The following is a 144,179-nucleotide window of genomic DNA, read 5'->3' on the forward strand; positions in this document are numbered from 1 at the left end:
TGATCGAGCCACACGGCTCAGTAATTTTCTTTTAGCTCATCTTCCGAATATGCCGCTGGTTGGAACCCTAACCTTTCTTTCAGATTCCACGCGCTATGCGGCCGCTACGAATAATTTAATAAATTTCAGTTAAGATTTTCTCAAGGTTGCAAGATAACATCCCAGGCAGAAAGGCCTGGTCACAGAATTCTAGTTCTAGTATAAGATTTCATCTGCAAAAGATAACGCTTCTTATTTTATATTGGTATTCGAAACGAAACCACGACCTGGAGTTATGGGTTTTATTACTTCACATTGAACTGACCTACGAAATATTATCTGGTGCTATAACCACGCCAGTTTTCTTTCTCCTGATAATTTTTCTGAAATTTCTCCTGAAATTGATGAAATGTATGATGAGATAAAATAAATTATTCAGGTAGTGAAGGGAGACGAAAATTTAATAGTCATGGGTGACTGGAATTCGTGCGTAGGAAAAGGGAGAGAAGGAAACATAGTAGGTGAATATGGATTGGGGGAAAGAAATGAAAGAGGAAGCCGTCTGTTAGAATTTTGCACAGAGCATAACTTAATCATAGCTAACACTTGGTTCCAGAATCATGAAAGAAGGTTGTATACATGGAAGAATCCTGGAGATACTAGAAGGTACCAGATTGATTATATAATGATAAGACAGAGATTTAGGAATCAGGTTTTAAATTGCAAGACATTTCCAGGGGCAGATGTGGACTCTGACCACAATCTATTGCTTATGAACTGTAGATTAAAACCGAAGAAACCGCAAAAAGGTGGGAATTTAAGGAGATGGGACCTGGATAAACTGACTAAACCAGAGGTTGTACAGAGTTTCAGTGAGAGCATAAGGGAACAATTGACAGGAATGGGGGAAAGAAATACAGTAGAAGAACAATAGGTAGCTTTGAGGAATGAAATAGTGAAGGCAGCAGAGGATCAAGTAGGTAAAAAGACGAGGGATAGTAGAAATCCTTGGGTAACAGAAGAGATACTGAATTTAATTGATGAAAGGAGAAAATACAAAAATACAGTAAGTGAAGCAGGCAAAAAGGAATACAAACGACTCAAAAATGAGATCGACAGGAAGTGCAAAATGGCTAAGCAGGGATGGCTAGAAGACAAATGTAAGGATGTAGAGGCTTATCTCACTAGGGGTAAGATAGATACTGCCTACAGGAAAATTAAAGAGACCTTTGGAGAAAAGAGAACCTCTTGCATGAATATAAAGAGCTCAGATGGAAACCCAGTTCTAAGCAAAGAAGGAAAAGCAGAAAGGTGGAAGGAGTATATAGAGGGTCTATACAGGGGCGATGTTCTTGAGGACAATATTATGGAAATGGAAGAGGATGTAGATGAAGATGAAATGGGAGATATGATACTCCGTGAAGAGTTTGACAGAGCACTGAAAGACCTGAGTCGAAACAAGGCCCCGGGAGTAGGCAACATTCCATTAGAACTACTGACAGCTTTGGGAGGGCCAGTTCTGACAAAACTCTACCATCTGGTGAGCAAGATGTATGAGACAGGCGAAATTCCCTCAGACTTCAAGAAGAATATAATAATTCCGATCCCAAAGAAAGCAGGTGTTGACAGATGTGAAAATTACCGAACTATCAGTTTAATAAGTCACAACTGCAAAATACTAACGCGAATTCTTTACAGACGAATGGAAAAACTGGTAGAAGCCGACCGTGGGGAAGATCAGTTTGGATTCCATAGAAATGTTGGAACACGTGAGGCAATACTGACCTTACGACTTATCTTAGAAGAAAGATTAAGGAAAGGCAAACCTACGTTTCTAGTATTTGTAGACTTAGAGAAAGCTTTTGACAAGGTTAACTGGAATACTCTCTTTCAAATTCTGAAGGTGGCAGGGGTAAAATACAGGGAGCGAAAAGCTATTTACAATTTGTACAGAAACCAGATGGCAGTTATAAGAGTCAAGGGACACGAAAGTGAAGCAGTGGTTGGGAAGGGAGTGAAACAGGGTTGTAGCCTCTCCCCGATGCTATTCAATCTGTATATTGAGCAAGCAGTAAAGGAAACAAAAGAAAAATTCGGAGTTGGAATTAAAATCCATGGAGAAGAAATAAAAACTTTGAGGTTCGCCGATGACATTGTAATTCTGTCAGAGACAGCAAAGGACTTGGAAGAGCAGTTGAATGGAATGGACAGTGTCTTGAAAGGAGGGTATAAGATGAACATCAAAAAAAGCAAAACGAGGATAATGGAATGTAGTCGAATTAAGTCGGGTGATGCTGAGGGAATTAGATTAGGAAATGAGGCACTTAAAGTAGTAAAGGAGTTTTGCTATTTGGGGAGCAAAATAACTGATGATGGTCGAAGTAGAGAGGATATCAAATGTAGACTGGCAATGGCAAGGAAAGCGTTTCTGAAGAAGAGAAATTTGTTAACATCGAGTATAGATTTAAGTGTCAGGAAGTCGTTTCTGAAAATATTTGTACGGAGTGTAGCCATGTATGGAAGTGAAACATGGACGATAAATAGTTTAGACAAGAAGAGAATAGAAGCTTTCAAAATGTGGTGCTACAGAAGAATGCTGAAGATTAGATGGGTAGATCACGTAACTAATGAGGAGGTATTGAATAGAATTGGGGAGAAGAGGAGTTTGTGGCACAACTTGACTATAAGAAGGGATCGGTAGGACATGTTCTGAGGCACCAAGGGATCACCAATTTAGTACTGGAGCGCAGCGTGGAGGGTAAAAATCGTAGAGGGAGACCAATAAATGAATACACTAAGCAGATTCAGAAGGATGTAGGTTGCAGTAGGTAATGGGAGATGAAGAAGCTTGCACAGGATAGAGTAGCATGGAGAGCCGCATCAAACCAGTCTCAGGACTGAAGACTACAACAGCAACAGCTATAACCACATGAGTTATAACTATATTTTTGATATATGTTGAGGAATATCTGTTATGAGTCAAGAGAGAGACAATTAATTATTTATAATCCCGTAACCACCCTGACTACTGAGCTAGTTTGTTGATTGTTGATCCGTGTCGGGTTAATTTAAATTACGTTACACTGTTCACAGCATTGTTAGAGTTTATTCTCTTTTGTTTTGACGTCACTTTGTTAAAAGCTATCAAAGTAATTACATTACAACTGATGTAAGTAAGGTGGTGATATCGGAGGCCCAATTGCTATCGCTGCACGTGACTCATCACATGTCGGATGGCACATTATCCCCAGCTAGCCGTTACAAGGCCAGTCCAGATGATAAGGAGAGAGTTATAAAAGTTTCACACGAAAAAACCATTGTTTGGTTTCATGTGAAAAAAAACAACTCTTCGCTTACAGTTTAAAGCATAAACTTTATACGGGGTGGTCTGAAATGCTTGTAGAGATGTTGCAGGATAGAATCTGATGAGAAATAGTTGCTTAGAAAGAAATTCCATACGTCGCACCATTGGCGAGTTAATTAGCTTCGAAGTTGGCCAGCAGACTGTTGCGCGCGAAAATTCCAGAGGGGCCGACAAATAAAATTAGTGTCAATTATTCTCATAGCGTAGATTATAGCGCACGAGACTGCTCCGCCTTTGGCTCGGATTCAGTCCTTACTGCCGTTTTATATCCAATTTTTGTAACGCTGTCTTGCTCGATTCTAGGAAACAAATCATTTGGCGACACCGTCTCTGGCGGGCCTCTTCAATTTGCTCGCGTAACGACCTAACTTCAGTGTCAATTAATTCGTAGACGGGGCAAAGCATCGAATGTTTATCTTAATTGTTTCTCAGCACGTGTAAAACAGGAGAAATTGATGGAACCGCTGAATGAAATATGTGATGCAGTCAAGTTCTACGTACCAGATGGCGAGTTGTTTAACGTACTTTATGAAACCCATTCTTCTGCTGGCCATAGTGGGCGAGATGGGATGGTGAAGGAGTTGTCTACTAGATTGGTGAACACAAATATACACTGATCAGCCAGAACGTTATGACTACCAACCTACTATCGATATAAGCCCGTCCAGACGATAGCAGCGTTACGTGGCGAGAAATGACAGCTAGTCAGGCACATGTACGGTGCATGTCGTACCTGTGCGCGTGCTGTCCGTGTGTAGAATGGGGAACGCTCGCAATCTATCTGAGTTTGACCGAGGGCAGATTGTAATGGCCTGGAGGCTCGGCACGTGAGCTTCGGAAACTGCACAATTTGTCGGGTATTCGATGAGTGCTGTGGGAGTGTCTTCAACAGGTGGTAAAACCAAGGTGAAACCAAGTCTAGACGTCGTCGGACTGGGCGGTCACCGCTAATTACGGATGTCGAACGTCGTAGGTTGAGCGGACTGATGAAACAGGACAAGTGGAGAAACTAACATCAGTGTACAAGTGTATTTGAACACACGGTGAACCGAACACTCCTAAAGACTGGACTCCACAGCCGACGACCCATGCATGTGCCAATGTTAACACCACGACATCGGTAACTACGACTGAAATGGACGCGTGGTCATGGGTACTGGACATCGCTGCAGTGGCAGATCGTTGCCTGTTCTGATGAATCTCGGCACCTTCTTCATCATGCCTATGGGAGGGTGCAAATCCGTCGTCTTCCAGAGGAACGGCTCCTTTACACCTGTACTGCAGGACGAGGGCAAGCTGGTGGCAGCTCCATTGTTCTCTGCGGAACGTTCACATGGAGATCCATGGGTCCAGTGGAGCTCGTGTAAGGCACCATAACGGCCAAGGAGTATCGTACACTGTTTGCAGACTACATACACCACTTCATGATGATCGTGTTTCCCGAGGGCAGTGGCATTTTTCAACAAGATGACGCGCCATGTCACTTGGCGAGAAGTGTGATGGAGTGTTTAGAGGAACAGAGTGGCGAGTTCCAATTGATGTGCTTGCCCAGATCTGACCCGATCGAGCAAATCTGGACTGTTATTGAACGTGGCGACAGAGCTGATAGCCTCCCCCCCCCCCCCCGGAATTTACGGGAATTAGCTGACTTATGTGCACATGTGGTGCCAACTGCCTCCAGCGACCTACCAAGGCCTCATTGCTTGCATGAAACAAAGCATCGCAACTGTTATCCGTACTAAAGGTGGACATACCCACTATTAGGTAGGTGGTCATAATGTTCTGGGTGATCAGTGTAATTCGTGACACAACTACATGAATCCTACCAGCAGAAGCGGTGTAGAAAAGGCTTAGTAATAAAACCACTGATTTCCTCTGAATTTGCTTATCGATGACGAGTTGACCTAAATGATTTCCAAACTCATCCCGATGGTGAATGTAAATTATTTCACGATACCTGACTAAGTTTGTTGTACTTAAAGCCCTTAAAATAAAGACATCTGAGGAAGTAGAATGCCACTTGATTCATATCTTTACACTTCTCGGACCTCCGTCAATCCACCAACCAGACGACGGAGGAGAGTCTGCCAACAAACTTCTTTCTAACTTAGAGATTAGTGGTCCCAACTGAAAATCGTACATGGGAAACCTTGTCATAGCCAGTACAGAAAGCGCTGAAAAAGAAAACCAGGACGTGGGGACTATGTTGACAACATGGTAGGAGACCGAACAAAATAATCATCTAAGCATGGTTTCATTAAATACATAACTTTTTAGTTTGAACACGTTATTTCATTGTAATTTTACACATTATCCGTGCCCATCTCTCATTTTATAAAATACCATGGCATTTTATACATTTCCAAGGAAAAGTTTTAAATTAAATGCCTGAACAAAAAGTTACAGGCATTCTATATACCGTGGGGATATATCGATACGCGCTACTAGCGCCGATGACGGTCAAGCAATGCAGCAACTCAGTAACACCAGTAATTTAGATCAACGCTGTGAGATGGAAATACGTTAAACAGGGTGTAAAATACCAAGTGGTGGGACGGCGAGCCATGCATGGCTCAGTGCTTAGGCAGGAACCTAAGCGCACAAGATAGCAATTTTTAGAAGTGAAGCGGGTAGCGAGTCACTGAGGTGACAAAAGTCATGGGATACCTCTTAATATCGTGTAGGACCTCCTTTTGCCCGGTGTAATGCAGCAACTCAACGTGGCATAGACTCATCAAGCCGTCGGAAATCCCCTGCAGAGCCGTGCTGCTCCATAGCCATCCATAATTGCCAAAATGTTGCCGGTGTAGGATTTTGTGCACGAACTGACCTTTCGATTACGTCCCATAAATATTCGGTGGGTGGCCACGTCATGCGCTCGAACTGTCCAGAATGTTCTTCAAATCAATCGTGAACAATTGTAGGCTGGTGACATGGCTGATTGTCATCCACAAAAATTCCATCGTTATTTGGGAATATGAAGTCCATGAATGGCTGCAAGTGATCTACAAGTTGCTGAACACAAATGATCTACAAGCTGCTGCAGTTGCACCAGAGGACCAAGTACGTTCCATGTAAACAGATCCCAGACCATCATGGAGCCACCAACAGCTTGTACAGTGCCTTGTTGACAACTTATGTCCATGACTTCGTGGGTTCTGGGCTACATTCGAACCCTTCCATCAAATCTTACCAACTGAAATCGGAACTCATCTGACCAGGCCACAGTTCTCCAGTCGTCAAGGATCCAACCGATGGTCACGAGCACAGGAGAGGCGCTGCAGGCAGTGTCGTGCTGTTAGCAAAGGCACTCGCGTCGGTCATCTGCTGCCATATTCCATTATTGCCAGAAATCGCTGGACTGTTCTAAGGGATACATTTACCTGCTTCCACATTTACTACTGCGGTTGCTTCACACAATGTTGTTTGTCTCTTACCACTGACAACTCCACACAAATGCCGTTGTTCTTGGTCGTTAAGTGAAGACCGTCTATGGTGAGAGGTAATAATCTGAAATGTGGTATTCTTGGGATACTCTTGACACTGTGGATCTCGGAATCCTGACTTCCCTAACGATTTTCGAAATGGAATGACTCATGCGTCTAGCTGCAACTACTATTCCGTGTTCAAAATCTGTTAATTTCTGTCGTGCGGCATAATCACATCGAAAACCTTTCCTCAAGAATCACCTGAGTACAAAGATAGCTCCGCTAACGCACTGCCCTTTTACACCTTGTGTACGCGATACTACCGCCATCTGCATATGTGCGTACCACTATCCCATGAATTTTGCCACCCCAGCATAGTTTCATTCTGTTTACGAGTGTGTCATTAATTTCCGAGCGTGTGATTAGGAAGAAACCTAAGAGCAACGCTTAAATTCCTGTAAGTGCAAGGGTAGCGATAACATTTACAGTCTTGCTGATCAAAGAGATTTGTCGTTTATTAGTGAATATGCTCCGCTTTCCGATCCTGGGGATGGGCAAGAACCTGAGAGCATACCTTAAATTACTGCGAGTTAATTGAAAGCAATGGCATTTTATCCTTGCTAGTGACGAATTTCCAAATAAATCGCTATCTCCGAACGTCTGGTAAGGCAGGAACTGAAGATTACAGTTTGTATTCTTATTGTCATGGATATTTGGCTCTTTATTTTTTTTCTTTATTGCATTTCGATTCCCCCCCCCCCCCCCCCCCCAGAGGGTGGGGAGCGGGATGGCAGCAGCGTAATAGGCCGCTCTACAGCATACAGAAAAGTGAAAAACATAATGAGAATATAAACAAACAATAAAAACAGGTGGCACAACGGTGACATTGTAAAAAACTGTAAAATGGCAGAAGATTGTGGAATTTAAAATATAAAAACACGGCGTTGACGCTGCGGATGAAGACACACAGTAAGTAGACAGGCACAATTAAAAAAACACGGCTACAGTCTGGTTTCTGTTCTCACGAGATAAAGAACACAACTAACGACAGTGTGTTGGCTGACAGGAGATACGCAACACTGAACATTCACTTTAAACAGCACTATAGAGGCGACACAGCGGCAGATGGGGGCGGGGGGAGGACACGGACTGATGAGGGGGAAAAAGGGGGGAGCTGATGGAGGGAGAGGACATAGAAAAAAGGGGGTAGGGCAGACGCAGAACGATTGGGGGAGGCAGTGGAGGGGAAAGCAAAAGGACTTGGGGAGAGAAGGGAGTCAGAGAGAGGGTAGGTAGGGAAGAAAACAGGATGGAAGGGGTGGAGAGGGAGGCCCGGGGAGAGGCCAGAGGGAGGGAGAGGGAGGTGAGGATCATGGTTGACAGGAGGGATAAATGGAGGGAGAGAGGGCATCATCCGGGAGCGGGAGGTGATGGAGGCCACTTTGGGAAAGGAGCTGAAGGGTGTAGAGGTGGTGGCTAGGGGAACACAACATCGAAGGCGCAGCAGACGTCAGGAGTCGGAGAGGAGAGGAGCAACCAGAGGATGAGGGGGATCAAGTCGGCAGGAGGTGTAGAGGACTTGATATGTTCGAGGAAAAGGAGCAGATGGGGGAAAGGAATCAGAGCATAGAGGATCCGTGTGGGGGACGGGAGGCGTATACACAAGGCGAGGCGGAATGCATGGCGCTCGAGAATCTGGAGGCACTTATAGAATCTGGGGGGGGGGCGGATATCCAGGTGGGGCTGGCATAACAGAAGATGGGACAGATTAAGAATTTGTAGGTGTGGAGGAAGGCAGAGGGGTTCAACCCCCTTGTCCGACCAGAGAGGCGTTTAAGGAGACAGAGGCGGCTGTGGGCTTTGGATTGGTTACAGTGGAGATGAGGGATCCAGGTGAGGTGACGGCCGATGGTGAGTCCAAGGTAGGTGAGGGTGGGGGAGAGGTGAACAGGACGAGCGCAGATGGTATGGGAAGACTCTTTATTTCCGAATATATCGCTATTTCCGTGAGTGTAGCTTTGCACGTAGCTAAGAGCACAGATAAAATTGCTGTGAGTAAAACGGGCAACAGTGATATTCCTAGTCTTCCTAATTACAAATATTTGGCTGTTTTTTCGGATTGTGTCGCTATTTCTGCGAGTGTGGTTAGGAAGAAACTTAGAGCCCAGTTCACATTGGCGCTGGCATCTGCCACGGACGTGGCGCTCTTTCGAGCCACCTCCATGTTAACAAATGGAACAATTCACACAGAGATGGGGTGGCTGGAACACGTCGTTTGTCGCCACGCGTGCCTCACAGAAAGGACGCATAGCGGAGAAGTCCGAGTGGCGCGCTGCTGTTTTCATTAATTTGAAATCAGCCGATGCGCGTAAAAACTTGTTTTATGTAGATGAATCAAAGCTCTGTATATAGCTTCTCAGTAAAACTTTGACTTTTCGTGTAAAAAATTAAAAACCGTTGTTTCGGGATATGCGCGCGTTCTCTGCTGTGCAACCTTTCTCATTCGATTTTGAGGAAACTATTCGAGTAAAAAATTATTTTTGAACATGGTATAATCTGACATCATCATTTGATAGGGAACTGGTTTTATTTTCGTTATTGCCCATAGTTATTGTGATACCTCCCATATAAATAAATAAGTGCCCGCATCTCGTGGTCGTGCGGTAGCGTTCTCGCTTCCCACGCCCGGGTTCCCGGGTTCGATTCCCGGCGGGGTCAGGGATTTTCTCTGCCTCGTGATGGCTGGGTGTTGTGTGTTGTCCTTAGGTTAGTTAGGTTTAAGTAGTTCTAAGTTCTAGGGGACTGATGACCATAGATGTTAAATCCCATAGTGCTCAGAGCCATTTGAACCATATAAATAAAATACCGGAAATATTTTGAAAAGTGTGCAGTGAAGAATGTAGTCACTAGCCAGTTTACGTCTGGTGACTTTTAGGACACAGGTTGCCGCTCACCATGTATGACTAACATACAGAAATTATTTTTAACTGGGAAGGAAAGCGATACCTCTTTCCAGTCCAAGTATTTAAGTGATATATTTTGAAGAGATATTTTGATTTTTAAACTAGAGGTAGACAGTCTCAGATACAGCAACAGAATTAGGTGTACACTATATACGTAACGTTTTCTTGTATACACTAACAGCGTCATTCATGAAGCATCCAATAACCGTTTTCGCTCGCATATTGACGAACAAGCGGTGTGTGTTCCAGAGAGCAGTGAACGTAAATTGGGATTTTTCTGTTGATATAACTAAAGTATTCTGTGTTCTGGATGTTTTATGCTCATCTATTTGCTTACCTATTTTATGTTTACATACACTCCTGGAAATTGAAATAAGAACACCGTGAATTCATTGTCCCAGGAAGGGGAAACTTTATTGACACATTCCTGGGGTCAGATACATCACATGATCACACTGACAGAACCACAGGCACATAGACACAGGCAACAGAGCATGCACAATGTCGGCACTAGTACAGTGTATATCCACCTTTCGCAGCAATGCAGGCTGCTATTCTCCCATGGAGACGATCGTAGAGATGCTGGATGTAGTCCCGTGGAACGGCTTGCCATGCCATTTCCACCTGGCGCCTCAGTTGGACCAGCGTTCGTGCTGGACGTGCAGACCGCGTGAGACGGCGCTTCATCCAGTCCCAAACATGCTCAATGGGGGACAGATCCGGAGATCTTGCTGGCCAGGGTAGTTCACTTACACCTTCTAGAGCACGTTGGGTGGCACGGGATACATGCGGACGTGCACTGTCCTGTTGGAACAGCAAGTTCCCTTGCCGGTCTAGGAATGGTAGAACGATGGGTTCGATGACGGTTTGGATGTACCGTGCACTATTCAGTGTCCCCTCGACGATCACCAGTGGTGTACGGCCAGTGTAGGAGATCGCTCCCCACACCATGATGCCGGGTGTTAGCCCTGTGTGCCTCGGTCGTATGCAGTCCTGATTGTGGCACTCACCTGCACGGCGCCAAACACGCATACGACCATCATTGGCACCAAGGCAGAAGCGACTCTCATCGCTGAAGACGACACGTCTCCATTCGTCCCTCCATTCACGCCTGTCGCGACACCACTGGAGGCGGGCTGCACGATGTTGGGGCGTGAGCGGAAGACGGCCTAACGGTGTGCGGGACCGTAGCCCAGCTTCATGGAGACGGTTGCGAATGGTCCTCGCCGATACCCCAGGAGCAACAGTGTCCCTAATTTGCTGGGAAGTGGCGGTGCGGTCCCCTACGGCACTGCGTAAGATCCTACGGTCTTGGCGTGCATCCGTGCGTCGCTGCCGTCCGGTCCCAGGTCGACGGGCACGTGTACCTTCCGCCGACCACTGGCGACAACATCGATGTACTGTGGAGACCTCACGCCCCACGTGTTGAGCAATTCGGCGGTACGTCTACACGGCCTCCCGCATGTCCACTATACGCCCTCGCTCAAAGTCCGTCAACTGCACTAACGGTTCACGTCCACGCTGTCGCGGCATGCTACCAGTGTTAGAGACTGCGATGGAGCTCCGTATGCCACGGCAAACTGGCTGACACTGACGGCGGCGGTGCACAAATGCTGCGCAGCTAGCGCCATTCGACGGCCAACACCGCGGTTCCTGGTGTGTCCGCTGTGCCGTGCGTGTGATCATTGCTTGTACAGCCCTCTCGCAGTGTCCGGAGCAAGTATGGTGGGTCTGACACACCGGTGTCAATGTGTTCTTTTTTCCATTTCCAGGAGTGTATTTGGGCTTTCTTGATGTAATCAGTGCATATGAGAAAAAACGCCATTTTGCATATTTTTGTGGTAGTTATTACACAATTACTTATGATCTCTTCGAAAAAACAGCACTTCTATCTTTTTTATTTTCCTGGACGAACAACGTTGAACCTGTTGTGTTACAAGGCTGTGCAACTGAAACACACTGATTTTTCTGTGTTAATTATTGCATAAACGGAAACCTTATTTTGAGAATGTACAACAACAGAGGTCACAACACAAAATGTTTACTGCAACACAGATCTGCACAAAGAGCAGCAAAGGATACGGAAAAATTTAACACTATTTGTGTTGCAATTACACTAAACATGTACAATCAACATTACACTTTATGTCCTCAATCAACGCATTTTACCAGAAAGACGTGCAAATGTACTATTCACTTGGTACTTGCTCATGCAGATCCTATTTTTCAGCTGGAATATACTGTCATATGTCAAGTACAGCTTTCTTCTTGGAATTTTTAACAGGTGGAATTTTATCACACTAGATAGGGAAAACTAAAGTTATCTAGCGGCAGATTTCTTTTCCCAGCACGTCTCGGCTTCTTCGCAGTGCTTTAACAAATTCACGGTAGCTAGATGTTAAGAATTTTCATTCCCCTTAGTGTAGGAGGGCTGTCAGATGAAATGTGTAGCCAAACATACTCAGTTATTTTGAATGAGCCTCTGTGCAACCCGTATCTACTGCACTAAGATGCTTCAGATCCTATGGTTCCATCTTGCACAGAAGGAATTCGTTGTCATAGGTGTTAGGAATGACAGGAATCCAGTTTTCTGAATGAAAGTATATTTTGTCCTCTCTATAAGAACAAATATCCATAACATGTAGGAAACTATGCCTGCATCGAGGAACGCCTGGTCTGCAGCTGTGAAATATTTACGGATGATCAGATTTTGGAAAAGTGTTATAATATTTTGAGCATCTCACTCAAAATCAGCAATGTTCAGGCATACGTCCAAGTGAAATCATACGAAAAATAGGAATTGTGACCAAAACAATCCAGTATCGTTGCTTTTCTCTAAATGGTATCCTTCACTTTGTCTAACTCAATAAACAAACACTTTTGAGACATTCTCTAAAAATGCTCGAAACGTTCAGGACACATGTTCAGTTCTTTAATTACGTCGAATGTGCCATATTTCTTCTCTTTTTTCCACTATAACGGCTGCACCCAATACGTTCTTCGCTGCTCAACATTTACGAGTTACAAACGATCCAGCAGATCAATATCTTCGTCCGACGAATATAACATTTTGTGATCCGTTCGTAGCATGACAGCCCCACGCCTCTCTGACAGCACCATTCCAGTGTAAACTGTTCACATCCGCCGACCGGGGTGGCCGAGCGGTTCTACGCGCTACAGCCTGGAACCGTGTGACCGCTACGGTCGCAGGTTCGAATCCTACCTCGGGCATGGATGTGTGTGATGTCCTTAGGTTAGTTAGGTTTAAGTAGTTCTAAGTTATAGGGCATTGATGACTTCAGAAGTTAAGTCCCATAGTGCTCAGAGACACTTGAACCATTTTTGTTCACATCCCGTCCACGCCACGTTGCTGCCAGGCGTCCGCGCCACGCCATTTCTGCGTGAATTAGGCCTAAGAGTACAGCTAGGCATCGTTATCTAACCATTTATTTACGAACTGTCTCGATTTCCGAGGAACAGTTAGACAGGAACCTAAAAATACTACTTAAATTACTGCAGCAAATGACATTTATGGGGGGTGAATCCGGAGGAGTGGTGGTGTTGGTGATTTTGGACAAAAAGCTTCAAATTAACATATGCCCTTTTCTTAACCGTATCCGACATACAGCTGTTTGAAAATCACAGTAATCAGTCGAATGTCCTTCATCAGCACCAACACAACCAAAGCGACATGAGGCTGCATAGCGTGGTCTTTACTGACCATTTCAATGAGCACTTCACTTGCACATGGCAGGGCAAATGAAACTGAGGTCAGATCTGCAACAGAGCAGCTGTCTACAAATGGTTCAAACGGCTCCAAGCACTATGGGAATTAACATCTGAGGTCAGCACTCCCCTCGACTTAGAACTACTTAAACCTAACTAACCTAAGGACATCACACACATCCATGCCCGAGTCAGGATTCGAACCTGCGAGCGTACCAGCCGCGTGGTTCCGGACAGCTGTCTACAAGAGCTGCAAAATGCATTGCAACTGACAGGGAATTTTTGAATATCTTATGTGGGGAAATGTGCACAATTAAACAAAGTTTCCTTTGATATCGCCTGCGTTTCTCCTGTTCCCCATTGTTTTCGTTAGCTTCCTGGGACTGTTACGAACAGGACATAAGTTCAAGTCCATATGATACTGTATGTTTAGAATCACTAATACTATCACCCCTCAAACCTTGTACATTTCCTCCTGACTCACCCAGTATTCTAGCTGGTCACATTCATTTGTCTGTTAAAATTTCCCAACATGTTCCGATTTCCGAGGGGTGGTTAGGCTGGAACGAAAGAGCATTGCTTAAATGCCTGCAAGTGAAACGAGCAGTAATGACGTTTATAATCTTGCTGTTGCAAATATTTTCCAGTTTCCTTCTCAAAAAGTACTGGTCTCCAAGGGTGTGCTTAGGCAGAACTAAGAGCACAATATAAAGACATATTCTTGCTGGTTACAAAAATTTGTTTCTTCAGGATATCGCGGTTTCTGCAGGGCGTGGTTAAACAGGAATGTAAGCGTACAGTTAAAAATAAAATATGAAAATGAAGCGAGCAGCATTGAATTTTATATTCTTGCTGATCACAAATAATTAGCTGTTTGTTTCCGAATCTTTCGCGATTTCCGAGGGTGTGGTTGAGTAGAAAGAAACCTGTAACACGACAGCCTATTCTAAAGGGAAGAGACACTTTATTCAGTCAGTGACACGCGACCGCTGTGGCACAGGTGGTGGGTTACGCGTATAGCGCGTGTTTTTGTAACTTCACAGGTTCAAATTGTGGTTGTGGCACAGTTCCTCGCGCCGCGCGAGCACTGCAGGAGGGGTGAGGCGGGTAGCGGGAAGGCAGTCCTGTCGTATGCTCACCTCGGCATGGCGCTTATGGGCAGTGGAAGTATTTCCCATCCGGAAAATACGGCCTGATAGTATACTAAATTTTATCATCACTGAGTAGTGTTTGGTTTTTCGCTATTTAAGCGCTCCATCTATTTTCGTTGGTGCATAATAGTTTTCAGTTACATCTGTACAATTCTTTTGTTTTGTTTATTCTTTTGTCATGAACAATGCACAGTTCAATAACTGGTGAGCCATTGGCCATTAGCCACTGGGATTATATCTTCTGCCTCCACAATGTTTTCAGATCGTAAGGTGGGACAGACGATTCGTCGAGTAGGTAGTGAATAAGGAAGTAAGGAATATAATAAAATCACGTGATTTAGAAGCAGGGCACGAAAGTAAAACAAGGTTATCTACTTGCTGCTTGTTATGCTGATGTATCTCTACGATCTGTTGCAAAAAGTCGAAAAGGCGTAATTTCCACTGGTGTGATCCCCTTGTGCTTCTGGTAAAAAGAGATATGAAGTACATGGATGTAATAAGAGACATTACACTATGTACATGTGGACATCACATTTCCACTGCAAGCTAGAAACAATCGAGAAACCCTCACGAATAACTACGTTTTAATTAGCTAGCCGTAATGAGAAAAAGCATTTCAGTGGTTGCATACACATTATCAGCATTAATAAGCTAATTATACAACAGGCTACACAAATGAAAAAAAGGTCGGTATTATTACGAAAGTATGGGTATCCTAAAAGAGTGTGGTGATTAGGTATATTTAATTTGTTGAAATGTATTGCTGACAAAGGCAGATTTACTTTCATCATAATGTTTTTCGAATGACGTGAACTCCCGCTCACAAAGCAAGCTTCCGCATTCCTGTCGCGCGTTATTCTCAGCTGCTGACAATACATTATTCTCAGCTGCTGACCATTGTGTTGCGCAAACAGATAAATTGTTTATTTTTCTCGATAGCAACTATGTTGTTCGTGGATCACTCAATGTCAGTTTGGCAAGCCGTAGGTGAGTAACCATCATCTGGCATGTGCCTATCATTCCGCCTGAAGAGAACGCTCATCATTATTTTAATACTTCTCAGATCAAGAAAAGGTATAAAATCTTTTGGTAAGTTTCCATTCCAGACGTTCAGTGTTAAAAATACAGAGGGTTAAGGGAATTCAACCAAAATTCCAACATAACTGGCAATTTATTTTTGTGTGAATTGTTAAGCTTTTCTCATTCGAAGTTTGTTGACAGGTTTAATTGTACTTCCTTTGCCAAAACACAGTATAAATTGAACAAACTCATCTTGCAGCAGCTATTGCAACAGAATTCTGAAACAGAGTGCCTCATTAAACAAGTAACTGGCAACCAGAAAGCTCAATAGCCTACGAAGAACCTCATAATGTCGGTTTGCAGTAACATATGAGAAGAAATTTCGTGTTTATTTTCATACTAGGAAACGTTTGTTTCACCAGCTGTCGATAACTATTAAAAAAATTAGTCACTCGAGTGAAAAAAATAAAAAAAGGAAGTATAACTACTGAGATATCGCCATAGATAAGAAAGTTCCAAGTGTTTACGAACTGGCAAAATACTCTGCTCCTTGTGTGCTATCAATCGCCAAAATCTTGTTTCGATGTCTCGAGCTGTTTTGGGAGATATGAGAGAATATTTTATTCTCGCGGGGGTGAGATCGGAATGAGCACGATACATAGGATCCATTTTCTCGGGATTCAACATGTTAACTGAATTTCATACGCAGCAACATACGGTGTAATACGCACCAAACGCAAAATCATAGAGACCCCTATTTTTCATTGCAAACGTTTCGAATTTTGCGTAGCGTCTTACTAAAATGTGTGTATCACAATAAGTATACGACTAGCTAGGCGATGGGTCCTTCTCCACGAAGCTGACAAGTAACGCTACAAACAAGGCAAAAATCAAATATTTTTGCTGTATAGTTTCCGGAAAATCGTTTGAGAAAGATTACAGGGTGCGCGCGCTTCGTTTCTGTCAGCGCAGAGCGTCTGCAACAGGCGCGTGCAAAGTGCGCAGGTTCCCACAAGAGCGCGGCAGCGCGGCGTGCGGCAACGGCAGCGGCAAGCGTTTTCCGCTTTGGCGCGGCGGCTCGCGGAATTGGCGTTCCCACCTGGAAGCGGTAGACGCTAGCGGTAGCCAATGACGGACAGCCACTGAGGTACGGGGTGGGACCCACCGAAACGACTGGTGTGTTTGAATAACTATATCTTACACCTACATGAAGGAAAGACGAAGTTGGGTGAAGACATACCAATTTTTCATTTTCTGTACAATGTACTCTTTCACATATTTCATTATTCAAGTTTTCTCATTTCAACATAAACAGATTTCATGACTACCGTTCATGATTGTTCACTATCTCCTAACACATTGAAACAATGTACGATAAAAGAGGTTATTCAGATAGTTAAGCGAGATAAAAATTTAAAATGTGATACGGTAGCAGGTACACGAAAACAGTAAGAACACAAAGGCTAGGTGGAAGGGATGAAAGTGGAAGCCACCTGATAGAATATCCCACAGAGCATAATGTAATCATCGCCATCACCTTGCTTAAGAATCAGGAAAGAATAATATATATTTGGAACAGAGTTTTCGAAGCCAGATTTTAAATTGTAAGGCAGTTCCTGCTGCAGACGCAAACCTGACTGAAGACTGCCAATAGCAAGAAAAGCGTTCTGAAAAAGAAAATTTGTTCACATCGAATACAAATTCTAATGGTTGGATACTATTTTACAAAGGTATTTGTGTGCAGTGCAGCCTTGTATGTAAGTGAAATGTGGATGATGAACAGTTCTGTCAAGAAGACAATGGACGCTTTCAAAACGTGGTGATCAATAAGAATACTGAAGATTAGATACGAGGATCATTGTGACTAAAGAAGAGGTACGGAACTAAATAGAGGAGGAAATTATGGCACAACTTTGACAACATTAGGGGTTAGTTGACAGGACGTATTATGGGGCGTCAAAGAGTGAGGACAAAGGGGTTGGGTGATAGTATTCTGATAATAATCATCTGTTGAAATACTATCTATTAATGTAAGCAGTGAATTTACTCTTCCATGCACTCCTCCACAAAGCATTTAAACCAAAACTGAAATCAGCTGAACACCAAATCTTTCAACCACTATCTGACAACTACTGGATTCACTTTCAACTTTCTATAACTATCACTGGCTAGCCACACACACATACAGATATAATGAGAACAAAAATAAACAAACATTAGTTTTCAGCATATAATTCTGCAGGTTGGCAACATGTACATAAACAAACCAGACAGGAAGGGACATGAGATGAACACACTGTAGTTACGACTTCATATCAGAGTTTTCGGTAAAACGTCTACTGCTAGTGACAGAAGAAAAAAGAGCGAACATGAAAATGTGCTTATGTTCCATAATCCAAGTTTTAGTTCAACCTCCAGCATGTGACCAGGTGAGGGGAAACGTATATGTCCGCCAAAAACTCGATTCACTGTAAGTAATCAGTCATTCACGTAAAAAAAGATGTGAACTGTTTTATTATCTGCAAGTATCACATATCAAAACAAAACTGAATCATTCTAGATTCCACCGAAGATGCCTTAAAGTAAAAGGCTGAACATTGATCGCTCCTGGGTAGGCAGATCTGCTCAGTATTTGTGTTGTCCTGTCACGGTCGCCAAATTTAATATTTTTTTGTGGTATTCAAAAAATTTAAAAACCTCTCTCACACCGGCCTGATTGAGCTTCACTGATCAGGATAGTAAAAACATGCGTATGTTAAGGGAATTTTCATTCACAAAGCAGGTTTATCACATTCACACAGTTCAATACTGTTCTATCCTGATTAAATTGAGCTTAACTTAAATTCCATAAGGCAGTGAAGCAATTTCGAAGTCTCAGTGCGACGAAAATTGTCAGTCGATCTCCTGAAAACATTTGTAATAATTATTAACTTTCGGTGATCACATGTGGAAGACCGGAGATCTGCTGGTTAAGACCGTGTTAGCCTATTTATTTGAAGTAACTGGATATCTTGAGCATACAAAACGGCAGCTTCGTCCAGTGTAAATCAGACGTTCTCCACTGATCCCATGCAACACAGTGTAGTAAGCAGACACTGTCAATAATAATCAGTTAAATAATACGCGAACACACTTACTTTAGTTTAGTTCATGTATTAAATTCCTCCTCATACAGAATCTCATCAAGATGGCGACTAGCTCAACATAACATACATATACATCCTCCTTCTTTCACGGCTAATCGGCAAGCATTGCCTCATTCTTTTCATAAGAGAAAACACATAGCAGAGAAGCTATTCCATGGAGTAAATGGACGCTCCAAGGAATAATAGGGCTTGAAACTACTTTGCATTGATAGTCATCGTATATTAAAGTTTAGGAATCGGTAAGATAAGAAGAGATATTTTGAGATATGTACTGAGTTATATAACTTATGAAATTTCTGAAAATATCGCTGAGAGACCGCTGCAAGAGACATTACAGCGTCTTGAATCAGTAAAGTACAGTGGATACTTTACTTACTTTCCAAAGGAAAGTTACTTTCCAAAGGAAATAATCAATAGCTGTAGATATTTAGTAAATTACATCTTATGACATACCAGCAAATTAGTTTCGGTTTAACTTCTCATTCCACATGCTATAAAATGCTGTTTAAAAAAATTCTTCTATCCCTTCTGAAAAACTGTAGTTACTTTCATATCTCGGTAGATAAACAGATTTAGGATATTTATCATGCGACGAAATACATGACTTTTCACAAGTTATCATTTGCAAAAAACACGTTTCGATTTCTTGAACCGCTTACGAAATTTGCGGTTGATACAACCACATGGTTTACGACGAGCAGGACGAAGTACCGGTCACGTCGCGAGCGACCCGCGCGCGGTCACCGCACAGCCCATCCGCCGACATATCATTCAATATCTCGAGAACGGTGATAGCTATCGATCTGCTCTCAGCTTTAAAAACAAATTCGATATGTTGACTAAATTTCATACGCAATAATGTATTACCTAAAATGAACTGTACGCAAAGTCCACACAATGCGTTTTTACCTCTGCACACTTAAAATTTCGTGTAAAGGTTTACGTAAATGCGATACAGCAAGTAGCCACGACGAATAACGAAAAGAAATTCGGTCCTTTATCGAGAGAAGATATCAGGCTGTAACATGCCCAAGAATCAAATTTTTCTGCCGAATAGTTTCCTTGGAATCGGATGATAAGTATTTCATAGCTGCCGCCGCGTCCGCGCCAGCGGTTCGGCGAAAGTTCGTGTGGCCCGGGGTGCCGTACCTGACGTCACGCTCAGTGCGTTCTGTGATTGGCGGCGCGCACCTGGAGCGCGGCACGCGGCAGCGGAAGCGGTTCGACATGGTCAAACCGCGACGCAGAGCCCGCCGCGCCTTGCCGCTGACGCCGTTTCCATGGCAACCACGCCACTGACGCGCGGTTTTGACGCGCGGCAGCCCTAGTGGGACCGGCCTTAACTCATGCTGTACGCGTCTCAATTTGCGCTTGGCCTAAGACCGGGTCATATTCGTGTTGACAGCTGAAAAGAGCTTGAAAGGAGCACGTGGAGGGCCAATTTCACACTATGCTTCACAGATGGGGTTGCATCTGAACTTCCACCGGCCGCCAAGGTAACCACGTGACCGGGAAAACCCATTCTTGGACAGCACAGTGGCTGCTCATTTCTCATGGCCGGTTTTCGCGTCCAGTGCAAAATTAAAGCTTATCCCAAAATTGATGAATATCGAACCATATGTGTCACTGAAAAGCCAATAAGCTCATTTGAAACGGAAAAGATGGACGATTACGCGTATGCGCCTTCGATATCCGCATTAATTTATGCGTTATTGTAAGTTTAATGTTATGAACAATTCCCGAAATTTAAAAGTAAATATCTCGGTAACGCATTATCCGACTGCAACAAACGCAGTGTCTACGTATACATCTCGTAGAATTGTATCGGGCTGTGATTGTAGATATATTGAAATTATTTAGATATTTAAATGAGAGATCTAAATGTGGATTTAGCACAAGTAAAAAATAGCCTTTCTTACTAAATAAATAGAAAAATATTAAAACGTAGCGGCAGTACTGTAAACTTTAGACACATAGAAAACTATTTAATGTATAATTTAATTTGTTTGTCAATATTTACACTTATAAATCAGAAAACCATAGAAATTGTTGTTTACAAATAAACTATAGTAGTTAAAAGAAAACTGATAACAGCATAATATTTACCGGAAAATTTCCGTGTGATATGACGTACCACAAGTGTATAAAAGGTTAAATTTAAGAATTTAAGCAATTTTCAATTTCAGTAGTTTATCCGACTTCAGTGGTGCTTGACCGAGGCTTCCTGGCTGAACAGCGGCAATTTGGTGGTAAGTCTAGGCTCTGACGCCGTTGGAAGCGATCAGACGACATTAGTCTGTGTTAGGAGAAAGTTTTATATAAGGAGCAGTGAAATAGCCGCTAGTTCGCATTTGCGAATTATTCAGAGTTCCTACTTTCGCACATAGATATTTTTCGGCATCTGATGAACTTGTTACTCTCGGGTTGTGTACAATACAACCCGCACTTACAAGGTTTCAGTGTGTGTTCCTTGTGGAATTTATAGCTTGATATACTGTGGAACTTTAACGGTTTCCTAAAGATAACACTCACAGTCAATCGAGGTTTATTCAACCGCCTCCAAGATCGTCTGAAATTAATTTATTGTGAACTCAGACTTTCGATTTTTCTGTCTTCTTATTGCAAACAAACTCGAAATTGTAAAACTTTAAAAAATACATGAATGCGTGCATGATTTTTGCTTATCAAATCCTGCCTGAATTTAAATTAAATACTTCTGTGGAACATTGACTAATGTGAGATGGCGCCCCATAGACGAAATGTAGCAAACCTGTAAGTCCAACTACATTCACGGGGTCCTATTGAAGTGCTTGTGCTGTGTAATGTGAGGGTAAGAATTTTCGTGCAGTAGCAGGTGGGGGCTCTGAGCTAATATAAAAGTTGTGAACAATTTAGAACTTCCATTTTTCGGCTAGTTGATGCCAGAGATTGTATTTTATTTCGTCATCAACACCAAATGCACAATCCCATACAACCTGTACGGTCGCAAACCTAAGAGCAGTGCTTAAATTCCTGCAAATGAAACCAGCAGCAATGTCATATATATTCTCGGTGGTCAGTTGTTCATTTACGACTATATCACTGTCTTCGAGCGCTGTATCGCTATTTATGGTAAGGGAGGAATTTAAAAGTACGGAATAAAAATTTTTGCTTGTGAAACGAGCAGGCTTGACGTTTCTATTCTCGCTGGTCACAATTTTTTTTAGGGGAGAGACAGATACCGCATGTAAAATAATTAAAGAGAGCGTTGGGGAAAAGAGAAGCAACTGTACGAATACTAAGATCTCAGATGGAAAACCAGTCCTAAGCAAAAAAGGGAAAGCTCTAAGATGGATACAAAGGATCTATACAAGGGTGATGAATTTGAAGGCAATATTATGGAACTGGAAGAGGAAATAGATGAATATGAGATGGGAGATTTGACAATGGGGGAAGAAATTGATAGAACAGTGAAAGACCTGAGTAGAAACAAGGCCCTGAGGGTAGACGACATTCCGCCAGAACTACTGATAGCCTTGGGAGAGCCAGTCATGACAAAACTCTTTTATCAGGAGAGCAAGATGCATGAGACAGGCGAAATATCTTCAAGGTGAAAATAAATAAAATCAAAGCAAGAATAACGGAACGTAGTCGAATTAAGTGAGGTGATGCTGAGGGAAATACATTAGGAAACTAGACATTTGAAAGAGTAGATGAGTTTTGCTATTTGCGCAGCAAAATAACTGATGATGGGTGGAGGAGAGAGGATATAAAATGTAGACTGGCAATGACAAGAAGAGAGTTTCTGAAGAAGAGAAATTTGTTAAAATTAATTATAAATACAAGTGTTAGGAAGCCTTTCCTGAAAGTATTTGTTTGGAGTGTAGCCATGTATAGAAATGGAACATTAATGATATTCAGTTTATACAAAAAGAGAAAAGAAGCTTTTGAAATGTGGTTCTGTAGAAGAATGCTGAAGATTAGATGGATGGAACACATAAGTATAGCCCACGACAGCGTTTATGCCCTCTCGGCCGGGGATACGCAGTAGACTGTTGCACAGTGAGCCGATCAGCGCTCAGTCTGTTTCTGCATTGCGAATTGTATAAACTTCCGTCACATCTGAGCGTTCTAACGTGCGCGAAATGATGATTGACTGATTTCTGCGGTATTCTGTGCGTTGTGTGAGTTTTCTCGTAATGGCTGAAACACCTAGAAGGCGCCAAGTGTTTCACAAACCAGTAAGGGACCTTATTTTTAAAGTGTACTCGTTCTTCTAATGTGAGGCAATTCAAGCGAGCTGATCTGCCACATTGACAAGGTGCAGGAACGTAAAGTAGTTACTGTCTCATTTTTTGTGAGCTGCGCAGCCAAAGAACATCAGCGCTGTCGCCGACTATAATGAGGAAGTAGTGAACAGAACTAGGGAGAAAAGAAATTTGTGGCGCAGTCTAACTAGAAGAAGATATTGGTTGGTATGACACATATTGAGACATAATGGAATTAATCAGTTCAGTCCTGGTGGGTAGGGAGAGAGAGAGGGGGCGGGGGGGGGGGGGGAATTGGTATAGAGAGACCAAGAGATGAATACAATAAGTACGTTCAGAAGGATGTGTGTAGCAGTAGTTATTCGGAGATGAAGAGGTTGCACAGAACAGTGTAGCATGGAGAGGTGCATCAAACCAGTCTTCGGACTGAAGACCAAAACATTTCCGAATAGGTTGTGATTTCCGAGGGTGAGCTTAGACAGGCTTCTAGGGGCATAATTTAAATTGCTGTACATGAAACAGCCAGTAAGGCCGTCTATATTTTTGTTGGTCACAAATATTTGTTTGTTTATCCAGAATACCAACGTGTGATTACTGTAGGAACCTAACAGTACAGCTTAAATTGCTGAGTGCGAAACGAGCTACAATGGCATTTATATTCTTGCTGGTCAGACATATTTGACTGTTTGATTCCGACCATATCGCAATTCCTATGAACGTGGTTAGGCAGGAACCTAAAGGGACAGCTTCAATTGGTGCGTGTTGAGATGGACAGCCATGATGTTCATATTGTTGCCGGTTACAAACATTTGACTGGGTTTTTTTTTTCAGAATATGTCGCGATTTCTGTGGCTGTGGTTAGGAAGAACCCTAAGACTACAGCTTAAGAATTGCTCCGACTGAAACAAGCAGCACAAACACTTATAGTCTCACTGGTCACAAATGTTTGGTTCTTTATTTCCGAATACATCGCAAGTAGCAATCCTGTGTCTTGGAAGAAGCCTAAGAGCACAAATTAATTTGCTACGAGTGAAACGTGCAATTATGACATTAGCAAGGAACCTAAGGCTACAGCTTAAGAATTGCTCCAAAAGAAACAAGCAGCAGAAACATTTATATTCTTAATGGTCACAAATATTTGGCTGTTTATTTCCGAATATGTGTGATTTGTGAAGGTGAGTTTAGGCAGGGACTTAAAGGCTGGTACTGAACGACGCACCTAATGTGTGAAAGTCAGGTGTACATGGACTGTCATCTAGCGGTAGAAAGGGTGAAGCTGCAGTTTTAGCAGACGGTTTTCCGGCATGGAGAAATAGGACCCATTCTATTCTGCCGTGGATCCGCGTACACTGAACCGCCAAAGAAAATGGTATAAACATCCGTATTCAAATACAGAGATATGTAAACAGGCAGAATACGGCGCTGCGGTTGGTAACGCCTATTTAATACAGGTGCCTGGCGCAGTTCTTAGACTGGTTAGATTTGTTACTTCTGCCAATGGCAGGTTAGCAACACTTAAGTGAGTTTGAACGTGGTGTTACAGTTCCCGCATGAGCTATGTCGTACATCTCCGAGGAAGCGATGAAGTGGGACTTTCCCGTACGACCATATCACGAGTGTACCATGAATGTCAGGAATCTGGTAAAACATCAAATCTCCGACAACGGTGCGGCCGTAAAAAGATCCTGCAAGAACGGGACCAACGGTGATTGAAGAGAATCGTTCAACGTGACAGAAGTGCAAACCATCCGCAAACTGCGGCAAATTTCAATGCTGGGCCATCAACAAGTGTCAGCATGCGAGCCATTCAGCGAAACATCATCGATTATGGGCTTTCGGAGCCGAAGGCCCACTTGTGTACACTTGATGACTGCACTTCACAAAGGTTTGCTGCACCTTGCCTGAGTCAGTCAACACCGACTGGAAACATGTTGCCTGGTCGGACGAGTCTCGCTTCAAATTGTATCGAGCGGATGGACGTGTACAGGTATGGAGACAACCACATGAATCCATGGATCCTGCATGTCAGCTGGGGGCTGTTCAAGCTGGTAGAGGCTCTGTATTGGTGTGAGGCGTGTGCAATTGGGGTGGGACCTCTGATACGTCTAGATACGACTCTGACAGGTGGCACGTACGTAAGCATCCTGTCTGATAACCTGCTTCTATTCATGTCCATTGTGCATTCCGACGGACTTGGGTAATTCCAGCAGGACAATGTGACACACCACACGTTCAGAATTGTTGTATAGGGGCATGAACATTATTGAGCATATCTGGATGCCTTGCAACGTGCTGTTCAGAAGAGATCTCCACCCCCTCGTACTCTTAAGAGTGTAATTTTTTTTTATAAATGCAGTAATGAAACAAATCAAAGTTCTCTTTCTGTATTTCTGTTGAGAAAAGCTGTATGTCTAATGATAGCTTCTCATTGTATAAAAGGAAGGAAACAACAGAACTATAAGCTTGCTTATTAAAGCATACAACAAGGAACGGTGTCTATATCATCCTCTATATACGCTGTACGATAATAAGGTACATCTACAAATGTTTAAGTCAAAGTTTATACATTTTACGAAAATGTGCAAGTGATTTTACTTTCGACGTGTGTACATATAACCTTAATTGGCGAAAGTACTGCATGTGTTTGATTTGGTTGCATCTTTTGCATTATAACAGAATGCTTGGAAGGATACTTTTGAGAGAACTGCCATAGGACCAGCCTGCTGCAACCAGTGACGACCGTACAAGCTGTTTTGCGTGTCTGTGGTCGCACTGTTATGAAATAGCTTCCCTCACTGCTACGCCACTTGCACGAATCGCGTCATGTACGATCGACAGCAGCTTATCAAAACAAGGCACATCCATTTTGACAATGTTCCTAGATTTCTGATGATCTTTGGACCTCAACTCCTTCATTAACAGGAAGTATGTGTCTCTGCCTTCACCCCTCCTTACAGCCGGGGTCGAACTAAATTCCTACTCCTGGCATTACACCTTCGTTCTGCACTTCACCTAATTACTATGGCTGACACCATCGCGGCAAATCCTGCGTAGATAACTGCGTCCTCTTTGTTCAAAATTCTGTGAAATGTATGCATGGATTATCATAGGTTGTTTGGTTGTACCAGTTTGACATAAAACGAACACATTGGTCCATAATTCTGTATAATCATAACTTAATTTCACTATAATTGCAGTACGAAGCTACACCTCTCAGAAATGTCAATACTAGTAAATAGCAGCTTCGCAAAAGTATTAACTTTCACGCTCAAAGCGCGGCAACCATTAGGCTCACTTCACTGCGTAGACGGCAAACGACTTTGAATAAACTACAAGGTAAAAAAAATAATGATGATGATTCTCGGGCATTTCATAATTTTATTCGTCAGCTTCATTATGAATCACTTATCATGTCGTTAATCGTCATAGTTATTGTGGTATTTCAAAATTAATTCAACTACTGCAACAAACTCGAATAGCTTGCAATGGAAAGTAGAGGTCGCCATGAATTTGCATTTCGTTTACGTTAGGTAGTACGTTGCTGCGTACCAAATGTAGTTAACATATTTAGCTATTCTTTAAACTTAGGATGAGATCTAGAATTCACCCCATTTTGAAGAAAATGGGTTCTATATAGCACACTCCGATCCGCACGTGCGACCAGATAATAAAGTGAGAATGGAAGATTAATATCATTGTAGCCCATAAATGCTTTGAGATACTGAAACACGATTTTTGCAAATGAAAGCACGCAAAGAGGAGAGCAGGTCGCCGTATGTTTACAGTATGCAACTTCCTTATCTAGCGCGATAAATTAGAAGTAACTACAGTTTTTTTCAGTGGAATAACGTAAGTTTTAAGGGTCATTGACAACTGCTGAAATGAAAATTCTTACAGATTCCTAGAAACCAAAAGAAGTTTCCGTGACATGGTTCTGACATTCACAGTAGGATTCACAGCCATTGTAACAATTGTGGAGTCAATTACGAGTGTTGCGGGGTTTCCTCCAGCCACTCTACCTTCTGTAGATGATTTTCTAAATACTGTAAATGATTTAACAGCACAAGAACTTTCCAAATGTAGTCGGTGGTGTTGAAAGAAACCACATTTATCTAAAATGCCCAGAAAATTCTGGAATAATGATTTATAGTTATAAACATTTTCAGTCAATTATACTACAAGCAGTTGCAGGTCTTCATCGGAAACTCATTATAATCGATGGTGGGTCTATGGGAAGGAAAGCGAAAATTGTAGTTCGTGTATTTCGCATTATGCAGGAAGGAGAGATTCATATTCCGCCAGATTCCCAACTACCAAATCTGTTATATTGCCTTCTGTACTCATTGGAGATTACGTACATCCATTGTTGAGGCATTCAGTCAAATATTACAGTCGATGGGGTTTTAGATCCAGGGAAAAAATATTTCAACAAACACGTTTCCTGCCACGACGATTAACTGAATGTTCTTTTGGAAGAATGGGCGCTAAGTGGAGCGTATTTTAGAAATTAATAGAACCTTCACCAGGATTTGCGGACGATGTTGTGAAGTGTACGTGTTCTCCACAACACTGTCATTGACCTAGAGAGATCCCTGAGTGTCGCTGAGTAACATATAGTAAAAATCAATTAGTTTTCTTTGGAAGTCACTTACCAGACACGACAGAACTCCAAAAAATCTTCAAATGAAGTTGTTGAAACGAGATGGTTTTGAGAACTTTTCTCACATAATAAAATAACGATTTTCTTTTGTTTGTCTGCTATCCTACTTCCACTTCATTATTGCCTCTTATTTTAAGACAATGAAAGAAATAAGAGAATAAGGAAATGTATTCTGTACTTGTTGTTGTTCTTGTTGTGGCCTTCAGTCCTGAGACTGGTTTGATGCAGCTCTCCATGCTACTCTATCCTGTGCAAGATTCTTCATCTCCCAGAACTTACTGCAACCTGCTTCCTTCTGAATCTGCTTAGTGTATTCATCTCTAGGTCTCCCTCTACGATTTTTACCCTCCACGCTGCCCTCCAATGCTAATTTTGTGATCCCCTGATGCCTCAGAACATGTCCTACCAACCGGTCTCTTCTTCTTGTTAAGTTGTGCCTCAAACTCCTCTTCTCCCCAATTCTGTTCAATACCTCCTCATCAGTTATGCGATCTACCCATCTAATCTTCAGCATTCATCTGTAGCACCACATTTCGAAAGCTTCTGTTCTCTTCTTGTTCAAACTATTTATCGTCCATTTTTCACTTCCATACACGGCTACACTCCATACAAATACTTTCAGAAACGACTTCCTGGCATTTAAATCTATACTCGATGTTAACAAATTTCTCTTCTTCAGAAACGCTTTCCTTGCCATTGCCAGTCTACATTTGATGTCCTCTCTACTTCAACCATCATCAGTTATTTTGCTCCCCAAATAGTAAAACTCCTTTACTACTTTAAGTGTCTCATTTCCTAATCTAATTCCGTCAGCATCACCCGACTTACTTCGACTACATTCCATTATCCTCGTTTTGCTTTTGTTGATGTTCATCTTATATCCTCCTTTCAAGACACTGTCCATTCAGTTCAGCTGCTCTTCCAAGTCCTTTCCTGTCTCTGACAGAATTACAATGTCATCGGCGAACCTCAAAGTTTTTATTTCTTCTCCATGGATTTTAATACCTACTCCGAATGTTTCTTTTGTTGCCTTTACTCCTTGCTCAATATACAGATTGAATAACATTGGGGAGAGGCTACAACTCTGTCTCACTCCCTTTCGTGCCCCTCGACTCTTATAACTGCCATCTGGTTTCTGTACAAATTGTAAATAGCATTTCGCTCCCTGTATTTTACCCCTGCCACGTTTAGAATTTGAAAGAGTATATTCCAGTCAACATTGTCAAAAGCTTTCTCTAAGTCTACAAATACTAGAAACGTAGGTTTGCCTTTCCTTAATCTTTCTTCTAAGATAAGTCGTAAGGTCAGTATTGCCCCACGTGTTCCAATATTTCTACGGAATACAAACTGATCTTCCCCGAGGTTGGCTTCTACCAGGTTTTCCATTCGGCTGTAAAGAATTTTGCAGTTGTGACTTATAAACTGACAATTCGGTAATTTTCACATCTGTCAACACCTGCTTTCTTTGGGATTGGAATTATTATATTCTTCTTGAAGTCTGAGGGTATTTCGCCTGTCTCATACATCTTGCTCACCAGATGGTAGAGTTTTGTCAGGACTGGCTCTCCCAAGGCCGTCAGTAGTTCCAGTGGAATGATTCAGTTGCGAGGACAGCTATTTCACCACTTCCACAAAAGGACGCCGAGCAAGAATAGCTGCTATCGAGGCTCCCGCTGATGCCATTCTCTCAACAGTTCAACGAAGTAAACACAAGCGCCAGCTACAGTACTGCCTCTGCTGCCCACGACAGCCAAAAGCTGGCAACGTTGCCTGAATACAGCCGGAATCACTCGAACAATCTGGCGGCCGTGCTCAGAAACAAACACGTTCGATTCGCTCAAAGCTGTTCTGTGCCGCTCTGCTCCGCGCCTTCCAGATTGCACTGAAACGAATCACACTGACAGCGAGCAGCACCGGATTGTTATGGCAGTGCTGCTCTGCTCGTATCGCACTGCTCCAGTATAACCGTAGCCAAAAAATGTATAGTTATTCAAACCAAATTTGGCAGTTCCAGACCTGTACGCATGTTGCGCTGTGGCAGACTTGTATATTATATACGTGCCGTGGAATTATGGTTGAAGAGTCCAGCCGAAAGTGCTCTGACTGAAACGAGCGGCAGAGATATTTATAATCACGCTGGATACTATTATATAAGCGTTTATTAACGAATGTGTAGCGATTTCCGAATTCGGCTTAAATTGCTGTGAATAAATAAGCAGCAATTACAGTCTTATTCTCGCTGGCCAGTAATTTTTGGCTGTTTTTTTTTCAGAATATGTCGAGATTTCCAACATTGTGGTTAGGCAGACACCTAAGACTACAGCTTAACATGTGCTGCATGTGAAACGAGCAGCAGTGGCATTTATATTGTTTTCATTCACAAATATTTGGCAGTATTTCCGAATATGTAGCAATATCCGAGGGTATGGTTAAGCAGTAACCTAAGAGCACAGCTTAAATTGCTACGAACGAAACAAGGGGCAATGACATTTATATCCTTGCTAGTTACAAATATCTGGCTATTCATTTACGAATACATCGCTTTTTCCGAGCATGTGGTAATGTAGGAACTTAAAGAGTACTGCTTAAATTGCTGCGAGCGAAACAAACAGCAATGGCATTTACATTCTTCCTGTTAGCAAATATTTTGCGTTTATTTCCGAATTAAATGTGATTTCTGACGATGGAGTTAGGCACGAACCTAAGACCACAGCATAAATTGCTGTGAGTGAAACAGCCTGCATTGATATTTATAGTCTTGCTGCCCACATATATCGGGTTGTTTATTTCCGAATATGTCGTGATTACCGAGGGTGTGGGTGCGCAGACACCTAAGACTATGGCTTTTAGTGTGCTGCATGTGGAACGAGCAGCTATGACATTTATAGCCTTCCTCGTCACAAGTTTTCGGCCAGTTACTTCCGAATATGTCTCGAATTTAGAGGCTGTGGCTAGGCAGAAACCTAAGATTACAGCTTAAAAAGTGCTATGATTATGTGTGGAATGGGCTGACTGACATTTATATTATTGCTAGTCACAAATGTTTGACTGTTTATTTGCGAATATTGTGCGATTTCAAAGGATATGGTTACCCAGGAACGTAAGAGTACAGCTTTAAATTTGTTGTGAGTGAAACACGCAGCAATGACGTTTATACTCCACCTGGTCACAAATATTTGGCGATCTACGTCTGAATATGTCGCAGTTTACAATGACATGGTTATCCAGGAAGGTAAGAGCACAGTTTAAATTAGTGCGCATGAAACCAAGAGCTGTAATGTTTATACTCTTGCTGGTCACAAATATTTCGCTGTTTATTTGTGAATACATGCATCGATTTCCGATGGTGTGATTAGTCGGGAACCTAAGAGCATAATCTAAACTGTCCAACAAAGCTGTGACAGTAGGGATACCCTCTAGGTGGAAATACCATGGTGAATTATTGGCTGGTCGGATGTGCCATGATACCTGCATCACCCACAAAAGGATACAGTCGTAAATTCCACATAGCTACCTCCATATAACATTATCTAATTTTGTTCCATCTGTACCATTAGAGTTGTAAGGTATTCAGAACTTGAAATCTACTGATGTTTCCTCATTCAGTTTACAAGAAGCGAGCCTCTATCAGGAGATTCTCGAATCTTGTGGTCTGTTTATAGTGGTCTGCAGGTCGACAACATAATTTTTTGATAGAAATGTTTATTAACTTTACAAATAACCAACAAAACTTTGAATAAGGTTGGTTTATTATTGTTCAGTACAAAATCAAAGGCATATGGCACTTGGCTTAGTCTGTGTTGCCAACATATGATGTAATAAAATAGAAAAACCCGAACAACTGGCCTAACTATCTCAATATTCTCCAAAACTCTCAACAAAACTCACACATTCAGCTGATGCTGCTTCTTTTATAATGATAGCTTGTTTCATCATTCCATGACATCAAACAAGCTTCCCATCAGAATAACTGTGATATATCTTATGAATCAATTTAAATTTTATATAATTTTCTATTATGCCAATGGCTGATTATGTGGATAATTCAGTGCACTCAAATAACATTCGGGGTCCCTCACAAACCGCTGGTTTTTTTTATCTTATGCAGGTCTTATTCATAAAATTCAGAGTGTCATTCTAGCCTTCCTAGTTGCAATAAGTGAGTCATGCAACTCTGTTTCGCATCTTACCAGTAACAATATTCTCTTCACATTCTTCTTTAAATCGTGGAATGTAAGTACAAGGACAAATTGTCAAAATGTATTTTTTGAGGAAGAAGATAAGTGAGTACTTACTGTAACAAGTACTTCAATCTCAATTCTGCCTTCATTGTTTTCTGGTAAGAATATCCTGTGATTTATTTAGTGGTTTTGTAGTTTTGGGCTCAAATGTGTATTAATTAATAAAGGCTTCTCAACTTGTGCCCTTTTAATACTTTGCATAAATGGTACTGGTCATTCTGTATGAGATCTGTTCAAAACACTCTGGAACATTTGTACTTTCGCGCCAGTGTTGTGTTGGAGCGAAATGCGGTTAGTAGTAGGGCAACCTGCATTTTACCCCTGCATGGTTGCCAAATTTACAATCCCCACTTAACCTATTGTTCTCCTTTGATTGACAGGTCAATAACTCATTGTTCCGCTACATGGATTATGACACCCTGGGTGTCTGCCAGACAAAGCAATTTGTGGAATATTCTTTATTTAAACAATGTCATTGATATAAGGTGGTGTATGGAATATAGTTCATTTATTTACCTAAAGAATTTAGCGAAAAATCTATTGTAGTGTAGGGAATATTGTTTAAACAATTTCTGGTAGACAAGGTAATGTGTACCATGTTGTTTTTTTTAAACAGTTTATGGGATACAAGGTAATGTTTGGAATATAGTTTATTTATTTATTTAAGGAATTTGTAGGGAAGTTGATTGCAGTTTATGGAATACTGTTTATTTAAAAAAATTTTGGGTGACAAGGCAGTATGTAATATTTAAGCAGTTGCAACGCTTTTTATTCCGATCATGCATGGAAACGCTGAGTAGACTTAGTTTATATTTGCTGCTGGAGTCAGGAATGTTAAGGAACTCACTTTTTTATTTTCCTCACTTTTCGAAGCACTGGTGCCTAAGCATGGACAGGAAAATCAGAACAATTACATATCTGAAAGTTCATGACATATTTCGAAACCCACAGCAGACTGGATGTCTAAAAGATACTTCTAGAGTTCGATGCACTGTCTTGCAGATGAGGACAACGGCTCGAATTTGCGGTGAATTTTCGATGTTCTACAAATGCTGGTCTGTATATATTCTAAAGCCTCAATAGCAGGTGGGGACCTTCATACCACCTGTCCGAACCAGAGGAAGCTAGCCTGCTTTGACTTGTCTCTGAACACTCGAACAAAGAAGTCATCATGTGACTCTCTGCTGTCATGGAACTTTCTGGAGATACCTTGCTCTGCCCCTGTCTGATTCCAACCAGTCTGTAGACACTCCTATGCCTCTCCCCCCCCTCCCCCCCCCCCCCAACACGCACACAGAGGATGCCTTGTGAGTCTCTGATGTCATGCAACTTCTGTGAATAGAGAATTCTGATTGGTTCTTACCGAAAATACCCACCAAATGGCTGCTGCCAGTGCTGGAGCAATGTCCGCCACTTTCTGCAGATGTACAAGTACAAATTAAGAGGCATTTAGTGGGAAACTATTTTGTACAGATCGAGAAACATACTGCAGTCATATGGCACCGACATCAATAGTGGTCTACAGGTTATTAATGGAATGAAGTGCAGTATAGTAGGCACTGTTTTGGGTCTCCAGGTCCCTGCCAAGAAGGTCAAAACCACAACAAGCAGACAGTGGTTTTCATCTCTCCTCGCCGGCCGCAGTGGTTGAACGGTTCTAGGCGATTCAGTCCGGAACCGCGCGATTGCTATGGTCGCAGGTTCGAATCCTACCTCAGGCATGGATGTGTGTGACGTCCTTAGGTTAGTTAGGTTTACGTAGTTCTACATTCTAGGGAACCGATGGCCTCACATGTTAAGTCTCATAGTGCTCAGAGCCATTTGAACCATCTCTACTCAGAATACTGCGCTCCCATTGGCTAATGCTGGAGACAAAGAGAGAGCTAACGCAATTTCGATATCAAAAATATAATGAAATAATCCATTTACATTACCCTATCAAATCAACTGTTTTCAATTTACAGAGTCAAATAGATCGCTTAAAACGCTCACCTCCATCTTACGATGATCCTTCTTCACACTAAAATATATTTTCGCTGTTTAAGTATCACGCGTAAACGTTATGCAAATCAAGTAAAGAAATTTCCTCCATAAATATATCGTGGTGCTTAAATATATGCGAGGTCTTGCATGAACCAACGTTTGAGAGCACAAGCACCCTCCTCCACCACAATGTTTCCACTAAACATATCAGGTCAAAAAATCCAACTGATCCCATAAACTCGCAACTGCGAAGAGCGCTCCCTACGCGTGACTGCCGAGAGCCACGGTCGCACCATCCACAGCCAGCAGTGATACTGCATCGTTTCATGAGCGCCTGTGAGGGGAGACCCGCACATGTATCGGCTGTGTTGGCAGCTGCACTCACATCCCCCAGCATCCACACGCCCACCATACCAAATGCTCAGAGGTCGGAAGGAGACTGTCACCAAGCAGTCAACCGATCAATTTGCATCGGTGGAGTAATCGTTTAGTGCAGACACAATTTTGAATCTTCTAATGCAACACACACGTCTGCTTCTGACACCATTAACCCAGCACACTGGACACTTCACTAGCCCCCGCTGGTGCAGGCAAGAGCAGAAAGGTCGGCGCAATCTTGGTGCCTAACCGGCCGTCACAGGCTGAGCTAATCCGTTACTTCGGTCGCCGACTCATCGTGATCACTCCTGCCATGGCAAACTGTGAGTGAAACAGCAGCAGCCTGGATGTATACAATAGTTCTAACCAATGTCACCCCGATAAAGGGTCCCAGTTTAAAAAAATCCACTTTATCCAATCCGAGACAGTGATGTTGTTGACCATACACCTCTAATTTCTCACGCGAAATGTAGATTTCTCCCTTTTATACCTTTTCGAAGACAGAAGAAATTGGGACACACGCGCGTTTTCACATCACTAAAGTATCGTTACTTGTCAAAATCCTGTACACCAAAATGGCGTAGGTTACAGTTCCTCTAAGTATTCTCTCATCATGTAAAAAATCTGTTCTAATCAGCTTAATATCTGTTACGTCTTGCATCACGGAACTAGAATATTAAACTCATTTTTAGCTCGTGTCGGAGTGCTAAAATCTACCTCTGTCACAGGATGCCTCCTCCCTATCGAACTCCCTTAAAGTAACAAAATGCTTCGCCACATACGAGGGCTCTAAAGGTAACAGCACAGACAAGTTGTTAATATCAGGTTTGTACTACGTATCACTTTATAAATTCGGTAATACATCTGATTTTATTAGGACGGTTGTCTCTCCGTGTGTAGGTGGGAGAATGAAATTTCATTAAAAGAGATGGTCGCAACGAAAAAACGCCTGTTTACCGCTCCCACTCCCGAATCATATCCGTGGTATCCTAGGCACCGCTTGCACCCTTCAAACGGCACATCATTGATATCAAATTGATAGGCTAATTAAATATCTTCATCATGAGAGTCACTATGCATAGCGAGTAATTTATCCTTTTTTATCAGCAGTCGGATTACACTCGCCAGGTAGCTGACCGCAGAAGGATTCTACTGCCTGCAACATACATTTCGCGTAAGGACCTCGCTATTAAACACGATCGCAACGACTATGTTACTGTCATCCTCCATAAAACATGGTCTTGGTTCTACAGACAGAGACATGAGTCGCTGGCGATATCCATGTTAAACGCTATACATGCTTTAAACTCGAAGTATGGTGTTACTTCCGAATGAAGTGGTCTTCCGCGCAAATACTGTAACATGGAATATAGACGACGATTGCTGGTGTGTGTAATAGACCAAAAGTGCGGGTGCACGTCGCCAGCTGTCTAAGCTCGTAACAAAATCACATTTATCACCGAATTTAGAAAGTGATTCTGCTAAGCAACTTGGTATTAAGCCTATATTTGCAACTCCCTCATACCGCTGCTAGACATTTCCCACGCTAACAAACTGTGTATGTAACGCATTCTATCTTGAAGCCATGTAGACAGTGTAACAGAGATTCCGCAGTATATCCACGGCATTATAGGCGAGGGAGGCTGGTGGTTGATTGAGATTGATCACATACAGCAGATGATGAGCTATGTGAGGAATCACTTAAAAATGTAGTGCTAGATTGTATTCATTAGAAATGTACAAAATTCTACGACCAAAACATTGGCTTTTCAGGTCTATAATATTACGCTTTCTGGTAGAAATTCCGTCAGCGATTTGGAATCAGGTCTGTCCACTGAACCAAGTAATTGCGTTGGATCCTATGGACATGTCTTTTAATGGTTACAGACACTGGTGAATCATATTCTGACACTCTCATATCTCGACAGGAGTCACATTTTCCGAACTTATTTTAGACAGTCTGTCCGCATCTTGTAATTGTTTCTTAGTCCCTGCCTCTCCCTCCCTGCATTTTTGTCCATATGATTGTTCTAATTTAAGTCGGAACTGACAGGTAATCCTCTATGACAGGTTAGGAACCATTTACCTAAACATTCTGTAGAATATCAGAATTTCACACAATGCCAGTGACGAATATACTGGCCATCCAATCAGTAAGAGGAATTGAATCTGCAATTGCTGTAGAGCTGGTCACCACCATGAAGTCGAGAAGACATCGTCGCTCACCTGCCATCTGTTGGAACAGCCATCTCTGTTCACCAATCCACAGGATTGCCCTCCTTGTTGGTCCATCCTCAGCACTAATGCCAGAGCGTCACATATAGATGCTCCCAGCCACCAGTCCGCTGGATCTTTGACGTCACAAGGTGCCACCAGGCAGACACTAAGGCTAGGGTACACACTCCCAATGTCTACACTTCCATCCAACTGGATGAAGCTTCTAGCCTAATTTGCTAGTAGTATAGCAGTGCTTGGCCACAGGGCCTGTTTCTAATACTGCACCGCAACTGGTCTAGAATGTGTACCATGCAAGGCTCCTCCACTTCCTAGACATGCTGGACATGGTGGCTGGAAGTGACTACACAACTTTTTAAAAGTAAAGTAAAGACTCTCAGACAGAAAATCTGTGGTTACTGAGCTCCTTCAAATGGCTTCGAGTGCAACTCCATTGGGAGTGGAACTTTTACTATAGGTCTGGCAACCGGAGAAGAGGCACTGGACAGATGCAACGGTGGATTCTGAACACATTCACAACAGCTGATGTGGAAGATTTAGAAAATGTAAACACCATTTTGCACCAAGTATAGACGGACGCAGAAGATAATCTGGGAACCCTAGAGTTGCATCCCACAGAACTATCAAGCCTTGAGAAGGATGTAGTTAATGATACACACCATTTTCATGCTTTGGCCATGGCACTGACGACACACATTTAGGAGGCAGCAGTCACAGTGAATCAGGACTTAGGCATTATCAAGACCTTACTAGATGTAACTGACATGCAGTTGACAGTCGCGAGGCTCCTTTGGACCATTTTGGATAGCATAAACAATGTTCGCATTTAAGGTGCTGGGTTGCAAGAGTAATTCATTCTGCTACTTGTGGGTACCTACCTCGGCACTGTTATCACTGGAACAGTTCCTTGAAGGACGACACACATTTAGGAGGCAGCAGTCACAGTGAATCAGGACTTAGGCATTATAAAGACCTAACTAGATGTAACTGACATGCAGTTGACAGTCGCGAGGCTCCTTTGGACCATTTTGGATAGCATAAACAATGTTCGCATTTAAGGTGTTGGATTGCAAGAGTAATTCATTCTGCTACTTGTGGGTACCTACCTCGGCACTGTTATCACTGGAACAGATCCTTGAAGGGCTGCTATAGAATGTTCAGAATGGGTTACTGGCCCCATTGGAGCTACTATCCATACTGGAGGGTAGTTCTTTACTCTTGATATACCATATGGCTGACGTTAATTTTACCTCAGATAGAACCCAATTGCAAATTCAGATACGAATTTCTCTGACGTGTAAAGAGCATCAGATCAACTGCTAAATAATCACGGTAGCATGTGGACTCTAGTAAGTTCACACGTTTGAGGGTGCAGGGCCTCATACTCATCGCCCCTGACCAAAAATCTAATACATTTCTTTCCACTGCAGAATCACTACTACTCCGAGTCATGCCCTACTATTCTAGGCTCTTGCTACCTTAACCAGTTCCACACAGATAATCCAACATATAAGTATACTTGGGAAGTGCTTGCAAGATGGGCAGACTATTTCCATAGGGTTGTGTCACATACGCTCTTCTCAGAGGAAGAAGCGCTGAAAACCATTCGCACATATTATGTCCAGAGTCACCTAAGTAACATACAACACCTAGAACTACAGATACACGGTTTGATAATCTGTGGTAGCCATTGTAACATATTGAGTCATTCTTTTCGATTGCCAGAAACTATTACAGGAATCTGAATACCACATATTCGCTATCTTACCTTCCTGATCTTCCTTTCAACACCACCTTGGACTCTGTGCTTCTCACTCCCATAAACCAAATGGTGGCAGCCCAGAATAATCGAATTTCGAAGTAACAGCTATTGTGACACATAATTCAATATCACAGGAAGCATCAGTATTGACTCAGTATAGTAGGAACTGCTACATCAGACAGACCTTAGTCATAAATAATAATGGCATGTGACGAGGGCCTCCCATCGGGCAGACCGCTCGCCTGGTGCGAGTCTTGCGATTTGACGCCATCTCGGCGACTTGCGCGTCGATGGGGATGAAAAGGTGATGATTAGGACAACACAACACCCAGTCCCTGAGTGGAGAAAATCTCCGACCCAGCCAGGAATCGAACCCAGGCCCTTAGGATTAACAGTCTGTCGCGCTGACCCCTCAGCTACCGGGGGCGGACACCTTAGTCATGATCTTGATGGCAACTGTCGTTTACTACCACTAGTGTAGAATCAGCCAGATCCTGTGCCAACTGTTCTTCCACCTTTAGGCCTATACTAACAATGTCGACATTCATGAAGAAACAACATAGCAATTGGAAAGTTCTAAATGCGTCCCTGTAGAAATTTAACAGCATGGTCAATGTAACCAGAAAATTGAAGAGTCAGTGAAAAACTTGTTCAGAATCAACTGTATGAAAAGTAGTAAAGTTCCAGGTTCAACTGCAGCATAGAATTTGGGGGGCCAAATTCTCAGAGTTGGAAAGAATGTAGCAGAGGGCATAGTATCGTGACAGTTATCGATGTATCTATATCAACGTTTTGATTATTTAATAATAATTAAATATCTTCTTATAAGAAAAATTAGTTATCAGAGTCGATGTACTTTGAGCATGGACTTCGTCTGAAATACACCAGTTTCTGCAAAAAGTTTTCTAAGAATGTATCAAAATTAAGACCAATAGTGCTCTCATATCAGGTTACACAGGATTAGTTCATGAAAACTATCCCCCACTAGACCTATTACATCAATGTCAATAAGAGGCTGTTCTGATTTCGAATAGATGTTAGTAAAGCTGGAGATAATTTTTAAAAGAGAAATCAAATATGAAAACTCGAATTACACAAAGAAAGCTGATAAAGTAAGCACAAGTAAAAACATTTAAACGGAAAAGTCATATACTGTCTATACACTGGACGGAAGTGTCTGTTTTGTTACATCAGAACCATTATTTATTCCGCAAAATTTTAGGTTACAGTTTACAAAGGAGTTTCCATCTAAAGTTTTCGATTAGGAATAGATCGAATGGTCGCAATCCAGAGAGAGCGGTACCAGCTCATGTAAATATCAACCTACAAATGAAGCAACTTTGATAAATGATCCATATGAAGCGTCTGATATTTCCAGTCAGTAATACATAGATGTAGTGGATGGGTTGGTCAGAAACCAAACCATCCAAATAGTAAATAACATAAAAAGCTCCAAAATGGTAACAGATTGTATATTCCTATCACTTACAAATGAGTCAGAAGTCATAAACATAATTCAAAAAGAAACATTTAGAGTGATTGGATCGCATATCTCTTAAAACAATTAAGCATATTTCTAAATAGATAAGTAAGTCTCTCACATTCCTTATAAATCAAATACTACAGGAACAATATTTCCAAACTGCCTAAAGAAAAGCAAAGTGATCCCCATATGTAAAAGAGGAGACAAAGAGAATCCCATCAACTACAGACCTATTGCAATCACATCTGTACTGTCTAAAATTGTACAAACAGGCATAAAGGATAGAACAGTAAATTGCATTGAGAAACATAACATAATAAATAGTACACAACATGGTATCTTAAAAGATCGACCTTCAAAGACAGCTGTGGCAGATTTCACAACTTATGTAGTCAGGTCATTGGAAAAACAGGAACAAGTTAGTTTATTCCTCGAACTGTCAAAAGCTTTTGATTGTGTGTGCCTCAGAATCCTGTTACACAAACTAACCATCGTGGCATAAGATGCAGGGAAAACAATATTATCAAAACATTTATCGAAAGTAGGCAACAGCATGTAGAGATAAAATACAGAAACGGCAACACATTCGAAAATGTGTTCTCAGCATTCAAAAAGACAATACATGGTGTACTGCAGGGCTCAGTATGGGGCCATTATTTTTCTTCTATATGTAAATGACATGGCAGAAGCTGTAAATCTGGTCATGATGCATCTCTACCAATCACAAGCAAATTTGCAAAGGACCTTGAAACTAGGATATTTTTAGAGATAGAAAAGGCATGCAAATATTTTTGGGGGGGAGGGGATGTAGCCTTTTCATAAATGGAGGTAAAACAACTTACAGGAGTATACAAGCAAATGGGACAATCGAAGCAGATGAGCTTGACATCAAGGTTGGGGAGTGCTAGTCCTGCATGGTTCGCAGGAGAGCTTCTTTAAAGTTTGGAAGGTAGGAGACGAGGTACTGGCGGAAGTAAAGCTGTGAGGAAGGGTGTGAGTCATGCTTGGGTAGCTCAGTTGGTAGAGCACTTGCCCGCGAATGGCAAAGGTCCCAAGTTCGAGTCTCGGTCTGGCACACAGTTTTAATCTTCCAGGAAGTTTCAAAGTAAAACCTAGCTGAACTTTCTGTGGTGTGAAGAAAGTTGGATCTCTTAAGTTGAGCCACTAAAAATTGGGAGTTCACACATGCAACTGCAGTATGCCATTAGATGTGGCAACATTTTTGTTGCATGTGTGAACCCGGCTTAGTGTGTGGGGGCGCACAATGGTAAACGCATTTGTAAATCGTCTCTTAAGTTGCATACAGGACGCCGAGAGTTCTCCATAGTTGCACAGCTTTCAATATAGCGTTGGATGAAATCATGTGAGCGGATACTAATGTTATAGTGCAGGTATGGCCTTTTAGATGTGTGAAAGAGTTGAATAGAAGAAAGACGAAACCCAAATGTTGGATCCGAAAATAGATTTCGCACAGGGATAAATCAGGGGCCACAAACATCTTTATAATAGAAGTAACATTCAAAGATGAAAATTCTGTCTGCAGTGGCAAACTAACCAATAGCTGGCGTGTAAATATCATCTGCTGACACGCAAATCTTCCAAAATTTTAGAATCTTGTACATTGGTTGATATACTAGGCATTTCAAACAAGTAACTTTTAGTTTAACAAGTGCCACATCGAACAATGGAGCAATTTCCTGCATATAACCCACAATTTATAGAACGTCTGGTCCCACGAAGTTTATACAACTCACTTTTTTAGTTACATATACTAAGTTTATATATTTAATTATACAAAAATCTATTAAGGTTGTGGAGTATGTCATTGGTTTGGAAACATTGCACACACACACACACACACACACACACACACACACACACAGACACACTGCTGGTACAGAAAATAAAACATAGGTAGCTGTTTTTGTGGTTCCAGAAGTGAACTGTTTTCACTTTTTTTCAGAAATAAAATAAAAACTCACTGTAATCGAATGGAGTACAGTACCTGCGACGGAATGCTCGTGGTTCGAAATACAACAATCAGGGAGCAATTGTAGTTGGAAAGTGGCGCAACGAACTACAATCAAGCTGAACTTTTTGTGGCGTGACAAAAGTTGCGTCTCTTAAGTTGCGCCACTAAAAGCTGGGAGTTCACACATAGAATAGTCTTGCAATTGCATTATGCCATTACCTGTGGCGACACTTTCGTTGCGTGTGTGAACCCGACTTAGGGATGCTACGCCAAAACTTGTGAAAAAGTTATCGTTGTCTGACAAACATAATGCATGTCCAATAGGATATAATCGTTAAAAGTGATTACATCACTTGGTATTTTCCTTACCAATAATTGCCGTACAAAAACATGCATACTGCATTTGTTGTCGAATATTATTGTATATATTTATATCTCTTCTGTAATCAGTGACGGTACCGTAGTGGCGCGCATGTTTAATCATAATCTCTGGTAAAGTTGGCGTTTCATTTCCCTCGATGTGCTTCGTTCTGTTAAAGACTCAATCACTGTTAACTGTGTAATTTCATTTACAGAAAAAAGCGTAGAATTTTAAAACTGAATTTTATATTACGCACTGTATTTGGTGTTTGCATGGATAGTTTTATTTGTCATGAGTAAAGGCGGTGAACAAAATGGTGTGCAGTATGTGGTATCCTTGCCGGCGCAGGAACAGCATCTGAATTTGAAAAAAGGTAGTTTTGGATTGTTTTAGCAAAAGACGTGAAATATTTAAGGACAGGTGTCTTGTGATGTATCATATCTTGGCATGTGTTTGCGTAGATGTATTGTTTATTTTACTTCAACTTTCATACGAAATAATTACGCCTTTTGGTGTAGAACTTAGTTCGAATGTGGAGTAGGGAAATTGCACAGAAACTTCTCCGTCGGTTTCTGTACAGACACAAAATTTACCACTGTGTGACACATGCTTTAATTTTTGTTGTATTTGAATTTCGAGTAGCACAAATAATTCGGTTGTCTTATAACAGCATAATTTATTATACTTTCCCTGTGGTTAGGAACCTTCCAAATGTTCCTACAGAGGCTTGGTGAATGACTTTAATAAGTCGTAGCAACAATATTGTAAAATATGATCCATGGGCTAGTAAACAACTTCAGTACAAATATGTAGATGACATGTTTTGTTTGAAAACTGGACGAGAAAGCTACCTATACGTCCCGTATTTATAATCTCTATATAGTTTTTGTTTATTGATGTGTAGGAAGTACATGTGATAATTTGTTGAAGGTCTATTGTAGATAAAGCAGTTTACTCGATTTTCGTGGGCTTCGTGACAACTGCAGAGTTGTTGAACAAAAAAATCGCGGAAATGTTATTAGAAATTCAGATTGGGTCTCCAATGAGCTGCTATTCTGTAAATATATCTTAAGGCACCCTGGACGTGCATAGTAGTTTCATAATAAAAGTTGTATTTTGTTTACAGTCAGTTTGAAGCATATTCCTACATTGGCAGTGACACAGATAGTTAAATGCACAAATCTGGTAACATTGACACATGGCTCAAATTCGTCCAGGTAAGATGCTGCCTAGGTGCTTATCATATGACTAAAAAGTTATTACCATCTTTAGTATTTCTCAGCTCAGCTTCTTTCCTCCAACTCGTTCCTTGCTTTATGTTTTTTCTGTTTCACTTTGACTTTACAAAAGGGTGCCTAATGTTGTACCTATTGTTATTAGCAAAGTTATTTGAATCATGAATACATGTTCTGTTAACCCTATGCAAGATAATTATAATGTATGTACATAAAAAGTTCAGAAGTAGGCTAAGGCCTACATTAATTCATCGTGTCATATATGATGATCATGTACTGCAGTGCATTATTTAATATACTAAATAAAATAAGCTTCTACCACTTTGTGGTAAATACTGTTATAATTTGATCCTTTCAGGAGACAATAATGTTGAAACTAAATAGTGTATTACAGTGTAAAGTCTTATTGAAGGGCAGTATACAGAGGCAAGAATTTTGTTTTATTAAGCCATGTCATTGAGGTGCCCTGTGGGTAGATAACATTATCATGTAAAGAAAAGATAACTAGCATAAAATATAGAGGATCCACTTTTGGAAGAGTTTCTTGTTAGCCCCCACGGCATGGCTCATCTGCAGTGTGATTCAGCCTATCTGGGAAAGTGTTTGTTCATTGAGGAGTGAAATGTGAAGCAATTTGAGGCAGAAAAAAAGTAGGCCAGCAAGGAAATGCAGCTTACAAAATTCAGGATAATCTTCTTCTGATTTTTTAATTTAATAAAACGTTAAGACAGTAATTGCTAAGTAATGCTATTGTAAATCCCGGTACTTGCAATAATAGTGCAAAAATGAAGTTGCTTGAAAGTTTGCCATCTTCAGTGTGAAAGGAAAGTTTTGCAGTAGGTACTACACCATGTCTTCCCTTTACGCAGATAGACAGTTCAGTTGTGTGCCACCAGTTATTTGCCTCCACTATGTGATAAACTGGAACTTCAACAGCAACCTAGGGCAAATGATCAAAATTCTCCAGACCATCAATCTTGAAATTTTGTGAGTGAGGTAAAATGGTACTGAAGGAAGTTGCTGAGCACTGCATAGCCTATGTAACTTCCGAATAATACAGAATAATTTACACTACAAATAAGATTAATGGCTAGCGAGGGAAACTCCATGAATATAGAGCTCCTTTAATCATGTACCACTTAGTGTCCACAACATTGTACAGCTTCTGTGGCATTTTCTATCAGTCATGAGGCTTCACCAGTCCATGCAGTGGACACTCCCTCGTGATGATGTGCCCCGCATGTGTTTGCTGCCTCATGACTGACTGAAAATGCCAACAATTGATTCCCCATGTGCTCTTTGTTTTAGTCTTAAGAAATTTGCTATCACAGCTGTCGCACAGTGTAATGAAGTGCTAACCCTGTTAACCTCCACAAGGTGCCTTAGATAAAGCAGTTGTTACTAAGATTGTAACACAGCTTTACCACACACTTACTCTCCTGGGAAATTTTAAGGTGCTATAGAGTTAGCAGGAAATTAATTAAACTGTTTGTGTCCCTTCCCTGTCTCCCCAAAAGCCCACATGAACTCTCTAAAAAGTGCCAAAATCCTGTCAGTTGGCAAGCTTCTATGGTCACACTGACTGCAAAGTCGCAAAACTGACTTGAGATAGCTAAGCTCTAGACATTATCAGTGTGTGAACTTGTCATTTTTATTTCAAGATCTGAGACTGAGTTGCTCTGACACATGTGCTGACACTTCTGTGAGCATAGCTCTATCAATATTCAACACTGGTCGTATGTCCTGCCAATCATTTTGGGTCTTGGCAGGTTAATGCAACTTTAATTGACTTGTTTGAAGCCTTACTGATGCAGGCTATGGTATTCTATGAGGGTGTGCTGAAAAGTTAGGCCTCCAAATTTTGTGTGTGATAACTCTGAAGGCTTTTAAATGAAACAGATGTTATTAACATTCTACATCTTTATTCTTCATGCCTACAAAATTACAGCCTTCTGCCAGTAAAGGGTTCCAAATTGTAGCAAGTAACATGTCCGTGCACAATGTGACTATGTTGGTGCATAAGAAACAGCATGCTGTAATAGTGTTTCAAATTCTCCTTCAACATGACAGTGCCAGTCACATACAAGCACTGCGACATCTGCAATTACCCAGTGCCCTGGGTTCGCTGTCATCACTCATCTTTCATACAGTCCTGACGTGGTGCCATCTGATTTTCATCTGTTTCCAAAACTTAACACCTTTGATGACTTCACTTTGATAGCGATGAGGCCATCCAAGCAGAGGTGAAATTGTTTCTCCATCAGCAAAAACATTCATTCTGTAGTGATAGTATGAACAAACTGCTATCTCGTTGGGAGAAATGGGTTTGTCCCCAAGATGACTTATGTTGAGAAATAAAAATGTAGACATGAATAAAGATGTAGAATTTTAATAATATTTGTTTTATTTAAAAACTTCCTGAGTTTCACATAAAAAATTCGGAGCCATTACTTCTCAGCACGCCCTCATACATGAACGTCAGTACTCTGGAAACCACAGTGAAGTGCATGGCAGAGATGCTTCCCATTGTACCACTCATAAGACCATTCATGCATGCTGTGAAGGATGAATGGTGGGTCTTTGTGGCCCCTACGTACACTCTAATATATTCTTCACTTCATACTGGTTCTCAAGACTTTTGTGATTTAATAGGTGTCTATCTTCAAGTTGCTGACAGATCAGTTTCTTCAGCATTTCCATGAGACTGTCCCATGGCTCAAACCTGTAACAATTTGTTCTATCCCCTCTTTGTCTATGTTAAATGTCTCTGGCAAAAAAGGGTAGACAGGAAGTGCAAAATGGCAAAGCAGGAATGGCTAGACAAGAAATGCAAGGCTGTAGAAGCATGCATTACTAAGACAACAGATGTCACCTATAGGGAAAATTAAAAAGATCTTTGCAGAAAAGGGAGACAGCCATCTGAATTACGAATGTCAAAATTCAGTTGGCAAGCAGGTATTAAACAGAGGAGGGAAAGGTGGAAGGAATATGTAGAAGGGCTGTACAAGGGAAATGAACTTGAAGTTAATATTATAGAAAGGGAAGGGGAAGTAGATGAATATGAATTGGGAGGTACGATACTGCAAGTGGAATTTGACAGAGCCTAAATTGAAACAAGACCCCTGGAATAGACAACATTTATGGAATTAATGAGATCCTTGGGCCAGCCAACCATGACAAAACTATTCCATATGGTGTGCAAGATAGACCGAGGGAAGTGGCACAGTGGATAACAAAGTGTACTTGCATTCTGAAAGAAGACAGTTAAAATCCCCATCCAATGATCCAGACGAAAGTTTTCTACAATTTCCCTAAATCACTGCAGGCAAATAATGCAATGGCTTCCTTGAACAGGACAAGGCCAGTTTCCTTCCACATACTTCCAGACTCGGAGCTTGTGCTCTGTCTTTACCATGATATCGACGGGATGTTAAATTACAACCATCCCTCATACTTTTTAAGATAAGTGGCATGTGAAATACCCTTGAACTTTGAAAAGAATGTAATAATTCCAATTCCAAAGAAGCTAGTTACTGGCAGTTGTGAATATTACTGAACCATCATTTTAGGAATGCCTAAGGCAATATTGACCCTATGACTGAATCTTAGAAGATGGTTTAAGGAAAGGCAAATCTGCATGTAAGCATTTGCAGATTTAGATAAAGCTTTTGGCTGGAATACACTCTTGGAAATTCTGAAGGTAGCAGTGATAAAATACAAGAAATGAAAGGTTATTTAAAACTTGTACAGCAGCCAGATTACAGTTAGGAGTCAGACATGATAGGTAAGCAGTGGTCAAGAAGTGAGTGAGAAAGAGTAGTAGCCAAGCCCATATGTTGTTTAGTCTGTGCATTGAGCAAGGAGTAAAAGAGACAAAGGAGAAATTTGGAATTACAGTTAAGGGATAAGAAATAAAAACTAGAGGTTTTCCAATGTCATTGTAATTCAGTTAGAGGCAGAAAAGTACTTGGAAGAATAGTTGAATGGAATGGACAATATCTTGAAAGGAGGATATAAGATGAACCTTAACAAAAGCAAATCAAGGCTACTGGAACGAAGTTGATTTAAATCATATGATGCAGGGGGTATTAGATTAAGAAATTATACACTGAATTTTGATATTCGGGCACAAAATAACTGATGGTGACTAAAATAGAGAGGGTATAAAATGCAAACCAGCTACAGCATGAGAACGATTTCTGGAAAAGAGGAATTTGTTGTCGTCTAATATAAATATAAGTTTTACAAGTGCTTTTCTAAAGATATTTGCCTGGTGTGTAGCAAACATAATTGCTGGTATGAAATATACTGAGGAATTTCAACAGCACTGTAGTATCTCATATGTTCAGTGGCTTTATTAATGTTTTCTCACTAAGGGACAGTAAAGAAAGGAGAAGCTATCCAGCATATACATCAATAGCTATGTACGGCCGTAAAAAAGTAATATAGTGATAACTGCAATACAGAACTGATGGGAAATAATGTACGAGGGTTGTAACTTTAATAGTGGCAACTATTTATTTACAGCTCGTACAAAATAAATGTGTGTTTCAAAGTTTTACTGACCTTCAAAGTAGTCACCAGCCTTGTGCATAATCTGTTGCCAGCGATGTGGAAGTCGTAGGATACTCTTAGCAGTGCCAGTTGTGGTGACAGTTCGAGCAGCATGGTTTATTGCCCAACAAATTTGCAGCAGTTCTGAAGCGAGTGTTGTGAAGCCTTTCCTTCAGTTTAGAAATAGAGTTGAACTCACGGGGGCTTAAGTCAGGGGAGTGCAGTAGGTCGTATAGTACTAAGCAGCACCTTCAGTCAAACAAAGCAGTAACAGCTTGCCTTGTCCTGCAAAATAATGGTCAGGTCCTGCAGAAAGTATCACCACTTCTGTCTCTATGCTGTTCATTTGCTGGCGACTACTTTGAAGGTCAGTAAAACTTTGAAACACATATCTGTTTTGTACGAGCTGTAAAAGTTCCATCCCTCGTTTATATAAAAGGCAATGTACTGACTTGACTCATCATCGCGCAGCCCAAACTGCTAAGTATAGAAACTTAAAATTTGCAGAAGGTGTGTGTCTTATACTGTAGGTGTCATTACAAAGGGATTTTTCAAAATTCCAACCCGAATAGGGTGAAATAGGGGCAAAGTTTTTTTTTAACCAATAATCACACTATTAAGGCAATTTTGCAGCTAGGCCTATGAAAATTTAGTATTTGGTCTCTTGGTCCGAAATAAAGAAATATATGTTTCAGCATTTTTTGGAATTTGATCCAATGGGGGTGAAATAGTGGGTGAAAGTTTTTTAAATATATAATCAATAAGGAACTGTTAAAAGTATTTTTAAGGTAGCATCATTGTGCAAGCATTTTTGAAGCTAAATATATGAAAATTTGTATTTGGCTTCTCTGTTACAAATAAAACAGAAGCATGCAGTTGTTTTTGGAAATTCATCTCCTAAGGGGGTGAAATAGGAGGTGACATGTTTCATAAAAATATTTCATTGTGAAAGCATTTTTGAAGTTAATACTTTGAAGATTGGTGTTTGACGTCTCAGTTAAAGATGAAAAAATTAATAAGTTTTTAACTGTTTTTGGAAATTCAACCCCTAAGCAGATGGAATAGTCAGACTGATTCACTGACTCATCATCGCCCAGCCCAAAGTGCTAGGATAGAAAACTGAAGTTTGGAGAGGATGTGGATCTTCTACTGTAGGCTCCATTTAAGAAGGAATTGTCCAAAATTCCACACCTAAGGGGCTCAAATAGAGAATGAAAGCTTTTTGAAAGTGACACTAGTAAGAGAATTTTGAAGCTAGAACTGCAAAAACGTGGCATTTAGTTTCTCGGTCAGAAAATAAAATAATGTGTGTTTGGTATATGATTTCTTGATTAGAAATTTTTTTTAAATGTGTTTGTGTTTGTGGAAATTCAACCACTAAGGGAATGCAATAGGAGATGAAAATTTTTAAGAAAATATTTCGTTACATTAAAAATAATTTAAAGCAAAATTTATGAAAATTGGTGTTTCACATCTTGGTTAGATATAAAGAAGTGTTTGTTAGGGGGTGAAAGTTGCTATAGAAATATCTCCACAAGAATGCAGAAGGCATGATTAACAAAAACTTTGGACTCCAGCTACCAGAATTGCTTTTTGGTCTGAAGTACATTCGGAAAAGATCGTGCTAATGTGGCCTTAATTAGTGCGAAAAGCTTAAAAGGTGTTGCAATATGTGAACAACATAAAAATTTGATTAACCGTGAACAAAAAAAGTCTCTGCAGGCCATAGAGTCTATGCAAGTGAAGCAGTGGACACTATGCCAGTAATCCATAAAAAAATAGTGTTCTTTCTAACATAACTGTACATCCCTTTTAGAGATCTAGTAAACAACTGTAAAATAAAATCTACACAGTTCACCGTGTTTGACTTCTTTATGATGTGACACAAATTGTGTTTGCAACAAAACTGCAGAAAAGTGAATTTATTAAGTAACACATTCCTGTATTTTATTGCTGATAATATTTCTTCCTTTTGTTTTCAGTGCAAACATTAAAAGAAGTATTGACAATAATGAAAAGTTAACAGTAGTATCAGAAATTGATCATCAAGGTGAAGTTAGTGGAGATTTGCGTGAAAATGAAGTGCTTAATATAGAACAAGTGCCAAAGAGATTGAAGACTGATGTATCAATGCAAAGTTTAAGAAAAAATGTGAGAGATGAAACAGATGTAAGGTCTGACGTAATAACTAATGATAAAATATCAGATGGTATTGGAACTGATGATGAATGGGATGAAGATACTTTGGAAGAGTTTGATGATGTAAGTGATACTTACATTAACAGACCATCACAATTTAAAACAGGAAGAAAAAGAAGCACATCAAAGGATGAAGCGCACTACTATACCAGTAGTAATTCATTTAAGTCCAGAAGAATACGTGACAGTGTAGATAAAAAGAAAGGCAAACCAAAGTTATTCCGAGCTGAGTGGTTGACTATTGATATATTTAGAGATTGGTTAGCTAGAGATCCAACTAACCCAAGCAAGGCAAGGTGCTTAGCATGTAATACAACAATGAATGCAGGTAAAAGTGAACTTGAGAAACATGCTACTGGGGCAAGGCATTGTCAAAATGTTCAAGTTATGCAGAATCAGCAGATGCTTCTGTATCAAGAAGGCGATGAAGTGTCAGGTAGGCATTAGACATAAAGTTAAGAAAACATAGTAATAACTGTTACATCCATTATGGACTGTGTTGTGAGGACTTTGACTGCTAATCTTAAAAATATTACAGTTTCTGTGCCAGTCATAATATTTTTAATGTCTACTAAGCAATTAGACGACTACGCCACCATCAAATGGTAGGCATCTTCTACTTAACTCTTTCAGATGTAAATCACTGATCTCTTGCAACAGCATGTGTGATGACCAAAAGCTTATGTTGTCTTGGATGTGCTAGAAATAAGCATGCATTAGTGTCCTCCAATTTGTGTAACATTGCATATGCTTTTATCTTTACATGAGTTGACATAATTTAAGTTTGGAAAGTAAACTAACTGTTTTGTTGAACTAATATTTCTTTATTATGAACCAGTTTCCAGCTTATTTGGCCAAGACTTAGTGTACGAGAAATCAAACTTTTAAAACTGAAGGTATTATTAGCAAGCCGAATTTTCGGTCATTACGTAGGATGTGTTGAGAGCTCATCACTTGGGTCACATATTGTTTTGCATTAGGTAGGCCTTAGTTGATGAGAAAGAGGTCGAGAGTGGATAAATTGCAATGTAAATAGTTGTCATTCTACAACAGATTTTTCAGTGCTAATATCATATTTGTTCTAATTGCTAATGTACAGAATAATATTATGAAAAGGATAGTTGCTACTTACCATATAGTGAAGAAGCTGAGTCACAGGTAGGTGCAACAGAAAGACTGTCACAAACTAAGCTTTCAGCCAATAAGGCCTTTCTCAAAAATAGATCAGTCACACACACACACACACACACACACACACACACACACACACACACACACACACACTCAAAATGCAGGGATGAGGTCGAGAGAGCATAAGGCAGCTAGGTGCAGGCAGGAGGTTAGACGGAGGCCAGGGGAGAGGGGGTGGTACCGGAAAAGGAGAGAAGTAAAAAGACTGGTGCCTTGGTGGAATAAAGGGCTTTGTAGTGCTGGAATGGGGACAGGGAAGGGCCGGATGGGTCAGGACAATTACCAACTAAGGTTGAGGCCAGGAGGGTTACGCGAATGTAGCGATATATTGCAAGCAGAGTTCCCATCTATGCAGTTCAGAAAAATTGGTGTTGGTAGGAAGAATCCATATGGCACAGGCTGTGAAGCAGTCATTGAAATGAAGAATGTCATGTTGGGCGGTGTGCTCAGCAGCAGGGTGGCCCAGCTGTTTCTTGGCCACTGTTTGTCTGTGGCCATTCATGCAGATAGACAGCTTGTTGGTTGTCATGCTTAAGTATAATGCGGCACAGTGGTTGAGAGAGAGACAGGAAGCGTGTGTGAACGACAGCAGTTGAGATTATGGAGACTAGAGCAAATGAGTGTGCACAGCGTGCTTCAGCAGTGGACACGAAATCAATACCTGTTGTGGCGGCACTATGGTCGGCAACATCTAAGACATACACTCATGCCCGTAAATAAGGATAATGCTGATACATGGTGAAACAACGCTCTGGTGGGCAGTTTGTTGGTTTAAATCGCCTCTGGGTATGACCATGCTGTGCATTTGACCTACGTCATTGGTGCATGTCAGAGTACGGTGCAGCAAGTAAGTGTGCAGACATTCTCAGATGTGCTAATGGTGACTGTGTGTTGAAAATGGCTCCAAGAACACACGTTATGAGGGGTAGAATACTAGGTGATTGGAGGCTGGTCAAACACAGCAAGTCGTAGCATGGGCCCTCTGTGTGCCACAAAGTGTAATCTCAAGATTATGGCAATGATTCCAGCAGACAGGAAACTTGTCCGGGTGCTACAGTACAGGATGTCCACAGTGTAAAATACCACAAGAAGACCGATATCTCACCATCAGTGTCCACAGACGGCCATAGAGTATTGCATGTAGCCTTGCTCGGGACCCTATCGCAGCCTCTATAACAGTTGTCTCCAGACACATAGTCTACAGATGACTGAACGGACATGGTTTATTCATCTGGAGACCTGCAAGGTGCATTCCACTGACCTCTGGTCACAGGAGATCACGTATAATGCCTGGTGTCAAGAACACAGTAATTGGTAATTGGAACAGTGGTCCCAGGTTATGTTCATGGACGAGTCCAGGTATAGTCAGAACAGTGATTCTCGACAGGTTTTCATCTGGCGTGAACCAGGAACCAGATACCAACCCCTTAATGTCCTTGAAAGCGACATGTATGGAGGTTGTTGTTTGTTGGTGTGCGTACTGGTGCGCTTACATTCCTGCATGTCTTTGACAGAGGAACTGTAACAGGTCAGGTGTAACGGAATGTCATTTTGCGCCAGTATGTCTGCCTTTTCAGGGATGTAGTGGGTCCCACCTTCCGCCTAATGGATGATAACGCATGGCCCCACCAAGCTGCCATCGTGGAGGATTACCTTGAAACAGAATATATCAGCTGAATGGAGTGGCCTGCCTGTTCTCCAGACCTAAACCCTATCGAGTATGTCTGCAATGCTCTCGGTCAAAGTATCGCTGCACGTCTTCAAACCCCTACGACACTTCAGGAGCCAGGAGCTCCGACAGGCACTGGTGCAAGAATGGGAGGCTATACCCCAGCAGCTGCTCGACCATCTGATCCAGAGTGTGTCAACCTGTTGTGTGGCCTATGTACGTGTGCATGGTGATCATATCCCATATTGATGTCGGGGTACATGCTCAGGAAACAGTGGCATTTTGTAGCACGTGTGTTTCGGGACGGTTTTCTCAACTTATCACCAATACCGTGGACTTAAATATCTGTGTCGTGTGTGTTCCCTATGTGCCTGTGCTGTTAGCACCAGTTTTGTGTAGTGCCACATTCTATGGCACCACATTCTGCAATTATTCTTAATTTATGAGCATGAGTGTGTTTATATATATATGAGGGGCTATGATGGGAATAGTTTACGCTAGTCTCCAAGGTAATGGGAAAGAGCTTCATACTGTGCAAGCGCTAAACACTATTGTACTGGTATTGGTGGATGTTGCGTATCTTTGCGCCGCTCGCAGTAGAACACAGAACTATCGAAAGAACGGATTTCAAGTATGCTGGTACTACGTATTCTCCTATCCTGTGCACACTCTATTCTGCATGGTTAAGATAACATGGCCAGGTAACTGATGGCCTATGTAGCAACATAATCTACTCTTTAAAATTGCAAAGTAAGTTGTAATTGTCTTTCTAAAGTGCCATGAAATGAACAAGAACATCAATGATTAAGAATTGGTGCTTATATTCATTGTAGAATGCCAAAAGAAAACACGAAATGATATCAACAAAAATATGTGAAATGTTGGGAGACTGATCCAGCACTCCCTTTTTCTTAATTGGTACAAAAATTGTACATAGTAAATCGCATTCTAGTTGAAATATTATATTCTCCTTATCATACTCTGTCCGAGAGAAAGAATAACTGAATGTGATCATGGACAATGGGGATATTTCTATCGGCACAGCATTTTGAATATTTTCATGCTTGCACTTGTAACTTTTGATACGGAGGTGGTGTGAAAGCTCTCTTTAACTAATATTTTTACATTTATTCCGTTCCCCAGGCAGTTGAGGTGGCCTTTGCAACTCGTTAAAAAATTGCCTAAAACTTGTCAATCTGGTTTAATTTGCACTGATAAATACTATTATATATTATTGAATATCATATTAATGATATGGTTATAATAGAGGGAAACATTCCACATAGGAAAAATATATCTAAAAACAAAGATGATGTGACTTACCAAATGAAAGTGCTGGCAGGTCGACAGACACACAAACGAACACAAACATACACACAAAATTCAAGCTTTCGCAACAAACTGTTGCCTCATCAGGAAAGAGGGAAAAACGAAAGGATGTGGGTTTTAAGGGAGAGGGTAAGGAGTCATTCCAATCCCGGGAGCGGAAAGACTTACCTTAGGGGGAAAAAAGGACAGGTATACACTCGCGCGCGCGCACACACACACATATCCATCCACACACATACAGACACAAGCAGACATATTTAAAGACCATGGTCTTTAAAGCATGAGTCTTTATGAGCATGAGTGTGTTTATATATATATGAGGGGCTATGATGGAAATAGTTTACGCTAGTCTCCAAGACCATGGTCTTTAAATATGTCTGCTTGTGTCTGTATATGTGTGGATGGATATGTGTGTGTGTGTGTGTGTGTGTGTGTGTGTGTGTGTGTGTGTGGGAGTGTATACCCGTCCTTTTTTCCCCCTAAGGTAAGTCTTTCCGCTCCCGGGATTGGAATGACTCCTTACCCTCTCCCTTAAAACCCACATCCTTTCGTCTTTCCCTCTCCTTCCCTCTTTCCTGATGAGGCAACAGTTTGTTGCGAAAGCTTGAATTTTGTGTGTATATTTGTGCTCGTTTGTGTGTCTGTCGACCTGCCAGCACTTTCATTTGGTAAGTCACATCATCTTTGTTTTTTGAATATCATATTATTTATATTACAGGTTGGATCCAAATGATTCATGCTCCGCGACTTGCAAGTACTGTCAAATTACATTAAAAGTGGACAAAAAGGATCTCGTGAGTCATGCAAAGACTGATAAACATAAGAAGGCTCTAGCATTCGAGAAATCTGCAAAGTCATGCAAAACTTTAACTTCAATGTTCAAATCAGTTTTGTCAGAAACAACCAAGATCACTGAATTGAAAATTGCTGCATTCATCTCAGAGTACAGTTCATTACAGACTGTGGACCACATGATTGAGATACTACCACAGCTATACCCTTAGTCTCCTGCAATTTTGGATCTAAGACTCCATTGTACTAAATGTTCGATGTTAGTTAAAAATGTGCTTGGTCCATGCATGCTTCAGTATTTGGCAGAAGCCAATTGGTGATGGTCCGTATTTGCTCATAATTGATGAGAGCAGTGATCTTTTAATGCAAAAAGTTTTGTGTTTTATGCTGTGATTTTTCTGTGCAAAGAAAAAGGCACTGATCACAACTTTTCACAGATTGATAAAAATAATTGATGCTGATGCAAAAAGTATGCATGGTGCCATTAAAACTCAGTTAGGAGATGGTTTGTCAGTTGAAAATATGGTTGGGATTGCCATCGATGGTGTGTGTGTGTGTGTGTGTGTGTGTGTGTGTGTGTGTGTGTGTGTGTGTGTGTCATGGTTGGGAAACACAGTTCACTCAAGTCTCTGTTTAAAAATGAAATAAGTTACATAACTGTCATGAGGTGTGTTTGTCATTCACTCCATCTATGCACTGAAAAGGCATTGGAGAGATTACCACGTCAGTGGAATTCTTAGTACAGGAAACACATAATTGGTTTTCCTGTAGCCCTAAACGAAGAGAAAAGTATAAGATATTGTACTAAACTATGAATGGTACTGGAAAACCAAAAAAGATTCAAGGCCTTAGTGGAACACGTTGGCTTGCACGGTCCGAGTCAATTAACACAATATTAGTTCAGTGGGAAGAACTACAACTGCTATTTTCAGTTGCTAAATTGGAAGATAAATGCTTTATGGCTGAACAGCTTTACGATATTATGACAAGATTACCATTCAAAGCTTTCTTGGTCTTCTTAAAATTTGGACTGAAAACTATAATGCGACTGAATTTAGTTTTCCAAAGTGACCACGTGGAACCTACTAAGTTGCTCAAAGATCTCTTTTTGATGTTCAAAAGTTTACTACAAAAACTTATTGTATCATTGAGCCTACAGAAATTGAGTGACAGAGATTTTGATTTCGAGTCCCATCTAATGCATACGTCCGCAGTGTATTTTAGCTCTGAGTTTCATTCCATTGCACAAAATATCGCTGAAAAAGTCTTACCAGATGTCAAAGAACGGTACAAGAAATTTCTCTGTACTTTGGGGTGAGAAATTCAAAAAATATTGCCAGATAATTTGTCTATTCTGAAGACGGTGGACAATCTTCACCCTCAAGTTGCATTGTCTCAAATAAAACAGTGTGTGTGTGTAGCATTTTCACTAAAATTTACAGAACTTGCTTATATGGCAACAAGAATGAAATAAAATAGGAATTGAATCGGTTGCAAAGTAAGTCATGGCAAAATGTAACCAACTCCATTGAATTTTATACCGAGGTATTTCAACATTGTGATTCCTCTGGAGAAAAGCGTTTTGGAAATACAGCCAAATTTTTAATGGCACTACTTACGCTACCAATATCAAACGCAAGTGTCGAACATGCTTTTTCAACATACAGTGTAATTAAAAATAAATTATGCAATAATCTGTCTTTTGAAGTACTTAGAAGTATCTTGATGGTAAGATTTACATTGCAAAGAGACTGAAGTTTGTGTGTCAAATTCGTTCCATCCACTCGTATGCTTGAATTATTCAGTGTCAATATGTATGATCACAAACATTCAGGCAATAGTAAAACTCAACATGATACTCAAGCATTTGACGAAATATTCAATGTTTTGTAAGGCGAAATGAGAGCACATTTTTATCATTCCTGAAATATTTTTGTTTCATGTTAAATTAGAAGAATTTGTACTGTGCGTTATTTTTTTCTCCTTATCATTATTGTCTTAACTTTCAGATTTACTATCCCCTAAGTTAGTTAACAAACAGCATTATTGAGTTTTTCAAATAATGAATCACACATACTTACATAAAAATGTCTATTTTTCTTATAAATGAACGTCATCACAAAGAATTAGTCGAAAAAATTCGCCATTGTCTGTTTATCATATTAGGGTATGTAGATTGTAAGTTGCATTGTTTAAAATAAGACTATGTAAATAAAATCATCATTTTTTCCTACCCGAATGTTTTTTATTAATAGTTCAATGTTTCTATCAAACACAGATGAATATTTTTAATTTTAGGGGGTTTGAAGGAAGATTTAGGGGGATTTCGAATTGATCCTAGGGGGAACGTTTTTTAGGAGTTGGCAACACTGGTTTCATCAAGGTTAATACACTGTAGAACTACCTCCTCCTCTTGTATCATGCATCTTTATAACGAATGTATTTAGTGCTGCTTCTGTCTCTCTTCTTTCCATTAAAAACTGTCTTCTTAACATGTTTAAAACCAATGTATTAATAATTCTTTACACTGATGAACCGCTACCTTCGAAACCAATTTGCTCAGGCATAATTGCAACAAGTTTTTGTGATGTTGGGTATCCCCTTCTTATACAGGGTGTAAATTTTATGTTGACAAACCAGAATAACTCGAAAAATAAGCTTCACACAAAAAAAATGTGTAGAATCTAAAGTTGATTGTTTTTGGGGGGACATCTGCTGGTGCTAAAATTAGCCCGCCACCCCAGCCCCCTGGGGGTGGGGCGGGAGGAAACTTAAAAATTTCAAATGGGAACCCCCATTTTTTATTGCAAAATCAGATTCTACATTAAAAAAAGCTATATACATTTTATCTTAAACATTGTTTTGATTCTCGGTAGTTGGCGCTGTTATTCAAGAAAATCCATGTTCTCATTTTTGCGTGGAAAATGGTTACGGATAAATAAAAAACGCTTATTTACTTCGTAAATTTTTATTCGCTAAAACTAAAACTCTCCCTGTCTCCGCATAGGATGGGGTTTGAGAGAGAGCAATTAAGAGTTTTACAAATATTAATTTTTTCCGCAGATTTGGATAAGTTTTGTTTGTTTCTTGGTCATGAGGCCACCCAACTTTTAGTTATCAAACAAATCATCTGACTAGCTAACTAACTAACCAAACACCCTACTTACTAACGAGTGAACTCATTGACTAACAGAGTAAACAAACTAAAAGACTAACGGAGGAAAAGACTAACCCACTCGCTAACTAAAGATGAATGTATTCCCGTTTAATATTTGGTTGTCCTGAAAAGGAACAATTTGTTTTCTTTTATTGTTGATTATTTTCAAGTACTTGTAAGTAAATGAATTTTGGGGTGTTTGTTTCCAGTGAGTCCCCTCGCCTCTCACTTTCAGCCTGCTTGTTGTCTGTAAATCCCTTGCACCTCACCATTTTATGAAATAAAATGTTCAGAGTGATGACCTCCAACTTCAATGCATTTATTGACTCGTGCCGTAAATCCCTGCACACATCTTGATAACATGTCTGGTGTAATTGCAGCACAAGCATCTCTTATTCTTTGCATCATGTTTTCGGGAGTGGTAGGCATTTCCTGATAAACGATACCTTTTAGATAACCCCATAAGAAAAAATCTGGCAAGATAAGGTCAGGCGATCTGGCTGGCCAATTCACAGGACCTGCCCTGCCGATCCAGCGACCATGGTAAAGTCGATCTAATACACTGCGCGCTACTAATGAATAATGCATTGGACAACCATCATGTTGAAACCACATGTTTTGTCGAAGTGCGATGCTCAGGTCTTAAAGTAGATCTGGCAGTTCATTTTCAAGTAGGTGTTGATATTTGTTGCCATTCAAATTACCGTCGATAAAATATGGACCAATCAGTTTATCGCCAATTATACCACACCAAACATTGACTGACAAAGGTCGCTGATGGTTGACTTCTCGAAACCAGTGTGGGTTCTGTTCACTTCAGTGCTGCATGTTATGGCTATTAACTTCACCGTTGTTTGTGAATGTTGCTTCATCGGAGAAAAGTAATCTGGCAAAAAAGTTTTCGTTTGTTTGCATCTGCTCAACTGCCCAGTGACAAAATGTTAGACGGTTTTGGAAGTCGTCATGTAGTTCCTGATGCATGGATACATGGTATGGATGAAATTTGTGCAGCTTCAGGATTTTCCAAACACTCATGTGTGAAATTCCTGATTGCCTTGCTATTTCTCTTGTGGTCGCATGTGGATTATGAGCCACAGCAGCTAGGACTTCCACTTGATTGTTTTCTCCACAAGTAGTAGCTGCACGGGTTCTTTATTTCTGGTTCACACTACCTTATGCAGTAAATTGTTTAATAACTCTAACAAAACAGGACCACGATTGCACTTGCCCAGGAAAATGCTGCAGATAATGCACAACTGCATCGTCAAAATTTTTCCCACTTTCTCAAAAAATATACACCATCTCAACTTTTTCGTCCACAGAAAGATAATTCATAATGACATAAGCCACCTATTAATCTCAAGAGGGGAAAGGTAGGGGGTGGTGAGAAAGGCAGGTTAGAATTTCTATGAGCAAGAAGCGGCCCGCTCGCTATAATTCCGCCTATCAGTACTAACTCAACATCAAACACGACTGGTAGCGAGCATAAGCCGCGAACGCAGTCACACAAGGTAATCAAACATAAGTCACCCAAAAGACAATCGTTATAAATGATGTATTGCTATCTGAATGCTCAGATGGGTAAAAGATGCAGTGTGTTTATTACATTAATACTTATAATTTCTAAAGCTCAGTCTTATTACGAGAAAGGGCGGATTTCTTGTCCCTGCGTCACCTATCGGTGGAACTCCGAAACATTACACCACTCATCAGCAAGGGCTGGATAAGAGCATCAATTATCGATCAGGGCTGAGTAGGATATTGATTATCATATATAATTCTAAAAATGTAAATGACGTAACAGCCGCGATATTCTGAAACAAAGTAAAGGTGTGAACAATATGTGATTTAATTCAATAAATTTATGAATGTCATGTCTACATTTTTACACCCAAAATTAAAAGACTCAAATTAACTAAGCACCCCAGTTGTGAGACCTCTCAACAAACAAGAATGACTACTCCGAATCTAATTAAAAATTAGGTTTGTGAGTCAGTTTTTTAGTTAATGAGTTCACACATTAGTAAGTAGGATGTTTGGTTAGTTAGTTAGCTAGTGAGATGATTTGTTTGCTAATTAAAAGTTGTACGGCCTCATGACCACGAAACACACAAAACTTATCCAAATCTGCGGAAAAAATTAGTATTTGGGTCAACATTTGTAAAACTCTAATTCGTCTCTCTCAAACCCTGCCCCTATGGGGAGAGAGGGAGAGTTTTAGTTTTAGCGAATCAAAATTTACAAAGTAAATAAGTGTTTATTTGTCTGTAACCATTTTCCATGCAAAAATGAGAACATGGATTTTCTTGAATAACAGCGCCAACTACCAAGAATCAAAACAAATGTTTAAGACAAAATGTACATAGTTTTTTATGTAGAATCTGATTCTGCAATAAAAAATGGGGGTTCCCATTTGAAATTTTTAAGTTTCCTCCCGCCCCGCCCCCAGGGGGCTGGGGTGGCGGGCTAATTTTAGCACTAGCAGATGTCCCCCTGAAAATAATCAACTTCGGATTCCATGCATCTTTTCGTGTGAAGCTTATTTTTCGAGTAATTCTGGTTTGTCAATTGAAAGTTTACACCCTGTATACTTTTCAGACTCTGAGTGCTTTAAAACATCATTGTAAAAACCATCTATTTGTCTTACAGGTTTCATGCGATTTCGATGATTTTCAGGTGACACAAAAACAAATTTTTGTGAGGATTCTACAGTTCTGACATTCTTGTTTACTATTCTCTTTACAGTTCTCTTGCCGACACGTGCTTCTGCAGCTCATTCTTGAGTCTTCAAAATGTCAATAATAGAATTATCGCTTTCAGATTCACATTTGGAGAAGTTATAAATGCAGGACATAAACCTCCTCGACCGCTAGTGAAGCATCTACATCTACTTGATCGCTCTGCAATTCACAATTAAGTCCCTGGCAGAGCGATCATAGAACCACCTTCAAGCTACGTGTATTTCTCTACCGCTCCCCTCTTGAACAGCACGCAGGAAATTTAAATGCTTTTATCTTTCCTTGCGAGCTCTAATTTCTCTTATTTTATTGTGATAAACGTTCCTCCCTATGTAAGTGGGTGCCAACAACGTATTTTCACAATTCTTAAAATACATCATAGTCGCCGTTGACTGTATAAAATGTTTATTATTACGATTGCAATTTCGGCCTTACGGCCATTTTCAAGTAACACTGCAAAAGTTACATTCTGTCAGAATATAAGACTATCTGACATGAGTACATGTTGTCGTCAAAAAGCAGCCTTTTGACTGTGAGAGAGTCCCACAAGATCCGATGAGTACGACACTTATAGCATCGTAATATGTTGTTAAATGTACACTGAACTGTCAGTGTTACTGTCGTTCTAATAATCTATCACACATACAAGTTCAGGTGCACTGACAGCATGTGGAGCTAAGTCCGTTGGTGCAACTTTTCATGCCAACAGACTTAGCTCCACATGGTGTCAGTGCACCTGAACTTGTATGTGTGATAGATTAGTAGAACGATGGTAACACTGCTGATACCTGCGCCGTTAACTCCCCACGTATGCCAAGGGGTAGATGCCCATCCCCCTGGGGCATCGGGACTCCCGGCAATGGCCGTCCTGCCAGGCGGCCTTTGCTGCGGCTGGGTGGCGCCCATGGGGAGGGCACCAGGGTGGCATCAGGGTGGATGACACGCAATGAAGCTTAGTACATCATCTCTTGCAGGTGGTCAAACACTAGCAGTCTCTAAGTGTTGACGGGTTCAATTCAAGGCATAGAAGTATGACCCCAAATTGTTCCCCTCCCTGGCCACACCATGGGAGGAACGTCAGGATAAGGATGGCAGCAGCTCTTATTCGCCCCGGTACCTTGTATGTTCGAGAGCTGATTGGGAATCTTTCATGACGATGAAGCCTCAGTTTTTTGTTAAGCATTTAGAGCACAAGTTTGGGGAGGTGGAGGGCTTGTCCAAAATGAGATCTGGGTCAGTCTTGATCAGAACAGCATCCTCTGCTCAGTCGTGGGTGTTATTCGCTTGTAGCAAGTTGGTGATGTTTCTGTAACCATCATGTCCCGTAAGAGCTTAAATACGGTCCAGGATATCATGTTTCACAGGGACCTTCTTTTTCAGTCTGACCATGAGCTGTGCGCCAATTTAGAATGGCGAGGTGTAATTTTGTTCGGCATGTCCACTGGGGTCCGAGCTATAATCAGGTTGCCACCGGTGCCTTCATCTTGGCCTGAAAGGGTGATACATTACCCGAGAAGGTCAAGGTGATGGTCTACTACTGTGATGTAAAACCCCATACCCCTCCCCCAATGCGGTGCCTTAAATGTTGGAAGTTCGGTCATCTGTCTTCCCGCCGTACTTCCAGCATCACATGTCGAGATTGCGGTCGCCCATCACATCCCAATACTCCATGTGCCCCGCCTCCCATCTGTGTCAACTGTGGAGAGCACCATCCGCCTTGCTCACCAGACTGCAGGATTCCCCAGAAAGAAAGGAAAATCATGGAGTTAAAGACGCTGGACCGACTGACCTGAGGCTAAGAGGAAATTTGAACGCCTACATCCAGTATGCACGACATCATCTTACGCCTCCGCTACAACAGTTCTAGCCCCATCAGCTCTGCCAACCCCAGTCACCTCTAAGAGCCAGAAGACTTCACCTGCCCCGTTGATGGTGGGAGGCACTTACTTCCCTGTTGCTCCTGCACCACCTACTTCAGGAGCAACACCCCCCCACCCCAACCATTGGGGACATCCGTCCCCACTTCTATACCGGAGAAGCATAAAACTTCTTTGGCTGTTCTCGCTAGAAAGGGACGCCTTGGGTCACTCCCTTCCCAGGTTTCTGTTGGTGGGAAATATGACTACCGACAGTGGCTGAAAAGCCCAAAAGCAGCTTGTCGCAGGGCTTCACGCTCATCCTCAGTCCAGGAGACTGAATCAGTGAAGTCCTCCCAGTCAGGGAAACCCAAGGAACAGCGAGAGAAATACAAAAAAGAAGGTCCTGGCATCTGCTGAGGACCTAGATCTCGCCAGACTCTCAGACAAAATGGATATAGACTGCTCAGGCAAAAGGTCGGTGGCAGCAAGTGACCCTGAGATGTAAACTGCTTCATTGAATGTTCCATGACTTCCAGTCTCACAATGATGTCATCCTCCAGTGGAATTGTGGCGGTTTTTTTCCACCGCCTGGCTGAGCTAAGGCAACTGTTAAGCTTTTACACCTGCTTTCTGCAATGCCATACAGGAAACCTGGTTCCCAGCAATGCAGACCCCTGCCTTCCGCCGTTATAAGGGATACTACAGGAACCATAGCGATTGTAATAGTGTGTCAGGTGCAGTTTGCCTTATGTCCTAAACTTAATCTGTAGTGAACCTGTGCCCCTTCAAACCCCTCTTGAAGCCATGGCTGTCAGAGTAAGGACAACACAGGAAATAACTGTCTGCAATTTATATCTTCCTCCAGATGGTGTAGTATCCCTGAATATAATAACTGCACTGATTGATCAGCTCCCTAAACATTTCCTACTTTTGGCAGATTTTAATGCCCATAACCCCTTGTGGGGTGGCACCATGCTTATGGCCAAGGCAGAGGTGTCGAAACTTTACTGTCTCAGTTCGACCTCTGCCTCTTAAATACTGGGGCCACCACACATTTCAGTGTGGCTTGAGGTAGTTACTCGTCCATTGATTTATCAATTTGCAGCCGAGGACTTCTCCCATCTATCCACTGGAGAGCATGTGACAACCTGTGTGGTAGTGACCACTTCCCCAAATTCCTCTCACTGCCCCAGCGACAGGCACACAGACGCCTGACCAGGTGGGCTTTAAACAAGTCGGACTGGGAAACTGTTGAATCTCCCCCACACAGGAACATCGATGTGATGGTTGAGAAGGTGACTACAACAATCGTTTCTGTGGCAGAAAACACTATCCATCGCTCTTTAGTGTGCCCCCGGTGAAAGACAGTCCCCTGGTGATCACCAGAAGTTGCTGAAGCAATTAAGAATTGTTGGCGAGCTCTACAGCGGCATAAGTGGCATTCCCTGGGACACCTCATAGCCTTTAAACAATTCCGTGCCTGCGTTCGCCAGTTCATCAAACAACAGAAGCAGGATTGTTGGTTGAGATATGACTCGACCATTGGGTGCCATACGTCACTTTCCCAAGTCTAGGCAAAGATCAAACATGTTTTCGGGTACCAGACCCCACCAGGTGTTCCCGGTGTTAACATAAATGGCGTATTATCTACCGACGCAAACACGATTGCTGAGCACTCTGCTCGAGCCTCTACGTCGGACAATTACCCCCCCCCCCCCCCCCCCCCAGCCTTTCGCACTCTCAAACGGCGGCTGCAAGGGAAAGTCCTCTCATTTACTACACACCACAGTGAATTCTATAACGTCCCATTTACAGCGTGGGAGCTTCTCAGTGCCCTTGCACATTGCCCCAACACAGCTCCTGGACCAGATCGGATCCACAGTCAGATGATTAAACATCTCTCATCTGACTACAGGCGACATCTCCTCGTCATCTTTAACAGGATCTGGTGCGATGGTGTCTTTCCATCAAAATGATGGGAGAGCACCATCATTCTGGCGCTCAAACCTGATAAAAACCCACTTATTATGGATAGATATCGGCCCATCAATCTCACCAACGTTCTTTGTAAGCTGCTGGAACATATGGTGTGTCGGCAGTTGGGTTGGGTCTTGGAGTCACGTGGCCTACTGGCTCCATGTCAGGGCAGCTTCCGCCAGGATTGCTCTACCACTGATCTTGTGTCCCTAGAGTCTGCCATCCGAGCAGCCTTCTCTAGATGCCAGCATCTGGTTGCCGTCTTTTTTTGATTTACGAAAAGCATATGACATGACCTGACGCCATCATGTCCTTGCCACGTTATACGAGTGGGGTCTCTGAGGCCCACTTCCGATTTTTATCCAGAGTTTCCTGTTTCTTCGTACTTTCCATGTCCAAGTTGGTGCATCCCATAGTCCCCCCCCATATCCAGGAGGATGGGGTCCCGCAGGGCTCTGTATTGAGTGTGTCTATTTTTAGTGGCCATTAAAGGTCTAGCAGCAGCTGTAGGGCCGGCCTCTCACCCTCTCTGTATGCAGACGACTTCTGCATTTCATACTGCTCCACCAGTACTGGTGTTGCTGAGCGGTGCCTACAGGGAGCCATCCACAAGGTGCAGTCATGGGCTCTAGCCCACAGTTTCCAGTTTTCGGCTGCAAAGTTGTGTGATAGCCACTTCTGTCGACATAGTACCGTTCATCCAGAACCATAACTTTACCTTGATGACGATCCACTCACTGTAGTGGAGACTATCGATTCTTAGGACTGGTTTTTGGCACCCAATTGACTTGACTTCCTCACCTTCGTCAGCTTAAGTGGAAGTGCTGGCAGCACCTCAGTACCCTCTGCTGCCTGAGGAACACCAACTGAGGTGCAGATTGCTCTACACTGCTGCAGCTCAACAGAGCCCTTGTTCAATCCTGCCATAACTATGGGAGTCTGGTTTATGGTTCGGCGGTGCCCTCAGCTTTGCGTTTACTCCAGTGCACCACTGTGGTGTTCCCCTAGAGACAGGAGGTTTTAGGACGAGTCTGGTGACTAGCGTCCTTGTGGAAGCCGGAGTGCCACCATTGCAGGTTAGCCATGCACAACTGCTGCCCAGTGATGTAGCACACGTTTGTAGTTCTCCTGAGCGTCCGAATCACCGTCCCCATCTTTCTGAAGTGGAGTCCTTGCCTTTACCACCTATACTTGAGGTCCATTCACATACACCTCCATGGTGTACACCTAGGCCGCAGCTTCACCTGGACCTTTCACATGGCCCTAAGTACTCAGTTAACACCGCGGCTCTCTGCTGCCACTTCCTCTCGATTATTGATAAGTACTGAGGCCACGAAGTGGTTTAGACCGGTGGTTCGATGGCTGATGCTCACATCGACTCCACTTACATCCATGGAGGACATATTGAACAGCATTCCTTGCCCGATGGCTGCAGTGTTTGCACTGCCGAGCTGTTGGCTATATCTCGTGCTCTTGAGCACATTCGTTCATGCCCTGGGGAGGCATTTCTTCTGTGTACTGACTGCTTGAGCAGCCTACAAGCTTTCGACCAATGCTACTCTCATCATCCTTTGATAGCGACCATCCAGGAGTACATCTATGCCCTGGAACGGTCTGGTCGTTCAGTGGTGTTTGTCTGGACCCCAGGTCATGTCGGAATCCCAGGCAACGAGCTTGTCAACAGGCTGTGTGGAAACCGCTTACGGAGATCGGCTTCTCCGCACTTGACCTGTGTTCAGTGGTACGCCGCAAGGTTTTGCGGCTTTGTGAGACGAAATGGCATAACCTCAGCACGCGCAACCATCTGTGTGCCATTAAGGAGACTACGAATGTGTGGCAGTCCTCCATGTGGGCCTCTCGCAAGGACTATGTGGTTCTCTGCCGGCTCCGCATTGGCCACGCTTGGGTGACACATGGCTACCTCCTGCACCGTGATGACCCACCTCAGTGTCGGTGCGATGCCCAGCTGACAGTGGCCCATATCTTGGTGAGCTATCCTTCTTTGGCTGCCCTGTGACGGACTTGTTGCCATTAATTTTAGCTGACTATGCCTAATTGGCTAATTTAGTTTTACGTTTATACGCAATGGTGGGTTTTATCGTTCTATATAAGTTTTAGCGCATGTCCTTTGTGTTGTCCACTCTAATGCTTTGAGGGTGGATGTTTTAATGTGTCGCAGAGTGGCTGGCTTTACCTTTTTATTGTCGTGGCCAGCCAGCCACAGTCATCCGCTCTCTTTTTACTCCTTCTACGTGTTTCTTGCTTCTCACTGTGGTTTTATGTTCCTGTTCTTGTCCGTAGTAGTGTTGGTTGTCCTCCTGTCATTCTTCTGCTTCTTCCTTTCTCTTGTTTTTGTGCTGTATGTCTCCTTTCTTTTCTTCTTTCCATTGTGTAATTATTTTACTGGGAACAAGGGACCAATGACCTCACAGTTTGCTCTCTTCCTTCCCTCTTTTAAACTAACCAACCTGACTGTGTCAGTAAATTTGCCAAGTATTACTATGACAAGGTCATCTGCTGGAATTTAGTTCCTCAATGAGCTAGTTCACCACTAGATTCCACAATAAAGGGGACAAAACTACTCCTTGTGGACAACCTCTAGTGGTGTTAATTACCATATTTTCATTCATCATGGTGGCCTCTACCTTACTTGCACTAAGCATAACCCTAGTCCACCTACATACATATTGGGGTTTTAATGCTTTATAATATTTATTACATTAAACTTACAGTTATAAATGATATGTCAAATGAAAAAGCAACTTGAAACAGTTGTGTTTGGACCTGTGTTTACACGCAGCGCGCAATGTTTCCGCCGCAGTCCGCTAGACAGCGATAATAGCGAAGATGGCAACTAGTGAACAGAAAGCGTTTTGTGTTTTGCAGTTTGCAAAGACTGAATCTGTAGTTACTATGCAGTGTGTGTTCCGGCTGAAGTTCGGTTGTGATCATCCAACTGATTATAACATTCATAGATGGTATCATCAATTTGAAGATTTGTAAACAGAAGAGCACGGGACGACCAAGAATTAGTGAAGAGACTGTTGAGCAAGTGAGAGTTGTTCACTCATAGCCCAAAGAAATCCGTCTGGAAGGCTAGTCATGAATTAAAAGTTCCTGTGTCGACTGTTTGGAAAGTTTTAAGAAAACACGTATAACTATGTCTTTACTGTTTACAGTTATTATAGGCTCGAAAGCTGGCTGACCATGGATTACGTGCCAACTTCGCAAACGAAATGTTGTTTCATGACGATGAAAATTTTCTGGATCATTTTGTCTTCAGTGATGAATCCACCTTAGTGGACATGTTAACACTCAACGTGCACGTCTGGCGCTCAGAAAATTCTCATGAGGTGGTACAAATGCAACAAGATTCCCCTAAAGTGACTGTTTTTTTGTGCTGCATCCTGGCGGAAAGTTTATGGGCCTTTCTTTTTTGGTGAAGCTACTGTAACTGGCACTTCTTACCTTGATACATTAGAGCAATGGCTCTTCCCTCAGTTGGAAGAAGATGAGCCAGAGAACTTCATTTTCCAGCAAGATGGTGTGCTACCTCAGTGGCATAGCGAAGTATGTGATTGGTTGAACTTCACTGTACCCAAGCGCTGGGTAGTCCGCAAGGGGCCCAATGACAGGGCTTGCTATGCATGACCCCCCACATTCACCCGACCTAATGCCATGCGATTTTTTCCTTTGGGGCTTCATCAAGTACATGCCTCCGCTACCAGCAGACCTCTCTAAATTAAGAAACTGGATTGAAGCAGCTGTTGCTACAATCACTGAAGACACACTTATCAACATTTAGGAAGAACTCGGCTATTTACTTGATGTGTGCCGTGTGACAAATGGTGCACACATTGAACATTTATAAGGTTCTTGGTAAAACTGTTTGAGTTGCTCTTTCATATGAAATATCATTTATAACTGTAAGTTTAATATAATAACTATTATAAAGCGTTAAAATCCTGATATTCATTTATAGTGGTCCCTAGGTCGTGCACCTCTGCTGACCTAAATGTGGAATCGAATGTTGTGTTACTAAAAGCTCCCTCGATGTCCAGGAAGATGCAGAGGGCTATTTCCTATAAGTTTAAGTGCTTTCTCCACCTTCTCAATCAGTTGGTGGAGAGCTTTCTCACATTATTTATGTGGTTGATGTGCATGTTGATTTGAATGTAGAGGAGCCCTAGTTAGCCTCCTCTCCCCAGCATGTACCTTAACCAGTTTTCCAATGTTTTAAGAATGGAGGAGAACAGACTGATTGGTCTCGTGTCCTTGCCCGTGGTATGATCAATTCTCCCTGGATTTGGAATAAAGACAACCTTCACTGCCCTCTAGGCATTGAGAATGATTCCTGCTGCTGGGCTAACCCCGAATAACCTACATAGGACTCTTATAAGATTCTCTCCTGCTTGTTGCTGGAGAGCTGGGAAGATTCCATCTGTGCCAGGTGACTTGAATGGTTGGTATGTTCCCACCAGCCATTGGATTTTACTCAAATTGACACACTCCATGGCTGATTCCCAGTCCTCTCTTCAAATGTCTGAGAACCATTGTCTCTCAGGGATCACATTCTGGTCTGTGTTATCTGCCAGAGCATATTGAGGGAATTGAGTTTTGAGGATCAGTTCCAGTGTTTCATGTGCTGTCTTTGTATATTCCCCATCCTCCTTCCTCAACATACCTCCTGGATTAGTTGGTACTCTAGTGAGGATTTTGTGAAGTCTGGCTTGAGCAGTTGTGCCCTCCACTTCCTCACAGAATACTTTCCAGGATGCCTCATTTGCTTGTCTGATTTCAAGGTTATAGTTGACAAGGGCCTTTAAACAGTCTTCGTACCTGTCTTCTTTGCGTTTCCAAGTCATTGTTCCACCAAGACACGCTCTTATTTGTGCACTTCTTGGTGACTGAGTAGTTGTCCTAGTACGAGGTCACTGGTAGCAGAGATTACAGTATCTGCTACTTCCTCAAACTCTACTGGATTCCTTGTCGAGGTTTTAATTTCTGATAAGTTTAAGTCAAGGTCCCTCCTATATGCCTCCCAGTCGGTTTTTCTGGGATTCCTATTTGCTGTGGTCTGTCTGATTCCCACTTCAACCTTGAATTTAATATACATGTGGTCCAATGACACATGCCAATATTTGACATAGGTGGCCGTCACCATGGAACCAAAGGTTATGTCAATTACTTCTTCCCTTCTGCTGCTCCTGAATCTAGGTTCATCACCCCTATTCAGGACCTCCAAGTTGTTACACAAGAGAAAATCAAGAAGGCATTCACCTCTACTGTTGGTGTCGTTGCTGCCCCCACACTAGGTTGTGGGCATTGGCATTGCATCCAACCCACAGCTGAGGCTCTGAGGAGAAAGTTGGCGACTGAAATATCATGAGAAGATCCTGCTGCAACAAAGATCACCTTTTTTGTTTTTAAAGATTGCCACTCTAATTCACGTACCATATCCTGTGGCACTCTTCCCTATTTCGTGATAATACAAAATGAGCTGCTGTTCTTTGAACTTTTTCAATGTCCTCCATCAATTCTATCTGCTGTGGACCCCACGATTGACAGCAGTATTCCGGAAGAAGGTGTAAAAACATAAGTAGTCTCATTAATAGACCTGTTGCATTTTGTAAGTGTTCTACCAATAAATTGCAGTCTTTGGATTGCTTTCCACACAACATTATCTGTGTGATAGTTGCATTTTAAGTTATTCATAATAGTAATCCCTAAGTATTTAATTTAGAATCGTGTGTTGTATCCTATCAAACGAATTTAGCGGATTCCTTTTACTACTCATGTGAATGACTTCAGACTTTTCATTATTTAGAGTCAATTGCCACTTTTCTCACCATACAGGTATCTTGTCTAAGTCATTGTCTATTTTGTTTTAATCTCTGATGACTTTATAAGACAGGAAATCACAGAATGACCTGCAAACAGTCTAAGAGTGCTGCTCAGATTGTCTCCTATATTGTTTATTAGATCAGGAACAGAGAAGCGCCTGTGACACTTTCTTGCAAATGCCAGATATCACTTCTGTTTTTTCAGTCGATTACTGCATACAGTCATCTCTCTGATAGGAAATCGGGAAACCAGTCGCACGATTAAAATGATACTCCATAGACAAGCAGTTTAATTAAAGTTGCTTGTGAGGAACTTCACGTTTATTGCCGTCACTTGACATTTTCATTTGAAAATCACACTAAAACCTTTTTAGATACGCATTCACAACTGCAAGAAAGTAATATAGACATCTGAGTGAGTAATTTGGTTGCTCTTTGAATGAAACTGCATTGTTGCAAAATACGGCAACAGCGCAGCACATTGTTGTTAGATTCTCGCAGTCTAGTTTGTAACTCGCGGCTAGCCACTTGGAAAGAGAATGAATCTTATTGGCTACTAGCAGTTAATGGTGGGAGATGCACAGAATGGATGAAAATAGGACCGCCTTGCAACATGACTTGAGCTATAGTCTTTTCTCTTCTCTGCTTCTCTCCTCTCCCTCTCCATTGCCCCCTCCCTAGTCCCACTACAGCCTCCCCACACTCCTCTCCCCACCACGTCCCTTCATGTTCTCACAGGCAGCACAGGCTCTTCCCCCACCTTCCATCTTGCTATCCCTTCCCCTCCCCGCCCCATGTCTTCTCCTTACCCTCACCGCCCACCTCAGCAGATTGCTTTCCACGCCAGTCACAAGCACCCAGAGACAGTAGTTGTGTGCGTGTTTCCTGTTCCAGGAGGAGGACTTTGTCTGAAAGCTTAATATTTTAGCAGTCTCTTCCATTGTGCCTGTCTGTGGCTCACCCCTTGCTCCATGCTGTGAGTAACTATCTATTCTTTCCACTTTGCTTTATAGGATGCTGTAGAAATTCACTTCATGCGTGGTATAGAATGATGGTTGCCCATAAAACCAAACAAATGTACAGAGGAAAGTTTTGCAGCAGATATAAGGATGAGAATAAATTTATCATGACAGACAGAAAATTGAGAATTTGGATTACTCAGTACATAGAGTGCTGGTGAACATTCGCAACAAATTTCAGAATTCAGTTCTGCCAGTGCATTATCCGTTGCAGCACTGCAGTGCCAAACATTTATGAGACATCCTTCAACCATGATGATGTTTTCAGCTGCTGTAGTAGCCACTTCTGTAACAGTGAAAATCACTACAGCATACTTGCCTGATCACTAATAATTATCTGTCAACTTGTGGTGTTAAATTTTACAAGATCAACTAACATGACCTTATTTTCTGTCATCTTATTTGCATGGTGTACATTACGTGACATTTGAGATAAGTTTTCACTGTTGGAGACTGAACCTCTTAGCGGCCATGTGACATGGTGCGGCTTCAGCAGATCAGTGCACCATCTAAGTTGAAAATAATGTGCATGTGAACAGCTGAACAAGAGGTACCCTCATCATTGGATTGTAAGTCCAGATTCTATCCAAAGATCAGCATGGTCGCAGGATATTACTCATGGATTTTTCCTATGGGAAAACCACAGTAGAAAATGAAGAGGAATTGAGTGGTAGGGTACTACTTCACTGTCAGAGAAAGTGACATTTGAGTGGGTGCAATAATCTTTCACACACTTGTAATGCATGCAGTGAAATGTTTGCTGTGAGGGTAAATTATTTCTATAAGGCATAAACTGTTTATGTGCATTTTAAGCAAACAGATGTGCAACATTGTGTGTGTGTGTGTGTGTGTGTGTGTGTGTGTGTTTTCTACTAAATGTTTGAACAGTATTGATCAGTTGCTATAGTTTATTGGATAAATATATATCACATTTTATTTTACGCATTTCAGATATGATGACCAATGTTGAGGTGTCGCTTAGTGAAGAAGAACCTGTTGGAGGGTGAGTGTAGCATAACTTTAATAGTACAAAGCTGCTTATTCAGATTGGTCATTCCATCTCAGTTCAACCAGGGGCTCCAGCTCATAGTCTCAGATTTGACTGAAATTCAGTACACTAATTCTACCACATGTGGAACACTCAGGTACGAAGTACTGGTTTCCCCTGCCAATTAGTTCCAGAATTATGACTTGTCAAAGAAGGTGGCATGACCCGGAAATTGCAACCCGCATCTGGCTATCTATCTTCAGACCCAACTTCAGGTCTTAATAACTTTGGAACTATTTCACACAGCCCAGTGAAATTTTTACAACCCAGTAACATTCATTTAGAGAACACACTCTGTGAATCAAAACACCAGAAACATATTTCTGAGGGAAAATAAAAAATTCCAAAATGTGATTTAAAAAATGTAATACGTTAAAAGTTACATATTGTAGGTGCCCTCTATTCCCCTGCCAATTAGTTCCAGAATTATGACTTGTCAAAGAAGGTGGCATGACCCGGAAATTGCAACCCGCATCTGGCTATCTATCTTCAGACCCAACTTCAGGTCTTAATAACTTTGGAACTATTTCACACAGCCCAGTGAAATTTTTACAACCCAGTAACATTCATTTAGAGAACACACTCTGTGAATCAAAACACCAGAAACATATTTCTGAGGGAAAATAAAAAATTCCAAAATGTGATTTAAAAAATGTAATACGTTAAAAGTTACATATTGTAGGTGCCCTCTATGCCAAATATAATTCACTCAAAAAGGGTATAAATTTTTTTGTGGTAAGCTTAATGTGGCCTAAACACACACAGAACTCATCATGCCCAAATCGGTCACAAAAACTTAGTTACATGCACACGAAAATGCAAAAATTTGAAAAATTACCTGAAAAACATGGATTTTCTAAGTGCGGTAGCACAAAAGGGGCAAGTGGTATCCAAGCCAATTTTCACACACTGCATAAGTAGACCATAATGATATATATCTCAAAATTTTAGCATGTTATTGCAAGACATTTGTGTACAATGGAAGTTGACAGATGTATTTGGTGATGTGGCCATCGTTCCACAACACAATTTTGTAAAAACGTATCGTAAACTGTTCTGCCTCTTCTTATCCTCTCCCACAACTGTTTAATCACTAAGAAACAACATATAGACAGATTAACACAACCTATCATTAATGTTTACTGCACCTTAACTGCTAAAAACCGGTCGATTGTGCTTCGAACAGAAGTTCTCCCACACTTTAGCTACTGTACTCTGTACATTGAGTGGCAAATTGTACTGCCTTCCTGACACTGTGGTAGGAACTGGAACTGTCATAAGAATATGTTTGAAAGGAATCCAACACTTGTCTGCCAAACGTGGCCAATGAAATGATCTTGCTGGTCCTGCTGGTGCCATGAAGTTCACAAATACATCACCTTCTGCTTCACAGCATTCTGCAACACATCCTAAGTACCATTTGTCATCATTAACATTAATAACATAGCAACCTGGTTGTATGTTGCTGTTTCTGCTTCTGAATCCTGAGTCAGACACACTGTGAAGACACACGTTGTGCATGAACCTATAGTTATAACCAGTTAAAACCGGACAGTTTGCTCATCTCCACATTGTCAGAGTCCGCTGGAGAGAAGTGATGATGGCTCCTTGTGCCTGCAACAGTTTTAACGTGTTCTAGTCTGCTTTTTAGCAACTCTTCGACTGATTTCACCTCATCTTTCGAAATGTAGAACGATTGTATGCTAGAGATATTTTTCTGTACCCAGGTAGATAATTGAAGAGGTGTTAGAATGTGACCTTCTGTAGGGTGCTGAAGACTAGCTCGTGATGCCATGCACTTAATGGTAGCACCAATACCATCACATACATTTTTACCATGACTTGTTGTGCAAAAATTCCATTCTGTGTGAATCTGAATCATGGTAATTCATGCATAAATTTTTGAGATTTTTACAGTTTTTGTACTGACTAGCTGCCCCATCACTGAAATATTGCGCAAAATGTATGTGAGGCAGCTTGTTTTTCGCATATGCCATGACAGCGCGAATGTGGGCATGAACTGTAATGGCATCAGGAATTAAACAGTCACTAAAAATGCACAGGTTCATGACAGACACATCACCTGATCCACCTCTATAGTGAATCGCAAATGGCAGGAGAGTTGCTTGACTGTTGTCCCAATGATATCGTTGGATGGCATCTTGAACTATAAATGCATAATTTTCAGAAAAGTCTAGTAATACTATAATTTCATCTTGTTTCAAATTATCCTTACAAAACTGGAGATAAGCCGATTGTGCTGTTGCTGTGAAGCTGTATGTGGTCAGTTGGTCTGTTTTTTGACAACACATTTCAACAAAATCTTCCACTGTACTTTGCTTTGTTTCAAGACTTGTGCGATCCATGTGTGTCCATTGTTTATAAGAAACAAGTTCATCGTCATCCATAAGGAGCTCACCATACAGTTTGTTGTTCATGTGTTCTGCAAGATTTGCCTTACCAGTACACTTTTCACACCTGTGTATCATGCACTGGTAGGAACTGATGTCACACACTAGCAGCTTCACTGTACCTTTGTAATCCAGACCAGAATCCTTTATAGCAACAAACATCAGCTTAGCATTTTGATGGGTCTCGCACTTGCAGGCACAACCCATTTTGGCCAAAGATTGAAAAAAGATGATAAACCTACTTTGGTATTGGGGTACTTTTCCTTGAATTTTACATATAGTTCTGATATGTTGCATAGCAACAGTCTTTTTTTGCATCTGTACACGTACATTTCCCATTTTCACCATTACATAGTCCTTTTTTTTTTCCAGGCATTATTCGGCTGTAGTCATTATTTTCATAAAACTCCAACACTAGCACCCTTATTTCTGAACTCAATTGCGTACCCTAAGCCTGATGAAGTTGAGGGAGCACTCCTTGGGTTGCTTTTCTTTTCCTAGCTTGCTTTACCATATATGTAGAAACATTGAATTCCTTAGCAGTGTAGTCAATAGACCAGCTGGAAGGTGCAAGGGTAAGAATAGCTACTGTTTTCTGGCGTGTGGAGATGGCACATTTTTCTTTCAAATCATGCACAATTTTGTCCAAATCAGAGCATTTCTGGCATGATTTCTGTTCCTTTGGAGCAGATAGTTGTTCCTCTTCCACCATTAGTGTGTCAGCTATTTTGTGTTTTAATTCCATTTGAGCTTCTTGTAGTTTTCTTCTACCATAGCTGGGCCTGTCTCTCTTCCCAACTTTGTGTGTCTTCATGGGAGACAAACCAAGAGCAGAACCTTGTCTCCTGCCTTCCAATCCCCCAGGCTGCGGCTAAGCCATGTCTCCACAATATCCTTTCTTTCAGGAGTGCTAGTTCTGCAAGGTTCGCAGGAGAGCTTCTGTAAAGTTTGGAAGGTAGGAGACAAGGTACTGGCAGAAGTAAAGCTGTGAGGGCGGGGTGTGAGTCGTGCTTGGGTAGCTCAGTTGGTAGAGCACTTGCCCGCGAAAGGCAAAGGTCCCGAGTTCGAGTCTCTGTCCGGCACACAGTTTTAATCTGCCAGGAAGTTTCATATCAGCGCACACTCCACTGCAGAGCGAAAATCTCATTCTGGAAACCAAGAGCAGTCGTTGAAGTATTTAATTGCTCATGTGCTGTGGTTGTAGGTGGCTGATACTCTTCGTCACTGTCATGTAAATTATCAGAATAGTCTTCATTTTTAGCATTGTAACACACCTGGAACATAACTTTTGTCCTAGTTTCATGTTAAGCCCCATGCACTGATTCACTTTCAATACTAATTTTATATCAGTTTCTCTGAGGCTACACTTCACTGTCTTCTTAAGAATCTGAAATGGATCAAAACAACTTCTTTGTAGGAAAGAATATTTATCCACGAACACTTTCATATGATGATAACAAACACTAAGGTTTACTGGAACTGTACTTCTTGTGCCCACAGGGTGTATCCCGGATCTCCATAGCAACAAATCTTGGTCCGATTCATCCAGATCATAGAGTACAAAGTGATTGCCACATTTTGTTCCATATGTTGTTTTATGACATTCAGATGCTTGTGCTCTACCAATACTGCAACTTGTTTGAACAAAAGCACCACTAGTACGCTCTTCTGCCTCCATACTGACTTTCCACAACAGTACTGACCAGTCTGAACTAGAATCTTAACGTGAGTAACCTGTAATTGTTGCTTTTTTCCTTTGTTGTTCCTGCCTAACAATGACTCATTCTGTCCCTGAAAACTACCATTGTTTAACTTTCTGTTGCCTAATGGTTCCCAACAATTGCTGCAGCTTTATCTGAAACAAGCTGTCTGCATCATCACTATTACTTGCTAAATTGTGTTAAAAGAAACGTAAGCAAATACATCTCTGTCAACTTTTATTGTACACAAATGCCTTGCAATAACAATTGAAATTTTGCCACATATGATATTATGGTCTACTTCTGCAGTGTTTGAAATTTGGCTTGGATATCACTTGTCCCTTTTGTGCTACCACACTTTAAAAATCCATGTTTTTCAGGTAATTTTTCAAATTTTTGTATTTTCATGTGCATGTAACTCTGTTTGCGTGACTGATATGAGCAAGATGAGTTCTGTGTGTACCACCAAAAAAATTGTATAACCTTTTTGAGAGAATTATATTTGGCATAGAGGGCACCTACAATATGTACCTTTTAACGTATTACATTTTTTAAATCACATTTTGGAATTTTTTATTTTCCCTCAGAAATATGTTGTTGGTGTTTTGATTCATACAGTGTGTTCTCTACTGGGTTGTAAAAATTTCACTGGACCTTGCGGAATAGTTCCAAAGTTATTAAGACCTGAAGTCGGGTCTGAAGGTAGATTGCCAAATGCGGGTTGCAATTTCTGGGTCACACCACGTTCTTTCACAAGCCATAATTCTGGAACTAATTGGCAGGAGAACTTAAAATTTTGTACATGAGTGTTCCACACTTGGTAGCATTGGTGTGTTAAATTTCAGCCAAATCTGAGACTATCAGCTGGAACATTTTCTCAAATTGGTTTAATTGACATGGAATGACCCAGATGTTTTTGAATTAGTCAGTACTCACTATTAAGTAAGTGTAGCTGTTACTTATTCATCTTTCTTAAACATAGGAGTGCCAAATTTTTAAAATAATTTTCTGAATATTTACCTTTACGTGCACTGCATATGACTGACTCCAAAGAGATTTCTTTCGTGCACATACTATTTTGGGGCATGTAATAGCACATTTCTGCTTTTTAGTATAGTCACAGTACAAAATTAAGCGTATTGTCATTTGCAACTCCGACTCAAGGAAAAAAGTGGTGCTACACATACGTCAGGATCATTTAATATACAGGGTTATTACAAATGATTGAAGCGATTTCACAGCTCTACAATAACTTTATTATTTGAGATATTTTCACAATGCTTTGCACACACATACAAAAACTCAAAAAGTTTTTTTAGGCATTCACAAATGTTCGATATGTGCCCCTTTAGTGATTCGGCAGACATCAAGCCGATAATCAAGTTCCTCCCACACTCGGCGCAGCACGTCCCCATCAATGAGTTCGAAAGCATTGTTGATGCGAGCTCGCAGTTCTGGCACGTTTCTTGGTAGAGGAGGTTTAAACACTGAATCTTTCACATAACCCCACAGAAAGAAATCGCATGGGGTTAAGTCGAGAGAGCGTGGAGGCCATGACATGAATTGCTGATCATGATCTCCACCACGACCGATCCATCGGTTTTCCAATCTCCTGTTTAAGAAATGCCGAACATCATGATGGAAGTGCGGGGGAGCACCATCCTGTTGAAAGATGAAGTCGGCGCTGTCGGTCTCCAGTTGTGGCATGAGCCAATTTTCCAGCATGTCCAGATACACGTGTCCTGTAACGTTTTTTTCGCAGAAGAAAAAGGGGCCGTAAACTTTAAACCGTGAGATTGCACAAAACACGTTAACTTTTGGTGAATTGCGAATTTGCTGCACGAATGCGTGAGGATTCTCTACCGCCCAGATTCGCACATTGTGTCTGTTCACTTCACCATTAAGAAAAAATGTTGCTTCATCACTGAAAACAAGTTTCGCACTGAACGCATCCTCTTCCATGAGCTGTTGCAACCGCACCGACAATTCAAAGCGTTTGACTTTGTCATCGGGTGTCAGGGCTTGTAGCAATTGTAAATGGTAAGGCTTCTGCTTTAGCCTTTTCTGTAAGATTTTCCAAACCGTCAGCTGTGGTACGTTTAGCTCCCTGCTTGCTTTATTCGTCGACTTCCGCGGGCTACGCGTGAAACTTGCCCGCACGCGTTCAACCGCTTCTTTGCTCACTTCAGGCCGACCCGCTGATTTCCCCTTACAGAGGCATCCAGAAGCTTTAAACTGCGCATACCATCGCCGAATTGGTGGATCTTTGTTGAACTTCGTCCTGAAGTGTCGTTGCACTGTTATGACTGACTGATGTGAGTGCATTTCAAACACAACATACGCTTTCTCGGCTCCTGTCGCCATTTTGTCTCACTGCGCTCTCGAGCGCTCTGGCGGCAGAAACCTGAAGTGCAGCTTCAGCCGAACAAAACTTTGAGTTTTTCTACGTATCTGTAGTGTGTCGTGACCATATGTCAATAAATGGAGCTACAGTGAATTTATGAAATCGCTTCAATCATTTGTAATAGCCCTGTACTGCGCACATCATTTCATGTGAATGAATTAGTCATAATTAGTTTCAGACCCACCATCTATTTACCACATGTCACAGAACAAAGAAAACTCAACAGATATTGGCACCAAAGTAGACTCAGCTCAGACACATAGTATGTATGTGGAATATATTTACAGGAGAAGTACCTAGCACTTATGCAGGAGGCAGAGTGTGAGCAGACATGGAAACAGGAATGGGGTAGAGATAGCTTCAGGACAGGAAACAGCAAAAGTTGGAAGAAAATGAACCAAATAATAAGTGGGAAGTTAAAAAATCCTGGTGGATCTAGATGGCAGACGTTGCTAAGCAGGCCTTAAAGTCAGTTACTTAGGCTGAGTAGGATGCTTCCATAAAGAAGCTAAGCAGACTGTTGGCCACAGTTTGGTAGCTCGTTCATTGGATGTACACTTAATTGTTGATCATACATAAAATTGTGGTGGAATATTTACAGTAAAATTGTTAGATAACGTAATTGCTTTCATAGATGGCCGTCCCTTTGATGAGGTAGGGTGTATCCTAGTTTTAGGAGTATTGAATTTGTGGAAGGCTAATGTATTGGACAGGAAGTTGCCAGTTGTGTTGCTTACTTGCCCATAGAACTATTGAGAACTTTATCTATAAATTACATTACTGTGGATGTTCTTGCCCATTTTAATCTGAGCATAATTGTTTTAAACAGACTTATAGGATTCTGCCCCCTTAAGCAACAAATAACTTGTTCTGTAATTTACTTTACTTTTTTGTGGGTCGTTCCCCACTTAAAGGTTCTAAAACCTACCAGGTTCAGTAAACATAATTTCTCCAAGAGCATCAAATCCGAGTTTACAGCAGTGAGCCATTAACAAAACTTGACACATTTGCAGTAAAACAGTTTGGCTGCCACAGCTAATGGACTCATAGCAGTCATTCTCAAAAATTTGCAAGGTTGTGAGCCTTTATCAGAGAAACTTCCTGGCAGATTAAAACTGTGTGCCAGACCAAGACTCGAACTCAGGACCTTTGCCTTTCACGGGCAAGTGCTCTACCATCTGAGCTACCCAAGCACGACTCACACCCCGTTCTCACAGCTTTACTTCTGCCAGTACCTTTATCAGAGGCTTACAAATTGAGTCTTTTGAGGAAACCAGTTGTAATAACAGAACTTAACAAAGTACTAACACCTCCGTTCATGATAACTGCATGGAATGTGAATACAACCAATAATTTTTACCCAGACTTGGTAACGCAGAGCATGAGGTATGTTCTGTAAACTGGTGCATGCTCAGTTTTACTGGGCTAGTGTCAATATTTTCAGGCTGTTGGTGCTCCCAACCACCAGTTAGCCCACACCCTGCACTATATAAATTTCTAAGATTACACAATTATGTGCGGGCTTCTTAAACAGACAGAGAAGCACAGTCAATTTATACATTAATACAGATACACAAATCTCAAATGACTTCTCAATGGTATAAGCTGGTAACCAGGATAAAATCTTTAATTAGGAACAATTACAGAAAAGTCCCTTCTCTCCTTTTCATTCAGAACACCTCGGAAAACAGTTTTATTGATTAGTAAATATAGCGCAGGCTAGACTAACACTTCCAGTGAAAGCAACACTTTGCCCACACTAGAATTCTAACCAAAGGACTTCGTGCCACAACCAGTAGGCCACACAAGTGCTGGCTGCCCTTTCTATCTCTGGTGTATGCTGCAGTCGGAGGACAATCAAAGGCTTCACTGGTGCTGCCTAGCTGTATTGGGTGTGGAAATTCCATGTGACCCCATCACAAGGAACACAACATGCTCCTTCTTGCACGGAGTAGCAATGAGTATCATTGCGCCTGAGCTCAACTGCGGAGAGTATCCTCCTCAGTTTTTATTCAGTTAGATAGTTGGAGAATCCAAATACTGTAACAGGACAATGACCATAATTCCTCATATAAAGCAAATCATCAACGAAATGAGGAAAAATAAATTTGAACTTAAATGCAAGAGGGATAAGTAGTGAAAAAGTTTTGTAATGATGCACTGTTACATGTTGAACATGTCTGATATCCATGTAAGAAACACTTCAGCCTGTGCCTTAGAGCATACATTTCGTGAGAAATGTCATGTTTGGTGAAAAAGAAAGTTAACTAAATTAGAATCCATTGGATACTGATGGTGCACAGTGACCATTGAATAGTCAAATGTAAAGGACAGCAGTCACTCACAGAAAACTGTAATTTCTCCTGTGTAAACACTAGTGTCAATTGTCACATGTTCGTGCCGTGGCATGGTTATGCCTGTATGACTCTTCTGGTAACGCATTGGTGATGACTATGTTCTAGTCGAAATTTGGATCTGCAACTGATTGCGTCTTTCTTTACATTTAGAAAAGAAAATTGTTAAGTGTACTGTGACTGTTAAGAAATTGGAAATTCATTATTTAATAAGTTCCAATATCAAATAGTTACGGGTTAGTGGCCATCCTACTGACACACAGAGATTCATCTAATGCTCAAATTGGTCATAGCGTCCACTTTCTCATCATTTCTCCTACTTTATGTATTCTCTAAATATTCATATTGTCATGCAGATGAAATCTAGTACCTATATGAGCAGTTATCAAACTTTTTGAGCTTCAGGTGCATTTAAAAGGTCGCAAATAATTCTGGGCATGCTATTACACATTTCTGAGGAATATTTTACAACAGTCAATACAGGAAATAAAAGCTGTGATAAAATAACAATTAAGTCATTTTATTTTGAATTTCACATCCGGACTACAGAAAATACAACTTATATTGATAAAAAAACATACATTATCACAATATGAAGAAATGATTTTTGTATAAAAAGTGAGAGAGATTCACCAAGCACGATTGTCACCCAAATGCGACGGCCATGTGCCGTGTTGCCTCCTACCCTGCCAAGACGAAGGGTAAGAGAAACTGTTAAGTGAAATGTATTGAAATGAAATAATGCGATAGAACTAACCATTAATTCAAATTATAGAGAAAAGTAATAATGCGATACAAATGAAAGATGCCTTATGTCCACTCCTAGTGTTTATGAGAAACATGAACCTGATGTGTCCTCAAGATTTCTTCAATGTTTGGAGATATATGTGAAAGACAAACTCTCATTTCCTCGTCAATGCGTTGAACTGTTCCTCTCTTTTTATATTTAATTTTGTTGAGGGCAGAAAATCCTAATTCACATAAATATGACATCGAAAGTTGAAGTGAAATGTTCAGAGCCTTTTTAGGTATTGACACACATTCTTCTTTTATAGAAATTCGAAGGGCTTCAAGAGGCAATTCCTTATGCTTAATCGTCAGTCCACGATCAGTAGATATAGCTGCCAGTTCTTCTTCTGTTAATGTTAAGCTAAAATCGCCTGAAGTTTCCATGAATGGGTTTCAAATCCAATTGTACTGTTTGGTGTTGAGGGATGGAAAATATGAACTCTGTTTCTCTTCTAAACTTATTAAATGATCTACTACAATTGGAAGTATTTCGTTTATGCATGCGCTCCTTGCCAACGGGAGTATTTTCAAGTTACCTTGAACAGCTTTTCTTTTCCATATTTGTGGTTTCCTGTGAAATGCTTTAATTTTGTCAGTGGATGTGAGGATATTTTCTTCTTTCTCTTGTATGCTAGTGTTCAAAATATTAAACAGCTGAACTGTATCGGCCAAATACTGCAGTCTGGCACACCAAAATTCATTCTGGAGGAGGTTGCAAAAATGTAAATGTTTCATGTCTTTGAAAAAACATGAGAAGTTCTTGTCATACCTCGTGCACATGGGTAAGTACTTTCACCCTCAACAGTCACCTGACTTTTGTGTGTAAAAGCAACCATCTGCATTCTGCCTCCATATTGATGCAAAGTTTTTCAAATAAAAGGATTTTGACAGGTCTTGTTTTAATAAAATTTACCGTCTGAACAACTTGCTCTGAGACTTCTGTCAATTTTTCTCCCAATGGTTTTGCTGTTATGCCTCCCTATGAAGAAAGCAGTGAGTTATGGTAACATCTTCATTCTTTTTTTTTACTAAAGAAATACGGCCCTTAACACAGCCTACCATTGAAGGGGCGCCATCTGTACAAATGCCTCCACACGACTTCCATGTTAACTGCCACTTATTGAGACATGAGATAATCATTTAAATTTTTGAAAACGTCCTCATCTTTAGTACACATACTTAATTCTTTGCAAAAAAGAAACTGATATAATGTTTGATCTTGATTAATGAAACAGACAAGTGCTGAGAGTTGTGATTGGTTGGTAATGTCTGTTGAGTCATCAACTTGCAATGCAAAAGACTGCTTGAGTTTATTACTGCATACATTTTTTTCAATATCAGCAGATATTAATGTGCCTGTGAACTGTATCATTCGACAAAGGAATATTGCTTATTTTCATAGCTGCTTCATTTCCTAGCATTGTTATGATCCCCCCCCCCCCCTTTTTCCCTTCAAGTGGGCAAAATAAGTGACTCGCCTGTAGTATGAGCTTTTATACTCTTTGCTATTAGTTCAGGGACTTGGTAGGTAGCAATCAGAGCTTTATCAGAAACAGACATTACACTTTTAAAAGTCTCTGGAAATAGCTTACAGGTTTATCTTGCAAATGAGAATGCATTGTTTTAAAATGTTTGCTCAGCTTACTAGGAAGCAGAAATTCATTTGCCATTTTATACCCACACACTAAGCATAGTGGGAAAGGATAATTTTCACTCCCGGTCCAAGTCAAACCATAGCCTTAAAAAGAAGTAACTTTCAATGTACTCACAATTAGGCCGCTGTTTTGCTTTTTTTCTTGCACTTAGCATTTTTTCACTTCCAGAATCGGATTCTTTGTTGGCATGCTTGTCTTTCAGATATCTGTCCATTTTATTCAGTTGTATTTTGCATATGAGATTCACTTATAGCACTTTGAAAATAAGCTGTACACTGTACACAACACACGAACCCCACTAATGCTAACAATTCCTCTCTGACATATCACCTGAAAAGCTCTGCGATAATGTCAAGTGCACAACGATGGAAATAAGTTTTCCTTCTGGTCCTGGATTCTTGTGCCTCCATGGGTTAACAGTGCTGCCAATGACAACTTTCATGTTCCGTTAACCTTGCTGGAAGCTTCTGTCATGAATCTGCTGGATCACTAAACTGCAATGGAATTGATGCTCAGAAGTAGCAAGGCTTCATGAACAATTACGATCATATTCACTTGTGCTGCTCATCTGTAGCAAAGAACATGAAACGAAATTCTTTTAGTCACAGACAGCTCAAGTTCAAACAATAAGCAGCGCGTATAGATACTTTCCTCTCTCAGTTTCTCTTTTCAATAATATTTTACTGACAACAGAAAGGTAAGCATTTTTGATAAAATATTAGAAAGTGAGTGGCTGCGGATGTTATTTATAGTTTTTTGATATATTATTGTGGTACCTAAAATGATAATAATATGCAATTCACTTCCTACGCGCTGTTGCAGCGCCACTCACAGGGGAACCTCCCCATCGCACCCCCCTCAGATTTAGTTATAAGTTGGCACAGTGGATAGGCCTTGAAAAACTGAACACAGACCAGTCGAGAAAACGGGAAGAAGTTGTGTGGAACTATGAAAATAATAAGCTAAATATACAAATTGAGTAGTCCATGTGCAAGATAGGCAACATCAGGGAAAATCTACTCTCAGGAGTGCCATGGTCCCGTGGTTAGCGTGAGCAGCTGCGGAACGAGAGGTCCGTGCTTAGCTTAGTTTTTGAAACTGTTTATTTTTCTAAAAAGCAATCCTGCACATTTTTCCACCTATACTAATTTTTCTTGCTGCCTATCCAGTCACGTATCTTCAGCTGCAGTAGTTACATAAAGTTGTCAACTGGTTTGGTGACTTCCTTATTAATGTGAACAAGTTTTTTTCATGTGTGTTAATTATATATTCTTTTAGTACTTCAGATGTACTTCAAAATTTATTATGTTCTCTGATTACATGGACATCTTATGTTCAACAAGCCATCTTACGATGTGTGATACAAGGTACTTCATGTACTCCTGTCAGTTCCCCCCCCTTTTTCTCTTCCAGTCACAAATGATGTGCTGCAAGAACTATTGTTGTAAGACTCTGTATGACATTGATTCTTTCTATTTTACTCTCATGGTTTGTTGCAAGATGCTTTTAGAAGGCAGTAATATGTTAGTCAACCCTTTGACAAACTTACACTTTCTGGGTTTTAATAGCAAACCACAATGAGATAAACCATACCTTTCTTGTTGGATCCACCACTGGAAGTTAGGTAAGCAACTTCATGACACTTCACAACCCACTAGTCTTCCAGACTTAAAAAAACCTTGACAAAATGTGCTGCTCTTTTGTTGGTTTCCCATCTGGTAAGGATCTCGCACTGAGGAGCAATATTCATTTGTCAATTGAACAAAGGTTTTGTGAGGTATGTCCTTAGTGGGTAGACCACATGTCGTGAGGACACTTCCAATGAATCTGTCTGGCACCCCCCTCTCACCACCATCACCACCACCACCGCCACCACCCTCTCCCCTGTGCCAGTTTGGAACAATGGGGTTTGCGTTTTGCCTGTCGTCTTTAGCGAGGGACCAAAGGACAGTAGGGTTGATATTTGGGCCTTCATCTTGGCCTTTGAAGGCAACTCGTTGGAAAAGGTAAAGGTGATTGTGTTTTAATATGATGTGAAACTGTGTGTCCCCTTTCTCATGCCGTACCTCAAATCCACACTATTCGGACAAATCTTGGTGTTGTAATGCCAGACCTGTCTGACATGATTGTGGATGTCAGTTGTACACAAACTCTCTTCGTGCCCCTCACCCTTCTTTGTCTCCTGTGGAGAGCACAATTTCCTGTGTTCACCAGAAATGAAAATCCAAAGATAGAAGACTCTCGAATTACTCTGGAGGCTAAGAAGAAATATGATCGTTTGTGTCCTGTACATTTGTCAGTGATGTTTGCTGTGGCTATGATAGTGTCATCCTCTCTAGTGACAGTACCCTTGTTCTTCGTGCCCTGTTCTCTGGTGGTTGGGGGCCCTCCTACTGTTTCCCCCACAACCAGTTCTGGAGTGTTGACTCCCCACACACCAGGGATGTCGATCCCCAACCACCAGCCAGAGAAGTGAAACCCTCCCCCAGCCTGTCACTAGGAAGAGGTTCCTTGGAACACTCCTCTCCCAGTCTTCTGCTGATCTACAATGGATACCAGCCAGTGGCCGAAAAAGCCATAATTTGCTGGTCACAGGGCTTTGCGTTCCTCTTCTGTCCCTGAAACTAGGGTAGACAAGCCCTCACAGACCTCGAAATCATCCAAGGAGAAGAGTAACAAAAAGAAGACCTTAAAGACGGAAAAGGTTCGAGTGGTCCCCATGCTACCAAACCTCACATGATCCAACTCTTCACTGGAAGTAGAGATCCTGATTGCTCCTGTGATACTGGGTCCCTCCACATAACCTGCTTCAGAACTGCTTTGTATTTATGCCACCAGGCAACCCTGGGGCATGATCTGCCTCCTTGGTCCCTCGACACCTCCACAGGATACAGAAAGTGGGATCCTCTAGTGGAACTATAGAGGTTTTTACCATTACCTGTCCAAGCTAAGATGTCTGTTACACTTTTCCCAAGTTTTCTGCATTGCCCTCCAGGAAACTTGGTTCCCAGCATTGCAAACACCTATCCTCCACAGCTAATGGGGCACACCCTACTTTCTGGGTCCAACTTGGTGTTACCCTTAGCACCCACTACATACAAGATAATGGAGTCCCGCAGGGCTCTGTATTGAGTGTGCCCTTTTTTCTAGTGGCTATCATTGGTCTAGCTGCAGTGTCACCCTGCTTGTATGCTGAAGATTTTCGCTTTTAAACAGCTCCTCCACTGCAGGTGTTGCTGAATGCTGACTACTGGGTGTCATATGAAGGGCACAGTCCTGGGCTCTCGCCCATGGCTTCCAGCTTTCAGCTCTCGAGACATGAGTCATTCACTTCTGTCACTATCATACTGTCCATCCATGACCAGAACTCTACCTCAGTGACAAGGTGCACAATGTGGTGGAGTCTTGTCACTTTTTGGGACTGATCTTAGATGTCTGGTTGACATGGCTTTCTCATCTTTGCCAACTGGAGTGAAAGTGCTGGTCACACCACAATACTCTTTGCTGCCTTAGCAACACCAGCTGGAGTCCAGAGCACTCTACACTTCTGTGGCTTTACAAAGCTCTGATCCTGTCCTGTCTGATTATGGGTATCTGGCATATAGCTCGACATCACCATCAGTATTGTGGATGCTGGACATTATATTCTGTCGTGGAGTCTGACTTGTGACAGGTGCCTTTTGAACCAGCCCAGTGGAAAACGTATTTGGGGAAAGTGCAGTCTCTCCTCTACCAATCAGGCATCAATAATCCCTGCTCACCTATGTAATACACATTTGCTACTCCCATGAGCATTTAAGCTACTGTCTCCTTTTTCCCTGTAGGGAGACGCACCTCTCTCAACAGAGGCTCAGGACTGGAGCATGATTGCAGTTCGCATACAGTGTCTATGCTCTGCAATTCAACTTCCCCGACTGTTGTCTCTTGTCAAGGAGCGATCACTTATTCCCCCATCATGTGCACCCCATCCTTAGATCTAGCCTTTGGACTGAAAGACACTGTTGACCCCATGTTTTTTTGCTGCCCATTCTTAGCCATCCTTGATGTATTTCCCAGTTTGGAAGTGATATACAGAGACGGCTTTATGGTTGGTGGACAGTCCGGTTTTGCCTACGTGCAAGGTGCAGTGAACTACACTTCCTGTCGAACAGATGCAGTGTACTCACTGCAGAATTGGTGGCTACTGCCAGAGTCCTCTGTCATATTCTTTCTTGCACCAGCAAAACATTCGTAATCGGCAGTGATTCCCTGAGTAGTTTTCAGACTCTTGACCAGTGCTAGCCACGACACCCATTGATTGTGACTATCCATGATCTTTCCAACCTGCATCCAGCTGGACAGTCAGTCATCTTGTTTGGACCCCAGGCCACATTGAGGTCCCATGGAGCAAACGTGCTGGTCAGTTGGGCAAGTTGGCTACCAGGAATCCTACTTTGGAGGTTGGGGCACCAAAACTGGATCTTCGGTTGAAGCTGTGGTGTCAGTCATTGGAGGTTTGGAAAGCAGATTGGTGTTTCCTGATCTCTCTGAACCAACTTTGAGCAATAAAGGGGACCATGAAAATGTGGCAGCCCCCCACCCCCCCTTTCATGCTTCTCACAGAGAATCTACCATTCTCTATCGGCTGACCCAAGGCCACATCCTGCAATGCTAGGATCCACCCCATTGTTGGTGTGATGCATGTCTGACTATGGCCCACATCCTACTGGATTTCCCTAATTTGGCCACCTTATGGGAAACCCTTAAATTTGCTGACAGCATCTTAAGTGTTTGTGGACAATGCCAAAATGGTTGATGGTTTCACATTGTACCCCTGAAGGTACTCCTCTCTGTGAGTTAGGGCGTATTGAGAGATTGCAGGAATGTCTCATCATGTTCTCCGACCCGAACTTGTTTTTCTGTTGGAAGTTTTCTCTTGGTGAAGAAAAACAAGCTGTGTTCTGTTTGTTCAAAACTTTTCAATCTAGTAGCAAAGTTGGTCTCGCATACCATATGCTTGTATTTTGTTCATTAGGTGGCAGTGTGTAACTGTATCAAAAACAGTCCAATAGTTTAAAAAAAACAGCATCAACATAAGCTTTGGTGTGAATTTTAAAATTTTCCCGGCGAATTGACTGTTCAAACAAATTTCGGGCTTTTTCTAAAGGCAAACATGAAATGAAGAAAATATAAAGGTGGAAGTGTGTTCACTTGAAGTCCGTCTGCCCCTGAGGCAAAAGTGATCAAAGGAGGATTCCATGGGAGTGGGAAAATATTGTTTTGTGCATTTGGTGTGTTGGATTTCAACCAGAATGAGTGCATCATTGATTCTGCAAAATCATTACTTAACTTCAAGAAAGGAACAGCTCAAGGATTTTGTACCAGAAAATTACAAACAAGAAACTGTGAAGTGTGCAGATAATGTTGAATTAGTAAGTGAAGGGATAGAAAATATTGTTGTCAATTCACCAGGTTTATATTCAATCATAAATGTTACTCTTGTTCCTGCCATAACCACCAAACTGTCAGAAGTTTCTGGTTTCATTAAGAAAGGCACAAATGTTTCATAGTGAGCTTCTTGGTGAACACCAAGTTGTTGCTTCTGTTTAATGCACTATATTTTGATGACTGACATAGCCCTCTTCTTCAGGTGCTGCGAGTTTTGCTGTTACATGTACTTATTGTGTGGACTTCAACCACACTGTGAACTGTTGTTGGTCTCAGGCCACTATTTATAGCAGAGTTCTTGATTCCTGATACCCAACCTTCTCTTTGATGCCTTTTCACTTTTCAGAGTCGTCACTGATGTTCTTTGAAATGGAGATGCTATCAATATCTTCCAGCTGTTGTGCATGTGATGGCCGGTAAGATCCAGTAAATTGAGCACCAGACCTCAAGCATTATTTAAATTGAAACCATTATCCCTGTTTATTAGATTTTCTGATGTCCTTAGTTCAGTAGACTCTTAATTATGCCCATCTGTGGTGTCAGGGGCTAGAATAGACCTGCAGCCCTTACTTCTCTCTCTCTCTCTCTCTCTCTCTCTCTCTCTGGCCGCATCTCGTGTTCGTGCGGTAGCATTCTCGCTTCCCACGCCCAGGATCCCGGGTTCGATTCCCGGCGGGGTCAGGGATTTTCTCTGCCTCGTGATGGCTGGGTGTTGTGTGCTGTCCTTAGGTTAGTTAGGTTTAAGTAGTTCTAAGTTCTAGGGGACTGATGACCTAAGATGTTAAGTCCCATAGTGCTCAGAGCCTTACTTCTCTGTCCTAAAGGGGACTGATAGGAATCTCTTTATTTTGCCACTTTTTTACCTTGGTATTTTTACTATGATTTGGATTTTCGAAGGTTTTTGCTATTTTCACTTTTTTTACACTTTTCCCCTCATTTTTTTTGGCTTTTTAAATTGTGGTGTGCATTTTGGGTTTGACCTCCGCTTTCCAAATTTTACAGAAATGCAGGACATCTGGGGAAGGGTGCATTAACTTTCCCTGTGCACTGTTATATTTTCCACCTACCAATCAAGTGGCTCTACCCCTGCAGCCGAAATCCAGTAGTCAGTCCATCATTGTGGGGTTGTCATGTACCTTCTCAGTGATAGACCCCCTCCCCGACAGTGCAGGAAGTGCACTGCCAATGCTTGTGCTGTAACCTCCCTGTGTCCATCAAGAAGTAGGTGCCTATATACTTTTGGGTACTGGGACTCTGGGCAACAGTTACTGTGCCAGGTGGCCTTTGCCTTGGTGAAGTGGTGCCCACAGGGAGAGCCTCCAATTAAAGTGAGTGGCATCGTGGCAGATGATCTACAATGAAACAGTTCAAACTTAACAGTGGCTGTGCCAACATGGCCGACTCAACAGTCAGGAAAAGTGGTTTTAATGAAGAGGCATACAATCCTATGCATTTCCATCCTGACCATGCCTCAAGACAAAACTCGGGTAAGGAGAAATGGAAGTAGACAGTTTACTGAATTCTTGGTTTGTTCCCAGACTGACAGAGGATCTTACGTTACAAAGAAGCCACTGTTTTTCGATGAAAATATTAAAGATCAGTTTAGGGAGATTTTAACAATAGAAAAGATGAGAAATGGATCTTTGCTGATCAAAACATCGCATGCCAACCAGTCACCATTTTTCGCATAACACTCTCAGAAGAATTCGAGGTTTTAACTTCCATCGGGACCTAATGCTACAAACTGATGAAGAGTTGCATGCTTATGTGGCATGGCATGGAGTCCATTTTGTTTATGTGGCATGGCATGGAGTCCATTTTGTTTGTCACATCTAGAAGGACCTAAGGATAATAGAGGGGACACTGGCACTTTCATCCTGGTCTTCGACTGCAACATTTTGCCTGAGAAGGTTAAGGTGATGTCTTGTAAGTGTGATGCCAGGCCTTATTTTCCTCTTCCATTGAGATGTTTTAGGTGCTACAGGTTCGGACATGTCCTCTCACTGTTCTAATGAGGCTTTCTTTCAGACATGTGGATGGACGTCCCACAAAGGCTGCCCTTGTGACCACCCCTCTCAGTGTGCCAAAAGTCTGGAACTGCACCCTCCTCATGCACCGCAATGCTCATTGCTTAAGAGGGAGAAGAAAATCAAGAGTATAAAACACTTGACCATCTGTCTTACCAAGATGAAAAGAAAAAGTTTGAAAGACTTCATCTGACTGACATGCTCTCAAATTTTGCGACTGTTGTGTCACAATCCACACCTCACACGATGAAATGGTCTCGCACGACACATCCTGACCAAGGTCGTATTCCAGGGCCTGCCCCATTATTGGAGGAGGGAATGTCAGCTCCCACATCCCCTATCCATGTTGCACCGCTGGTTCCCACACAATCTCTGTGCCCAGAGTTACCTAGTCATCCTCTGGCATCATCAGGGAGGAGGTTACCTGTTAAGGTGCCCTCTCTCAAGACAAGGACCAGCAGCCACAGGCTGCAGGTTGGAGAAAAGTATGGTCCTTTTCAGTCTTGGAAGATAAAATGGGGAAATCTTCATGTTAATCAAAGTCTCACAAGGATAAGAAGGATAAGTAGAAAGATAAACTACTTTCTGAGGCCTCGGATGTTCTGCTCCTCATTCCTGCAAAGATTGAGCCAATGCAACTTGACAGTATATCTCTCAATCAGGCAGACTGTGACCTGGTAGCGAAGTAATCACACCCATCTTTTCAATTGGCCACTTTCTCAAATGTGATGCAAACACTCCTTCAATGGAACTGTAACGGCTACTATCACCATCTGTTCGAACTCAGTCATTTACTGACTACTTATTCTGTAATTAGCTTAGCACTTCAGGAAAAATGGTTTACGGCGACACATCTCCCTGTTCTGGAAAAACTACAAGCCCTACTGTATGAATCGCATTAATGACATGAGACCATCCGGTGGGGTTTGTACCCTCATAACTCTAATATTTTCAGTGAGCAGGTCCCCCTTACCTCTGAACTAGTGGCTGTGGCCGTTAGTGTCTGCCTGTCAGTTCGGTTGACAATATGTAATGTTTATCTATCCCGAGACGGACCTTTCCGTTATCATGAGCTGTTAGAGTTAGTGGATTCACTACCTTCCTCCTTCCTCTTACTGGAGATAATCGGCATTGAGAATCGAACTTGGATATAAATAACAGTGTGATATCAGCAATAGTTGTATGGCTGGGGTCCAGGCAGTGAGTACATGTACAGCAAAATTCACTGCATCTGAAGAAAACTACTGAGTTGGTCATCAAAATACTGTAAATAAAATGGAAACAACTCTGCAGAACACTTGTAAGTATAATTGTAATCAGTTGCACCTTAAAGAGAGAGAGAGAGAGAGAGAGAGAGAGAGAGAGAGAGAGAGAGAGACAGCATAAATGTTGTTTTTAATAATGATGGATGTAAAAGGCATTAGCTGCTTTGTTCTGGATCAAAGTTAAGTGGTATTTATAAACTAAAAACATGTTGAACCTGTGTTATTGAGAATGCTGTAGCTTTTACAAATTTTTCTCACATGGAGCGCTTACGCCATCATAAACTTGATGTTAGAGCTGATAGCGGACTTAGGTTATGTTTACAGAGTAGAGGCATAAAGCTGGAGTGTTTTTATTCTGAACCTGTGGATTATAAATCGTGTGCTAGGTAAATTGTTTAAATTTCCATTTCCTGAGGCTGAAGGATAGTGTTCATAAGATGCTTGGGCTTGTTACATATAGATGTGTCCCCATGGAGCAGATGCATGGCTAAGTGCATGTATGTACTAGCTGATGATTATTCCAAAAGGACTTCTGTTATTTTCTCCAGAATAAAACTCAAACACTTAATTTTTACTGTGAGTTTATAACTTGGGTAGAAAATGGGGTTGATGCAAAAATCAAAGCTGTTAGATCAGACAATGGCAGTGATTTTGTGCACTCTAAAGTTGATTCAATTTTCAGAGAGAACTGGAGTGAGCATCAGATTAGTATGACCTGTAGTTAAGAACAGAATGGTTTAGTGGAAAGGACAATCAATTTGTGAAGTGACACACTGCATGTTATTTGAATCTGATCTACCTAAGCAGTATTGGGTGGAAGCACGCAGTACAGCTGCTCACATAAAGAAACACGCTCTTCACAGAACACTTAATAGGAAGACTCCAAAGGATAAAGTATCTTCTTTGAAAAATATAAAAGTACTTGGTGGTCAAGTCCGTATCCACATACCAGATCAAAATAGAACAGAGTGGGATGCAAAGGCTAAGGAACTCATTTTTGTAGGGTTTGATGAAGTGATTAAAGGCTACAGACTAAGTGATCCACAGAAAGCCAAGAATATTGTGAAAGGCTGGAGTATTGTTTATCTGGAGAATGAGTGCAAAGCCGGCCGGAGTGGCCGTGCGGTTCTGGGCGCTACAGTCTGGAACCGAGCGACCGCTACGGTCGCAGGTTCGAATCCTGCCTCGGGCATGGATGTGTGTGATGTCCTTAGGTTAGTTAGGTTTAATTAGTTCTAAGTTCTAGGCGACTGATGACCTCAGAAGTTAAGTCGCATAGTGCTCAGAGCCAATGAGTGCAAGACTGACATTACCTGGATATGATGATCTCATATGAGGAAGAGGAAGTAGTGGAAGTCAGCTCTGCTGGGAGTGACTGTGCAGACACCAATCAACACCTAGACTATATCGTGGATGCTCAGTCAGTGGTAGACATAGGGTAGACTGAGATGCTGTTGAGGGATCCTGATGCTCCAGAAGATGACCAGCCAGTCAGAAGGCCAGCCCATGTACTCAAACACAAGGAGTACCGAGATGGTCACTGTTTTGGTAAGTGATGTTTCCAGTTTGGGCAAAGATCCTGTGAACATGGAAGATGCCATGTTAAGGAGTCACAGAGAAACTGGATGAAGGCAATGGAAGAGGAAATAGTGGTTCAAGAACAATGGTGTTTGGGAACTTAACTTTTGGACCCACCAAAGTGTAAAAGTATCTTTGGCAATAAGTGGATGTTAAAGTTGGAAAGGGATGCAAATGATACAGCACTATATCTTGTTAGAATTGTTGATAAGGGATTTACTCCAAAGTGTTGTATAGACTATGATGAAACCTTTTCCCCACATGTGGGAGATAGTACTCTATGATCTCTCTGTAGTTTAGCTGCAAATCTTTATGTAAAGTTTAATCATCTTTATACTAAAACTGTTTTTCTATGTGGGATCTTGGAGGAAACCATTTTCATACAGCAACCAGATGGTTTTGTAATGAAGGTAAATTCTATAAGCTATCCAAGGCCATTTATGTTAAAAACAGTCAGTTAGACAGTGGAATGAGAAGTCAAAAAAGTGTACTTCAAGCCTAGGTTATGTTGTAAATACTGATGAAGATTGTCAGTTCATTAAAAGGTCAGGTGAAAATCTTGCAGTTGTTAATTTTTATGTATAAGATTCGTGTACCTTTTTTTGGTAATAGTATGGTGAAAGACAAGTTGCATTGGGAATGATGAGCACTTTGAGCATAAAAGATTTAGGAGAAGCAAACCTCTGTCTGGTGTACATTTAATAGATGCTCAAAATACGCCCTCCATTTACTTAATATAGCACTGGAGTCTCGAAGTGCGTTTGCCCTAGCCTTGAACCCCTTCCTACACACATTTATGTCTAGATAAAGTTCCCTAATGTTTTTTGTTTTAATTTGAGTGTTCAAATAATCCCTCTTCTTTGCCCATAGCCTACGACCAACTTCCCTTCTCATGTTCAAGAACTCCTCTCGTTTTCTGTCTCCCATTCTACCCTAATCTAATCGCGCTTTTCTCCTTTCCTCTACCAATTTCGTGCGTTCCTCATCAAACCACGATTTCCTCCTGTTGTTCTTAATTGTACCTATTGTGACCTTCGCTGCCTCTTTGATGTTGTTCCTCACAGTGATCCACTGTTTATTTACATTCTCGTCTTGATCTTCATGTGTCCTGAGAGCATCAAACCTATTTGAAATTTCTGTGATGTACATCTTCTAAAGTTCTCATCATTTAGGTTGTCAGTGCCGAACATAACAAGTTCTGCATTGTGACACCTTGATGTTGCTGTAGAGGCAGGAAATGAGCAGGTGTACGAAATACGTACAGCAGAACCCCAGATACCTGAGCCAACGTTAAAGGAAGTAAGAGACGCAATAAACAAATTGATAAACCATAAAGCACCAGGATCAGATTGCATAACTGCAGAATTGGTTAAAAATGGGGGACAGAAATTGGTGAAGTAGTTCACAAAGCGATAACTAAAGTATGGAACTCAGAGATGATACCTGAAGAATGGCAGGAGCCGATTGTGATCCCAATTTTTAAGAAGGGCGACAAAATGGATTGTAGTAATTATAGAAGGATAGCGCTATTACCAGTATGTTCCAAAATTTTCTCGAATATTCTGCTGAGCAGTCTTACATCATATGCAGATGAAATTGTGGGGGATTACCAAGCTGGCTTTCAGAGGAACAGATCAACTATAGACCAAATATTCACCCTGCGTCAAATTTTGGAAATGAAATGGGAATACAATAAACCAGTTCATAATCTTTTCATAGATTTTACAAAAGCATATGATTCAGTATTGCAATCAAAATGGTGCAGAATTCTTTTGGAACTTGGAATACAAAAGAAGCATGTTAGACTTATAGAAGCGAGTTTGAAAAACACAAAAGGTAGAGTACGCGTGGGGAAATTGGAGTCAGAAGAATTTGTAATAAAGAACGGACTTAAGCAGGGAGGTGCCCTGTCTCCACTACTTCTTTATTTAGTCTTAGGATATATTGTACGAATAGCAGCAGATAATTCAGAGGGTGTGGAGTTAAATGGAAAAATTGAGATATTAGGGTATGCAGATGATCTAAACATCATTAGCGATAGGAAAGCATCTCTAACAGCAAATGCGAATGCGTTAATCAAGGCTAGTGAAGATGTAGGTCTAAGGATAAGTGAAGACAAAACTAAATACCTGATTACTACTAGAAAGCCAACAGCAGCAGATCAGGAAATGTTACGAGTTGGAGACATGCAGTTTGAAAAAGTGAACAAGTATAAGTATCTAGGCGTGGACATCATTTCGAGAAATGAGATTGAATCCGAACTGAAGAAGAAATTACGGGCGGGAAATGCGTGCTACTTCTCACTGAATAGATTACTTTCATCACGGATATTGTCTAGGAATTTAAAGATTAGAATATACAAAACTATTATTCTACCAGTTATGCTGTATGGGTGTGAGACTTGGTCTCTCAGTGTGCAAAATGAAAAGCCGTTTCGAGTATTTGAAAAACAAAATTTTGAGGAAAATTTTCAGAGCAAAAAAGGATGACATTAGCGGAGAGTGGAGAAAACTGCATAACGAAGCGGTTCACGAACTCTATTCAAGCCGTGACATAATCAGTATTACTAAATAACATAGGCTGCGATGGTCGGGTCACATAGCTCGAATGGATGAGGGCGGGACAGCGCGCAGAGTACTGGTAGGGCACTTAGAGGGAAAACGTCCTGTGGGGAGACCGAGGCGTAGATGGGAGGACAATGTGAAGGCTGATTTGAGGAGCCTAGGTATTGAGGATGAATGGAAGGAAATAGCCCAAGACAGGGACATATGAAGAAAATACATTGCTGCAGTAATGAACTCTCGAGTCCAGTATAACCAGTGAGTGAGTGTGAGTGAAAGCACTGTCTAGTCCAGTCTTTTCTGGTGAAAGGAAGAGGGAAATGTATCTTTTGGCAAGTAAAAGTAGGGATCCTACAGTATTTGCACACTACAAAAACTACTTAAAGTTAGCAAGAAGGGTTATTAAAAAAATCAGAAAACATGTACGTAATGTCAGAAATCAGAAATTTTAACAAGAGACTTAAGGCCTTGTGGAACATAGTGAAATGAGAGACAGGGCAACCAGACACAGAACAAGATATCAATATTGAACTGGCTGGAAGAGCTATAAATGGTGACAGGTAGCAAACGGATTTAATAATCATTTCTTAAATATAATAGAAAGCATAGGGACAAAGAATTCAAGAGAAAAATCACAGCAGTATGTTGTAAAGGTAACTCTCATAAAATTCAGTCATATGAATGTAGCACCAGCTTCTCCTTCTGAAATTAAGAAAATTATGCATTCTCTCAAAAATAAAAGCTCATCTGGTTTTGATGGTATCTCCCATATAGTACTAAAGATTTGTTACCATACAATAATTCCAGCCGTATCCAAAGTATGTAATGCATCACTAACTCAGTGCATTTTTCCAGAGAGACTGAAATACGCCATTTTTGAACCCCTTTTTTAGAAATGTGATAAGAGAGATGTCGGGAACTGCCAGCCTGTTTCACTGCAGACAAAATTTTTGAGAAAGTGATGTATTCTAGAATAGTATCTCACCTTAGCAACAATAATATCCTCAGCAAATCATAATTTGTTTTTCCGAAGGGTTGCTCTACTGAGAATGCTGTTTACTTGTTCACTTACCAGATTTTCCAAATGTTAATGAAATAGCACTGTTTGGTATTTTCTGTGACCTATCTAAAGCATTTGACTGTGTGAATCACAATATTCTTCTAGATAATTGAAGTCTTGTGGGATTTGTGGTGTAGATAATTGAAGTCTTGTGGGATTTGTGGTGTAGATAATTGAAGTCTTGTGGGATTTGTGGTGTAGCCAACCAATTGACAATGTCATATCGTACCAAAAGAATACAGAAAGTTTTAGTTCAACCAACATAGTCCAAGGACATTAATTGTGAATAGAAGAGTAATCACGTAGATGTAGATGTCTACTAGTTAAGAATATAACACATATGTTGTTGTGGTCTTCAGTCCTGAGACTGGTTTGATGCAGCTATAACACATATATGAAAAGCATAATCACTCATATTTATGAATGAGAGTTTCATACCTTGGAGCTGTGTAGTTCAAAAGTTACAATTCTGTAGCGTACAAATGTGGACGATAAACAGTTTAGACAAGAATGGAATAGAAGCTTTTGAAATATGATACTACAGAAGAATGTTGAAGATTAGATGGATAGATCACATAACTAATGAAGAGGTACGGAAGAGAATTGGGGAGATAAGAAATTTGTGGCACATCTTAAACCAAAAGAAGGGCTTGGTTGACAGAACACATACTGAGGCATCAAGGGATCATCAGTTTAATACTGGAGGGAAGTTTGGGGGATAAAAATTATAGAGGGAGACCAAGACACGAATACAATAAGCAGATTCAGAAGGATGCAGGTTGCAGTAGCTATTTGGAGATGAAGAGACTCACACAGGATAGAGTAGCGTGGAGAGCTGCATCCAGCCAGCTGTATCTTAGCTCAGAAATGTTAAGAAACTAAATGATAGGATAACTGAAAATATTAACCAATCATTATTCTGTTGACAGTGCTTATTTAAGGAAAGATGTTGATTTGGACAAGATGATGTAAACTTTGTTTTGTTAAAATAAGTACGGGCTCTCTAAATTTTGGTTCAGTGTGTGTAGGGGAAAATACTTAAGACTTAATTTCACTGCTTTAACTGTCTTACTGAAACACACAAATTATATTTACTGCAGTTTTTCGTTTTCTATGTTTTACAGGGATGACATCCAGAGTCATTATCAAGAACAACAATTGGAAGCATTGAATAAGATAGCTGCTTCAGTGGATAACCTTGCTTCAAATGTTACAATCTTTTTTGAAAAAATGTGTTCCAATCAAGAGACTCTAATCCAAGTTCTTCAACAACTAGTTTCAAAATGAGTAATTTTTTAAGTGACCTTTGTTTCTGTATTATGTACTATGCAGCAGAAAAATAAAATGTTTTGTAAATTTTTGACAACAGTGAGTGTAGTTATTTTTACAGAAAGTTTTTTACATTATTTTCAGAGACATTTATGACAGTTGACATTGCATGACTATACTTTAGTTTCCAGTCTGGTAATAAAAAATTCAAGAATGTAAGTGCAGAAATGTAGTGTTTTGTGTGATACTACATTTATTGTATTAGGAAATTAAACTATAAATCAAAATTAAACAGAACAAAAAAGAAAAGAAAATAGAAAACTGTCTCCCAATTTTCTGTGTGTCCAGAGATGAGAGTGAGATGGAAGGTAATTAATATTATTCTGTCTGTACAGGAGGAATTTTAGGTCAGGTAAATTTTAAAGAAGCTCCATGGTTTGAAGGATGACACCAGCATTGCAGGAATACGTTCCTGGGAGGTTGTAAGTGGCAGCCTAGCAAAACTGAGAGGTCCCTCAGAATACTCTGGTAAGATACGAGGGTAATCCGAAGAGTAAGGTCTCCTATTTTTTTTATACATACCGAACTCTGTTTGTGTGGCAGTTGGTCACACTGTTATGAAGAGTGCTTCACGCACTGTGTGTAAACATGCGCACACGGCGCTGAGGCACTCAGTCTTGGCTTGGCAGCCGTAGAGAATGGAACTCCCGTTGGATGTTACCGCCAAGTGCGAATAGTCCGTGGTTATTCGGTTTTTGAATGCAAAAGGCACTGCGCAAATTTAAATCCATCGCCAATTGAAGGAAGTGTGTGGTGAATCGTGCATGGATGTCAAAAATGTTCATAAGTGATGTAGAGAGTTTGCAGTTGGTCAGATCGAAATTTACGACGAACGAATGAACGGGAGACCGTCAATTTCTGAGGAGACAGTGTTGAAGAATGAGCAAAGCATGCGTGAAGGTCAGTGGATCATCCTAGATGATCTTTTCACATTGGTTCCTGAGGTTTCCCAAAGCACCGCTCACAGAATTTTAACTGAAACATTGAACTACCGGGAGGTGTGCACAAGATAGGTGCTACGCATGCTGACTGAGGACAATATGCGGCAACCCACCCTATAGTCCTGACTTGGTGCCCAGTGACCTGTTCCCTAGGTTAAAAGAATAATTGGCTGGAAAGCGATTCATCTCTGACGACGAGGTGAAAGAAGAAGTTCATAAATTTCTGAACAGCATGGCGGCAAGCTGGTTTGACATGGTCATACAAAAACTGACACAGCATCTACAAAAATGAATCGACAGAAATGGTGATTATGTCAAAAAATAGCTAAATGTTCAAGCTGTAAACTGATGTAAACCATTGTAGAAATAAATAGGTCTATGTACTTATAAAAAAAATAGGAGACCTTACTTTTGGGATTACCCTCGTAGACAAAACTTTTGTAGTAGTGGCCACTTAGGGTGGCACAATCATCTGGTGTTTTCTGGCTGGGATAAAGTTTTTAAATAGATTCCATCAGGGTCACTATGCTTCAGTATTGCCGGTGTTCTGGAGCAGTCGACATATAGTGTCTGCCTCTTTCACAGAGGAACTCGTGGACAACCGCCAGCCACTGTCAGCACAATATGATGAGATGCAGTGGCCTCTTTGCTTGCATTTCTCTCACTCGTCTCAACCTTGTAGGGGTTTCATGATTACATTTTTGTAATTTTATTTTATCTGATTCTGGATAACATCTAAATTTCATATTGAACACTAGTGCGCTCTTTCCTGCCAATTTCAGTATTTAATTTCCTGTTGCTTTGTAAATTGTGAATGCAGAATATATCGCAATCAAGAAGTCTGATATGGTCTTCTCCCATGGTTAAGATTGTGGTGCAGCCCTTCCTGCTCAGCGACATTGCTGTGATTAGCTTTATTCAAAGTGACTGCTTGATTCATACCTGCAAATAGGTTTGAGTCCAGTGTTTCCAAGGTTGCATGATGTAGCATCACCTTTATTGTGTTCCTTTTGTTAGTGGGTGCAGTGGGCAGCTGAGGTGTAACACCACAGTCTCTGGGAATAGGCCATGATTATAGGCGCAAGAGGAAAACGAAGAACTTAAAACCACCGCCAGATGACGACAAAAGTAATGTGAGAACAGTCTTGAAAGTAAGAAGTGTTCTACTTAGGGATTTCAGTGCACTTCGCCCCCTGTAGGGAAGTACCACACCGCCACCAGCCAGTATCACCATGGTCCAAAGACATGTAAACAATTATTCAAAAGGGTTGAAAGTTCCAGCAATGTGTCAGACGACACCTTCACAGACAAACCTTTTCACTTGCAAGTGGCTCTGTGCAAAGGCTTGTTGCTGTGTAATTGAGGCTGGTGAACGAATAATGCTGTACCGCACATTTTGCAGTTTTTGGGAATTTGACGAAAACCGTTAATTCCAGAGATTTTATTGCAAAATAGTAATGTAATAACAGATGTGTATTTCTTTGTGCATACAGACGTTGAAAATACTTGGTTGTGCATAATTTTTGTTTGTAAATAAATATGAAAATGGAAAAATGCTATATGGCAATGGTTATACAGCATTATTACAGATCACTCTGTTCTCTGCTGTAATTATAAGGTGGCCTAGGATCCAGAAGTTGTAAGTAAGAAAGCTATAATAAGATACAAATTAATATTTATTGTAAATTGGTTTCTTTGGTCTTAAAAAGGTAATAGAACATGAGTTTGCTATCAAGTTGATAGACATATCTGGTACCTCAAATTCAGTTGTCACACTGCAGGTTTTTGTAAAAATGCCTTCATTTTGGCTCCATGTATTTCTTCATATGCAATAGATTGCTTTTCTTCTCCTTATGAAGTTTCAGTGCCCCACTGTAGAGCAACCAAAAACCAGAAGGCAACTGAAATTATTTTATTTCATGTTTCACAATACAATCAATTTCCCATGGATGCAGCACACTGTGATTACAACACATGTTTATGGCTTAAGGATCATCACTACTTAGCTTCATCCAGAGCACACTAGTAACTTTCAAAGCAGGTGATGTTTTGAAAACCAACTCAGTGGAACCTACGCCCTCGGAGTCTTCCATCATCATCTCCTGGCTGGTCGGTTTTGAGGATCAACAAAGGCGTAAGCAACAACATGCTTCCATTGTAAAGGAACCTTATTGACTCTCTCGTTGTTTTCTTGATCTTTGCGAAGTTCCTGCCACAAGTTGGGAAACTATGACTCGAACATAAAAACTTTTGATATACTTCTTTAAAGTACTTGCAGCTGACCAGATAGAAATAAAACACTAAAACTCCCCAGTTATTGTTCTACCTGACACAGCGGTCAGATCATACAATCAGTTTATTTACCATACCTTCTTCAAGTGTCACAAATTCAAGCAGACAGGAAATTATTTTGGCTGAACCTCTCCTTGCAGTGAATTCGTCCCATAAATTTAGTGTGTTGTTTCCAGCAACAAAGCTATGAACCATGAAATTATATGACGACAGCTGTCTCTGGCAGAATACAATAGAATGCATCAATGTAGAACAAAGTAAAACCTGTTGTAGGTCAACACACATAACGTGTATATTGTTGTTCCTTTTAGTCATTTCCGCAACATTTTTTAGCACTTTGTATGCTTGGTCTGCTTTTACATGATGCAACTGACTCTCAAGTTCGATGTTATGCATTTCTGTTTCGTCTGAAACTGCAATTATAAACAATGAATACCTTCTTCAGAGGCTGAGATTGGGGTACAGACATTCTTTTGAGGATTTATTCCTGCTGTAATGGCTCATTTGCTTTGGGAAACTTGAAATGTGTTCCCAAATCAGAGCCCTGTCATCATTTGGTATGGCATATGACCTACTGAAATATGTTCCTTGACTGTCTTTAGGAGTGGTCATTCCACCTTTCAGTTTACATTGAAGAGTCTGTATTAGTTGCTGGGTGATGCAGAATATGTCAAGCAATGGTTTTTAACACAATTCTTTTCACTGGACTTTGTATTTGAAAGTAGCTTGTTCGTCTGTCTAACCTTCCTTTCGTCTGGCTTGCACACCTATTTCTGTGGAGTTTGACAAGTAAATGAACTGCTCATCATGCGTCAAGGCATGATATTCTTTGTACAGCTTGAACTTAATTTCTAGTTTTCTGTCTTTGCGTTGGTCTTTTGAACACAATTCTGCATTACATACATGATCCTAAATCATGCAATCAATATTACTACCTAATATTCAACTGAATTATCACATTTCACATTCTGTTTTAATAATATACACTATGTGATCAAACGTGTCCTGACGCCCCAAAAACATATGTTTTTCATATTAGGTGCATTGTGCTGCCACCTACTGCCAGGTACTACATATCAGAAACCTCAGTAGTCATTAGACATCGTGAGAGAGCAGAAAGGGGCACTCCGTGGAACTCACAGACTTCAATTGTGGTCAGGTGATTGGGTGTCACTTGTGTCATACATCTGTAAGCAAGATATCCACAATCCTAAACATCCCTAGGTCCACTGTTTCTAATGTGAAAGTGAAGCGGAAACGTGAAGGAACATATACAACACATAAGCGCACAGACCGACCTCATCCGTTGACGGACAGAGACCGCCGACAGTTGAAGAGGGTTGTAATGTGTAATAGGCAGACATCAATCCAGACCATTACACAGGAATTCCAAACTGCGGCAGAGTCCACTGCAAGTACTATGACAGTTAGGCGGGAGGTCAGAAAACTTGGATTTAATGGTCGAGCGGCTTCTCATAAGCCACGCATCACGCTGGTAAATTCCAAATGATGCTTCGCTTGTGTAAGGAGCGCAAACATTGGATAACTGAACAGTGGAGAAACATTGTGTGGAGTGGTGACTCACAGTACACAATATGGTGATCCAATGCCAGGATGTGGGTATGGCGAATGCCCGGTGAACGTCATCTGCCAGCTTGTGTGGGCCAATAGTAAAATTCAGAGGTGGTGGTGTTATGGTGTAGTCGTGTTTTTCATGGAGGGGGCTTGCACCTCTTGTTTTGCATGGCACTATCACAGCACAGGTTTTTGCTTCCCACTGTTGAAGAGCAATTCAGGGATGGCGATTGCATCTTTCAACACAGTTGATTACCTGTTCATAATGCACAGCCTGTGGCAGAGTCGTTACACAATAATAGCGTCCCTTTAATCGACTGGCCTGCACAGAGTCCTGACCTGAATCCTACAGAATACCTTTGAGACGTTTTGGAACACCGACTTCATGCCAGGCCTCACCGGCAGACATCAATACCTCTCACCGTGCAGCACTCCATGAAGAATGGGCCGCTATTCCCCAAGAAACCTTCCAGCACTTGACTGAACGTATGCGTGTAAGAGTGGAGGCTAACATCAAGGCTAAGGGTGGGCCAATACCACATTGAATTCCAGCATTACTGGTAGAGGGCGCCAGGAACTTGTAAGTCATTTTCAGCCAGGTGTCCGGATACATTCGATCCCGTGTAGCAGTGCTCAGAGTGTGTATTATACTTTTTCGTTGATGATAATGACAGAACTATAGTTAACTTTATTGATATCACAATTTTTTTCTGTAATGTTTTCAGCGGATACATGTAATGTACATCATCAAAGCCATGTACTCCTGTACAGGCCACATACACTGCTGTTCAGAACACACATGCTACTCTAAAGACATACGACTCTTTACAAAACTGATACAGCACTATCCCATTTGCCTGCACTGGAGGCTGTTTTGCAAGAACTATTTTCCTTTTTGTGATTTATGTTCCAATCCAGCATCATGAAGTCTTTTCCTCTTAATATCCTGCAAATTACCAAAGTTAATTTTCCTTTTCCGTGCACTATCTGTGTGATTCAAACCACCTGCAGTAAGTGTCACTTTGCTACACTCCGCCATTCTTGTAACATACAGCATTTTTCACACAGAGGCGGGAAAACTGTCTCTCTCTGCTCACTGTGTAGTGCTGCCCTTGGATGGTAAACAGGTCAATTATTACAATAGGCAATGCAGACTGCCGTATACAACATTACTCCAAGCGATTCTACAAAATGTCAAAATGAGTCATACAGTGTCATTCGTGCACACACTTCTATTAAATGCCATAAGAAGGAACATTGGGGGTGAGTGTCTCCTCCTAGGGAATGTACGCCATTTCATCCAAGGCGTGAGCCCAGCTCCATGGTATACTGGGCTACCAAAGATGACCAAGTCTCTGGATCTCCTCCTTCAGGTCAGTATTTCTATCGATGCATCAGTTCTTTCTGAACACCTGGCGACGTACAGTGGTGATGTCCTCTTCAGACACAGCTATCTTTTGAAGAAATTGTTCAATGCCCACCATATAGCAGACTTGTTGATTTGCACCAAAGACTCATCTACTCAGGGTTTTCAACCATATTTGGCTAGAAGTTGTTTTCTCTTCTCAATGGGGAGACAGTGTTTTCATCCTAGTCCTGAAACCATGCAAATACTCTTGAGGGTTGTTAGCCCAATGATTGTGATGAGTTATTAAACCCTTGGCCCTTTTATCCCCCTATCTGTGTTGTTTCCTGGAGGGATGAGTTACAACTGCCATCTGGTTAGGTTAGAAACAGGAATCTGACAAGCTGTTTCTAAACACCAACATTTCATTACAGTCCATTTTGTCCTACATAAGGCATATGACACTGCTTGGCGTCATATTTTACTTATGCCCCATGCCTGGGGCTTTCGAAGCTTACTACAGATTTTTGTCAGTTTTTATCGCACCACTTGCCTTGAGCTGGAGGTGGTGCATTGCTCAGCTCCCCACTGGTCCGAGATAATGCCACCCCTCAGGGCTCTGTGCTGAGTATTAACTCTTCCACATCGCCGTCAGTGAGCTGCTTCCCATATTGTGATTGAAGGACCTTACAGGCAGTAGCTCAGATGATGGGTGAATGCCCCATGCTACTGGCTCTATGCTGAGCATGGCTTTCTAATACTGGCAGACTAGATGTTGATAGTTGAACTGATTTTCCATCCCCTCTGAAAAAGTAGTTTTCATTCTCGTGTATAATGTTTTAAGCTGATTTAGGGGCAGGGGCAGGAAGGTTGGGAACGGGATGTCTCCTGCGATATGCTGCACCCAGGAGACCCTTAACCATACCTCCTCTGCCAGCTGCTGTGGTTGTCCTCCCTGTATTGTATTTTAATTGCATTTTAGATTTCGTTTGCCCTTTTTTCTGCAGCACCCTATTTAATTTTTTAGGCGTAGCACTCCAGTGAAGGCAAGACCTTAACAATACCTTATTGTTGATACTAGTTGCCTAAAGAGTAGTTCAATAGGTTTTTAGAGAATGGAAAATCCAGGATGGAATAACGACAATATTATGAAAAGAATAAATTGCTGGTGACCATATAGCTGTGTTGAGGAATAATTAAGAGACTGCCAAACAAGTAATCCAAAAGGCCTTCTTCTGAATTCAATAAGTTTTTACTTCTTCCAAAAGAGTGGGTTCTGTTCACATGTTTAACGCTTTGATGATAACAGGTCATGGGTGGGACTGTTGTTTAAGAGAACATACTGAGCTGCAGGTGACGAGGTGACTATTGCCGACCCTCCCCTTGATCTGCCTTCCCTCCACCTATTCACCTCTTGCCTTATTTAACTATTGTCGGTCCAACTGATGATCATTACATTTTTAGCCTCCACACTTTTAATATTATGAGGCTCACAGCTAGGAGGCATTATTTATTCTGTTACTGTCTTAGTCCTGTATCTAGTGGGGGGTGAGTTCCCATCACCACAGGTGAGCAGTGAGGGAGCCCTTCTCTGCTCTGTTATTGACATACCAACCCAACCCATAAGCTTTCACTGCTCTCTCTTTAAACTAGTTCTCTACTGTGATGTCAATATCCTTTTGAATGTCTCAGTTTTACCATACCTACATAGTATTACAATTCGATTGAATTTCTGGTTTATACTGCTTAACTTCAGGTGGATTCTTACTTGACTAACAGACTGAAGACCTTGCGGGTGTTTGGTATCTGCCTTAGTCACCTAATAGGGCCCTGTCAGACTTCCATCTCTTCCCAAAACTGAAATTTTTTTCTTGGTGTACGGAGATCCACTTCAAAAGAAGAATTGATAGCTGGTGTTGACAACTATTTTGCAGACCTAGAGGAAACTCATTTTTGAGATGGGAACATTGTTCGACAAGTGCATTAATCTACAAGGAGACTACATTGAAAAATAAAAAGCCTTTCAGTGATGTAAGTACTTTTTTCTATTCCGTTCCGAGAACTTTTCAAACCACCCTTGTAACTTCCATACACACAATTCTGCATCTAGGGACTAAGTTATTGGTGTATACTCATTTCCATCAGTGTCTCAGATTAAATTCTGGAGCAGATTATATAATAAAAATGTCATATTACCATTAGCTTCACACACTGTCACAGAGCGTGTCTTCTTTTTACTGGCGAAGTTCAAGCCATATTAGATGAATCCAAAGTGTATGACTTTTGTGGGTTTCAGACAGGTGACTGGAGAAGTGTTAATATCTGAATTTTCTTGAACAGAGCATATAAGCCGATCTGATGACGAGCCTCCAGACAAAATTATATGAACCAGCGAATACATCACTTAATGATAAGCTATATGGGTATCAGTTCTGGACTACTGTTGATGGTTTGCACTTTTCTCATTGGTGCTGGTAAAATAATTGCAATAAGAGGCCAAAAACAGTGTGTGGTACATTACAATGTGTCAAAGACACCAATCAGCCAGAATATTGTGACCACCTACCTAATAGTATGTCCACCTTTTGGCACAGATAACTGTGGCAACACATCATGGAGGGGGAGCAAAGAGGCCCTGATAGGCCGCTGAAGGGAGTTGGCACCATTACTGTACATGAAAGTCACCCAATTCTCTTAAATTCCAGTGGGGACTAGGAGCACTGATGCCTTGTTCAACCACATACCAGATGTGTTTGATTGGAATCAGATATGGCAGTTGAAAGGGGGGAGGGGGGGGGGAACAGTACATCAGTTGGAACTCACCACTGCATTCCTCGAACCACTCCATCACACTCCTGGCCTTGGTGACATGTCGCATTGTTGTTGTTGTTGTTGTTGTTGGTTGTGGTGGTGGTCAGTCCGGAGACTGGTTTGATGCAGCTCTACATGCTACTCTATCCTGTGCAAGCATCTTCATCTCCAAGTAAGTACTGCAACCTACATCCTTCTGAATCTGCTAATGTACTCACCTCTTGGTGTCCCTCTACGATTTTTGTCCTCCACGCTTCCCACTAATACTAAATTGGTCACCCATTCACGCCTCAGAACGTGTCCTGCTAACCGTTCTTTTCCTTTAGTCAAGTTGTGCCACAAGTTCCTCTTCTCCCCCCCCCCCCCCCGAATTCTATTCAGTACCACCTCATTAGTTATGTGATCTACCCATCTAATCTTCAGCATTCTTCTGCAGCACCTCATTTCAAAAGCTTCTATTCTCGTCTTGTCTGAACTAGTTATCGTCCATGTTTCACTTCCATAGTTGGCTACACTCCATACAAATGCTTTCAGAAACGACTTCCTGACACTTAAATCTATACTAATTGTAAACAAATTTCTCTTCTTCAGAAACACTTTCCTTGCCATAGCCAGTCTACATTTTATATCCTCCCTACTATGACAGTCATCAGTTATTTTGCTCCCCAAATAGCAAAACTCCTTTACTACTTTAAGTGTCTCATTTCCTAATCTTAATTCCCTCAGCATCACCCAATTTAATTTGCCTACATTCCATTACACTCGTTTTGCTTTTGTTGATGTTCATCTTATATCCTCCTTTCAAGACACTGTCCATTCTGTTCAGCTGCTCTTCCAAGCCCTTTGCTGTCTCTGACAGAATTACAATGTCGTCAGCAAACATCAAAGTTTTTATTTCTTCTCCATGGATTTTAACTACTCCTCCAATTTTCTTATGTTTCCTTTACTGTTTGCTCAATATACAGATTGAATAACATCAGAGAGAGGCTACAACCCTCCCTCTTTCCCTTCCTAACCACTGCTTCTTTTTCATGCCCTTCAACTCTTCTGTCATCTGGTTTCTGTACAAATTGTAAATATCCTTTTGCTCCCTGTATTTTACCCCTACCACCTTCAGAATTTGAAAGAGAGAATTCCAGTCAACATTGTCCAAAGCTTTCTCAAAGTCTACCAATGCTAGAAAAGTAGATTTGCCTTTCCTTAACCTACCTTCTACGATGAGTCGTAGGGTCAGTATTGCCTCGCGTGTTCCAACATTTCTACGGAATCCAAACTGATCTTCCCCAAGGTCAGCTTCTACCAGTTTTTCCAGTTGTCTGTAAAGAATTTGTGTTAGTATTTTGCAACCGTGACTTATTAAACTGATAGTTGTGAATGCTTGCTTTCTTTGGGATTGGAATTATTATATTCTTTTTGAAGTTTGAGGGTATTTCTCCTGTCTCATACATCTTGCTCACCAGATGTAGGCAGTATCTATTTTACCCCTAATGATACATGCTTCTTCATCCACACATTTGCCCTCCAGCCATCCCAGCTTAGCCATTTCATTTTTGAGACATTTGCATTCCTTTTCGCCTGCATCATTTACTTCAGTTTTACATTTTCTACTTTCATCAATTAAATTCAATATCTTTTCTGTTACTCAAGGATTTCTACTAGCCCTCATCTTTTTATCTACTTGATCCTCTGTTGCTTTCACTATTTCATCTCTCAAAGCTACTCATTCTTTTTCTACAGTATTTCTTCCCCTGTTCTTGTCAGTTGTTTCCTAACGCTCTCTCTGAAATTCTGTACAACCTCTGGTTCTTTCAGTTTATCCAAGTCCTATCTCCTTAAATTGCTACCTTCTTGCAGTTTCTTCAGTTTTTATATCCTGTTCATAACCAATAAATTGTGGTCATAGTCCATATCTGCCCCTGGAAATGACTTACAGTTTAAAACCTGGTTCCTAAATCTCTGTCTTACCATTATATAATTTATCTGAAACCTTCCAGTGCCTCCAGGCCTCTTCCACATATACGAGGACTATCCACAAAGTACATTACGTTTTGGAATTAAAAATAAATAAAGTATTGGAAATTTTTTTAATTATATACAGATGAAAGCCACACTTCAATACTACTTTTCTACATAGTTGCCATTTAAATTAAGGCACTTATCGTAGCGATGGACGAGCTTGGAAATTCCTTCGTCGTAAAATTCGGCCGCCTGCGCCTTCAACCATGTGGTTACCTCTTCTTGAAGCTGTGCGTCGTCATCAAAACGCTGTATAGTGAACCACTTCTTCATTGCTGGGAATAAGTGCAAGTCACTCGGTGCCAGGTCGGGACTGTACGGCGGATGAGGAAACAACTCCCACTTAAAAGATTCGAGAACTTCACGAGTGGCATTTGCCGTGTGGGCCCGGGCATTGTCGTGAATCAGCAAGATCTTTGAGCCCAACTTTCCCCTGCACTTGTTTTGTATTGCTCTTCTGAGGTTGTGCAGAGTTTGGCAATACCTTTGAGAGTTTATTGTAGTGCCTCTTTCCAGGAAACCTACAAAAATCGTATTTCTACCGGGTTACTGATTAACCGCGTGGTTGAAGGTGCAGGCGGCCGAATTTTACGACGAAGGAATTTCCAAGCTCGTCCATCGCTACAATAAGTGCCTTAATTTAAATGGCAACTATGTAGAAAAGTAGTATTTAAGTGTGGCTTTCATCTGTATATAATAAAAAAAATTTCCAATACTTTATTTTTAATTCCAAAATGTAATGTACTTTGTGGATAGCCCTCGTATAACCTTCTTTCATGATTCTTAAACCAAGTGTTAGCTATGATTAAGGTGTGCACTGTGCAAAATTCTATCAGGCGGCTTCCTCTTTAATTCCTTACCCAGTCCATATTCACCTATGACTTTTCCTTCCCTTTCTTGTCCTACTATTGAGTTTTCGTCTCCCCTAACTATCTGAATAATTTCTTTTATCTTATCATACATTTCTTCAATCTCTTCATCTGCAGAGCTAGTTGGCATGTAAACTCGTCCTACTGTGGTAGGCGTGGGTTTTGTGTCATCTTATCTACAATAATGAGTTTACTATGCTGTTTGTAGTAGCTTATCTGTTTGTATTTTTTATTATTCATTATTAAACCTATTCCTGCATTACCCATATTTGATTTTATATTTATAGCCCTGGAATGAGGAGGTTCTACTCAGAATCGGAGAGGAAAGGAATATGTGGAAAACACTGATAAGGAGAAGGGACAGGATGATAGGACATCTCTTAAGACATGAGGGAATGACTTCCATGGTACTAGAGGGAGCTGTAGAGGGCAAAAACTGTAGAGGAAGACAGAGATTGGAATACGTCAAGCAAATAATTGAGGACATAGGTTGCAAGTGCTACTCTGAGATGAAGAGGTTAGCACAGGAAAGGAATTTGTGGCGGGCCGCTTCAAACCAGTCAGTAGACTGATGACAAAAAAAAAGAGAGAGAGAGAGAGAGAGAGAGAGAGAGAGAGAGAGAGAGAGAGAGAGAGCCCTGTATTCACCCGACCAGAAGTCTTGTCCTCCCTCCTGCCACTGAACTTCACTAATTCCCACTATATCTAACTTTAACCTATCCAGTTTTCTTTTTAAATTTTCTAACCTACCTGTCCAATTAAGGGATCTGACATTCTACACTCCTTTCTGTAGAATGCCAGGTTTGTATCTGCTGATAATGACATCCTCCTGAGTAGTCCCCGCCCGGAGATCCAAATGGGGGACTATTTTACCTCTGGAATATTTTACTCAAGAGGCCATCACCATTTAACCATACAGTAAAGTTTCACACCCTCCAGATGAGTTACTGCTGTAGTTTCCCATTGCTTTTAGCTGTTCGCAGTACCAGCACAGCGAGGTTATTTTGGTTGATGTTACAAGCCAGAACAGTCATCATCCAGACTGTTGCTGCTGCAACTACTGAAGATGCTGCTGCCCCTCCTTAGGAACCACAAGTTTGTCTGGCCTCTCAACAGATACCTCTCCATTGTGGTTGCACCTGCAGTACATCTATATCGCTGACAAGGGAACCTCCCCATTGCACCCCCCTCAGATTTAGTTATAAGCTGGCACAGTGGATAGGCCTTGGAAAACTGAACACAGATCGATCGAGAAAACAGGAAGAAGTTGTGTGGAACTATGAAATAATAGGCAAAATATACAAACTGAGTAGTCCATGGGCAAGATATGCAACATCAAGGAGAATCTGAGATCAAGAACGCCGTGGTCTCGTAGTTAGCGTGAGCAGCTGCGGAACGAGAGGTCATTGGTTCTAGTCTTTCCTTGAGTGAAAATTTTACTTTCGTTTATTTTCGCAAAGTTATGATCTGTACGTTCATTCATTGACGTCTCTGTTCGCTGTAATAAGTTTAGTGTCTATGTTTTGCGACTGCACGTCAAAACCGTGCGATTAGTGGACGAAAGGACATGCCTCTCCAATGGGAACCGAAAACATTTGATCGCAAGGTCATAAGTCAACCGATTCCTCCCCAGGAAAACACGTCTGATACATTCTATACGACACTGGTGACGGCATGTGCGTCACATGATAGGAATATGTTGTCGACCCACCTAACTTGTACACTTGGCGAAGGGTAAAAAGATTCTTCTACCTTGTCCGATTTAGGTTCTCTTGTGGATGTGATAATCACTCCCAAAAAAGTGATGAAAACATAAGAGTTTGACACATAAACTGAAAATAAAAAATTAAACTTTTTACATGAGGGAAGACTTGAACCAAGGACTTCTCATTCAGCAGTCGCTCACACTAACCACAGGACCACGGCGCTCCTGACCGTAGAGTGTCCTTGATGTTGCCTATCTTGCGCATTAACTACTCAGTTTGTATATTTTGCTTATTTTTTCATAGTTCCACACAACTTCTTCCTGTTTTCTCGATTGATCTGTGTTCAGTTTTTCAAGGCCTATCCACTGTGCTAACTTATAACTAAATCTGAGGGGGGTGCGATGGGGAAGTTCCCTTGTGAGACATGCAAGCCTCTCCACCATCAGCAAGGTCTATGGTTATCTTGTTGAAAAATATCACTGCCGTTGGGGAATATGATCGCCATGAACAGGTGTATGTGATCTGCAATCAGTGTATGATACTCCTTGGCTATCATGGTGCCTTGTGCAAACTCCACTGGACCCGTAGATGCCCACATAAATATTACCCAGGGCATAATGGAGCCACTGCGGAGCTTCTCTCTGTCCTGCAGTACGGGTGTCAAGGAGCTGTACCCTGGAAGACAACAGATTTGCATCCTCCCATCAGCACGATGAAGAATATATCGAGATTCATCAGACCATGCAGCGCTGTGCCACTGCGCAAATTTCCAGTACTGATGGTCATGTGCCCTTCCAATCATAGTTGCTGATGATGTGTGCCATTGACACATGCATGGATCATCAACTGCAGACACCCGTCAGTAGGAGTGTTTGGTGCACTGTGCTCACACACACACACACACACACACACACACACACACACACACACAACACACACACACACACACACACACACACACTTGAAGTGAAGTTATAGAAATTCCATCTTTCTTTCTGTATTTTTTTTCTCTCCCCTCACCTCGCACTCCCACGCCACCCCTAGACATTGGTGTCAGTCAAGACATCTTTAATTAGAACATTTTTTGTTCGTGAAAGGTCTGTAGCTAATCCTGTATCTGAAAATATTTTAAAATGGGCATAGCAGAATGAGAACAGTTCTGTTGTCAATTACAATGGAATTTCTAGGATAGTTGGGTGTGGGCAGTGGTTCTCTGCCAAAGACGGATGCAGGAAAGGACAGTTTGTAGATACAAGAACTTCTTATTACTGTTCATTTACAATCATTGGACTTTACAGCTGCTAGTGTTGATGGTGAGCGAGACTAATAAACATCACAGTTTCTTAGGCCTGGTGTCGTTAGGTGATAGTGCTGGGTGTACGCCTCTGCTACATCAAGAGGTAACTCAGGTTTCCTAGCCTGTTGTGTACTGGCCCAACATGGCTGTTCCACTGTGAATACATCGGACTGCAATGAGTCCAGTCCTCCGTTGATATCTCAACAGAGGCAAGGATGACTGGTCCCCCTACGTTGATGGTCCTTAGAAAGTGGCAGAGTGCTCGGGCACCCAGATACTGAGGCAGCCAACAGAAACATAAACATAACATATGCACACAAAATTCACAAACACATTGCATCATCAGTTATCTTCCAATTCTCTTATTAGCTGATTTTTCCTGTTCATGGCCTGAGTTCATAGCAATGTGCCAGATTGACTGTAGGAGTGTCTTGCATTTATTGCCTAATTTTAGTCTTCTTTTCCTTTTTTCTAGGTGCTTCCCAACCTCCTTCTGAAGATGCTGCTGGCACTGGAGAAACTGCTTCAGGGATACTTTTAAAAGGTTGTATATGACATACTTGAACTACCATGGCTCAAGTAGGAAGCACAGTTTAACATTAACAGGTGATATCATTTTTATCACTTGATAGGGTCCTTTGTAAAATGTAACAGATAAGGTATTACAAACTTTAGTGTCATTTGTTAACCATCACTTAAACCACTGTTTCTGCCTCCTGGCTAGGCATTGCTACTGTGGACACAAAATCTGAAAAATTATCTATTATCATTAGCACATAAAGGTTTCTGCTGGTGTTTGAGCATACGGTTCGAGTATATCTGTACCGATCATCTGAAAAGGTTTATCTGCATCTGTTAACCTCTTCAGTGTAATCTTTTGATGACAGAGTTCCACTCTTTGAGTGCATGGGACTCAATTCTGTACATATTGTTTGACATCCTTTTTGTGCGTCATCTGCTAGTAATTGTGCACCACTCTGCATATTGTTGCTCTGTGGCCACCATGTCCAGCTAGAATTGAACTCCATTCTCCATGCTGAATTGTGGTGGTTTAGCAAACCAACTGTTCACTCACAGTCAGTACTCTGCGCCTCTCTCCATACTTCCATGCCAATACAGGCACTTTCCATGTTGACTACATTAATTTCAGGTAGTATCACAGTTTCTATTGCTTCATTCATAGTCTTTGGGAATTCCATATGAACCTAAAGTGACATGTCTGGATGTAAACCCTGTAAAAATGCATCAGGTGTTCTCTGCCCAGCTTTCTGTAATATGCTTTTTTTGCATTATCATTCTCATTGAGCACATATATATTGATATTAATCTTGTGAATGTACTTCAGAAAACTACTGATTTCCCGTGATTCTGGGGTATCCCTTTAATCTGCTCATAGTAGTATATAATGTAACTATTATTTTTCTACCAACTCTGTCCTAAGACCATCAAATGACTGTGCTTCTCTTAATTTCTCATGGCACTTTACTTATGCCCTAGTGTGTCTCATTAACTTTTTTGTAGCTGAACTTAGTAATTGTTCATTAATCCAATTTCCCAATCTAATGGCTGTGTCCAGATCATCAAAATACTCTGACATCGTCGCCTGATTACCCAGAAAATGGAATGACTAAAAGAGCAGTTTAATATCAGGGATAGTTGCACTAGGATGGTGACCTTTACCTCCTTTTCTCCCTTAGTCCTCCTCCTCCTGTCTGCAATTGAGCTACTTGATCTATCAGATGCTGAATAGCATCTTGAGCCAAAACGTATATATCCATATCGATACTTACCACTGACAGAAGTTTGCATTAGACCAAAATAAAATGAAAAGAGAGGAGAAAGGATAGGGGAAACAATCATAGAGGCTTAAAAAACTTTAAATTAGGCATGTCTTCATATTGCTGTGTATGACATCCCTGCCTGATTGTAAGCCTTCATCTTCAGCAGGATGAGATATATTTTTGACATCAACTATGACAGAGTTATCTGCCAAAGATTGCTGTAGGAGCAGCAGGAGAAGACAGTTTGTAGTTACAAGAACTTTTTTAGTACTGTTTGTTTACAATTATTGGACTCTGAAGCTGCTAGCATTGATGGCAAGTGAAGGTAATACAAGTCACCATCCTCTTTTGGTAGGTGTTAGCACTGAGTGTGCACCTCTCTTGGGACAGCTGCCTCAAGGAGAATCTCGCATTTCCTAGTCTGTGGCATACCGGCCCAACGTGGCTGCTCCACTCTGAATATGTCAGACTGTGTCATGCTTAATGGTGCAGGGCATGGAAGTCCTCCATTGACATCTCGGCAGAGGCGAGAACCGTCCTGAGAAGACGGCAGAATACCTGGGCACCTGGATGATAAAGAGGCACCGAAAGATAAATTCATAGCAAAACAATTTTGAAAAACTTTCACATCACAGGATTAAATTGAAGGTTACAGTTATCCGTTGTTCCAGTCTGTTTCCAAATTTTTGTAATATAAAAGTTCATGCTGAGAGAGAAATACGTACCAACACATCTTTCCAAATTTTTCACACCACAATATCCAACTGGAGATTATAGTTACATTTTGTTTCAGTCCATTTCAAAATTTACAAAATATTAAAGCCCATGCTGAAAGAAAATTACAGAAAAGCCCATTTTCCAAAATTCTTCACACCACAAGATCACATTGAAAATTACAGTTTGATGTACTTTCAATCACGATGCAATTTCAGAGAACGTGCGTACATCAGTTCACAAGCCCGCTTACAGAGGCCACCTGGGTTGGCCCTCTGGTGAATCGCCAAAGAAAGCATTCACAAACAAGTGCTTGGCCTATTCTTTATGCTGTGTTAATGCTGTCCAGTCAGTGAGTTCAGTATTACACACAACCTTTATCTTACATATTGCTCTATAAAGCACTGTGTTCCATAAATAGTGTTTGTTCTTGCTATGACAAACCTGATGAGGAGTCGGCGTTACGTTTTCTCCGTGCGTTAGTGTCAGTGCTAAGTCACCTGACAAACATCTTGATGGAAGAAATACTCCAACACCTCATTGCCCATCAGCAAGCTTTTATGGAACGACAGCAGACTCTCACCACCGCTCTCAATCAAGTGGCATCTGCATGTTCGCGGCAGGCTACTCTCCTGTCAGTGCAACTATCACTCTTTCCAGCATCTGATGAATTGTCTGAAGACTGGGGCTTGTACAAGACATGGTTATGCCAACATTTATTGGTTTTCTGCATGGGTGATGCAAAGCTGTGTAGGGCTTTCTTTCTTTCCTGGCTTTCACTGTGAATCTATCAGTTTTGTGCCAACTTGCGCCTTTGCAAGAACCAGCCAGCTTACCATTTGATGAAATGTGCAAGCTTCTCTCAGCCTATTACTGTGACAGAATGCATTTCATTGCAGTGTGTGTAGAATTTTACTTTTGTGAGGAATGCCTGAACCAATTTGACAAAGCTTGGGCTGCAGAATTACACGGGTTGAGCTATTGTAAATTTGTCACTAGTACCCATTGCGAATCCTATGCTGATGACATGGTGTATGATATTATTATTATTAGTCTTGCCTTGGATAGGGAAGTCCACAAAAAAGATCTTCAGTGTGAGAATCAGGTGCTTATGGAAGTTCTCAGTGTAGCACAGTCCTTTGAAGTGTCACGGGCCACAGGCAATCAGATTGATGCATGAGGGATGTATCAGAAGTTGCTCAATCAACCTATGTCAGGCAAGCTGCAAGTGTTCAGGATGACGGGGAAGCTGTTGCAGCAGTGCAGCCTTCAACTCAGCATCACATTGAGCAGCGTTAGTTACAGCCATAACAGCAGTAGGCCACGTCACAGCAGCCCCCTCCTGTCTTGATTGTACTGCTGCATCCAACACAAGCGTGCTGCATGCCCCAAACATTGGGCGGTTTGCAACAAATGTCGAAAGAAAGGCCACATCGCATCGGTGTGTAACTCCTCTTCAAATGTGCCGAACAGAGGAATATTGATGGACATTGACTGTTTCCCCAAACAAATTGTTTATTGACTTGCATATTTAATAAACTGCAAAAAATACAAATGGACACTGGAGCTGCAGTGACTTCAGTAAATGAATATGGTCTTGGGCTGCCCTCTCTTTACACAGGTTTCACGGAAGTTGGTTAGCTACAGTAAGCAGGAGATTGTAATCCTAGGTCAATTCTCTGCTCCCCTCTCCTAAAAATCTGTTGTTCACTCTCTCGCCTTCCTTGTTATGGATCATTCCCACAATGGAGACATTATTAGGTTGGATGCATTTAATGCTTTGCCCCACCCTGATGGGTTGCTCGCAAAATTGACTGGGGCCACTATTTTTCAAAGACTGATTTGTCGGAAGCATACGTCCAGCTCCTCTTCTATGAGGACACTAAGTGCCTTCTCGTTGTCAATGCACTTTTTGGCCTGTACTAATATCAACACATGCCTTTTGGCGCCGCTAGTGCACCCACAATTTTTCAGTGTTTTTTAGACCCCGCTGCAAAACCTGCCCCATGCATCCCCCCACAACTACCTACTCCAGCCCCACTACTGGTAAAACAAGGCAGGGCCACATGTGAAACAACACATGTCATTTATCAGCTGACATGCCTGCACTGCACAGCGTCTTACGTCGGTATGACGACAACTAAACTGGCTGAGCGCATGAACGGGCACAGACGAACTGTCTGCCTAGGAGAGGTCCAATACCCAGTAGCAGAGCATGCCGTCCAGCATAATTCTAGGGACCTGGGAACCTGCTACAACGTACGTGCCATTTGGCTTCTCCCACCCAACACCAGTCCCTTGGAACTGCAGAGATGGGAACTTGCACTCCAAAACATCCTTTCATCCTGCCATCCCCCTGGACTGAACCTACGTTAACCAACCTCACTCCCATTTACTCTTCAGTCTTCTCCTTTTTCCCTCTCCTCTTTAGCCATTCACGCATCTTTTCATCCTACATAGCTGTGTTTATCTTTATACTATATACCTCTTTACTTCTGCATGCATCCTCTTTGGTTTGAAGCTGGCACAGTACTTAACAGTAGAATATCTTTGGCTTCCCTCTGACAACCATGCCTCCATCCTTGCTACCCTCCCTGTTTCCCTTTCCCTGTTGCTTCATAACCTGGGTTGTGAGTAACTAAATCCACTTTCCCTTCTTCCCTTTTTTCCCCTCTCTCCTCCCTGATGAAGGAACAAAGTTCCGAAAGCTAGGAATGTAAATTTTCTGTTCTGTTTTGTGTTATCTATCGGCTGTACTGAGCTGAGGTAAGTACTGGCCAGCCCCTCTATCTCTTTGTTAATATTTGTTTCACATCTTTATATGAGATTTTCCATTAATCATAATGTAGCTAATTTGTTAAAGATAATGTAGGTTTGGGAAACTTTCTGAATAATTGGTGGAATAAAAAAAGAAAATGAAACAGAAGAAAAAAAAGTGCCAGAGGAGGAATCGAACCCAAGACCTGTGGCATAAGAGTCCGAGCCCTAACCATCTAGGCGAGATGGCAGCTCGGCAGTGGACTAACATTTTATACTCATAAGGCACCTAAGAAACTTTGGATTGATTTTTCCTGGGATTTTCCGGGTATTGCGTCCTAATATTTTAACCACGTGATGTGTTAGGGGTCCTCTTTCGCCACACAAAATTTTGGACAAATCCCCGACCCCACAGTCGTGCTGTCTCCTTGTAAGACATTCGCAACTGAGGGATTTCCACATACCGTGATTACCGATAATGACCTCAAGTTTGTTCCTCAATAATTTGCATCTTCTTGCCAGGCTAATGGTGTACGCCATCTCACAGCTCACCCGTTTCATCTTCAATATAATGGTGAGGCCAAACAAATAGTTTGGATGTTTAAAACTCAGATGTGGAAGTACGTATATGGCAGGTCCTCTGAAGTTGCTTTAGACTGCTTTTTGAGTTTGTACCATTTCACTCTGTTGGGGGGAGACAGCCCAGGGAGCTGCTACATGGATACCAATCACGGACCTGCGTTCATCAGCTGCATCCTATGCCGCATCCACCAGTGACATTGGCTCCGCGACGGTTCCCACTGGGTGTGCCTGTCTGGGCTCCAGGTTTTAGCCACCAGCCAAACTGGGTTCCTGCCAGCATTGCTCTTCACCAGAGCTGGTGCCTGTGCATCATCTGCACTCCTGATGGACTGATGTTCCATCATTTCAACCTGTTGTGGCCACATGTGGTGGGGTCTCTTCTGTAGGATGACGTGTTATGATAAGGTGGAAAGAGTAATATGAGGCTGAAATGAAAATGAAAATAAAAATATATGGGGAGAGATAAAGGTGAACTACAAAAAAAAAATATTTTTATTTTCATTTTCATTTCAGCCTCATGTTACACTTTCCACCTTCTCATACCATGTCACCCTCACAACATCCCCACAACGACCCCATTAAGTTTTATTTACATTCCCTCCGCAAACATGCCTTTGCCCTAGCCAGATTACACTCCCATATTTTATTCACTCAGGCTTGTCTGACATTTGGAATTATCCCCAAAGGCCTCACACTTAAAGTTCCCATCTCTGGCTGTAACCCTTCTTTCCATCAGTCCCTATACCAGTTCCAAACTAACAATCCATTGCCCTCACCCACCTAATCCTTCACCTACACATCAACTCAGCCAATGAACACAGCCATCAACTCATATCCTTAATAAAAGTCCTCAATCTTTCCTCTCCCACATCCACACCACAAATTAGAACAGCATGCCATCCTCCACCTCAAAAAACTATCCAATCTCCTGGTTTCCCACCTCCAGAAAGGCAACTCACTCACCCTTCGCAACCTTTCCAGCAAACCTCAACCTCCTCTCATTGCACACAGACCCAGTCTCTCCCATCTACTCAATCTCCCACTTCCAGCTCCATTCCCCCCAAACCTCAAAATTCTAATCAATACAATCTGGAACCACAACACCCTAATTCAGTAGTTAACCTTTCCTCCAAACCTCTCTCCCAATCCGAAACCTCTGTCCTATCCAAAGGCCTCACCTTCAGCCCTACTCCCAGATTCAACCAAACAGCCCTCGTCAAAGATTTACTGTCCTACACTCGTACTCTCTGCTGGAAATATCACTTTGCCACGAATAAAAATGATCCTAATCCTATTCCTAATGATCCAACTCCCCAAGACACTATCCAAATTAAACCCTGCCTGGAACAGTTCCATCCTCCGTCACAGCAGGACCCACCTCCTCTTCCTCAAAATCACCCTCTCCAAACCTTCCAGGAATTTATCACTTCCAGCCTTGCCTCTCAATCCTTCTTAAAAAAACTTAATCCTACTCCCAACATCACCACTGCTGAAGCCCAGGCTATCCGTGATCCGAAGGCTGACTGATCCATCATCATTCTTCCAGCGGACAAGGGTTCCACGACCATGGTACTTGATCGTCAGGAGTATGTGGCTGAGGGACTGCGTCAGCTTTCAGACAACACTACATCCAAAGTTTGCCAAGGTAATCCCATTCCTGATGTCCAGGCGGAGCTTCAAGGAATCCTCAGAACCTTAGACCCCCTACAAAACCTTTCACCTGACTCCATCAACCTCCTGACCCCATCAACACCCCACACCCCTACCTTCTACCTTCTTCCTAAAATTCACAAACCCAATCATCCTGGCCGCCCCATTGTAGCTGGTTACCAAGCCCCCACAGAACGTATCTCTGCCTACGTAGATCAACACCTTCAACCCATTACATGCAGTCTCCCATCCTTCATCAAAGACACCAACCACTTTCTCGAACGCCTGGAATCCTTACCCAATCTGTTACCCCCGGAAACCATCCTTGTAACCATTGATGCCATTTCCTTATACACAAATATTCCGCACGTTCAGGGCCTCGCTGCGATGGAGCATTTCCTTTTACGCCGATCACCTGCCACCCTACCTAAAACCTCTTTCCTCATTACCTTAGCCAGCTTCATCCTGACTCACAACTTCTTCACTTTCGAAGGCCAGACATACCAACAATTAAAGGGAACAGCCGTGGGTACCAAGATGGCCCCCTCGTGTGCCAACCTATTTATGGGTCGCTTAGAGGAAGCCTTCTTGGTTACCCAGGCCTGCCAACCCAAAGTTTGGTACAGATTTATTGATGACATCTTCATGATCTGGACTCACAGTGAAGAAGAACTCCAGAATTTCCTCTCCAACCTCAACTCCTTTGGTTCCATCAGATTCACCTGGTCCTACTCCAAATCCCATGCCACTTTCCTTGACGTTGACCTCCATCTGTCCAATGGCCTGCTTCACATGTCCGTCCACATCAAACCCACCAACAAGCAACAGTACCTCCATTATGACAGCTACCACTCATTCCACATCAAATGGTCCCTTCCCTACAGCCTAGGTCTTCGTGGCAAACGAATCTGCTCCAGTCCGGAATCCCTGAACCATTACACCAACAACCTGAAAACAGCTTTCGCATCCCGCAACTACCCTCCCGACCTGATACAGAAGCAAATTACCAGAGCCACTTCCCCATCCCCTCAAACCCAGAATCTCCCACAGAAGAACCCCAAAAGTGCCCCACTTGTGACAGGATACTTTCCAGGACTGGATCAGACTCTGAATGTGGCTCTCCAGCAGGGATACAACTTCCTCAAATCCTGCCCTGAAATGAGATCCATCCTTCATGAAATCCTCCCCGCTATACCAACAGTGTCTTTCCACCATCCACCTAACCTTCGTAACCTCTTGGTTCAGCCCTATGAAATCCCCAAACCATCTTCTTCCCTACCCTCTGGCTCCTACCCTTGTAACCGCCCCCGGTGTAAAACCTGTCCCATGCACCCTCCCACCACCACCTACTCCAGTCCTATTACCCGGAAGGTGTACACGATCAAAGGCAGAGCCACGTGTGAAAGCACCCACGTGATTTACCAACTGACCTGCCTACACTGTGAAGCTTTCTATGTGGGAGTGACCAGCAGCAAACTGTCCATTCGCATGAATGGACACAGGCAGACAGTGTTCGTTGGTAACGAGGATCACCCTGTGGCTAAACATGCCTTGGTGCACGGCCAGCACATCTTGGCACAGTGTTACACCGTCCGGGTTATCTGGATACTTCCCACTAACACCAACAGTATATCCTACAGTATATCCTCTCTTCTCATTACCCACCAGGCCTCAACCTCCGCTAATTTCAAGTTGCCGCCACTCATACCTCACCTGTCATTCAACAACATCTTTGCCTCTGTACTTCCTCCTTGACTGACATCTCTGCCCAAACTCTTTGCCTTTACAAATGTCTGCTTGTGTCTTTGTATGTGCGGATGGATATGTGTGTGTGTGTGTGTGTGTGTGTGTGTGTGTATACCTGTCCTTTTTTCCCCCTAAGGTAAGTCTTTCCCTCTCCTTCCCTCTTACCTAACAAAGCAACCGTTGGTTGCGAAAGCTTGAATTTTGTGTGTATGTTTGTGTTTGTTTGTGTGTCTATCGACATGCCAGCGCTTTCGTTTGATAAGTCACATCATCTTTGTTTTTAGATATATTTTTCCCACGTGGAATGTTTCCCTCTGTTTTATATATATATATATATTCCACATGGGAAAAATATATTAAAAAAAGATGCTGATATTTGTGTGTGTGTTTTTTATTGTTTCTATCTACCAGCACTTTCCCGTTTATTTTCACACAAGCAGGCACACCTCACCCACAAATGACTGGCAGCTCAGACACAAATGAACTGTCACATAGAATTGAAGCAGCAATCTGGAGGGGAAGGGATAGCAGGGTATGTGTGAGTGGGGAGAAGAGTGCTGTCTGGCAGAGCATGCAGAGACTAGACTGCCAACAGGTGCAGTGTTGGGAGGCTGTGGGACAGGGAGTTGGGGAGGAGAGAGGGAAATGAGGAGAGAAAAATGAGAGGAGAGGGGAAGGGGAAGACGGGTGGGTACATTGGGAGAGGATGGGACACGAGGAGGGTGGGAGACAAGAGTAGGGAGGAGATGATAGGACAGAGAGGGGTGGAAACTTGGATGGAGGGCTCAGGAACAATAGGTTGTCATAGGTTGAGACTGAGATAATTTCGGGAGTGGAGAATGTATTAGACTGATAACTCCCATCTGCAGAGTTCAGAGAAACAGGTGGTGGAGTGGAGGATCCAGAGGGCTCGAGTAGTGAAGCAACCATTAGAATCGGGAATGTTATGTTCAGCTACATGTTGTGCCACAGGGTGTCTACTTTGCTCTTGGCCACAGTTTGGTGGTGGCCATTCATCCTGGTGGACAGCTGGTTGGTAGTCATACCAATATAAAAAGCTGTGCAATGATTGCAGCAGAGCTGATGTGTGACATGGTTGCTTTCAAGGGTGGACCAGCCTCATGGGGTAGGATAAGGCCATGACAGGATGAGTTTGAAGTGCTGGGTGGATGGATTGGGCAGTGGATGGCAGAACACCACTTTAGGAGGGTTGGGAAGAATCTTGGGTTGGATGTCCCTCATTTGGGGGTGTAATGATAGGTCATCAAAGCCCTAATGGAGGATGTGGTTCAGTTGTTCCAGTCTGGGGTGGTACTGAATGATGAAGGGGGCATTGTTTTGTAGCTGGTTATTGGGGGTGGTGAGAAGATTGAGCGTGTGGGGGGAAATGGCATGGGTGATCTGTTTGCCGAGTAGCTCTGGGGGTACTGCCTGTCTGTGAAGGCCTTGGTGAGACACACAACATACTGGGCAAGGGAATTCCTGTCACTGCAGTTACACCGTCCCCAGGTGGCCAGGCTGTATGGGAGGGAAGTTTTGGCGTGGAAAGGATGACAGCTGGTGAAATGCAGGTACTGTTGGTGGTTGGTGTGTATAATATGGACAGAGGTGTGAATGGATCCATCAAAGAGGACGAAATCAATGTTCACAAAGGTGGAACACTGGTTTGAGGAGGATCAGGTGAAGCGGATGGGAGAGAAAAGGTGTTACAGTTGTGAATGAATGTACATAATGTGTCTTGATCCGAGTCCAGATCATGAAGGTATCATCAGTGAACCTGAATCAGACTAGCAATTCAGTGTTCTTTGGAAACTAGGAAGGTATCTTATACAAGGTGTTACAAAAAGGTACGGCCAAACTTTCAGGAAACATTCCTCACACACAGATAAAGAAAAGATGTTATGTGGACATGTGTCCGGAAATTCTTAATTTCCATGTTAGAGCTCATTTTAATTTCGTCAGTGTGTACTGTACTTCCTCAATTCACCGCCAGTTGGCCCAATTGAAGGAAGGTAATGTTGACTTCGGTGCTTGTGTTGACATGCGACTCATTGCTCTACAGTACTAGCATCTAGCACATCAGTATGTAGCATCAACAGGTTAGTGTTCATCACAAATGTGGTTTTGCAGTCAGTGCAATGTTTACAAATGCGGAGTTGGCAGATGCCCATTTGATGTATGGATTAGCACGGGGCAATAGCCGTGGTGCGGTACATTTGTATCGAGACAGATTTCCAGAACGAAGGTGTCCCGACAGGAAGACGTTCGAAGAAATTGATCGGCGTCTTAGGGAGCACGGAACGTTCCAGCCTATGACTCGCGACTGGGGAAGACCTAGAATGATGAGGACACCTGCAATGGACAAGGCAATTCTTCATGCAGTTGACGATAAACCTAATGTCAGTGTCAGAGAAGTTGCTGCTGTACAAGGTAACGTTGACCACGTTACTGTATGGAGAGTGCTACGGGAGAACCAGTTGTTTCTGTACCATGTACAGCATGTGCAGGCACTATCAGCAGCTGATTGGCCTCCACGGGTACACTTCTGCGAATGGTTCATCCAACAATGTGTCAATCCTCATTTCAGTGCACATGTTCTCTTTATGGATGAGGCTTCATTCCAACGTGATCAAATTGTAAATTTTCACAATCAACATGTGTGGGCTGACGAGAATCCGCATGCAATTGTGCAATCACGTCATCAACACAGATTTTCTGTGAATGTTTGGGCAGGCATTGTTGGTGATATCTTGATTGGGCCCCATGTTCTTCCACCTACGCTCAATGGAGCATGTTATCATGATTTCACACGGGATACTCTACCTGTGCTGTTAGAACATGTGCCTTTACAAGTACGACACAACATGTGGTTCATGCACGATGGAGCTCCTGCACATTTCAGTCGAAGTGTTCGTACGCTTCTCAACAGCAGATTCGGTGACCGATGGATTGGTAGAGGCGGACCAACTCCATGGCCTCCACGATCTCCTGACCTCAACCCTCTAGACTTTCATTTATGGGGGCATTTGAAAGCTCTTGTCTACGCAACCCCGGTACCAAATGTAGAGACTCTTCGTGCTCGTATTGTGGATGGCTGTGATACAATATGCCATTCTCCAGGGCTGCATCAGTGCATCAGGGATTCCATGCGGCGGAGGGTGGATGCATGTGTCCTCGCTAATGGAAGACATTTTGAACATTTACTGTAACAAAGTGTTTGAAGTCACCTGGTACGTTCTGTTGCTGTGTGTTTCCATTCCATGATTAATGTGATTTGAAGAGAAGTAATAAAATGAGGTCTAGCATGGAAAGTAAGCGTTTCTGGACACATGTCCACATAACATTTTTTCTTTCTTTGTGTGTGAGGAATGTTTCCTGAAAGTTTGGCCGTACCTTTTTGTAACACCCTGTATAGAGGACCCATTACAGGTTGGCATAGGAAGGTTCCAAGCATGTGCCTGTGGCTGTGCTATAGATTTGTATACCTTCCCTTCAAAGGAGGAGAAGTTGTAGGTTAAGACAAAGTTAGCACCTTGTGTGAGGAATGAGGTAGGGGGTTTGGAGTCTGAAGAATGTTGGGAATGGTAGTGTTTAGTAGCAGAAAGGACGTGGGCATGAGGGAAGTAGGTGTATAGGGAAGTGGTGTCTGCTGTGACGAATAGGGATCCGGGAGGTAAAGGGGTGGAGATGATGGTGGATTGTCAGTGAAGGAAGTGGTTGGTATCTTTGACATGGGAGGCTAGATAACAGGCAATTGGTTGAAGGTTTTGGTCAATGAGGACCAAAATTCTTTCAGTAGGCGCACATTAACCAGCTACAATGTGATGAGGATTGGTGGACTTGTGGATATTGTGAAGCATGTAGAAGTTTGGTGTGCAGGGCTTTATAGGGGTGAAGAGGGAAATGGATTCAGGGAACAGGCTCTGGGAATGGCCTAAGGCTTTAAGCAGGGACTGGAGGTTATGCTGGATTTCTGGGATGGAATCACTCTGGCAGAGTTTGTTGGTGGAGGAGTCAGATAATCGGCAGAGGTCCTAACACAGGTATTCACTGTGATTCATAACAGTGGTGGAACCTTGGTGTGCAGGTAAGATGATTAGGTCAGGATTTGTTTTGAGGTTAAGAATGGCTGTCCTTTCTTCTGCTGAAAGCTTGGTGTTCTTCAGAAGGAACACGGGGAAGGATGGTGAAGCCAAGTTGGAGGTAAGGAATTTCTGAAAGGTGACCAGTGGGTGCTCAGGTGGGGGGGATCATGGTTCGATGGTGGTATGAACTGGGAGAGGCACAGTTCAGTGTTGGTATGAGGCTGGCTTTGGTTGGAGGGATTGGTGGGAAAGTGTTTCCATTGCAGGGGTTTGGAGAAGGGTAAGTCCAGCATATTTAAATTTGGGTGTAGGGCTACAGGTAAGGTCTTTGGATAGGACTGAAACATTGCTCACACACATATGCATTCTACTTGCATTTTAACCCTAATGCAACTTTCAGTATAATCTTTCCACTGAATACTTCACTTTTACACACAACATATGGAGCATGATTTCCACAAACATGCCCTGCAGGATTGATCAGGCTCGAGTGACTCACTCCTTCACTCCAAAGGATCTCCAACCATCAACCCTGCTAGAACAATGAGGAATTCCAGTCAGTGATGCCACTGCACCATAGCAAAAGAGCATAATGGTACATCCGATCCTTCAAGCATAGGACTGATACCTGTACCATTACATGGTCAGCACATATCAGACAGCGGGTGCTTATGGCCTGCATTGGCAGCCTGAATGTTGATATCTCAACTGTTGAATTTTGTGGACAATAAATGCCTAATGCTGTAGTCCAGTTTTAACAAAGCCTTCAGGTGTCAGAGAGATATCCATCCTCAAAGTTGGCATACCCACATTCCTGAGTGGTGCTCTGTAATTCACCTGATCTCATTACACCTCCTACCATAATGTACTACCCCTTGGGCGCTACACTACTAATTCAGTTTTGTTACTGGTGATAAGTTATGATGCCTTTACGTTAACTCATTGAGAAGAAGCTAATGTTTGAGCCGTAACAGAAGACATCTTATCAAACAAAGGTAAGAGTGAGCAGATAATATTATGCATATGTTATCACAAAGTAGGTTTCATGTACTATGAACTGCTCCCCAGTAGTGTATCCTTCATAGCTAGCATTTGTTGCCAAAAACCGTGATGCCTTTCTATCATGTGGTAAGATAGAATCTTTATCAAGTATTGTTACTGCACTCTTTTGATTCTTGTTAAGTCATCCCACCCACACTTATTCTTCTGACCTTGAACCCTCAAATTTTTACCTTTATCAACAACCATCAGGAAAGTCCCTTTTGGACAAAAATGCACATCAAACCTCACTTAATGATATTTTTTACTCTGATCCAGTAGATTCGTGCAGGCTTGAAATCGGTTACTAAATGAGCGTTGTCAAACTGCTTTAGATAATGTGAGAGAAAATGTCATTGTTGATTAATTTTTCTGTTATGTTTACTGTCAAGTGCACTTTACTATTATGACTTTACCATGATAATCTTATAACAAAAAAGTTTTAATAAAATATAAAGTGTTGGTAACAAGTGTTGTGACAAAGCAAGCTGGGATAATTTTACTTCCCCTCTTGTTTTGCCATCTGCTTCCTTAAAGTTCATTTTGTTCTTAAATAATTACCATTAACGTACATGAGTATAATCTGCATTTTCATAAAAGAGAAAGGTTGGCCCTTAGTTTTAAAGAATATAACACCAGATATAATTTTGTGCTTAGTTTTGTGTATATAATTGAATTTCTAATTTATTTTGACTCTGCCTAGTTAGTATCTTTTGTTATAGCATGAAATCAGTAATTGTTTTGTAACTTAAATTCTGTTGTTGATGTGTAAACAATTTTGGCCCCGAGACTGTCAGTCCACAGTCGAGTTTCAGACAAGAAACCTGTGGTGATTAGAACAACAACAATTCTTCAACTTTAATTGTGGAATAAGTGTTACACAATTAGACCATGTGCTAAAACAATGACAGTGTCTGCACCATACGTACCTTTCTATTCTTCAAGAATTGTGAACTTTGTGGTTAGGTTTTTACTGCTCGTAGATGTTCAATAGTAAGCTATTGTAGCAGTATGTGGAGGTTTGCCTGCAAACTATTAATGAGGCTTATGGAAAGTCAAAACAATAGTTCACCGGCCATATATGACTGTGTATTATTGGGAGGTTGTGAACAGTGAAAGTAAACTACTGTGAAATGCAATTGTGCACCTGTCGGCTACATTATTTTAAGTAGTCAGTGTTGTACATCCACACGCCATTTTTCAGCCAGTATCACAATACAGTACGTCAACACTGAGGACAACCAATTAAGAAATAAATAAGACAAACCATCACAGTGTGTACTTAAATCAGCACATGAATCAGTAAGATATTACGTTATTACCAAGTGTTCCATTTGATTGTTATCAAAGAAGGGCCCAGCAGTATTCCATACCACACTTGGGTATGTAGAAAGGAAGCCAGGCTGAGCATTCTAGGTGGCTTTGCAGAAAGACTAGGGACAGCTGGGTTTGGAGAGATTTTGTCTCTCACACACGCTACTAAGAATGAAGCACTCATAAGTTTGAGGGAAATGGAGGCATCACTGGCACCAGTGAGAAACATGTTTAAAGTGCATAGCTAAATGGAACATTGTTTACTTTCTTCTTAAGACCAAGGGGGGCACACTCTTCAAGGATGTCTTGAGCTAAACTGCTGTTTGCACTACTCCTCTCAGACACTCTAAAGGTTACATGATGCCAAGGAGATGCTTGTTTTAAAATATCGTATGAAAGGGGAGTGTGTCTTTTCATAGGCATGTGCTGTACACATTTTTTCCAACTCAAGGGATTATGAAACTAGCATATGTGTAAAGCACCACAGGATGGCCATAAATCCGAACAGTAAAACTGTGTCCGGAACTGTGGTCAGACTCAGTAAGAATTAAAACAGTTATTTCGCAAATTGTAAGTGAGGGGAGACTTGACTGTCTGGCAAAATGTCTACTGCTGAAATGGCTAAGATGATCAGCACCACTGATAAATGAAAAACTTATGCTATTAAATGGACAAGCAATTTAAACATGTTCATTGTGTTGCATAGTTTTGTTTGTAAAATCCAATTTCAGCTACATAGATCTGATTAGAACACAGAAGGTCTGCTAGGACATTATAAAACTGAGGTCATCATAAAGGAGACTATTTTGCAACAGTGCACAATTAGTCCTAGACAAATTCTGATGAAACAAAATTCAGATAAAATCCAATTGTACATTTTCATTGCCCTCCCTAGGAAAAGTTGTAGTTCACAACAGTGCCATAGCTCACAAGTGGAGGCACTGATTCAGGATATATTGAAATTTTAGTAAGCAGATCTATGGACGGTAGTTTGGACAGTTAGAATGATGATGGAAAAGAATTTTATGAAAGGCAAGAGAAATCACAATGCCTCAAGTAACGCATTGGCTGCTTGAGACCTCACGTAGCTGCAGTCATCATGGTGGCAGCACAAGACAAGGCACAACACGTCACTACAGTCAGTGTGTCTAGATTCCACACAAGGTTTGATTCTGCAGTGTCGAATGGAGACATCGTGTCCCCACTGACACATACTGTGGAATTTCAAACTAACAGTTCAGTTTTAAGCTACCAGAAGTGCCAAATCATGTTATGGTAACGAGTAAGTTTTGTATGCACCATGTCCTGACTTAAAGCTGCTGGTAGTGGCGCATCATGTGACACCATGATAATTACTCAGTTTTGTACGTCTGACGTCGAGCATACCATGTAGGGACCAGTGGCCAAACCATTTTCAAGTGACAACAGCTATCATGCTGTTGATTTCTTTGTCTTTTTGTAAAGCTCATTTTGTCAATGGAATGTCAGATGAAATGAAAATTGAGTTGTGAAGCATCAGTTAGAGTGTTGCATCCAAACTTGGGCAAACTAAAACTCTAACACATTAGTTAGTTATAAAGTTTTTGAAAAATCTTTTCTCAATAAATATTGGGGTCAAACCAAGCAGATTAGATTGCAAAACGAGTTTTTGAATCGGCCTGTCCACAAAAGTGATTAGGAAACAATGCATTTTTTGTACCAAAATTAATTGTGCATGCTAGTCCACCTCGATAGACAGTTAGGTGTGGTAACTGAGATTTGCAGTTTAAAAAAGACATCTACCTAAATGACTGCAGTGGGACTTGATTCTTGGTCCGACTGATTCAATTGAATCATTCTCCAATGAAGTGGGAAAATTGGATCAGGAGTGGTATTTATAGGCCACAATCACCAATAAATAAAATGAAAATACTAATAATGATAGTAAGGACATTACACTCCTTGATGAGTATCCTTGATAAAACAGAGATGCGAGAGCGTGTAAACAAGTATAGCAGCAGATAAAATATTGCCAAAGGCAAGAAAGTTATAAATATTGATGATTTTCACATCAGCAGATTATTTAAATAGGTTAAATGTAAGGAGTATTGCAACACAAGTGAGAGCATTGGCATCACTAGTTTTTATGACATATATACATTTCTGCGTGATGTGGAGGAAACTCGTGTAAATAATGTATGCTGTAATAATGATTATTATCAGATCAGTAGCAACAAAAAGATTGATAATGTAGATGTAAAAACATCAAGGCAGTTTCTGTGAGTAATAATGTTGTGTGTGATGTGGAGGTCACCAGTAATTATTATAGGGATGTGTAAAGCTTCACAGCTATCTGTAATTTTAATGGTTTAGAGGTGTCAGAGAAAGTACAAAGTGCTATTGTGGAGTCCAATGCAGGTGAGGAATTATCAGTTGTTGTTAGTGACAGATATAAGGAGAATGAACTGCCCACATATTTGTTTATGGGAGATGGAATATACATTGCACTGGACAGTGATTTGTTTAATATTGGATGGAAACGGATGAGTGACAGTATAGCAGTATAGTGTGATATGTTGGAGGAATAACAAAAATTTTATAAATTCTAGAGAGTGGAAGGAAGTGGAGAAATTTTAGCTTGCCAGGAAGCTATTAAAGGTAAATGCCACTAAAAAATATAACAATACTTTTAGGAAACTGCATGTTATATGAATGTTAACAGTATGCAGAGTGACCATAGAGTATGATGTGCAGCATGAAATATAATTATTGAGAAAAAGTGCCGCCAATTATTGATGTGTATGATGTATGCATAAAAGCTTTGGTTGACACTGAGAGCAATGTTTGTGGGTTGAGTGAAAAGTTCTGTGATCACATTAAGGGATTTCACAGTAAGGAACTGGTGGAGTTTCCTGTAACAAGTGTAACATTGCTATAGGTCAGTTGAGTAAGCCACTCAGAAGATAGTTTGCAGTTGAAATTGTTGTAGATGGGGAGCTATTTGAGGAGAATTTCAAAGTGATATGAGCTTTAACAATGAACGTAGTGCTTGGGATGGACTTTCCGACCAAGTCTGTGTGATTATTAATTGTATGAAAAAGGAAACTGAGTTTGTCTGTGTGTGGAACAGGGTGAGAGTTTGATTTCAAACTGTGTTGTCTGTAGATGAAATATTGCCTAGCCTGTGTGCCACAAAGGAAGCAAATTATGCATAATTCATAAAATGAATGAATTTAGGTATAAAATTATCAGTATTGTGTGAGGTTAAGTTTATGGTATTTTTCTGTTTTGTTTGATGTTTGGTATTATGCTTATTATGTACATATGTTTCCATCTGTCATATGAAGGGATAATATATCAATGAAGTTGATATGTTTTTTATCATTAGATACATTTTTTATTTTGTTGCACCAGAGACTGAACATGTGCGCAGTGAGTGATACATGGAGGATGAAGAAATTTGTGAAATCACACTATCATTTACAACCATATGTATTTATTCGAGAGTATACCATAGTCTAGGTGTGAGGGGGTGGTGACGCCACTGTCTGATAGTGAATTAGTAGTTAAGGGATGTTTATGAGAAACAGCACAAATTTGGAAATTGAATGTATGTTGGTTTAGCCAGCCATCTGCAAGCATTTATGCGACAGCTGTTTCAGAGCAGTGAATGATACAATCTCCACATTTACCATTTGGTGAGCAAGGGAAAGGTATCAATACCTCAACCATCAGTCACCAGGAGATTAATAGTATAATTTCCCAGTCTGGCTTTTTCTTTTCATTTGTTCTAAGAGACTTGGGAGCTTGGCTGGCAAGAACAACAAATTCAGTCTTACAGTACAGCACAGTCTGGCTGCATCTAAATGGTACTTTGCATTCTAGTACTGACCGACAGGTAGGCAGGACACTGCTACAAGACATATTCAGAAAGTAAGTGTACGCTGGCTATATAACAGGCTGTGGTTTGCTGCTTTTTGAGGTTAGGCAACACTGAGTGGTACGGTGGTTCCCTGATCTGAGTGAGCATTGCAGGAACACAATAGTACATACACTAATGTTGTAGTGTCCACCTACCAAAACTTTTTCACAAATCAAAACAGTTTATGGCAAAGACATCATGAACAAAACAAATGTGTTTAAGTGGTGTAGGGAGTTCAGTGGAGGCACGAACAGAGGGATGCAAGACCTTCCATTTTGACTGATGAGTTGTTGCAAATAAAGCAAGCAAATTGATCATGAAGACTGCTGAATGACATTGGATGAAATTTCTGTGATGTTTCCACAAGGGATCACCAATTTAGTATTGGAGAGCAGCATGGAGGGTAAAAATCGTAGAGGGCAACATAGAGAAGAATACACTAAGCAGATCCAGAAGAATTTAGGTTGCAGTAGGTACTGGGAGATGAAGAAGCTTGCACAGGATAGAGTAGCATGGAGAGCTGCATCAAACCAGTCTCAGGACTGAAGACCACAACAACAACAACAACAACAACAACATGTAGATTTATCATAGAAAAGGTAGAAATCTGAATTCCATCAAGATTTGAACCTGAGTCTAATATAGTATTCTCTTTAAAATGTGACACCATTTCCACAGAGATTGCCCACAACTGTGATGTTTGTTGCTCCTCATTGTGCTAGTGGTAGCTGTGGCAGATAAATCACAATATAAATAACAAGATTAGATGCATTTTCTTTATGGAATAACCTTCATTGACTCAAAACCATAATTTTGATAACCTGATGTGGCACCTTAAGCGATAATCACTTATTACATAATGGCAAGGTCAAAAAAATCAAATAAATTTAGTGGGTCATTCTGTGCCATCCAGGAAGTAACTCAGGGATCACAGAGTTGCCAAACATATCTGAAATGAAACTTCCTGGCAGATTAAAACTGTGTGCTGGACTGAGACTCGAGCTCGGGACCTTTTGCGGGCAAGTGCTCTACTGACTGAGCTACCCAAGCACAACTCACGCCCCATCCTCACAGCTTTAATTCTGCCAGTACCTCATCTCCTACCTTCCAAACTTCACAGAAGCTCTCCTGCAAACCTTGCAGAACTAGCACTCCTGGAAGAAAGGATATTGCGGAGACATGGCTTAGCCACAGCCTGGGGGCTGTTTCTAGCCGGTAGAGCACTTGCCCGCGAAAGGCAAAGGTCCCGAGCTCGAGTCTCAGTCCGGCACACAGTTTTAATCTGCCAGGAAGTTTCGTATCAGTGCACACTCTGCTGTAGAGTGAAAATTTCATTCATATCTGAAATGTTACTAATTATCCTAGCCACAGGAACAATACATCTCTACAGCCAATGTGTTTCTTGAGCAGGTTTGGAAGTGAGGAGCACTTCTCGTGTCTCAAAGTTGCGGCCGCTGTGTTCAACCAGGGCTGAAATGCTAGAAGTATGAACCAGTGGCTTTTACTCCCATTTCTGTAACCAGGCTTTGGCTAAAACGTAGTTACTAATAACATTCATACGCACCAAATGCAAACTGAACATGATAAATTAGCAACTGTCATGGTTCTTTTTGTTTTTCTATCATAATCATACTGCAAACTGAAATGCTCTTTCACCAGATGCAATTCACTTTTTTGGAGCACCTGCAACATGTATAGTGTAAACATTATGCATAGGTAATAAGTATTTTGATCATTATAGATGTAAAAAATAAGTTCTTTTTAAGAATGCTGTCACTGGCACTGCCACAAGAGAGTGGAACACAAATGAAAAGACAACACAACAACATTGATTGCAAAATGTGAACATCCAAAGGGAAATACCATAAACTACAAATAACAAAGTCTTAAATCAGTAAAGTGAACTGTTGAAAGAAGCAGTGCACAATGACTGAAAAAGCAAGCTGAAAACCCACAAAGAAATGAAAGCAGAGAATTTAAAAAGGTACACTCTTAAGTAAAACTGTCATTTGGACTATATCAATCACAAAACATGTCAGTCACCTGTATTAGTGGTATGTTTGCTATCTACTGGCAAATCAAAACAGGAAAATTTATAGAAACAATTCATTTCATTTTTGTACTGAAATATTTAATTTGGTCTCTCAAAAGTCAGCCAAATCCATTTCTTTATCATTTTCTTTAAATTTCTGAACAGGATCTTTATTATATTTATATAAAACAGTAAGTTGGGGAGGGGAGGGGGGGGGGGGGGGTATAGTGCTTTAATGGTCTGTTACTCTTGTTAATCACTTCCATTACAGGGTGAAATTAAAGTGTCTCCAGAAAGGTGTAGCATAGGGTACATTCCTGCAAATAACTCACAGGTTTCAAATAATGAAGGAAAGGCTAGCACTCACCTATAACTGACTGATGAGTGGCACATATACAAGGAACAGAAAACAGTATTTACTTTAGCTTTCAGACTTTTGCTCTTTCTCGTAGAATCACAGGCTTGCACATTTCTGTGTTTGTGTAGTTCTGTGCATGAATATGTGTACTTCCACTAGAGAAAGAGCAAGAACTCGAATGTTAATATAAGTACTGTTTTCTGTTACAGCTATAGGTGAGTCATTACCTTCCCTTTACTTTATGTGTTGTTGCATCCAAGAATTTCCATTGTTGTTTAATTTATGATTGGCCTATGGTGTGAGGGGTACAGAAGCGTAGGCACTCTTCACGCACTCGCACTGCTGAGTGATTCTTCCACTGAAATTAAGGTTGGGTTACAATCCGGCTTAGAAGACCACTGTTACGAGATGGGTATAGTTTGGTCAAATGAATTAGTAACATCTGGACAGTCTCCACACCGTCCAGCACTAACTGCTAGCCTGTACTACCACATTCATACTCCTAATGTTGCAGTGGTTCACTGTGAGTAAATGCCATTGTAAACTACAACTTTTTAATTGTGAGAACTCTGTTATTTTACTAATTACACTCAATGCAACAGTCTGTTTTAACAATTCCTCATTTATTGTCATATAAATATTCTGATAGTTTAGACCATCATTAATATGAAATCATCAACCAATAAATTAATTACAAACTGCACCTGGTGTGAGGTGTTGTATTGGAAATATGTCTTATGCTCAGCTAGGTGAGCCTGTTATCGATATTTTGGTTTCTCTCTGTAGTAAGCACAGTGCTAACTGAATAGCTCATTCATTAGGTGATTTTAACTTTAATGGACACAGCATCAGTAATAATCAAGAGTTGCTATTAGAATCATCAACTTAAATATCTTGGTGTGACACTTTGTATGGATATGAAATGGAATGATCACATAGGCTCAGTTGTGGGTAAAGCAGGTGGTAGGCTTCAGGTTATTGGTAGAATACTGGGAAAGCACAATCAGTCTACAAAGGATGTTGCCTACAGATCACTTGTGTGAGTGATTCTAGAGTATTGCTCAAGTGTGTGGGACCCATACCAAGTATGACTAACAGGGGATATTGAACATACACAGAGAAGGGCAGTACGGATGGTTTGATCCTTGGGAGAGTGTCTCAGAGATGCTGAAGGGACTGAACTGGAAGACTCTTGAAGATAGACATAAGCTATCCCAGGAAAGTCTATTAACAAAGTTTCTAGAACCAGCTTTAAATGATTACTCTAGGAATATACTACCGCCAACATAGGGATCATGAGAATAAGATGAGAATAATAATTACTGCACACACACACACACACACACACACACACACACACACACACACACACAGAGAGAGAGAGAGAGAGAGAGAGAGAGAGAGAGAGAGAGAGAGAGAGGCATCCTGTCAGACATTATTCCCACACTCCACACAAATGGAACGGGAAGAAACCCAAGTAACTGGTACAATGGGGTGTACCACCTGCCATGCACCTTATGGTGGTACCCAGAGTATAGATGTAGATGAAGATGTAGATGTAGTAATTAGTGTCCATTATGGGTAGAGATTACTTTTCACTCTTGCAATTGCTGTAGACTGAATGAGAGTTTTACTTAAGAATGACATGTTAAAGACTTTACTGACAGCATACTGTGTATGTTTTAACTTTCCTTGCATTCATTTCTTTATCCTTTTCAGCACACTTGTCACATGCATTGTTTCTTAGTGCAGCTCACTTTATTGATTTAAGGCTTTATATTAATTGTAGATTACAGAATTTCTTTGTTGATGTTCAGCTTTTACAATAAATGCAATCATTGCATTTGTGTTCCACTGTTTTGCTGATAGTGCAAATGATAGTAACCCTTTAGATTAGATAAGATTAATTATTCATTCCACAGACCCATAAAAGAGGGAATCCTCCTGGGTGTGGAACATGTCAGATAAACACATTACAAAAATGTAATTAGAAAAACTTGAGTTTCATTAATTTTAATGATCTTCAGTCAATAAACAGTAAAATTATGTACATGAATTAAATTTAAACTTCTAATATTTACAGGTTTAATACTTACATCTGCTTTCATTAAATCCATCATTCAGACATTTGCTAGTTTCTTGGCTGTTACAACCAAGTATTGTCAAAAATTAAAGTAAATTATTCATTTCAGTGATCCTCAGTTAAGAACAGTCAGATTATGTACAAGATTTAAAATTAAACTTCCCCTATTTACAGACTTAAGACTTACATCTGCTTTCCATACATCCATCATTCACACAGTAGGTAGTTACTGGGCTGTTACAACCAGGTATTGTCAAAAATTAAAGTATAATAAATTTTCATTAAAATGGTCTACTGCACTTGTTAAGAAACTCATGGATGGAATAGAAGGAGTTGGCCACCAAAAATTCTTTTAATTTATGTTTAAATTGTTCCTTGTCTGAAACTAAACTCTTAATGGTTGCTGGTAACTAACTGAAAATATGTATTGCTGAATACTGGACTCCTTTCTGGGCAATAGTAAGTGATTTTAAATCTTTATGTATATTGTTCTTATTCCTAGTATTGATACTGTGTACTAAGCAGTTAGTTGGAAAAAGAGATGTGTTATTTACAACAAACTTCGTTAAGGAATAAGTATACTGAGAAGCTTTGGTTAATATGCCCAATTGTTCTTGGATTTACACTACTCATTACTCTTATTATACACTTCTGTGCTCTAAAATTTTTTCTCTGTTAGTGGAGTTACCCCAGAATATGATACCATATGACAATGGAGTGAAAATAAGCAAAATATGCCAGTTTTTTTATATTTATATCTCCTATGTCTGACATCATTCGCATTGCAAACACAGACTTGTTTAGGCGCTTTAGCAGTTTGTTGGTATGTTGCTTGCAACTGAATTTATTATCAAGTTGTAATTCCAAGAATTTCCATGTCATCATATTTTATACACATACCAGAAGGAAATCTCTTGGAAGTTCTGAACTGCATGTAGTGGGTCTTTTCAAAGTTTAATAACAGTGAATTGGCTATGAACCACTTATTAATGTCAGTAAAAATTTGATTAGCTGCCCTTTCTAAATTTATATTTGATTTACTATTTATTTCAATGTTTGTATCATCTGCAAATAAGACAAACTTGGCATCTGGTAATGTAACAGATGACAGGTCATTAATATACACAAGAAACGGTAGTGGGCCTAGTATGGAACCTTGGGGAACACCACACGTAATTTCTTCCCAGTCAGATGATGTCTGATTGCGTACTGCTGAAGTGTTATGTGATGACACCCTTTGTTTTCTATTAGTAAGATATGACTGAAACCACTTTGCAGCACTACCAGTGACGCCATAATATTTTAATTTACTTACGAGAATGCTGTGATTCACACAGTCAAATGCCTTTGACAGGTCACAGAATATGCCAGTTGCCTCTAATTTGTTGTCCAATGAATTAAGGACATTTTTGCTGTAAGTGTAAATAGCTTTCTCACTATCAGAACCCTTAAGAAACCCAAACTGTGACTTTGACAGTATGTTATTTTCACTAAGGTGCTTAAGTAGACGCTTGAACATAACCTTTTCAAAGATTTTTGAAAAAGCTGACAAAAGTGAGATTTTTTGGTAATTTGATGTATTTTATTTCTATACTGACTAAAAATATGTAATTGTGCATAATGTTTTCACTAAAACTACTGCAGATGCTTCAAAAAAGAGAATCACATATGTGAAATAAGCTTTTCTGTTTACAGTACAATTAAGACTGATTTAAAAAAAATTGTGACAACTATGAATTTGGATGTTCAGTTTTCAGCCTCTGTATCTGACTATTATTAGTAACTATGCTCTAGGCTGCAAGTCTTATTATAGTAATGGGGGTAAATGTGATTTGTTTATACTTTTAGTACTTTGGCCCTGGGTCAATTTGGAGGCCACAATTTAGAGACACAAGCTGTGCTGCTCACTTCTGAGCCCACTCAGGAAACACATAGGCAACAGAAACATATTCTTCCTGCTGCTAGTATAACAGGTAACTTTTCAGAATGTGTTTAGTAATTTGCAATCATCTGATACTCATGTTTTTTCCTAGACTGGCACAGAATTATCCAGCTGAATTCGCATGATATTTTCTTGTCATTTCAATTAAATAATTTCCTTCTCCAGAAGTAGAAAACTCGTGCACATTCACTCAACAACAGACCACACATGACCACTGTCTCCGAGTGCTAGGGCACAACTGTGGCTTGTTACTATGAAACCCCCCCCCCCCCCCCCCCAAAAAAAAAAACAAAAAAAAACAGAATCTCTGACCTTGGCACCAACATCCATGACCTAGTCTCTTATATAAAAGACACTAAGCATTCCCTCCACCAACTTTGCACAGTTCCTGTTCTTTTACCACCATGTGCCCTGCTTGTCACTGTCGATACCACCACCCTCTACACTAATATTCCCAATTCCCTACTGATTCCCAACCATCAACCTTTTTCCTGGTACCATGACCAGCTATATCCTCACCCACAGTTGTTACTTATCCTTTGAATGCATCACCTACAAACAGATCCATGGTAAAGCAATGGGCACTCACATGGCATCATCCTGTTCTAACCTATTCATGGGCCATGTAGAGAAATCCTTCCTAACCACCCAGAATCCCAAATCTCTCACCTGGTTCAGATTCATTAATGACACCTTCATGATCTGGACTGATGGTGAATACACCATATCCACATTCCTCCAGAACAACATCTTCTCCCCCATTCCCCTCAGCCCAACAAGCCAGTGTTGATCTTCATCTCGAGGACTGCTACATCAGTATCTCCATCCACATCAGCCTACCAACCACCAACAATACTTCCAGTTCAACAGCTGCCATTCATTCTCCACCAAGAAGTCCCTTCCATATGACCGAGCCACCCTAGTTTATTGCATCTGTAGCAACAAGCAGCCCCTCTCCAAAGATGCCAAAAGTCTCACTAAGGCATTCACAGACCGCAATTACCATTCCAGCCTTGTCCAGAAACAGATCTCATATATCTTGTCTCACAAGAAACCTACCATTCTCCACATACCCACTGTCTGGCCACAAAGGAGCACTTCATTTGTGATTCGGTACCACCCAGGTTAGAGCAATTGAATTACATTCTCCACAAGGGATTTGACTATACTTCATTGTGTCCTGAAATGAGAAATATCCTCTCCAGCCCTCCCACAGTGGTATCTCGAAACCACCCAGCCATGCAATACACTTGTCTATCCCTACTCTAGTCCTGCCCCCAACTCCTTGCCTCATGGCTCATCTTCCTGCAATGGACCCAGGTACAAGACCTGGCGCATAAATCCTCCCCTTACGAACTGCACCAGTCCTGTCAATGGAAACTCCTACCTCATCAAAGGTTGTGTTATCTGTGAAACAAGTTTTAAAAAGTGCCAGGAAGCTGCAACATTTCTAGCATTATTTTCCATTGCACCTGTCTGTGACTCAGTGCCTCCTGTATGTGTTGAGAACCAATCTATACTTTCCATATTGTTGTTATTCCACCCTAGGCTTCCAGTGTTCAATTAAATAATCTGACTTTCACTTAAAATGTTGCATCAGGTTATCAAAACTGTGGTTTTGAATTCAGGAACATCATTCCATGAAGAGGCTGCAACTAATCTCCTCTTCTACTTTGTGAATTAATCATCCATCTTAGCCGTCACTATGACAATGAGAGAATAGTGAACCCAGTGACAGCTTACTAATTCAATGGTAGCGTGGCCACCATCTGAGACGAAGGCTACCAGGTATTGGTTCCAAACTGACAGGAGGAGTAGCTTCTTTTCCCCCCTTTTTTCAGTAAATTGCAAACAGCAAAATCAAAAATTTACAATAAAATTTAAAGAAAACCTCTTCATTGTAAAGTTTCTTGCAACCTTGGTTCAGTACCCTGTAAAAATGAATGTCAAAAACTTAGGAAATTTCTGAGTTAATACATGATTTTTTTGCTTCAATATTAATTTTTTGTGGATACACAAATTGATTTATTGCACAGTAGTGTCGAATAATTTGTTAAATATGTAGATTAGTTAATTTCTTCTGTAGCAGACTGGTATCTGGTTGTGAAGGTGTGGAACAAGATTTTCAGATGAACAGCCCACTTTGAATCCCCCCCACCAACTTTTGGATAGCAAGTGTTCCTGACTTAATCCAAAGTTAGGTTATGTATCATTCTTTCTTTTAGCTTAACCCTCTGCAGGAGAGAGTAGCAGCAATGCTTAGTACTAGCAAACAAAATTGGTGGGAGACAAACAAAATCAACTGATTTCCCCCCTTTTCAACATTTCCAAACCCAATCAGACAGCTTGGAGGCTATTGCAAGTAAGCTCCTGGGAACATCAAACTGTCTCCTGATACTACTGCTTAGCTGAAAAATTGGAGGTCACATACATATAACATGACAAAACAGCAAATAGATATCACGACTAATGAACCCAGAGTTGGAATCACCATGGAAGAACACAACTAAGTCATTAAGAAGTAGAAAAATGAAAAAGCAACAGATATAGATTATATGACAGTATAATGTGTTAATCATTTAAGCACCAAAGCAAGTTCATTATGCCTCTTAGTTTTCCTATATTTATTTGTCCCCAAATAATGAACAAACACTTAATACATGCAATTACGCCATAATGAAAAAAATATTTTCAGCAGACCTGCACCAACTCCTAACACTCAGGTATTAGTGAAATAGATGTTTGTTTGTTTATGTGTGTCTGATGTGTATCCTTAAATAAAAAGTTGTGAACGAGTTCTTAAGAGACTTTTCTGAATTTGAAAAAATTGTTGATGACGATATGGTAAAGTTGCTAAATGCTGACAGCCAGTAAGAGGGATTGATGGCTGCAACAGGCTTGTGTCCAATGCTGATTTCATTAAAAACAAAAAACAGAAAAAAAATCTGTCTGGCCAATTGCCTGTTGTAGGTGGAACTAAGGAGGTAAGACGGAGGTTGTCAGCTTAAAGCCACAGTGATTTTCTTATAGTGTTTGTGTTTTTGCATACTTAGTGGACAATACTGAAGATGATAAAACACAGTAAATGGGTGATGGCTGTTTGGCCCAATTGCTGAATGCCACTATTGAGAATCCTTTGTACTGGAAATAGCAACAGCAGGAGATATACATGTAATGTTTGTCAGACTGTTGTTGGTTTAGCTTAAATACTATGCATTTTTTTGGGACTGAAAGATGAATCTAGGAATAGACCATGTTCATGTCAAGGTTCCAACATGGAGTGATATTTACTCCCCAGTTCCAAATAGACAAGCAATTTCCATTCCCGAAGTCATACTTAAGGTGAATTTGCATAGCCTCAGATAATAAATGTTACTTCCACATGATTACTGTTGTGTGAATGTGTGACACCTAAAAATACATAAACTTGACAAATATGTGACTCATGACCATCTGAAATCACTTTGTCTACATACGACATGTGTTTGCTGCATCCCATGTAGCTACAGTAGGCTTACAATGTTTGTGTGTGATCAAAGAAAATTGCTTTAGCTCTTCGATAGTAGCATGTGGACTGACTGTCAACACAAATGTATTTTCTTCTTTTCTTCTAATCAGTTTGGACCTAGGCACCATATGATCTGAATACCTTCCTGGAGTCAGCAGCACTATGTTACTCCTTTGTTTTATTTGGACTAGAGCAGCAGTGATGGAATGATGAACAGCTACAAACTGAGAGTCCTGCACAGCAATGGTGTTTGATATAACCTGCATTATTGCTTTTAGGAGAAACAATAAAATGTAAGCCATTATAGCCACATTATAGTTTATTCTCAATAGTTTATTTGCCTTGTTATTATGTGTTACTTTCTATTAGTTGCACTGTTTCATTAGTTTCACATTAGTTAATTGTTCTGTTTACATATTTTTAGCAGAATGGGTCCATATGAAAGAAAATATGAAAGAATCAGAAAGTTGGTTGCTGAAGTTTTGACAGAGAGTGACCCATGAAAGTGATTATGATGATGAATATGAAGAAAATGTCAATGAGGTAGAATATCAATTTGAAAATCTG

General features: G+C 41.3%; 1 protein-coding gene across 2 annotated transcripts; it reads left to right on the forward strand.

The window, feature by feature from the left end:
- Positions 1-42,218: 42,218 nt before the first annotated feature.
- Positions 42,219-99,308, forward strand: LOC126484421 (uncharacterized). Of its 2 annotated transcripts, none has more exons than XM_050107934.1 (5): positions 42,219-42,472; positions 43,226-43,316; positions 49,871-50,523; positions 72,613-72,664; positions 99,065-99,308. In XM_050107934.1, exons 1-5 carry the CDS (start codon positions 42,391-42,393, stop codon positions 99,225-99,227), a joined length of 1,041 nt encoding a protein of 346 aa, XP_049963891.1. In that variant the 5' UTR covers positions 42,219-42,390; the 3' UTR covers positions 99,228-99,308. The 2 variants fall into 2 exon arrangements, with proteins under 2 accessions (XP_049963891.1, XP_049963892.1); XM_050107935.1 differs by lacking the exon at positions 42,219-42,472 and adding an exon at positions 42,654-42,829.
- The last annotated feature ends 44,871 nt before the right edge of the window (positions 99,309-144,179 follow it).

This window comes from Schistocerca serialis, chromosome 6 (genome assembly GCF_023864345.2).
Source record: "Schistocerca serialis cubense isolate TAMUIC-IGC-003099 chromosome 6, iqSchSeri2.2, whole genome shotgun sequence".
NCBI classification, from domain to species: Eukaryota; Metazoa; Arthropoda; class Insecta; order Orthoptera; family Acrididae; genus Schistocerca; species Schistocerca serialis.

Bases quoted from the DNA above. Each gene is read 5' to 3' on its own strand.
- LOC126484421 (XM_050107934.1), top strand. From the start codon at position 42,391: ATGAGTAAAGGCGGTGAACAAAATGGTGTGCAGTATGTGGTATCCTTG. The intron at 42,473-43,225 runs GTAGTTTTGGAT...TTTTGTTTACAG, and splicing joins GCATCTGAATTTGAAAAAAG to TCAGTTTGAAGCATATTCCT. The intron at 43,317-49,870 runs GTAAGATGCTGC...TTTTGTTTTCAG, and splicing joins CATGGCTCAAATTCGTCCAG to TGCAAACATTAAAAGAAGTA.